At 46.0% G+C, this 143,152-nt stretch overlaps 5 protein-coding genes across 6 annotated transcripts; 3 read left to right on the forward strand and 2 right to left on the reverse strand.

Annotated features, from left to right (window-relative positions):
- Positions 1-31,863: 31,863 nt before the first annotated feature.
- Positions 31,864-56,069, forward strand: RLF (RLF zinc finger). Its single transcript, XM_080357614.1, has 9 exons — positions 31,864-32,021; positions 35,416-35,570; positions 37,463-37,544; positions 41,623-41,755; positions 44,788-44,990; positions 47,120-47,256; positions 49,414-49,555; positions 50,482-55,147; positions 55,736-56,069. The coding sequence occupies exons 1-9, from the start codon at positions 31,866-31,868 to the stop codon at positions 55,816-55,818; spliced, it is 5,757 nt and encodes a 1,918-aa protein (XP_080213740.1). The 5' UTR covers positions 31,864-31,865; the 3' UTR covers positions 55,819-56,069.
- Positions 56,070-64,296: 8,227 nt separating this feature from the next.
- Positions 64,297-72,902, forward strand: ZMPSTE24 (zinc metallopeptidase STE24; the record flags this gene model as incomplete). The annotated part of the gene is made up of 10 exons (XM_080357682.1): positions 64,297-64,413; positions 65,356-65,502; positions 66,512-66,598; positions 66,963-67,079; positions 69,237-69,389; positions 69,928-70,069; positions 70,642-70,802; positions 71,118-71,222; positions 71,301-71,444; positions 71,578-72,902. 10 exons carry the CDS (start codon positions 64,297-64,299, stop codon positions 71,800-71,802), a joined length of 1,398 nt encoding a protein of 465 aa, XP_080213808.1. The 3' UTR covers positions 71,803-72,902.
- A 2,317-nt stretch (positions 72,903-75,219) lies between these two features.
- KDM1A (lysine demethylase 1A) lies at positions 75,220-97,397 on the forward strand. Of its 2 annotated transcripts, XM_080357735.1 has the most exons (20): positions 75,220-75,542; positions 77,878-78,043; positions 81,316-81,375; positions 83,913-84,046; positions 85,035-85,113; positions 85,301-85,393; positions 85,780-85,886; positions 86,351-86,432; positions 86,594-86,688; positions 87,881-88,023; positions 88,505-88,595; positions 90,814-90,948; positions 91,274-91,347; positions 91,590-91,701; positions 91,896-92,028; positions 93,241-93,428; positions 93,635-93,749; positions 94,605-94,732; positions 96,187-96,333; positions 96,802-97,397. In XM_080357735.1, exons 1-20 carry the CDS (start codon positions 75,252-75,254, stop codon positions 96,985-96,987), a joined length of 2,559 nt encoding a protein of 852 aa, XP_080213861.1. In that variant the 5' UTR covers positions 75,220-75,251; the 3' UTR covers positions 96,988-97,397. The 2 variants fall into 2 exon arrangements, with proteins under 2 accessions (XP_080213861.1, XP_080213862.1); XM_080357736.1 differs by lacking the exon at positions 81,316-81,375.
- An 8,973-nt stretch (positions 97,398-106,370) lies between these two features.
- On the reverse strand, positions 106,371-112,096 carry LUZP1 (leucine zipper protein 1; the record flags this gene model as incomplete). Its single annotated transcript, XM_080357548.1, has 3 exons — positions 106,371-106,406; positions 106,886-107,050; positions 109,025-112,096. 3 exons carry the CDS (start codon positions 112,094-112,096, stop codon positions 106,371-106,373), a joined length of 3,273 nt encoding a protein of 1,090 aa, XP_080213674.1.
- Positions 112,097-132,007: 19,911 nt separating this feature from the next.
- Positions 132,008-133,135, reverse strand: HTR1D (5-hydroxytryptamine receptor 1D; the record flags this gene model as incomplete). The annotated part of the gene is made up of 1 exon (XM_080357577.1): positions 132,008-133,135. The coding sequence occupies one exon, from the start codon at positions 133,133-133,135 to the stop codon at positions 132,008-132,010; it is 1,128 nt and encodes a 375-aa protein (XP_080213703.1).
- Between the last annotated feature and the right edge of the window lie 10,017 nt (positions 133,136-143,152).

Consider the following 143,152-nt stretch of genomic DNA (forward strand, 5'->3'; position numbering starts at 1 on the left):
CACTGACACAACTCCCTGGCCCCTAAACCTAACCCTAACTGTAAATCTAAAACTAACCACTAACCCTAACTCTAACCTGAACACTAACCCAACCCAAAATGTCAATCCAAACCCTAACCCTAAATCTAACCCTAGCACCTAAACCTACTCCCAACCACTTTCACTACTCCGTATCCCCAACCCGTAACACTAACCCAACACTATTCCCTAACCCCTAACCTTAATCCTTACCTCTAACACTAACCCTAATACTAACCTTTACCACTAACCACAGCCCTACCCTTAAACCCTAAACCTAATCCTAATCAAACCCTAATAATAACCCTAACACTACCTCTAACACCTATCCCTAAATCTAAACCTCTAATGTTAGTCCAATCACTTACTGTAATCCTAAAGCAAAGGCTAAATCTAAGACCAACCTCTCATCCTAACTCTAAAACTAATTCAATGCCCTAACCCTGATTCTAAATGTAAACCTTAATCTAACCCTACCCCTAAATCTAACCCCAAAACTTAACTCTACCCCTAAGACAACTCCGGAACCCCTAACGCTAACCCTAATCCAACCATTACCCTAAACCAAATCCTAAAACTTAAGCCTAAATGTAAACCTAAATACTAATCCTAAATCTAATGCTAAAATTTAAGACAAACCCCTAACTCTAACCCTAAGACTAACATCACATAAACAGAAATCCAAACCCTAACCTAACAATATCCCCAACCCAAAATCTAACGCTAACATCAAACCCTAACTCTAACCTTTCTCCCTGACTGGTAATGCTACCCAATAACTGACTCTAATCTAACCCTAAAAGGAACTATAACCCTAAACCTAAGTCCTAACCACTTATCCTAGCCATAATCTTATCCTTCCTTATCCTAACTCTTCTCCCTAATACCTAATCCTAACACCAACCTCCTAAAGCTGACTCTAAAGCTCAGCCCTAAACCTTAACCCTAACCCTAGCCAGTAACCATCATTCTAAATCTCACCCTTACTTGAGCAATAACCCCTAAACCCTGAAACTAACCCTACCTAACCCTAACCAGTTCCACTAAGTGGAACACTGCTCCCTAACACAAACCCAACACTTATGATAACTCTAATGCTGACCCCTAACACTAACTATAACCTTCATGGTAAGCCTAAACCCTAATACTAACTCTAACCCTAACTTGAAACCTAGTCCTAACACTAAAACTAAACCCTAACCTTACCTTACCATAACCCTATCACTAACCTAATTTTAACCACAACCCTTAAACCAACCTAACCCAACACTAACCCTAACATGAAATCTAACCCTAACCTGACCTCTAAACAGAATCCTAAGCCTAACTCTAACCCTAACTCTAGCCTCACCCCTAAACCTAATCTCCTATGCTAATCTTAACCATTTACAATAACATTACTCCCTAACCATGAACCCGAACCCACATCTCCAACAGAATTCTAAAACCTAACCCTAACCACCTTTTCTAACACTACTGCCTAACCCCTAAACTTTAATCTAACCCTTACCCTAATCCTAATTATATTTCCTATCCCTAACTCTAGCCCCAACCCCTAAATCTTACCCCAAGCCCCAACTCCTACACCTAAGCTACTCCTAACTATGTCACTAATGCTACTCCCTCAACCCTAAGCCTAACCCTAAAGTCTACCCAATTCTCTTCACCCTAAGGGAACGCTAATGCAAACCCCTACCTCTAACTCCAACTCTAAACCTAATGCTTAGCCTTCTTACTGTAATCACAAATCTAAGCCTCAACCTAAAACCAAACTCCACCCCTCACCCAAACCCAAAAGCCCTAACCTTAATTCTAACCCTAATGCTAATCAAACCCTGACCCTACCCCTAACTCTAACCCTAAACCTGACTCTAAACAGAACCCTAACCCTAGCCCTACCTCCTAAAACTAACCCCTAACCCTAACCACTTCCACTGACACTACTCTCAAACTCCAACACTCATCAAATCCTACCCCTAATACTTGAACACCTAACCCAAGCCCCAATGCAAACACATACCCGAACCTCAAACCCTACCTCTCAGACTAATCCCTAGCTCCTAACTCTAGCACCAACCATAACGCTTAACCCTAAAGCCTAACTCTAACACATACCCCTGATCCTAAACCTCATCTAACTCAAACACAGTAATTCTAATCCTAACTCTGACCCCTTGCCCTACATTTAACCCTATTTCTAACCCTAAATGTAACCCTTCCCTCTAACTCTACCTCAAACCCCTAACCGCAAAATCTAACCCCACTCCCTAATTCCTAAGAGTAACCCTAACTGTAACTCCTAACACTTACCTTTACCCTAAATCTAACCCTAGACCTTAACCCTACCACGTAACCCTAACCTAAACCTCATATACCCAAACATAAACTCCTAACCCTCAACACTATACTCTAACATCTTGCCCAAAATTTAATCCCAACTCTAAGACTAACTCTAACCCAAAACCTGACCCATAACCCTCACTCAAAACCTTAACCCCAAACACTAACCCTAACCATGCTCCCTAAGCCTATCCCAAACTCTAACCCTAACTCTGTCCCCTAACCCAAAACCTTATCTAACACTAACCCTCAATCTTACCTAAAACCTAACCCTTATCTAAATGCTAAACCTAATTCTAATCCTAACTCTCAATCTAACCCTAACTTAAACCTTAAATTAAGCTCTAATTTTTAGCCTAATTCTAACCTTTACTGTAAATCCTAACCCTAAGACTAAACCTGAAACCTAATGCTAACTCTAGCCCTGACCAAAGCCCTAACACCAAACCCTAACAATAACCCTAATCTAACCCTAAGCCTAACTATAACCATAACCCTAAGCCCTAACTGCTTACTATAACCCTGTCCTTAACTCTACTTCTAACTCTAACTCTAATCATAAAAAAAACCCCTAACACTTATTCTAAACCTAACTCCTAAACCTTAACCCCAACCCTAGCTTGCAAGCCTCATTCTAAACCTCATACCTACTTTAACAATAACCTCTACACCTTAACACTAACCCAAATCCTATCCCTACAACTAAAATTAATTCTTTTCCCTAAGGCTAAGTCTAACCCTACCTCTAATTAGAACCCGAAAACTAACCACTAACCCTAATCGCAAACCCTAATCCTAACCATAACCCTAACCCCTAAACCTACCTGTAATCTAAACCTAACCTGAAACCTTACCTAATGCTAACTCTAACTCTACACCCAAACCCCTAACCCGTATCTCAGCCTCACCATACACTTTATCTCAACCTAACACTAATCCTAATCCCTAACTGGTAACTCTCATCCTGACCCTGTGCTTTACCCAAAGCCCTATCTATCCCTAAATCTGACGAAACACTAGCCCCCTCTGACGCTAATACAAACCTACTCCTAACCTGTAGCACTAATTCTCAACCTAACATATCCTCTAACCCTAGCCCCTAACCCTAACACTGAAACCTAACTCTAAACACTAATCCTAACTCTAAACCTAACTAATACACGCTAGCCAAGAAACAATCACCAACAAATGATAACCCTAAGCAAAACTCTGACCCTGGTCCTAACCGCTAACCCCAGCTCTGCCCCAAATTCCAACCCTTACTCTAACAGTCCTAACCCTAACCACTATTCCAAACACTACCAGACCCCTGTTCCTAACCTCAAACCCCAAATCTAACCATTTCCCTTATCCCCAAACCCTATCACTAACTACAATGCCAATTCCTCATCCCTAACCCTACCCTAATCCTAACCACTGACATTAACTCTAAACCTAAACCATAAACCTACCTCTAACCAAAACCCAACCTTAACTTTGTCCCTACCCCTAACCCTAACTACTTACCATAATACTCTTCACTAACCCCTAACTCTCATCTAACCCTAACTCTAACCCTAGCACCTAACAGCAAACTGTAACTCTAATCCTAATCCTAACCCATCAACCTAACTTTAACCCTATCACTACCTCAAACCCTAAACACTAAAGCTAAACCCAAGCCCTCATTCTAACCCTTACCCACAGTCTGTAACCCTAATGCTAAACCTCATTCTAACCCTGAGCAGCACTCTTCTGTCTCCTCCATCTCCTCCTTCTCTTCCTCTTGAGGGGGCAGATGGGCTCTGTGTCCACACAGGTCCTGGGGCCTGACACTTGCACCACGGGCCTGATCTTCGGTGCTGACAGCTGGGTGTCTCCCTGCCACCGCTGGGACCCTTGCCTGCCACCTCCTTCCCCCAGGGGACACTGAGCCCTCCTGCGAGATTCTTCTTCTTCTTCTTCCCTGGGGGCTGGAGACTTGATCCTTGTCCTTCAGAGCCAGAGCACAGGGGCTGCTGTCTGCTCCACGGGGCTGCTTACACTGCCTCTTTTTGGAGGAACCAGCGGTGACCTGGCTGGGCTCCTTCTCGCTGCTGCAGGGAGGAAGGTGGTGCGAAGGGTGGGCAGTGGAACAGGTGGTCACGGGGAGGCTGGCAGCCAAAGGGCTGAGCTGAGGATGAAGCTGAAGGTCGGCTTTTCAGGATTTGGCCAATGGAGAGCAGACGAGGACAGCCTGCAGAACAGGAAAAGAGGCTGACATGATCTGAAGGCCAGGTCAGGAGCAGGAGCCCCCCTCTTCCTCCACACTCCACAGTGCACAAGCACAGCACCCAACTGCTCCCATCTTAGCCAATCCAAGAGAACAGGACAGGTGGCTGCTGAAATCACTCCCGCGGGCCACCTGCCATGTCAGACAGTTGCCTCCTGGACTACTGGCCTTGCTGCCGTGCAGGAGCCTGGGAGCGACTGGCACCACTTACCTCGACTTGCCAAAAGGCCAAGGAGTTGGGGTGGGTGGTGTCCATGGGGTAGGTGTGGTTGGCAAATTGTGAATGAGGTGGTGTGCAATGGTCACTTCTGCTCGCCTTCCACAGGATGCTGCGCTGCAGTTATTGACATGAAAAAAAAAAACCAACAAACTTGGTGATCTAAAGAAAAGAGGTTTCCATGAGCCAAGAGAAGAAAATAAGAAGGTGAGCCCAGGGAAAAAGGAAGGGTAAAGACACAGGAGGGGAGAGGAAAGTGGGAGTGGTCAACAAATCAGAAGTGTTTTCTGTTAGAAGCAGAAACGAAAAAAGGAAGGAGGGAAATTTAAACACCAGAAACCCCAGCGCACTGTCCTGAGCCCGGGTTGCACAGCGGCGCCCAGAGGGCCGGTCCCAGCCCCTGTGTGGGGAGGAGGAGATTCTGCAGCCTCCAGCTGGGGACTCACCTGCTCCCATCGCCCCAGGGGACAAGACACTCAGAGAAGATTGGTGAGGCCACCCCGCTCCAGGGACTGGCACAGCCGCCCCTCTGTCCTGAGCAAGAAGACAGGAGGCGTTTCTCCAGCCTTAATCAGGGATGGGAACAACAGCGGGGACCTGGCCCTGTAACCCAAACCAGAGCAACTGCTGCAGCCCTGGGGCTGAGGGGCTCTCCCTGTCTGCCTCCAGCTTAGCAAGACACCCAGCATCCAGTCTACACTCTCCCCAACACAATCTCCAGCTCAGAAGACACAAGGCACCTATTGAAGACTCCAGGCAGAAGATCAGACTCACTTTTTGGCAGAAAGTACCAGCTTCATGGCTGGTGGTGGAGACATGGTGATGTTCAGCTCCAGAGCACCACTGGCCAACAGGGAGGATTTCAATGTTGCCGGTTTGGAGTCTCTGGGGGCAGGTAGCTTGGTGCTGGAGCCAGTAGGGCGGGCTATGCTACAGTCCATTTCCTGAGAGGTGCAGAAGCTGCTGGTTCCACCCTGGGCCTTCTGGGACGCTTTGGGCAGATCCCCGCTGTGCCGTGCACTGGGCTGGCAGCACTGCTGCTGCAGGAGTCCCTCTCCAGGGTCTCAGCATTCTCCCCACTGCCCCTGGGCTCCTGGCTGGGGATGGGCTCCAGCAGCAGCTTGGCTGAGGTAGGTGGCTGCTTGCTCTCCCAGGAGCTCTGCCAGGACAGCTCTGCTTTGGCCCCACTTGTGCTGCTGCTGTTGCAGGAGCTCTCAACTGTTCTGGGCACAGGAGGCAGCTGCAGGAGGGCGAGCAGCTTTTTGGGCCTCCAGGCTGAATCACTGTGCCAAGGACACAGGGTGATACTGCAATCCCATCCCCTCCAAGCTCACACAGCAACCCTTAACTGAGCAGGATCCTTCCTGCAAGTCATCCTCCCTCACCCCTGTCCATTGGGTGCAGTGCCTGCCTCCCTGCCAAGCTGCAGCCCACCTGCCCTCGCAGAGCAGGCAGAGGGGCAGCAGCTCCTGCAGCTCTGGCCCAGAACAGCCTTCAGGACTCACCTGGCCTGTTGCTGGTGAAGACCTGGGGCTGTTGGTCTCAGCTTTTTTCACCTGATCAGAGACACTGGCCCCAAGAGATAAAACAGAGCATGAGCACAGAGCCACAGATTGCACCAAACCCCTGAGCCTGCCCCCAGCCAGGCACTGGCCAGCATGCCATGAGGGACGACTGTACTGTCCCCAGTCCCATGGAGCCTCAATGGAGGAGTCGTGGCTCATGCTCAGGCAACAGGCTCTGCTCTGCCAGACAGAGGCAGCACAACAACAGAAGCTGCTTCCCTCTTGCCTGCACCCTGCCTGACACTGGCAGTTAAGCAGCCTCCAGAGCAGTAACGGTGCAGCTACAGGAACATCCCTGTGAGAGCAGAGCTCCCCCACCCACACCCTGCCCCACTACCTGATCTCCAGCACCAGCTCCAGGAAAGGGTCAGAGCTCTCCCAGATGCTCTTGCACGCTGAGAACTTCACTGCAAAAGCAAGAGCAGGAAGCACACCCTGGCACAACACCTGCACCCAACACCAGCCCAGCACAGCACAGGCAGCTGCCGTGTTCCCCCTCTCCAGCTTTGGGCTCCGAGATGTCGGCACCAGGATTCACAGCGTGCAATTCCACTGTGCGCTGGGACAGCAAGTGCTGCTACATAACTGCCAACATGGGTTCCTCAGCTGGTGGCAAAGAGCTGGGGGCCCCCAGCCAACAGCTTTTTTCATCACTACAACACACGCCACAACCCACAGGAACCACAAGACTGACCAGCTGCACCTCTGGATAAGTTACACACACTCAGCAGTTTTCCCAAAAGATTTGTACTGCAAGGCTCTCAGGGAAACCGCTGCCCTGAGAGTCACAGGCCCAGGACCTGGCAGCCAGCGCTCACCACGGAACCACAGGGATCCGCCAAAGATCTGGTGAACCAGCATGGTGGCCTGGGTCTGGTGAGCCAACCTGGAGACAGCAGCACCAGAGCTCACACTGCCCCTCCGCAATGGCCACCCCTGTCACCCACCGCTGCGTCCTCAGCATCCAAACCCATCCCAGTGGCAGCTCCTCTCTCCCTTCCCGGCAGGAGCATCTTGCCAACATTTATCCAGCACTTGCAGTGGCCACTGACCAGGCCTGGAGCTGTCAGGAGAAAGGACTCCCTGGAGCTCACCCAGCTCTAAACTCAGCCCAACCTGCCGCTGGCTCGGCAGCCGGCACTGCGAGCAGCGCAGAGATGGAGCGGGTGGCAAAGAGCTTTGCAAGACAGAGCCCTCTGGGGCACAGCGCTGAGGCGGACCCACTTCCCCTCTGCGTGACCGAGCGTCAGCCAAGAAAGTAGCAAGCTAAATTTCACAGGAACAGAAAATTAATAATAAATTAATATTAACAAATGCAGAAGGCCAGTGACCAATGAAGACTGAACACTTACCCTGGGATTGCCCCACGCTCAGGAACAGGATTACACCAAGAGGCTTGATCACCATGGACTGCAGGAACCAAACAGGGAGTCAACCACGGGTGAGGAGCTTCCATGGCATGTTGTGATCTCCTTCTTCCTCAGTCACCTGCAGTGATGGGAGAGGGTGAGGTAATGACACAGGACACATACAAAGGTGGACATTCCCACAGCTAGAAATGGAACATGGGTGACCTTTTTGCTGAGACCTAGCAGGTTTTCAGGCAAATGAATATTCATTACTTGTCTGTGTAACACCACCAAGGCACAAAAAGCTTTTGGAAAGCCTCTGAGATGATCCTGGGTACAATCACACATTAATAACCTATTAAAACGTGAGTGTTTATTCCCTCAAGCAGATAGACAGTGACAACTTACCCCTGGGACAGCCCAAGGCTCATAACCAGGATCCAGCTGAGAAGCTCCATCAGCTCTGCCAATGCCATGGCCTGGAGTCATCACAGAGCAGAGAGGTTTCCAGGCTCACAGAGCAATACTCCTGCATTTCGGGTAAAAGAGGACATAAAGAAGAGAGAAAAAACAAAACAGAACCCAGCACAACATATTTAGGACAACAATGCCCATATATTGCAGAGAAATAGCTCTATTTAGGGAGAAAACTGGAAAAATGACTAAATATTCCAAATATTTGGGGGCTAAATTGGCCAATACAGGCAAAAGATTCTGAGTATATGGGCAAAAAGTGGCCAAAAGAGCCAAAAATGTCCACATTTGGGAGCAAAACTGCTGGCAAAGGTGAAAATATCCCATATTTGGGAACACAGCGCCTCCATTAGGGGAAAAAATGGACAAAAGCACCTGAGTATATCGCGTAAAAAGAGCCAGAAAAACCAAAGCACCACTAGATTTGGATCAAACCTGGCCAGAAAGGGGTATAACATCCCCAGATTTGGGGTGAAATTGGACCAAAAAGTTAAAGTATGCCCAGAATTGGGTAAAAAATGGCCAAAAGTGGCCCAAACACTCCAAGATTTGGGCAGAAACTGGACTGCAAAGCCAAAGAACTCCCAGATCTAGGCAGAAACGACCCCAAAGGGCAGAAATGTGCCCAGATTGAGCTCAAAACTGGCCCAAAGGGCCAAAGCAACCCCAGCTTTGATTTGAAACGGGCCCAAAGGCTCAAAGCGTGCCCTGGGATGGGGCCGTGTGGCACGGGGCTGGGGGGCAGGGAGGGCCCCGCAGGGACTCAGTGCTGGTTTCTGCCCCTGTGCCACCACTCCCAGCCCCTGCTTGCCCACAACTTGCCCCTGAAGCAGCCGCAGCCCCTCTCCCCTCCCTGCGGGGCGTCTGCCCCCTGCCCACACCCTGGTGCTGCCTGGCTCGCCCTGCCCGGCCCAGCCCGGCTGCTCTCCCGGCCCCGGCCCCAGCCCCAGCCCTGGCCCCACTGCTGCCCTGCTGAGCTGCTCGGGGCTGGGTGCTGCCCCTGCAGGAGGAGGAGGGTGAGGACCATGGCCCCCACGCTCGCACCGTGATGCTGCTGCTGCTGCTGCTGCTGCTGCTGCTGCCGAGACACAGCACAGCACGTCACCGTGGGGCTGTGACCTCATAGTCACATTGGAATCACCACATCTGCTCACGACTGCATGGCCTTGTTCTACACGAGCATGGGAGGAACAGGAGTGGAGAAGGGGGCACCTATTTGGGAGGCAGCGCTGCCTATGGGAGTGCACAGGCTCTCACTTCTTGCTTCCCAGAAATCAATCAATCAATCAATCAATCAATACCAAAAGCTCCATATTAAGACTAAATTAGAAAAAAAAAGCCAACTTCAAGGGTCTTTCCTTGTAACTGTTTTTGTCAGGCAGCTCTTTAGGAAGAAACGAGCTTTACCTGCTAGTTTTACCACAGCTTCAATGCCTTTAAAGCCACCACTTCTTACCTCTGCTGCTCCCACACAGCCTCACAGCCCAGCAAAATCATAGTGCAGGCAGAAACCTTCACCATACAAAGAGGGACAGTCAGGAATACGTTACTCTCAAAAAACAGACACTGTCAACCACGCTTGCTCTTGCTTACCAAATTCAGACAGTGTTAGAAAACAACAACAAGGAAGCGAGATTCTTATTTCATGGACCCCATTATATGGACCATTCAACATCAAGTCCAACCAGAGTCTGAACGTCCGAATAAGAAATATCATCTTAAAATTTCTAGGAAAATGAAGGGCTTTGAAGTGGCAACACCATAAAATGTTCATAAAAGCACCGCCATGCAAGTCCATGTCCTGGTTTTGCTAAGAACAAGTTTCTTTTTTAGTGTGTATAACATTCCATTCACGTGAATACTTCATATAAAATGGGAGATCACGAGGATCTCGTCCCTTTTTTCCTTTTGCTTATGGCTGACACGAGGAGAGGACCTTGTGAGTCTCCCCTGCGAACTGAGGCCAGTGACAGACTGAATCCAGCTCCGATTGGCTGCGGAGTCCAGTCCAGGACTTTGGCTGCCGGCTCTGCAGTTGCTGAGACTTTCAAGATTGGTTTTGTATATTTTGTATTATTTTCTCTACTCTTATTAGTAGCATTAGTAAAACATCTTTAATTTTTTCCAACTCTCTTCTCTCTGTTCTTCTTTTCCTCCCAATCGCCTGTGCTGAGTGGAAAGGGGGGAGAGGGAGGGGCAAAAAGGGGGAAGTGAGGGGGAAGAGGGGGTTAACAATACATCTGCCAGGGTTTTATTGTCACCCCGCAATCTTAACCCTCGACAAATTTGAAGGAAAATGATTTGGGGGTGTAGGGTTTTGGGGTTGCTGGTTTTGGAGATTCGGGCCGTGGGGGTGCAAGGTTTGGGTGCAGGATTTGGGGGTGCAGGGTTTTGAAGTGCAGGGCTAAAGGGGGCAGAATTTGGAGGAGCAAGATTTGGTAGTCGGGGGTACTGGGGTGCAGGGTTTTGGGATGAGGGATTTGGGGGTCAGGCTGTGGGGGTGGAGGATTTGAGGGTGCGTGCTTTTGGGATGCAGAGTTGGGGGGGACAGATTTGGGGGGTGCAGGGTTTGAAGATGCAGGGTTTGTAGGGCAAGGATCTCGGGGTGCAGGGTTTGGGGGTGTAGGGTTTAGGGGTGCAGGGTTGGTGAGTTCAGGATGTGCAGGAGGAGATTTGGGGGGCAGGGATTGGGTGTGCAGGGTTTAGGGGTGCAGGCTTTTGGGGAGATAGAGTTTAGGGGTACAGGGTCTTGGGGTGAAGGGGTTTGGGGTGAAGGGTTGGGTAGGGCAGGATTTGGGGTGCAGTTTTGGGGAAGAATGGATCTGGGGGTGCAAGGTTTGGGAGAGCAGGATTTTGGAGTTCAGAACCTGTGGGTCCAGAGTTTGGGGGTGTAGAACCTGGGGGAACAGTGTTTAGAGAGGCAGAATTGGGGACGCAGTGTTTGGGGGCTGCAAGATCTGGGGGTGTACGGTTTTGGGGTGAAGTGTTTGGGTGAAGGCTTTTCCAGAGCAGGATCTGGGGGTGCAGGGTTAGGGGGTTCAAGTTTGTGGGGGACAGAATTTCATGATGCAGGATTTTGAGATGCAGGGTTTGGGGGTGCAAAATTTGGGGGTGCAGGGTTTGGGCTGAAAGGTTTGGGGGAGTAGGACTTTGGGGTTCAGGGTTTTGGGGTGCAGGATCTAAGAGGGCAGGATCTGGGGGTGCATCATCTTGGGGTGAAGGGGTTTGGGCTGAAGGGTTGGGTAGGGCAGGATTTGGGGTGCTGGGTTTGGAACTGCAGGTTTTGGGAGTGCAGGATTTGCATTGCAGGGTTTGGCGGTTCAAGCTTTGGTGGGGCAGGAATTGGGGGTCCAGGTTTTGGGGGGACAGATTTGTTAGTACAGGTTTTTGGGTCAAGGGTTTTGGGGTGCACCATTTTGGGGTGGAGGGTTTGGCAGTGTAGGATGTTGGGGGAAGGAAATGTTGGTTCAAGATCTGGGGGTACAGGATTTGGGGGTGCAGGGTTTTGGGATGCAAATTTTAGGGGGCAGGATATGGGGTAAGAGGAGTTGGGGGTATAGAATTTGGGGTCAGGGGTGTGGGATGCAGCATTTGGGGGTGCAGATTTCAGAGTGCAGGGTTTTAGGGTGCAAGAATTGAGGGGCTGGATTTCGGATGTGGGGTTTGGGGGACAGTATTTCGAGGTGAAGGGTTTTTGGGAACAGAATTGTGGCGGGAGGATTTGGGAGTGTGGAATTTGGGGGTGCAGGGTTGGAGGGTGCAGGGTTAGCGGGTGGAGGATTAGGAGGTGCAGGGTTTAGGGGTGCAGGATCTGGGGTACAGATTTGAAGGTTCAAGAAAGATTTTTGATGCAGGGTTTTTGGGGGGCGAGATTTGGGGGTACAGGGTTTAGGGTAGCAGGATCTGGGGTGCAGGATTTGGGGGTGCAGGCTTTGGGGTGAGGGTATGGGGGTGCAGAGTTCTGGGATGCCAGGTCTAGGATTTCAGGATTTGGGGTGCAGGATTTGGGGCTGCAGGGTTGGGGGGTTCACGGTATGATGGTGCAGGAGTTTGAGGTGTAGGGTTATGTGTTGCAAGGTTTTGGGGTGCGGGATTTGGGGATGAAGTCTTTTGAGGTGAAGGGTTTGGGGTTCAGGACCTGGCAGTGCAGAATTTGGGGCTGCAGGGTTGAGGGTAGAAGGATTTTTGGGTGCAGGGGTTTGTGGTGAAGGGTTTTGGGGGTGCACTGTTTGTGGGTGCAGGGTTTGGGGATTCAGGACGTGGGGGTGGAGGATTTGGGGTTCAGAGTTTGGGGGTGCAGGGTGTTGGGGGAGGGATTTCGGGTTGCAAGATTTGGTGGTCCAGGGTTTTTGGGTGAAGGATTTGGGTGTGCAGGGTTTGGGGGTGCAGGTTTCAGGTGTTTAAGAACCTGGGGGTGCAGGATTTTGGGTGCAGGGTTTGGGGGTGCACTGTTTGGGGGAGCAGGATTTGGGCTTGCAGGGTTTGGAGGTTCAGGAAATGTGTTGAAGGATTTGGGGGTGCAGGGGTTTGAAGTGCAGGATATGGGGTGCAGGATTTGGGGCTACACTGTTATTGGGGTGCAGGTTATTAGGAGTGCAGGACTTGGGTGTGCAGCGTTTGGGGCTGCAGAGTTTTGGGGGTGCAACATGTGGGGGTGTTTACGGTTCTGGGGTGTAGGGTTTGGAGGTGCAGGCTTAGGGGGCAGAATTTGGGGGTGCGGGGTTAGGGGTTCAGGGTCTTGGGGTGCAGGATCTAGGAGGACAAGATTTGGGGGTGCAGGGTTGGGGGGTCAGGGTTTGGGGGTGCAGGGTCTTGGGGTGAAGGGGTTTGTGGTCCAGGGTTGGGTAGGACAGGATTTGGGGTGCAGGTCTTTGTGGTGCAGGGTGTGGGACTGCAGGTTTAGGGGAGAGGGACTGGGGTTCAGGATTTGGGGGTTCAGGGTTTTGGGAGGACAGGATTTGGGGGTGCAAGATCTTGGGGTGTAGGAGCTTTGGGTGTGGGATTTGAAGGAAAATGATTTGGGGGTGCAGGGACTGGGGGTGCAGGTTTTGGATATTAAGAACCTGGGGGTGCAGGATTTTGGGTGCAGGGCTTGGGGGTGCACTGTTTGGGGGAGCAGGATTTGGGCTTGTAGGGTTTGGAGGTTCAGGAAAGGGGTTGAAGGATTTGGGGGTGAAGGGGTTTGAAGTACAAGATTTGGGGGTGCAGGGTCTTGGGGTGCAGGGTTTTTGGGAACTGAGAGTACAGGATTTGGGGGTGCAGGCTTTTATGGAGGGGTTTTGAGGGGCAGGATTTGGGGGTTCAGTGCTTTGGGGTGAAGGATTTGGGGTTGCAAGGTTTAGGGTTTGGGGTAGAGGGCTTGGTTGGTAGGGCTTGGGGGTCAGGATTTGGGGGTGCAGTGTTTGGAGGGGCAGAGTTTGTGGGTGCAGGGTTTTGAGTGCAAGTTTATGGGGACTTGAGTTTGGGGCACAGGGTTTGGAGGGGGCAGAATTTTGGGGAGTGGGATTTTGGGCTCAGAACCTGGGGGTGCAGGGTTTTGGGGTGCAGGATCCGGTAGTGCAGGATTTGTGGGTGCCGGGCTTTGGGGGTGCATTGTTTGGGGTGGCAGCCTTTGTGGGTGCAGGGTTTAGAGGTGCAGGGTTTGGGGTGCAGGGTTTCATGATGGAGGATCTAGGGGTGCGGGATTAGGGGGGGAATGGTTTGGGGTGCACGGTTTGAGGTTTCAGGGTTTAGGGTTGCAGGATCTGGGGGTTCAGGATGTGGGGGTGGAGGAATTGGGGGTTCAGGGTTTAGTGTAGAAGGATCTTGGGGTGGAGGGTTTGGTAGGGTAGGTTTTGGGTAGGTTTTATTCTCCCTTTTTCGTTCCCATCACACTCTTGACACAGATCTGACCCACTGAGAATGTTCCAGAACATGCTGACACAAACCCTGGGGTGACCCTTGGGTTCTATGACAATGTGAAAAATGAGTGTGCGACAGAATATGACAATCACTTTGCTTGGAAAACACCTTGAAGCTCAGCGAGTCCCAACCATAAGCCCCTTGGCACTGCCCCATGTCCCTCAGGAGCTCAAGTAGAAACCCCTCCAGGGATGGCGACCAGCACTGCCCTGGGCAGCCTGTTCCAGCACCCAACAGCCCCTGCTGTGAGGAAAAGTTCCCAGTCTCCAGTCAGAACCTCACCTGGTACCACTGGGGCCGTTTCCTCTCATCCTGCCCCTTGTTCCTAGGGAAGAGTCGCAGAACCCTGTTCTCTTGGCACTTTGTGGTGCGGCCCCAGGCCCCGTGTGCCCCACAGGCCTCGCTCCCGCCCATCCCGCAGGGCCCGCAGCTGACCCCGCACCCGGCGCTGTCGCCGCCGCTCCCCGCGCTCCCGCTCTGCCCCTCCCCGAAGGCTCAGGCGGGAACGGCCGCTGCGTCACCACGGCGACCGGACGCATTCCCGCGCTGCGGCACGCGGTGCCCGGCCAACCAATCGCAGCTGGCTGCCTCAGCCCCGCGCACCGCCCACCGTTGGCCCCGCCCCCTCAGCCCCTCATCCCCTCAGGGGAGGAACTTCACACTCTTATCAGTTAGTTCCAAGTTTATCACACAAATGTATTCACAGTACACTATAAAATTCTGTGTGTGCGCACAAAGCACCTAAAAACATCCAACTTCTGTGAAATAAATAACTTAGGCTTTTTCTATGGATAAACAACATTTAATCCAATTCCTTGCATTCCTTAAACACGTGTTCATTAGAGCATAAGCAAAACAGCGCTGGGTGTGCAGGGGATTCGCTCCACCCAACACGCACACCTTTAAACAACAAGAGGTGTGCTTAAATACAGTGAGGTGTTACATATTCATAATGACCCCAGGAACGCCTGTACATATCCATAACCTTTCCCACTTCTGATTAAGATGCGTCTCAGAGAACCATTTCCATAGACCCTCCCCTGTTGGCCTGCGCAGTGCCACTTGGTGAGTTTGAGGAGGGGTCTTTGGGGGTCTTTGGATGAAGCTCCTTCAGCTTCGTCACAGTGAACTTTGTACCTTAGGCTCATTATGTTGAACTGACTGGGACCCAAGCTGCCAAGTCGATTGAGACCAGACTGGCGCCCCCTTTTGCTGTAAATCTTCGTTATCTTGTCTCCTCAAGTTTACAGCTGGTGCAGTAAAACTTCTTATCTTGGCATTCGATGGAGTTCTGTTCTTAACATAAAGCTCTAAACTAAGCATTTATTGTGTGGCTAAGTCTCAAAGTGTTAGTTCATTAGTAGGCACCCATTATATGTTTAGTTAACCCTTAAAATGTTAGTTCCCTCTGTTAATATAACTTCATAAGCAAGTTTCATAACTTTTTACATAGAACTTAACCACCCTCTCCTTTTTCCAGGTTCAGAGTCTGTGCTCATTTGGTTGTATCTGTAAACATTAAACATCTTAGCATGAATCACAACTGCATTTCTCACATTCTGCAACTTCTGGATTTTTTTTTCTCAAGAGAATGTAGGGTTTGGGGGGGGGGGGGGCGGGCGGTGCTTTGTTTTGTTTATATTTTTGTTTTGCTTATATTTTTGTTTGGGTTTTTTTGTGAAAGTTTGCTGGGGTGGGGGGAATTACTAAAGGTTTTATGCAGGTTGGAGGCTGGAGAGTGTTTTTGCACAGTATCTCCAGCCAGACTTCAATTGGCCACACTGTTCCTGACACAAGTCAGGATGCTCTTGGCCACCTGGGCACACGCTGGCTCATGTTCAGCCGCTGGCACCAGCACCCCTGTAAAAAGCAGTTCCGAAGAATGTTTGTTCATTAAAGCTCCTGGAAGTGTTTAAGTTTCGAGAAGCGCTTGTATGCTTCCTTGCTCACTGGAAATGTTTACTTAAATTCTGAGAAATCGGTATATGATGCTTAATAAGAAATATTCTGTATGCTTCCTTGTTCTGTCTTTTGCCTAATAAGGCGAACAAAACTGGCTATATAAGAATCAATCTCTCATGATGCAAAACACGCCGTGGATGGAAAATTACGCCCGGAAGCCGTGGACCAGAGACACTCTATAAAAACCCAAGAAGACCGAATTAGTGTGTGTGGGCCGCGAGGGAGACCAAGGTCTCCAGGCCGCACCCAGCGCTGTCCTTGCTTATTGCTCGATTAAAAATAAAACTTTGATTGTTATCTGCAAACCGAGTTCGAATTTATGACAATTTGGTGCCGTGACTCGGATGAAGGGTATTCGGCGGCGATCCTTTTTCGAGGGAGGCGCCCCGCTTCTTTTTCTAGCGGCCCTTGGAGGATTTTGTCGCCACCCTTCACCGACGAACCTTCTAAATTGCAATAAGCAAAGTAAATGCCAGCAGGCCCTTAAACTTTGTGCACAAAGATCCGAGTGAAGACGCAGGACGCGTGAGTATAGGCCGGATTTCCACTCGGTTGGGGCTGGGATTCCTGGGGTACGACGACTGAGACGTCCAATTGCGGACGAAGCAGTGTGCGTGAGTGTACCCTGGAAGATGGGACAGAGGTGGTCCCATGGGTGGGGAATCGCAAGCGATTCCTCAGGATAGTCTACTAGGATTAATGATCAAATATTGGAATGATTTACCCCTCTAGGCGGGGTAAGAGTAAAATAACAATGATACACTACTGTATGGTAGTTTGAGGTGGTAAGGAAATTCGTAAGGACCATCTGTTTTGGCCAGTGTTCGGATCCTTTGAGGATTAGATTTGCCAAGCCTTGAACCTTTACATTAACTCAAAGGAACCGTTTAGCCAAGAGGAGAGTGATTATGCACGTTTATAGATAGGGTCAGAAACTAGGATCAATCTGTATCCCTTAAAAGAAAAGGGGGATGAGAAGTACAATAAACGAAGAAACAAGCGGCATGGGGAAGAAATTCCCGTAACACCCCCACCTTATGTGCCGCTGTCACCACCCCTGGTGCCGGCCCCTAGTCCGAATGCTCCACCACTAGCACCGAACCTGGAGGAAATGAATCTTAGTCAACCCACAGGGCCTGTCACACGTAGTAAAACTGAACAGCAGCAGTACCAGGCGATGGGACAATTATATCCGTTGCGAGAAATTGCGATGGGAGGTCCACAAGTGGGAATCGGGTATGTGGCGGTGCCCCTCAATTCCAGAGACGTTAGAAATTTTAAAAAGGAAATGGGGAGTCTTTTAGAGGACCCGCTAGGAATACCTGAGCGGGTTGATCAGTTCTTAGGACCTAATACATATATGTGAGATGAACTGCAAGCGATCTTGACTGTATGAATGTAGTAATGAAGTTTTGTGTGTGATAGCCAGTGCTTTTCTTTCTGGCATGCTGGCTTTGTTCTGGCATCTGGACTTGCACAGATCTGTGATAAGCTGTGTCACATCTCAGTGTGCTGGATTTGGCTCTTTTGTATGCACACCGGATGGGTGGTCCTGGTTTGGGGATGGTATAATTACAAAATGAGAACCTGTTCCATTATTAAAGTACCACCTTGCTCCCTGTTAAGATGCATTTATACACATGAGAATAAATTAGTGGGGGAAGTGATTTGAATGTGAAATTCTAAGTTAGTTGTATTGAAGTTAGTGTTGTTCTGTGGATAGACTGATTTGGATCTAAAATTAATATAAGGAATTGATGTTTGATATGTTGTTTTTCTGACGTCTGCAAAGGTAAATGAGACTGAGGAACGTAACTATCGCTGAAGTAATTAGAACTACATATGAAGTATATTATAACTGGAATTAAATCGAAAAATGAGAAAGTGAAATATCCCAGGCCTGTGTTGTAACATAAACCACAAGCCTGTGCTAAGTTGTAAGATAAACTGAACCTCCCCGCAGGGGTTGGGGGGAGGGACAAGCCGTATGCCTCTCGGGGTAGTCTAACACCTGAAATGGTGCGAGCTCCCCTAGAGAAGTAATAGAAACTGAGGGCAACAGAAAGTAGAAATTTAGAAATGTTTTTACATGACCTATTGAAGGAAGCTCAGAAAGTGTATGTCAGGAGAGAGGATGAAAAAGAGCGGAGGACTGTACGAATGATGGTTGCAGTAGTCAGAGAAGATACAGCTCAGAAATCCAAAGATCGAAGGGCAGAGTATAAGTGAGCTAGTCCTAAGACAAGACCCCTTAATAGCGAGACTACAATGGAACGGGGTGAGTCGATAGAATGTTTTTACTGTGGAAAGAAAGGGCACATTAAGCGGAACTGTAGGAAGAGGATGACAGATGAAAAAAATGTTTAAAGCAGAATAGGGATGTCAGGGGCTCTTTTTGCTGGGGACCCAAAAAGGAACAGAGCCCTTGATAAACTTGAAGGTGGGCCTCCAGCAGCAAGAAATTGAATTTCTTGTCGATTCTGGGGCAGAGCGATCTACCATACAAGCTTTGCCCAAAGGATGTTAAATATCCTCCGACACCATGCAAATAATTGAGGCAAAAGGGGAGCCATTTCGTGTCCCCGTTATAAAGGAGGTAGTTATTGAAACCAACTCCAAGATAGGAGTGGGAAATTTGCTCTTAGTTCCAGAAGCTGAATATAATCTCTTGGAGCGGGACTTAATAATCGAATTAAGCATCAATTTAGAAGTAATAGGGAAAGAAATTCAAATAAGATTATATCCTCTAAAAGTGGAAGACGAGAATAAAATTAATCCTGAAGTGTGGTATACGGAGGATTCAGTAGGGAAACTGAATATAAAACCCTTTAAAGTTAAAATCTCTAGTCCGGAAACACCCATTCGGGTGAGACAATATCCAGTGTCTGAAGAAGGTCGAAGAGGGCTGAAACCAGAAATAGAGAGATTGTTAGAAAGAGGCTTGCTTGAACCTTGCATGTCTCCTTTTAACACCCCCATTTTACCAGTAAGAAAAAAAGATGGGAAATGGAGGCTGGTACATGACCTGAGGGAGATAAACAAAAGGACTGTGAGTCGATTTCCTGTAGTAGCGAATCCATATACCCTCCTGAGTCATCTAAGCCCAGATGATAAGTAGTATAGTGTAATAGACTTAAAGGACGCCTTCTAGGCCTGCCCATTAGAAGAAGAAAGTCGAAATTATTTTGCCTTTGAATGGGAGGACCCAGATACGCATAGAAAACAGCAGTCGCGTTGGACTGTACTCCCCCAGGGGTTTACGGAGTCGCCCAACTTGTTTGGGCAAGCCTTAGAACAAATTTTACAAAAATATGAACGCAGTCCTGAAGTAGTGCTAATACAATATGTAGATGATTTACTGTTAGCAGGGCAGGATGAGGAGATGGTTAGACAAGAGAGTATAAAGTTATTAAATTTCCTTAGTTTGCAGGGACTCAAGGTATCCAAAAGTAAACTTCAGTTTGTCGAACAAGAAATAAAGTATCTGGGGCACTATTTAAGCATGGGGACTAAACATATAGATCCAGAAAGAATAAAAGGGATCCTGTCATTACCGGCCCCAAAGTCTAAGAGGCAGATAAGACAAATATTAAGACTGACTGAGAGATAAAGAAACAACTCACAAAAATAATGATAGAAACTAAGATGTCATGGGTAAAGTGTTTGCCCTTAGCACTATTAAGTATAAGAACGTAGCCGAGAATAGACCTCGAGATCTCACCTTTCGAGATGTTATATGGTATGCCCTATGATTTAGAAATACCACAAGACCACTCAGAAATAAAAGATTTCCAAATAAAGAATTATCTAATACAGTTATTAAAGTGAAGGAAATATCTTTGGGAAAAAGGGTTGGTGGTACAACGCCCGCCCTTAGACATAAAAATACATACTCTAGAACCCGGAGATAGAGTGCTTATAAAAACCTAGAAGGAGGCATCACTAACCCCTCGATGGGAGGGACCTTATGTTGTTTTACTCAGAAACAGCTATTCGAACTGCCGAAAAAGGTTGGACACACGCCAGTCGAGTGAAAGGCCCGATCAAGACCGACGCGTGGACTGCAGAACCCACAGAGGAACCTTTAAGAATTAAACTGAAGAAGCAATAAATGGACTTGGATTTACCAACCTGCATTGTGCAAGTACAAAAAAGCGATAAAGCTGATTATAAATACCCTCTTTGTAAGGATTATAGAGTTGTATGTGAAAACATAAATTGCAACTGTTATCCTTTTGTATGTTTTAGTTGTACAGTGTGCCAGGGAGATTGGTGGTTGCATTGCCTAGACGGTATTCCCCCTCGAGGGACTTGTTATTCAATTGAACGAGAAATTACTGAATTAGTATTAAAACTTAAAGTCTTACAAGGAGAAATCGAGACCGAAGATCCTAGTTGGTGGAACATATATGTCTATGGAATACGACCTAAACGGTTTTGTTTCCACCCTAATGAGCCAACTCCTCTGAAATTACACATAATACAAGTGTGCTGCCGAACCACCGTAAAAGAAATAACATGCCATTCCCCCTTGGTAAAAAGCTGCAACTGGGAAGTTTACAAGCGACGGTGCAGTCGCCGGAAACATTCGGGGCCTCCTGAAGACTATTCTTGCTGCCGAGAAGATAGTTTACCCCGTGGCTCGAAGCAACCGAGTCAACGGGCGAGGCAGAGGAATAACACAAAGTGGGGGCAAAAACCCGAATGAAATTGTGCAGCAATGTTGGGGGAACTACCCCAGTGCTAGGCAGCACAACAAATTGCAAAATCAAAGCAAGCTGAATCTAGGCAAATGCAAACCCACCTGGTATGCTGTATTAATATTATTGCTAATAGCAGGTAATGGGGAAACAGCACATAGACCATACAAATGGACCTTAATTCAGGTAGAAGAGAGTCGGGTGATTAAAGAGAACACTACAGTAGGATTCCCTAGTTTTTCTGTTCCCCTTTGTCAGTTAGCACCTATACAACCATGTTTAAATCGAAAAGCCTATTATTTTTGCCCCTCATCTAATCCAGGGAAGGGTTATTGCAACTATCCTAATCAGTATTATTGTGCTTATTGGGGTTGTGAAACTATTGCCTCTGCTTGGGCACCTTCTATGCAAGATAAGTTTTTAACCACAACTTAGAGACCTTTGGGATATAAACCTCCCCAACATGATTCGACAGGAGGAATAATAGAAAGCAGTGCATACAGGTAGTAGTTATTCCTAAAATTACTTATCATGAATCTCAGCAGAGCTGGTATGAAAATTGGTTCAGACAATCACCATAGCTTACAACTTTATTATCCACAATAGCAGGACCCCTGATCCTTTTAATTCTAGTATTGACCTTTGGGCCATGTATCTTGAATAAAGTAATAGCAATCGTGAAGGGTAGACTAGAGGCTGCTCACCTGATGTTAATCAAAGTGAAATATGAGAAATTACATGATTCAAATGACACCGAATTATTAGTATTAAGTGATAAAGAGTTGTATCGCTTTAATGAACAAAATAAATGAACAAATAGAAAATGGGGGAAATTGTAAAAAGCAGTTCCGAAGAATGTTTGTTCATTAAAGCTCCTGGAAGTGTTTAAGTTTCGAGAAGCGCTTGTATGCTTCCTTGCTCACTGGAAATGTTTACTTAAATTCTGAGAAATCGGTATATGATGCTTAATAAGAAATATTCTGTATGCTTCCTTGTTCTGTCTTTTGCCTAATAAGGCGAACAAAACTGGCTATACAAGAATCAATCTCTCATGATGCAAAACACGCCGTGGATGGAAAATTACACCCGGAAGCCGTGGACCAGAGACACTCTATAAAAACCCAAGAAGACCGAATTAGTGTGTGTGGGCCGCGAGGGAGACCGAGGTCTCCAGGCCGCACCCAGCGCTGTCTTTGCTTATTGCTCGATTAAAAATAAAACTTTGATTGTTATCTGCAAACCGAGTTCGAATTTATGACAACCCCCAGGTCCTTTTCCTTTTCCAGCCGCTCTTCCCCAGCCTGGAGCGTCCATGGGGTTGTTGTGACCCAGTGCAGGACCCGGCACTTGGCCTTGGCGAACCTCAAAGAAGCGAAAAACATATGACTCACAAATAACCTTAAAAAGTCTAAAAAAGGCATGCAAAAACAACCAGTTGTAAACAACGAAGCTCAGATAACAACCAGCCTCAAGCAACATAAACCAAATAACCTAAACCAACCTCAAACAGAATCGCAGAATCGACTGGGCTGGAAAAGACCTCAGAGATCATCGAGTCCAACCCTTGGTCCAACTCTAGTCTGTTTATTAGATCATGGCACTAAGTGCCATGTCCAATCTGAGTTTAAAAACCTCCAGGGATGGCGAGTCCACCACCTCCCTGGGTAGCCATTCCAATGCCTGACCACTCTCTCTGTAAAGAATTTCTTTCTAATATCCAGCCTAAATTTCCCCTGGCAGAGTTTAAGCCCATGCCCCCTTGTCCTATTGCTGATGCCTGGGAGAAGAGACCAATCCCCACCTGGCTAGAACTGCCCTTCAGGTAGTTATAGAGAGTGATAAGGTCACCTCTAAGCCTCCTCTTCTCCAGACTGAACAACCCCAGGTCCCTCAGCTTCTTCCCATAGGTCTTATGTTCAAGTCCCTTCACCAGTCGTGTTGCTCTTCTCTGGACCCGCTCCATTGGAATCAGCCCACTTTTCCAGTCTATCCAGATCCCTCTGCAGAGCCCTCCTGCCTTCCAGCAGGTCGACACTCCCTCCCAACTTGGTGTCATCAGCAAATTTGCTGATGACGGTCTCAATCCCCTCATCTAAATCGTCAATAAAGATGTTAAACAGGACTGGACCCAACACTGACCCCTGGGGACACCACTAGCGACTGGCCGCCAGCTGGATGCGGCCCCATTCACCAGCACTCTCTGGGCCCGGCCCTCCAGCCAGTTCTTAACCCAGCGTAGAGTGCACTTGTCCAAGCCACGGGCTACCAGCTTTTGCAGGAGTATATTATGGGAGACAGTGTCGAAGGCCTTGCTGAAGTCCAGATAGACCACATCCACGGCTTTCCCCTCATCCACCATGTGAGTCACCTGATTATCAAAGGAGATCAGGTTGGTCAGACAGGACCTGCCCCTCCTAAGCCCATGCTGGCTGGGTCTGATCCCTTGTCCATCCTGAAGGTGCTGTGTGATTCCATTCAGGATGATCTGCTCCTTAACCCTGCCAGGCACCGAGGTCAGGCTGACAGGCCTGTAGTTGCCAGGGTCAGCTTTGCAGCCCTTTTTGTGGACTGGGGTAACATTGGCCAATTTCCAATCATATGGGACCTCCCCAGTGAGCCCGGACTGTTGGGAGATGATGGAGAGCGGCTTGGCAAGTTCTTCTGCCAGCTCCCTCATCACCCCAGGATGGATCCCATCTGGTCCCATAGACTTGTGAGGATCCAGATGGCTCAGTAAATCACCAACTATTTCCTTCTGCAATACAAGGGGCCTGTTTGGCTTCCTATCTCTGTCAACCACCTCCAGAGATGAGATGTCCTGAGGGCCACCTGTCTTACTGGTAAAAACTGAGGCAAAGTAGGTATTAAGTACCTCAGCTTTCTCCTCATCTTTGTTAACTAAATTTCCCTCAAAGTCCAGCAGAGAATGGAGGTTTTCCTTGCCCCTCCTTTTGTTATTAACATATTTGAAGAAGGACTTTTTATTATCCCTGACAGAATTGGCCAAATTAACCTCAAATTGGACTTTTGTTTCCCTGATTCTTTTTCTGCATGATCTAGCTATTTCCATAAATTCTTCATAAGTAGCCAGCCCTTTTTTCCACAGTTGGTAAAGTCTCTTTTTATTTCTGATTTCATTCAGAATCTCCCTGTTTAGCCAAGCCGGTTGTCTTCCCCGCCGGCCAGCCTTTCGGCACACTGGTATAGCCTGTACCTGTGCTCTCAAAACCTCCTGCTTGAAGCATGTCCACCCCTCCTGGGCCCCCTTGTTTTTAAGCATTGTTTCCCAGGGTATGTTCTGAACTAGACTTCTGAATAGGCAAAAATCTGCCCTCCAGAAGTCCAGCGTAGAGGTTTTGTTAATGGTTCTCCCAACAAACCAAACGACCTAAACTAAAACAGCCTGAACCAACCAAACTCAACGAACCAACCTCAACCAACAATCCAGAAGCAATAACATGGAAACAACAAACCTGAAACCACCTACAAACAATCCAAATGGCAAAGGAGGCATCTTTGGACATCTCCAGGGACACTGGTGATAAAAAGAAGAGCGGGGGAAATGTGAGTCCTCTGCAGTAGGAAATGGAGACCTGGTTGCCCGCGACATGGAGCAGGCTGGGGACTCAATGGCTACATGGCTCAAGTGCCTGGGACCTGGGATCCTTCTTTTGAGTAGATTCCCAATCACAATGCAATTTTATTCTGGTAGCCGAACCATTTTGTTTCTCTCCTGTCCACAACAAGGCTGCTTCACAAATATCTCTTGCAGAGGTGTGAAGAGTCATCAAGGTTTGTTCTTTCCCTGTGATGAGCGCTCTCCAGCTTACTTGTGAAAAATCTCATTGCTTACTTGTGAAAAATTAACAGGCTTAGTTGAATTTGAAATCAAATGCCCTCTGGCTCCCAAATCCCAATAATGTACATTTCTATCGTTCTGACATGCTGGTGCCTCTAATTTACAGGGGGCCAGTACAAATTTCAAACATCTCCTGTGGTTCCTCTAGATACCTGCATGTTGGAATGTCAGCAGGGAGTTTCAGAGCAGAATTGTGACTCACATTTTGCTGTTCAAGGCCCAGAATGGAAATAAAAGTTAAATTGCCTTCAACTTGATTGTCCAGCTGGAATCATCAGCCTCAAGTTTTGGGGATCCCCCGAGTCTGAGCCAGGATCCCCTTGTGATCTCCAATCTGGGCTTTACTCAGCATTTCTCAGAGCATCGAGTGATTTGGATTAAGAGCACGTTTCATCCTTGATTTATGTCTGGTTCAAGGATTTGGCTTTTGGATTAATTGTGTTTTGATTATTAGAACTAATTTTAACTTCTGTTTGGTAAGGTTTGATTATTTTATTTATTAATTGTTTGTGATGCCCTGCACTGATATTATCCCATTCATCCATCGCCCCACCTTGTTGATTATTTTCATTTATCATACCGTTGTTTACTACTCTAATTCTTTGTTCTCAAGTGAGAGCGAATTCTTAATTATTGTCCGATTGGACGGTTCCGTTCCCCACCCAGAGCTCATTCTCAGGAAAGTAATTCTTTATTAACGTGACCTTCTGTGGAATAATTACTGAGAGGGCAAATTATTGAAACTAAATACCAAGGATGCACTTATTGAGAATAAAGCTATATCCACATCTTCAGCATGTGAAGCAGAGGAGAAGAAATCTGTCCAGCTTCACAGGACTTGTGGGACCAGTCGACAGGCTGAGCCTGGGATCAAATAGGTCGAGCTTATCTTCCCCACCCTCAGGAGGACGCTCTTGGGTAAGATTTGTGCACATAGTTATACCAAGTTTAGATTTCAAGCTTGTATTTTGGAATTATTAACAGTGCTATGTAGTCAGTTTAGAATTTATGTATATATAAACCAACCCTAAAGAACCTTCCCAAAGCAGCATAGAATGAATAGCCCAAGGAAAAAAAGGCAAAAACAAACTGCCTACAGAAAACAACACAAATCAACCTTCACAGAATGATGTAAACCGGCCTAAACCAAGCAACCTAAACTAAAGAACCTAAACGAAGCTCACCCAACAAACCTCAACCAAGTGACCTAAGACAACCAAGCTAAAACAAACCACCAACAGAATCCAACCAGCCTTAAGTGACCTGCAAATAACCTACAAGTCACCTATAAACAAACTAATTCAGCACAAAACAACCAACCAGTCACCCCTCAACCAACCAGCCTAAAAAAAACCCACCCAAAAACAACTAATATAAACGGAGCATAAATACCATGTAAAACAACCAAACTCAACCAACTTAAATCAATCAACATAAACAAAACCACTCTGAACCAACCAACCTAAACCAGTCTCAACTACCTAAACCAAATGACCTAAACAAACCACAACCAAATGAACGAAACCAACCTACACCGTACTACCTAAACCAGCTTAAAGCAAACGACCTAAACCGACATCAACCAACCAACCTAAACCACCCTAAACCAAACAACCTAAACCAACCAAACTAAAAAAATCTAAACAGCCTAAACTGACCAACTTCAACCAACCAAACTAAACTAACATAAAACAAGCAGTCTAACAACCTAAACCGACCAGCATTAAACAGCCAAAATGAAATAACAGGAATGAAACAACCTAAACCAAGCTAAACCAACCTAAGCCAACTTAAAGCAACCTAAACCAACCTAAGCCAACCTAGGCCAACCTAAACCAACCTAAGCCAACCTAGGCCAACTTAAACCAACCTAAGCCAACCTAAACCAACCTAAGCCAACCTAGGCCAACCTAAACCAACCTAAGCCAACCTAAACCAACCTGAGCCGACCAGCATAAAAAACCTAAACCAACCAACTTTAAATGTCAACTAACCTAAGCCAGTCGAAATGAAACAAAACCTAAATCCATGTTTTGGGGTGTTCTTAGGGTGCTCTTGGGGTTCTGGGGTGCCCTTGGTTTTTTTTGAGGGTGCCCTTGGCTGCTATTAGGGTGTGCAGAGGGGTTTTGGGGTACAAATGGGTGTCCCTGGGATTCTGGGGTGCCCATGGGGTGTTCTTAGGGTGCTCAGGGGTGCTCATGGGGGGTTGGGGTGCCCAGAGAAGGCTTGGGGCACACATGGGATGCACATGGGTGCCTCTAGGATTTTGGGGTGCCCATGGGGAGTTCTTAGGGTGCTCAGGGGTTTTGGGGTGCCCAGAGGGGTTTTGGGATGCCCATGGGTGCCCCTGGGTGCTCATGGGACCCTTGAGGTGCCCAGAGGGGGTTTAGTGTGCTCATGGGGTTCCCCTGAGAGTCTGGGGTGCCTGTGGGCTGTTCTTAGGGTGCTCATGGGGGTTTGCATGCCTCTGGAGTTTTGGGGTCCCCTGGGTGCTTTGGGGTGCCCATGGGGGGCCCTGGGGTTTTTGGGGTGTTGTGGGTGCTCCTGGGCACCCAGGAGAAATGTTGGGGTGCCCCTGGTTTCCCCACAGGTGCATTTGTGTGCCCCATCTCCCCCCAAAAATTGCTTCCTCCCCCCAAAGAATGGGCCCCAAATTGGGTGCTACCCCCTGCAAAATGAGCCAGAAAATTGCTTTTTCCCCCACAAAACTGGGTGTCACGCCCAAACAATGGGTGCACAAACTAAAAAATGGCCCCCAACATGGGTGTTTCCCCCAAAAAAATAGGCCTCAATTTTTTTTTTCCCAAAAACCATGTGTTTCCTCCAAAAAATGGGTGAATTGAGTGTTTTGCCTTAAAAAATGGGCAACAACAATGGTTTTTTTCCTCCCCAAAATTAGGTTTCCCGCCAAAATTGAGTGGTTTCCCGCCAAAAATGGACCTCAAATAACTGGGTTTTTCCCCAAAAAAAAGTGTGTTCCCTCCAAAAAATGGGTCTTTTTCTCCCCAAACTGGGTGCTACCCCCCAAAAAATAGGACTAAAAATGGGTGTTTCATTCCAAAAATGGGTCCAAAAAAAGGGGTTTTCCCCCCAAAATGGAGTGTTTTCCTCAAAAAAATGTGCGCACTTTGCAAAAATGGGTCAAAAAATTGGTCTTTCTCCCTAAATATGGCCCCAAAATTGAGGCTTTCTCACCAAAACTGATTTTTTCCTAAAAAAATGTATTTCTCCCCAAAAACTCGTCCTACCCTGCAAAATAGGTCAAAAAATTAGTGTTTCCCCCACAAAAGCTTATACATTTTTTGCAAGATTTGCCAAGTTTGGGCAAAACTACCCATTTTCCTGTCAAGATTTGCAGATTTTTGCACAAAATTGCAAAGGTTTGGGGCGAGATTTGCAATTTTTTGGGGGGGGAATTAGTATTTTGAGGCAAGATTTGCACATTTTATGGTTAAAATACAAATTTACTTGCAAGATTTTGGAAGGTTTGTGATTTCTTTTTGGCAAAAGGTCCTGGTTTTGTTGAAAACAAGTTTCTCTTTCGGTGAATTTGCCTGTAAGCTCAAGCTTCGTATCAGCTGCATTTTCCTGGAGAACCAGAGCCATGTTTTGGTAACACAGCAATGGAATGTGAGGTTATGGATGAGCACAGATGGACATCTGGAGAGAGGGACAACGAGAAACCGGTGACCAGAAACGGACCAACGGAGTGTGACATCCCATTCACGGGATACTGCATAGAAAAGGGGGAGAGCACGAGGATCTCGGCCCTTTTCCCTATGGCGACATGAGGAGAGGACCTTGCGAGTCGTCCCTGCGAACTGAAGCCAGTGCCGGACTGAATCCAGCTCCGGTTGGCTGCAGAGTCCAGTCCAGGACTTCGGCTGCCGGCTCTGCAGTTGCCGGGACTTTCAAGATTGGTTTTGTATATTTTGTATTATTTTCTCTACTCTTATTAGTAGCATTAGTAAAACATTTTTAACTTTCCCAACTCTCTTCTCTCTGTCCTTCTTTCCCTCCCGATCGCCTGTGCTGAGTGGGAAGGGGGAGAGGGGGTTAACAATACATCTGCCACAGTTTATTGTCACCTCGCAATCAAACCTCGACACAAAATTACAAAGTTTTGGGGAATTACTGCGCAAGATCTGTAAATGCTTTTCAAAATTACCCATTTTTATGCAAGATTTTTTGAGATTTGCGCATTTTTGGCAAAATTACACTTTTGGGGCAAGATTTGACACGATTTGCCAATATTTTTGCAAGATTGGAACTAATGCCATTGCAAATCACCATTTTTTTGCAAGATCACACATTTTTTTTTTTGCAGGATTTTCAAATATTGGCAAGATTGCAATTTTCACAATGACAAATGTTTTTGCAAGATTTTTACAATATTTCCCCCTTTTTTTTCAAAATCATGCTTTTTTTACACATGATCTTGCAAGAGTTACAATTTTTTTTAGTGCAAGACTGCCAATTTTTGTGCGAGATCGCCAAGTTTTGTAACAAACCACCCATTTTGGGGAGTGAGATATTCCATTTTTTCCACACGCTTTTCCAATTTGTTGCAAAATCTCAAATTTTTGGGGCAGGAGTTTGCAAAATCTCCCATTTGGGAGGCCAAAATTTGCTGGTTTTTTGCAATGCTTCCAATTTTTTTGCAAAATCTCAAAATTTTTGCCCAAATTCCCCCGATGCTCCCTATTTTTCCAGCCACTGAGGTCCATGTCCAGACTGTGTCCCCCCTCCATGCCTGCAATGTCACCTCCTTTGGGTTTTGTGTGGTGGCATCTCCATGGGGTTCACCCAGCACTGGGTTTTGGTTGGTGACACCCCCTCAAGGTTGTCCCCGAGTTGGTTTTTGGGTGGTGGCATCTCCATAGTGCTCACCCCACACTGGTTTTTGAGGTCACCACCTGCTTGTCTTGACCCCACATCACTCCAGGGCTGGTTACACCTCCCCGAGGTTGTCCCCGCGTTGGCTTTGAGGTGGTGCCATCTCCAGGAGGTTCCCTCCCTGTTGGTTTTCGAGTGGTGGCATCTCCTTGGGTTGACCCAATGTTGAGTTTTGGGGTCACCACCCCCTTGTTTTGACCCCATGTCGCTCATGGGGTGGTGACACCTCCTCAAGCTTGCTGTCCCCATCACTTCCCCCCACACTCCACCAATTCCCCTATTTCCTCCCCATTCCCCCCATTTCTCCACATTCCCCCCATTTCCTTCCCATCTCTTCTCCCCGCAATCCATCTCCCCCTACTTCCCCCCATTTCTCCACATTTTCCCCCATTTCCCTCGCTTTGTCTCAGTGTGGCCACACCCCCATCCCCTGGTTGAAAGAGGAGGGGTGAATAAAGGAGACGATAGTTCCTGTGGTTGGTTGAGTGGTTGAGAAGACGCTGGTGTGGTTCATTGGGTGGTTGGTTGAGAAGACAGTTGTTGGTTGGTTGGTCAGTTGGTTGATTGCTCGGCTGGTGGTCGGTTGGTTGATTGCTCGGTTGGTGGTTGGTTGGTTGTTGGTTGGTTGGTCAGTTGGTTGGTTTATTGATTTGTGGCCCAAACAACCTAAACTACCCTAAACCATCCCAACCTACAGCAACGCAACCTAAACCAACCCATCATAAAACCCAACAGCCGAAACAGAAACATTTAAACCATCCTAAACAATGTAAATCCAACCACCCTAAATCAAGCCTAAAACCACGTACATACACCAACCTACCTAAACCACCTACTGAAATGAACCAGCCTAAAATAACCAACCTGAAAATACCCTAAACGACCTAAATCTAATAACCTAAAGCAAATGACCTAAACCAAAAAAATCAGAACAGCCTCAACAAAACCAACTTGAAATATCCCACCTAAAACAACCTAAGCCAAAAATGAACTAAAGCACCAACCTTAATGAACCAGCCCCTGATAACCACTCTCAAACCACCTGCTTCAAAAAACCTGTCTCAAAAAACCAACCTGAACTGAGCTATCTAAACCAAAAACCCAAACCAGACAACACAACCAACCCTAAAGAACCTTCACAAAACAGCATAGACCAAATAGCCTAAGAAAAACAAGAAAAAAAGAACAACCTAAAGCAAACAACTCAAATCTATCTTCAGAAAATGACACAAAACAACCTAAACCGGGTATCCTGAAACAAGCAGCATACACTCAGGAAAAGGAAAACTGCCAGCAAACCTTAGCTGTCTTTCTTCTCTAAAATAAGCATTTTGTGAAGCTAAATGGCCATGCCTGATGACAGAAGTACAGAAATGAAATTCTGGTTATGTTAGCAAAAAGGACACATAACCACGGACGTAGTTATATGTGGTGCTTTTATTCCAGCGCTGGGAAACCAGGGGTTCGCACCCAAAGCTTCGACCACCGATTCAAAGTTCACTACATTTATACAATTTAGTTACATACATATTCATCACAACTCTTGACAACCATTAGCATATTCCACACCTATTCTAACACAAACTGTCTATCTAAGCGATGCTAAGTAACATTCGCATGTTTATCAGTTATTTCTAAGCTACCTGTTTTAAGAGAATACGTCATAAATCTATGTCAATTTTAAGAATAGGGTATGGTTATATAAGACCATCCTTGAATGCACATCTCCCTGGACACAGTTCGAAAACTTCAAGATAAGGTAAAAGTCTTGGATACAGCATCTTAGATACAGTTTACAAAACTAAGAATCTTAGATACAGTTTGCACAACAGAATACATCTTGCAAAAACTAATTCAACTATAAGATGCAAAACTAATTCAACTATAAGATGTAAAAACTAATTCAACTATAACAGTTAGAATCACAGAATCATTTTGGCTGGTTTACGATTTTGTGAAGGCTGATGTACGTAGTTTGGTTTTGGGGGTTTGTTTTTTCTTGGTTTTATTCGGCCATTTGGTTCCCGTTGTTTTATGGAGGGCAAAAACCCCCAACCTGATCCTCATGAAGAAGTCAGGGACTCCCCCGACCCAAATTCTCAAATTAAAATTAAAAAAGACTAAAAGACGAAAGACTTTTAAAAGACCAAAACCACAATAATTTTTCGTTTCGCGTCTCCCGCCCGCGCCGGCGCCGCGGGGCCGGCCGAGCGCGCTTTCCGCCCGTGTCACGTGACGCCACTCGCCCCAACCCGCTCTGCCCCGGATGGCGCCGGCGTCACGTGCGCGCGGGTCACGTGAGCGCTGCCTACGCGCAGCGGGGCCGGGCGCAGATGGCGGACGCTGAGGCCGAGGCGGCGGCTCTGCGGCCCGAGATGCCGCGGCTGGTGGCTGCGCTCCGGGCCCGCCTCTGGCAGCTGCAGGCGGAGCTGCGCGACCAGGAGGTGTCGGAGGCTTCGTCCCGGGCTTACTGCCGGGGATTCTGCCAGGTAAAGGCCCGGGTGAAGCGGGTTGGGCCGCGGCGCGGGCCGCAGGCCCCAGTGCCGGGCAGGGCCGGGCCCGCCGGCCGCTCTCGCAGCGCTGCCGGTCCGGGGGCGCCGCTCGCTGCCGGGGCCGGGCCTGCTGCCCTGGGGGCTGCTCCTGGGCGGCTGGCTCGGCTGGGGACGAGGGTGGCCGTGGTGATGGTAATGGCTGAATCGCAGGGACAGTCACAACCATTTTGGGAATCCCTCCCCGGGAGAGGGGACGCGCTGCAGGGAGGTGACGGCACCGTGTGCTGAGGGCACAGGGGACGCGAGAGAAGTTCTGCCCCTCTGCTCTGCCCTGGGGAGACCACACCTGGAATCTTGTGTCCAGTTGTGGCCCCTCAGTTCCAGCAGGACAGGGAACTGCTGGAGAGAGTCCAGCGCAGCCACCAAGATGCTGCAGGGAGTGGAGCATCTCCCGTGTGAGGAAAGGCTGAGGGAGCTGGGGCTCTGGAGCTGGACAAGAGGACACTGAGGGGTGACCTCATTAATGTTTACAAATATATAAAGCTTTGGTGAGTGTCAGGAGGATGGAGCCAGGCTCTGCTGGTGACAGCCAGTGACAGGACAAGGGGCAATGGGTGCAAACTGGAACACAGGAGGTTCCACTTGAATTTGAGAAGAAACTTCTTCTCAGTAAGGGTGGCAGAGCCTGGAACAGGCTGCCCAGGGGGGTTGTGGAGTCTCCTGTGTAACCTCATCTGGGTGTTCCTGCTCCATGGGGGGATTGCACTGGGTGAGCTTTCCAGGGCCCTTCAACCCCTGACATTCTGTAATTCTGTCATCGACAGCATTGAGCATCCCCAAGCGTAGAGGTAAACTTCCCTTACTGAACAGCTCCAACCCCATCACTCCCAGAGCTCTGTGCTCCAGGTGTTTACTGTGACCACCCAACTCAGCATCTGTGGTGGAGGCACCATTTGATGGGATTGTGTAGGAAATCTGCAATTTAGTTATTAAAGAACAACGCATGGTAGCAATTGACTTGAGCAGCTCCAACTTAGTGCATCAAAACATTTTCCTGAACTTTGTAACTAACTTGCTGGTGACCCAGGACAAGGCACTTCACCCATTTATCTTCTGTAAAATGAGCACGTACTGATCTCCTTCATTGAGACATATCATCAATCCCCATTTGAGAGCTATTTTTTAGCTCTACGCACGAAAAAAAAAGAAAAAGCACATGTCATGTTAGAGACACCTGCCCCAAAAGATCAGTTCAACTCCAAACCTCTCTAGTGACTGCAGGGGCAGAAGGAAGAGAGACAAGACCAAGAGCATCTCTCCTGGGGAGCTGCTCCCCATGAGCTCTCACCTGGGGGTTCTGTGGAGCGGGCGGGTTTGCTCCGTGCAGCTTTTCTGTCCTTCACCTGGGATCCAAACTGTGTGTTTTGCCTTGGGTGGGATCTGCCGCACAATGCGTCACTGAATGAGCTTCTGTGCCCTGTTGGTCTCGTCTGAACACTTGCTTAATGACAGTAAGGATCAGCAGGGTCTGAATTGAGCCACTAACATTCAGAAGAACTCAAATCAAGTCAGAGTGATGGAAATAACTTGTCCTTAAATAAGTTATTTCAATTGCCAATTGTTTTTTTTTGCATCACCCACGACATCATTTATCTCGAGCTGTAAGTTTGAATAATTGTCAGGTTACTGGGTTGCAGAGCTGTCCCTGTTGAATTTCAAGAGACTGTGGTTTCTAAGATAAAAGTAAAAATAAGAAAATCTGTTTTACAAGCTGGTTTAGCCACACCTCAGCACATCCAGCTGCTGTCTCTGAATGGCAAAATCAGCTGCCAAATGACACAAAACCCCGTTGGTTCCTTTCAAGTGATACTGGCCTTCACGTTCTCCCATGTTCCAGCCACAGGTCGTGCACTTTGCCATATGATTCTGGGAGGATGTTTAGCTCTTCACCTACTGAAACAAGACAAGGAGTTCATTTGTTACGTTGCAAAACTCTGTTCAAACTGCAGGTGCTGCTCTAGGCTGTTGAGATCCGTGATCTCGCTGTCACATGTGTGACTCTCCGCGTTTCAGGTTTTACTAAAATTATTCCCAGTGGCGTTCGTTCATCAGGTCATTGAAATAAATATTTGACTGACACTTGGTAGAGGTTGTCAAGGTGATCAATATGTAGAGAGAGGTCCCGTCACCCAGGTTTGTTTGGTACAGATAAAGCTTCATAATGGAGTTTGATGGAAAACAGTTGCTACCTAAAAAAATCAAAACCAAACTGAAACCTCTCTCACAAAAAACATAGACCTGTTTAGGTCTTTGTGCTGTTATTGAATGGTGGTTTCATTTTAGAACACTGTGATGAAAAAAAAATGGTCTGTCTTGAGTTGCCATCTCTTTGGGACAATTCTGATTGTCATGGAAATATGAAACTGAAAACATGAAACTGATGGAGAACGTGAAACTGGAAAACATAAACCTGATGGTCTGTTACGCAGCAACTTCAATGGAGTGTGAATTTGTGATGTTATTGTGCAGTCAGGAACTAATTTTGCATCTTGGTTTCTCCTCCTGTCTGGAGATGTTTGTGTGTGTTGCACAGAGCTTGAGCAATAAAATTTAAGGTCTGCCCTTAAGTGAAATTTAAGGAATTCAACTTAATTTTCTATTAACAATTACCACTGATGTCTTGTCTTAAGCTTATTAAACTACAGCAAAACATGTGTAGAGAGAAGCTGAATTTTCCTTGGCCTAAATATGATCTTGGGAAGGAGCTGCAGCTGAAATATTTGGGGACAGTGATGGATTTGCTGTCCTGTGTGTACATCAGTGATGTTCACAGTGATCTATTTCTTATAAGTTTAAAATGTTCTGATTTTATCTTGTACAGAGACTGCCAGGAGAAGTCTGTACTAGACAACTAAAACTTGTACTTAATACCAGATTGTTTGTGATCTAAGTGTCCATCAAAATAGTGGAGTGCTGAATCTGGCTCTTTAACTAGATGGTTTTTAACGGGTGTATTTTTAGAAAATATTTGTGTGTTTGATCTTCCATTAATGTAGTGTCTGGGTTGACTAAACAGATGATTTGTGGTAGTCATTGAGTATCTCTAGGGATTGCATCTTGACATCTTAATGCTTCTAATGCCATATCTAATTTCAGTTATATTATCAAATCTTTCATTAATCTGTTAGAGAAGCACTTGAACTGTTCAGTTGTATGGTTGATAAATGAAAATATTTTGAATAAAGAGGAGAAAATCTACCATTTTTAAATAGCCGCCAGAGTCGAAACTTATCACTTCCAGAATCCTTCCACTGTGTATGTTTGATGCTGCATATTGATATTTGGTTTTTTAGACAAAAAGAAATATTAACAACATCTCCTTTTCCTCCAGACCCTGCTCCAGTACGCGGGCAGCCGGGGCGCCTCGGAACATATTTTACCTTTTTTGGAAGTCTACCGAATTGCCATCCAAAGTTTTGCAAACGCGCGACCTTACTTGACCACAGAATGTGAAGATGTTCTTCTGGTACTCGGCAGACTCGTGCTGTAAGTTTTCACTTGGTATATTAATATTTTTTACAGTTAGTTTTGCTTTGTGGTCTGGAGTCAGGTGTTCTTTTCCAGATGGATTTTGCTATAAGCTCCTTGCTCAAATGCTTTTTTTTTTGTGTGATGTACTAAATTGCAATATAGGTCAACAGCTTCTGCTAATACCATTTCTTCCACGTTTCGGTGTGAGGAGGTAATTTGGATATTCAGAAAACTTTGTGGCGGAGGACAAACCGTAAAAAGAGAAGCGAGATCTCCATGTCATCTGGTCTAAGCAGCAAAACTGGATTTGACCGATAAAACCGGTCGATCTCAAAAATGTAGGGCTGTGCCTCACCTGCTCATTGTACCTACTGTGTGTAATTAGTCGTTTCGTTAACTCTAAGAAGCTTAAAATAAGGAAAGTTTTGGAATGCAACCCAAAGATGAACAGAATTCTGAAAGCTTTTAAAGTTTAATTTTTGAAATTTCTGTCTTAACAGTGAATGAGGTATCAAGTGATTACAGAATAATATTGATTTTTGCCTCAAGCTTTTCCTTCCAAAATAAGAACCTCAAACCGAGGAGACCTTCTCCTAGAACATGTTTTGAAGTTGAGTGTTCAAGATGAAGTTTTTTTTTTAAATAATGGAAGCGTTCCAGCACCTGTTACAGTTTATTTGCAAAAATTGTGAAGTAGGTAGGATTGGTTGAGTTTAAATCTGGAAATGACGTGTGCATCGAAAGATCTTTCAAAAGCGCATTGGCTGTGAAGTTTGCAAATGTTTTATTTGATGGAGAGAGTCATGCATGAAAGTTGGACATACATCTAGTTGGTTGGGGTTGTTTGGTGGTTCTTTTGTTGTTGTTTTTCTGGTTTTGGTGGGGGTTTTGTTTTGTTTTCCTCATATTAAATAAGAGTTCAGCTGCTGTGAGACTTTGTAAAGTTGTTTTTTTACAACCATCTGGGTCTGGAGAGCTGATGAATTAACTTGTATTGCCGAGCTTGAGCACAAGGGAAAAGACAGTCCTGATTATTTTATGATGTTGAGACCTCTGACAGTTGGAGTATCTGGTGATCCTGCTGCCCATGTTTTCATGGGCATATTAACGATTGAGATTCTAGTGCCTGACAAGGCGATTAATTACTGCGTGACAGTGATGAAGGTATCTATCAAAAGTCGGGAGGAAGCAGGAAAGGGAATTGAAGAATTAAGGAACTGGGTACCATGTGGTTTTGAAACTCACATTTGCTTTATGGTCGTCTGTTTGTTTTCCCCAGGCTAATTTCTTCTTTCTATGGGAAGGCTGAATATGTTGTCCTGTCATTCTTCTATTTAATATTTGGGCGTGGAAGTTTAGAAGAAAAAATAGCACAATTTGAAGCTATCTAACAATGAAGATGTAGCTCATAGCATTTGTGTGGAGTCTTAGACCAGTTTTATTTCCTTATATTGTCAGAATTAACAAGAACAATTTTGCTGTGTGTAAATCTTGTGGCTCTCTAGACAGAGTGTCATAGTTAACACAGTTAGTCTGATGAGGTCACGTTGTTCTGTGCAGAAGAAATAAGGGGATGTTTCATACCTGTGTTGTGTAGATAACTGAGCTACACAAATACAGGAGCTCCTGGAATTAATGAAGTGGGAATTTTACACTCTGATGTGTTTAACTCTGACTTTAATTTGAACATCTTTGTGTTTAATAATGCAGGTGAGGTTTTTTTTGTTTGTTGAGCTCTTGAGTTTGCACCGTAGGTATTTGGATGTTCTCCTCCCACGTTATCAAGCATAGTTCAATGTTACCGTCATTTCTTCTCTGAATGCAAAGTAATACGTGCCACAGATGTTATTTAACCGAACAGCAGAATGTGTTCAGATAACTTGCTTACTTACCTCTTACTTTTCCAGGAGTTGTTTTGAGCTGCTGCTTTCAATTCCTGAAAGTGAATTGCCGCATGAGGTGTGGTTGGGATTCCATCAGTCCATACAGGTAAGTGTTCCGAATTTCTTTTCCAATTTTCTTTTTTTTTTAAAAAAAAAGAAAAGGATTGGAAGGACCTCAAGGATCACCTGGTCCAGCCTTGGCACAGGCCTGGTCTAGACAAGCTGGCCCAGCTGAACCTTCAAAGTGTCCAGCTGTCCTGGTTTTGTTAAAAAACAAGTTTCTCTTTCAGTGAATTTTTTCCTGTCGGCTAAAGCCTTCATATTAACTGCATTTTCCTGGAGAACTAGACACATGTTTTGGTAAAACCTAGCAATGGAATGCAAACTTATTGATAAGCATGGATGGACATCTCGCGAGAGGGGCGACGAGGAACAACTGACCAACTGTGTATAACATTCCATTCACGTGAATACTTCATATAAAATGGGAGATCACGAGGATCTCGGCCCTTCTTTTCCCTTTTCCCTATGGCCGACATTAGGAGAGGACCTTGCTAGTCGTCCCTGCGAACTGAGGCCTAGTGACAGACTGAATCCAGCTCTGGTTGGCTGTGGAGTCTAATCCAGGACTTTGGGTGCTGGCTCTGCAGTTGCTGAGACTTTCAAGATTGGTTTTGTATATTTTGTATTATTTTCTCTATTCTTATTAGTAGCATTAGTAAAACATCTTTAATTTTTTTAACTCTCTTCTTTCTGTCCTTCTTTTTCTCTCCCGATCACCTGTCCTGAGTGGAAGCGGGGAGAGGGAGGGGCGAAAGGGGGGAGTAGGAGGGGAAGAGGGGGTGAACAATACATCTGCCAGGGTTTTATTGTCACCCCGCAATCTTAACCCTCGACACCAGCGTTGGGGAATCCATCACTTCCCTGTGGAGATTTTTCCAATTTTTCTCATTGTGAAAAATTTCCCTCTTGTGTTTGGTTGGAATTGCCCCAGGAGCAACTTGTGCTGGTTGCCCCTCGCCTTTTCCATGGGACTCCCTGTCAAACAGGGACATCTTCACCCAGAGCCCCGTCCAGCCTGGCCTGGGGTGTCTCCAGGGATGGTTCATCCACCACCTCTCTGGCCAACCTGGGCCAGGCTCTCACCACCCTCAGGGCAACAATTTCATTATCTCCAGCCTGAATCTCCCTCCTTTAGTTTTAAACCATCACCCCTTGTCCTGTCAAGGACAAGAGGTGTCTTTATTCAGGCTGAATATGTTGGAAACTGTTAAATTCCAGGGGTAGAAGAGTGACACCAGCCCACATCTCTCAGAATTCCAGGTGTGGTTACAGCAGATGTGGGACAGGGGAATTTCTTTCAGATCTTCCTGCTCTATAACAATCTGCACAGGTAGTGAGAGGCAATGAAACTTCAAATAAACTTTCATCCCAGGACTGAACAAGTTAAGGGCTTGGATTTCAAAGCAGCAAGGTGTAGGGACTATTCTAAAGCTGCGTACGGAAAACTTTTGTGACACTGTAGTAGCTGCTGATTGCTTTAAATGGACTGAAAAATCCTGGTGTCTTCAGTAAACTGTTGCAATGAGTATTTTCTCCTTAACTTTGCCCATAGGCTCTGGCTATATTATCCTTTCCCTGACGTCATCTACAATGAAACGCTTTGTGTCTTCAGGACCTCTTTATGTTGTCCTATATACTTCAATTTTGCATTAGATTTCTTCAAAGTATTTGTAGTAGATTTTTGTCAATATTTCACAGAACGGCTGAGGTTGGCGGGGACCTCTGGAGATCATCCAGTCCAACCCCTCTTCTAAAGTGGGAACACTGAAATTGCATCCAGGCAGGTTTCGCAAATCTCCAGAGAAGGAAACTCCATTGTTATTATTATCATTATCATTATATTCTTCAGTAGGTCCAATAATGAAAGGATCGGCTAAGCATCTAGAATAGGGTGTATTGTTGCTAGGTAGCTACTAATACATAGTTTTTCCTATTTGGTATTCCAAATGTCCTGCAGCACATTTCAGTATATTAAAGGACTGTTAATTTGAGAGGTGATTGGTTTTCTTATGTTTGTTAAACTTTTTCTCAACAGTGAGAGTGGGGAATGTCTGAGTTATGGGCTTTTATTCAAACGATCCCCTCCAAACCCCGTAAAAAGAGTATAGTCATTTTAATGATCGCATCATGATTCTGTGATTAAAATTATTATCCTATTTTTCGTTGTTATTGTTTTATTAAACCTGGTTTAATTTGCCAACCCATAAGTCTTAGGCATTAGGTCTTTCATTCACCTGCCTTATTCTGCTGATGTGCCATTGAGCTGGGTGTGTCAACAACCCCCGACACACCCCTCCCCTGAGGCTCTTTGTACTGCATTTGGTTTCCTGGTCCAGCTTGGGATCAACAACTGTGTTGCTGTTTGGATGTTTGTTAATAACTTCAATAATTGAAAGAATGGAGGTTGCACAAACTTCAGATAGTCCTTTCAAAGTGAGGGTGTTTCAGACAGCTTCCCACAAACATGTTTTACGGAGTTTCTCTTCTATGGGAGTTGTCTGTTGACTCACTCACTGCACAGGAAGAAGAGTCCAGCTCCAACTGGACAAAGATGAAGGCAGTTCTGAAATTTCCCTCTTCACCCTCTCGTCCTAAGGTTTTACAGGTTCTCTGGTGGCATTTGCTGGACTTGCTCCACTGTGGCAAATCCACACGCTGAGCGTTGGGCTCCAGGGGAGCCTCCAAAGTACCACATAGAGGGGAATAAACACTTCACCAACCTCCCGGTGGTGCTCTGATTGAAGCTGTTCAGCACAGTTTGCAGTAAGGGCTCCCTGCTGACCTGCGCTTAAATTACAGACCAAACTGGAAGGTAGCGACACATTTCCGGCCTCTGCTGGTACTTGGGGTTGGGCCATGTGCAACACTTTGCGTTTGCACATGTTGAATTTCAGCGAGTTCAGTGACGTTTTGCAGCCTCTTGAACGTTTTTCTGACATTCCCTCCAAGTTGTGTATGAGCTGTGGAGTGGCGGAGAATGGGCTTTGTCCAGTAATTCAGACAATGAATGAAGTGTTGACCCCTGAGAAATGCTACTAGGAGACAGCTACCAGTTGGGTTTTGTCCAAAGGGTCACAAGACTTCTGAGCCTGGCAGCTGAGATGATTCTTTTTCACTTGCATTATTGTCCACTTTTCCATACTTTAACAATTTGGTTTTCAAGATACTATGGGAGACTGTGAAAGGGACTGTGAACCCTTGCGAAGTCTGACCGCTCTAATGTCATCTGCAGCCTGGCATCTCCTCACAGAAGGTAGTCAGGCTGATAAAATGTGACTTGTACTTGGCAAATCCTGACTGTTCCAAATCACATTTTTGTTCTTTGGGGTTTCCAGGAGCATTTGTCTTTCTGGGAACAAGTTACACTGATGGGCCTGTAGTTCCCCAGGGTCTTCTGTTCCGTGATGCCCCGTCCTGTTGAGCTGTTCTCACACGTTCCTTGGCTTGCCTTTTGCTTTCAGTCCTGCAAAGCGGTGGGGAAAGCCAGGCGGATACTGGTGTCCTTCAGTTCTGGCTCATCCTCTCCAGTTTCACAGCTCATTGTTTGCTAGAGGAGCAGGCAGGGAGGTGGTTGAAATAACCAGCTTTGTAGGAGTATATGCGTCTTTTTGTGGTCCTGTGATTCTCAGAGGGGTAAATTTACTGGCTCATCTCACTCATGTTAATGCCAAATGTAAAATTTTACGCTCTCGGCTTTTTGTTATTAGCTTTGAAAGCTATTCAGTCTTCGTTCTGATTTCTTCAATGGCACTAAATGCTTTGATATAAAATCATCCTTTGTGTTTTATACAGTAATCTCTGTGATTTTGCTTATATGTACATATGTACATGGAGAAACATAAAAATTGCGGAAGAGTTACAACTGCAGAAGAGGCTTTTTGAGTTACACCATTTCAGTGAACTGAGTACTTAAATATTGCGAAGTTTTGCTGTAGGATTAGAGAAGTGAAAGGATGTTGTATGTTAAATTCCCAATTCAAACCTGTCAAAACATTCAGAAGAGTGGTGTGAAATTGTTAGAACATGGTCAAAGATTAAGACATAATGTAAAGTGACATTGGTTTAATTTTTAGCAAAGACTTGTAATGACTGGTATGTGTTTGGTTTTCTGTGTTTTGTAGGATTCACATGATGCTTTACTGGAATTTGGCAACAACAACCTCCAAATACTGGTGGACATCACAAGGGAAGGCATATGGAAAAATCCAGTTCTTCTTAAAATTCTATCCCAGCAACCAGTAGAAACTGAGGAAGGTAAGAGGATGATTTTAGAGATTATATGTGGTTATTAAGAAATTACTCAGTGCAGTTTTGGTGAGGAAGTGGCAATTTGAAGTCAGAGGAGAGTTGTATTTTAAATTGCATTGCGCAGTAGTATTTGTATGTTGCTAAGTGACATTTCTGATGAAATTGTGTCACCGGCACTCTGAATAACATGTCCTTGCTGATGCATCTCTGCTTGGGCTACACTATCCATCAGTTTAAGTCTTTGAAACTCCTTTTTTAAAAAATTATTTCTTCTTTCTTCATCATAAAAAATACAGAAATTTTGCTCCCTGGGGCGGTTTGTTCTTTGTAACTCCGTCCTTTTAACTGTCTTCCTGAATCCTTCACAGAGCAGGAATTGTGTGTGTCCCCACCTTTCAGAGGCATCAAAGATGCATGTGGGGGGATTAAACAATCTTGAACCTGACTCCGGAACCCCTTATTGGACTAGTCTGTCAAAGGAAGGTTTCTCAAGTTCAATCGTAACGTAAGGAGTTAGACAGTTTAAATAAAGGGCAGCTCAAAGAAGCCAAATATCTGCCGGGAATGTTGCTTTTTACTGAGCATCTTGCTTTTGTGGCAGTCTTGGAAACCTTGGTTTGGGTTGGTTTTTTGCTTATGTTCAGGCTGTCAGATGAGGTAATGCTTCAGTAGTTAAATAATTCTGTGTCCTTACATTACAGAGGATGGAGGGGGTTTTTGGTTGGTTGGTTTTGTTGCTTTGAGCCTCTTGGGAGACCGAAAGCATGCTGAACAGCCATTGGAGGCTTGCAGGGAGTTGTAGGAGAGAACATAATGCTGGGAAGAACAACACTGGGCACAGGTGGCAAACACAAAACCCACGGCCTGAATCCTAAAATTACATTTGGCCTTTTGAAGGCAACCATGAGGCTGAAGGGCCCCTGGTGAAAATTAGTTGGACACCCCTGATGTAGGGCATAGGATTCAATCGCCTGTATTGTTGCCAGCTATTCAATAACCTTCCAAAGAAATCAAAATAATGCATATCGTGAGCCACTGAGTCATAAAACTCTAAAATGTTACAGAAAGAGAGAAGTAGATTGAGGGCGTATGTAAAGTTGTCTCTTTTCTCAGAAGGCAAGAGGAAAGCGCCAGGTTTGTATACCCTGCGTTCTGGTGCAAAGCAAAATGAAAACTTAAAGACATCCTGCTCTCTATACCACAAATGATGGCATGGAAAATCTTCAGGCTTCTAAATGGTGCTACTAATGTAACTGGTTTATCCTTTTGATGTCATCAGACAAGTGTAATTCGGTGACTACAGAAGTTATTTCTGAAGTACCAACTGATGTATGAAGCTGCACCGTACCATGCGTTGTGATCAGTCAAATCTCGTTGGTTGGGTTTCCCTTCAATTTCTTTGTTCAGTCCCTTCTTTTCTCTGTGCCAGGAAGTCAGATGCTTCTGTAATATCTCACTAGCTAGATGTCTACTGGATTAACTTAATTGTTTTTTACCTTCAGAATCAGATCAAGTAAATAATAGAATAATTTTGGTTGGAAGAGACACTTAAGATCATTGAGTCCAACCATAACCTAAATCTAGCACTAACCCCTGTCCCTCATGTCCGTCTGTCCAACCCTCCAGGGCTGGTGACTCCAGCACTGCCCTGGGCAGCCTGTTCCAATGCCCCACAGCCCTTTGGGGAAGAAATTATTCTGAAATCCAACCTCAGCCTCCCCTGGCGCAACTTGAGGCCGTTTCCTCTGCTCCTGGCGCTTGTTCCTGGGGAGCAGAGCCCGACCCCCCTGGCTCCAAGCTCCTTTCAGGCAGTTCAGAGATCAGAAGGTCTCCCCTCAGCTCCTGTTCTCCAGCTGAACCCCCCAGGTCCCTCAGTCTCCATCACACTTGTGCTCCAGCCCCTCACCAGCTCCGGTCCCTTCTCCCAACTCGCTCCAGCACCTCAAGGCCTTTCTTGAGCCCTCAGGCGATTTTGGCGCCACTGGCACCGTCATTTTGTGCGCTGAGGTGATCCCACCACCCCCTGGGGCCGCCATTTTGAGCCCTGAGCTGAGGGGCCCAAAACTGACCCCGGGATTTGAGGCTTTTCCTCCCCAGGCCCCCGCACAGGGACGGTCACTGCCCTGGGCCTGCTGGCCACACCAGTGCTGGTACCAGCCAGGATGCTGTGGCCTCTTGGCCACCTGGGCACACGCTGGCTCATGTTCAGCCGCTGGCACCAGCACCCCCAGGTCCTTTTCCTTTTCCAGCCGCTCTTCCCCAGCCTGGAGCGTCCATGGGGTTGTTGTGACCCAGTGCAGGACCCGACACTTGGCCTTGGCGAACCTCAGACAACTGGGCTCAGCCCATCGATCCAGCTGGTCCAGACCCCTCTGTGTGGCCATCCTGACCTCCAGCAGATCAACACTGCCACCCAGCCTGGTGTCACCTGCAAACTGACTGAGGGTGCACTCGATCCCCTCGTCCAGATCTTGGATGAAGAGACTAAACAGAACTGGCCCCAGCACTGAGCCCCGGGGACACCACTCGTGACGGGCCAACAACTGCACTGGGCTCCGTTCACCACAACTCCTTGGGCCCAGCCCTCCTGCTGGTTCTTTCCCCATCGCAGATACACCATCCAGGCCATGAGCCTGTCATGTCACAATCCTTCCGAAGTACCACAAAAATAACATTTTTACCCTCAACTTCATTTTGATTAGTTGGGCATTATGTGAGGGTTTAACAACTTCAGTTGAAAACTACATAATGCTTTGAAATGTGTTTGGTGCTTTGGAATATTATGCTACAATTGAAGTTGAATATTTCAAATCTCAACCGAACTACTGGTACCTTGTTCGAAATACTGTATGATCTGATCAGCGTCCATATTTCCTTATTCCATTTATCGCTGTTGCTTTTTATCACACCTCAAGTTTCATAAGAAGACCGACCACACTTAAGTTTGTAATAAAATAAAGTGTGAACGCAATGAGACAATTTCACTTAAGTGTCAGCTGTAAATTGGTGTATTCTCAAAGGCTTTTTTCTTTTCCTAGCCAATAAATTGATTACACGAGAAGGGCCTTCCTTTCTGCAGATGCGAATCAAACACCTGATGAAGTCAAACTGCATCCCACAAGCCACGTCCTTGTCCAAATTGTGCGCCGATTCGCCCGAAATCGCCAACGCTTCGTCTTTCCGTCAAGCCTACATCACCTGTGTGTGCTCGATGCTGCCGAATGAAGACTCCATTAAGGAGGTTAGAAATCCATAGTTGCTTTTTATTGTCTGTTTATTATATTTTAGAATTTCTTTCTGCAACATTAAGAGCTGAAGAATGCAACTGTTGCAGCAGAATTCCAAAAGAGGAATTATCTGTTGCAGACTGGAAAGAACATTTGTATTAACTCTGGTGTTGATAAGTATGCATAAGCTAGAACACAGATTGATGAATTGAACCAAATGATGGTAATCGCTTACTTAAACCTTTCAGGGGAAAACTAAGCCACTAAGCGTCAAAGCAGTATCTTAAAACAATATGTTTTTGTTACTTAACTGGACCTGTAGCCAACACTGTGAAAAGTTTAAAGGCTGTGTGGTGTTACAGTGCCAGAAAGTTGATGTAAATAATTGGCAATATGAGAATTTGCATGTCATGTACTGTATGTAATATGTAATTTGCATGCTTGGCCCACGGTTGTTGTGGAGGTGACACTCTTTACAGATTGCTGAAACCAGAGACTTCTGAAACATCTTTGTTTTCGGAAGTCGAGTATTGTGTTATATCCTCGTGTTTTGTGTTGTCTTAGGTAGAAAGTTAATCAGGTCTAATGACAAGTGAGGAAAAGAGATAAAAGATGAAGAGCTCCAAGAACAAGAGGTGGCAACAACCCAAAACCCAGTATGGGGGATGAGAGAATTCACTGTAATAAAACAGAGTTAAGTGACATTTTGAAGTGCAGAGTAGGAACGGGGCTCAGCTATAAAGGGTGAATGTGAGTGAAGATAGCAAAGGCACTTGTGTAACAAATATGATTATTTAGCTATTTGTTCATAGGAATCTCAAAGGAACAGAACTAAGAATTGCTGTCTGGGTTACCGATTCTAACGTTTGGCTTGAATTTGCCGTTTTTATTGAACCAATTAAACCACTAATTAAAGAGGTTCTCCTACAGAGTAGTCAAGAATACTCTTTACTATCGCAAAAGGCATGAAACCCCCAGATGTTTTGTAATTTAAGCTGGCTTTCTCTGCAAGACAAGTGTTCTCTTTCCCATGTAACTTCCAGTTAGGTTGGAAGATTACAAGAACTTAACCTAAGTCTTCCTTTCTTTGCAGGCTCTCAGTACTTTGCACAATGTTGTTGATATCAGAGATGTTATTTTATTACATTGTGAGGCAGCAACTCCCACATTCTTGCAGCTGTAGTGACATTATTTAATGTAAGAAAGATAATATGCTGCTGCATTTACAGACTTGAGAGCATGTTGTTCCAGCTCAGCTAGGGAGGAAATTACAGTCAAACTAAATGGCTTTTAGTGGGTTCATGGTGTATCTCCAGCTCCTGAAGGGAGCGCAAGTCTCCCTAAGTAAGAAATATTAATGGGATGTCCTACGAAAAAACTGGGAGGAGGTTTTTCTGATGACATAAGAAATGAGATATTTTTGCAATGTTAAAACTTTTCCTTCCAACTAAAATGACCCAGAAAACAGAGCCAAGTCTTACATGTTTGTTTGAGCCATGGAGTGACTTTGAGGAGTAAATTGACATCCTTCTTGTTAACGAACGTGGGTTTGTTATTCTCATTTGAAATATCTTAGCACTGTTCAACCTGTAGTCTCTGAAGTTCGGTTGTTGATGCACTGACAATTTTTGGTTTTCTAAAAAACAGGACCTGGAAGATCAGGCTTGTATCAACCCACTGCATTTTGCATTATTTAAGAAGATGGGCCGCAGTATTGAGGAGACGGCAGTGTACCGTTGTGGAAGTTATCAGAGACAAACCTCATAATTACTGTTTGGTCTAAAAATACTTGGCTTATAACCAAGCTGATGCCCTATTTTGATCCAGGGATTGGTACCACCTTTAAGTAGGCTTTCCAGAACTTCGATGGGAACCTCCTGTGAAGTTGTAGATAAACTGTTGCCTGTATGTATTTTGCTAAGCTGAGCAAAATGGAGGATAGTCCCAAAGAAAACTAACACTGAGAAGTGATCTGAACTAACATATGTGAGCTCCTCACGCTGTTCTGTAGCTGAAACGTGGGGTATGAACTCTCAGTGTTCAATAGAACAGTATTTTGTTCATGTGTTTGAGACCATTTCCTTTGATACACTAAACATGCTGATAATAAAAGTGTATTTTCTTTTAATTTTTTCTCTTTAAGATTGCAAAGGTAGACTGCAAAGAAGTGCTGGACATCATATGCAACCTGGAATCTGAGGGACAAGAAAACACTGCGTTTGTTCTTTGTACAACATACCTTACTCATCAGCTTCAAACAGGAAATGTGTATTGCTCTTGGTAAGTAATTAGTTTCACTGTTATTCCTAAATATTCCTCGCTGGCTTCAATGCAAGAAAATTGAGCTGATACAGCACAAACATATGTAGAAAAAGTTGAGAAGTACATCAGACAGAAGTACTTTCTGGATAACTTGTGATGAAAGAAATAAGGGCTCATCTTGCTGCAGTAGTGGAGCAGTTAGTCAAACAAGAGTCATGCTGATGTTTTTGTAATTTCTATAACTCTGAGAACTGTAGTTCTAGACCTCGGCCAAATCGTGACTATAAAATTTCTTGGGGGAAGAGTCCACCACACTTGGAAATCCTGGAGACTGACTGGTTTTCACTGCCAAAATGTGTCATTAGAGATGAGAATAGAGCCACGTCCAAAGAGATACGAGGCTGAAGTCTATCCCATGATCTCTTTTTAATGAGGAAAAAAAGAAGTAAACAAATAGACCAACAACAGCCAACATTCTTTCAGGGCGAACTCAGTGATATGCTGTTGTCCAGGAGACCTTCTTGATTGACCTCCACCTGCTTTCCCTGTGACAGACGCAGATCTAGCGATTATTTAGCCACAAGGTAGATTAATTCAGGTGGCTGGTATGACATAAAACTTTTAATTTGGAGGATTACTTTTGTCAGATCAGCCAGATTAACTGCCAGGGCGTGGGATGACATATTACAGAGGCAGTGGATATTATGTCTCGCAAAAATGAAGAGGCCTGTGCTTTCTACAAATTGTGGTGATCACCAAAATAATTTCCTGGTTTTGGCTGGGATAGAGTTAATTTTCTTCCTCGTGGCTGGTACGGTGCTGTGGTTTGGATTTAGGGTGAGAATAATGTTGGTAACACACTGATGTTTTAGTCACAGTGTCAAGGCCTTTTCCATGTCTCTTGCTGCCTCACCATTGAGTGGGCTGGGGGTGCACAAGACATTGGGAGGGGACACAGCAGGGACAGCCGGGTTTTTGGAAGATGCTTATTCCAAATTACAGTCTGATTGTGAGGCCTCAATGTCGAGTGACCTGAAAGAGGCCACATGCAGTGAGTTGCAATGAGCTTGAATAGGAAACCCCAGTTGTCCAGTAATCTTGGGAGAGATTGTGGGCTGGCCAGAAGGCCAAGATTTTGGAGTATTAGCAGAGGAGGAGGTGACACATACTGAAGAGGCCCCACTGGATAATGAGCTACCAGAAAATAAGAAGCAATGTGCCCTGTTCACCCATGGGTCCTGTTGTATTGTGGGTGTAAAAGTGCCATGGAGATGCTCATATTGCAAAGAGTTGGGCCACTGAAGAACAACAGAACAACCAGCAGGTGGATCAGGCTGCTCAGATTAAAGGTCGATCTAATTGGGGAACATATGGGTGAATTCTTCATAGCTCAGTGGGCCCGTGACACCTCAGGCCATCAAGGAAGAGATGTAACATACAGATGGGCTTGTGAACACCATTGCACAGGTTATCCATGAATGTGTCACCTGATTAGTTGACACTCTGGGATCTACTCAATGATCTGGTGCTGGTGGTCTCATGTCCTGTAGAAGGACGTATCAATGGTATTACAATAAGAACCACCCAGATTAATGAAGAATGAACTTTGAGCAAAGTGCAGTAGTGAAACCAGAGCTGGGCTCAGCATCCAGCACCACACACTGTGCTCTGACGAACTGTCATGACAGATGGAGCCCAAAGTAATGGACTCAACGGACACTTTCAAGGGATGGCCTGTAGACTGAGAGAATGACATCTGTATATATCAAAAGACAGGAGAGGTAGTTCTGGCTGGGGTAGAGTTAATTTTCACCTAGTAGCTGGTACGGTGCTGTGGTTTGGATTTAGGATGAAAATAGCGTTGATAACACATGGATGCTTTTGTTGTTGCTGAGCTGTGCTTGCACAGTCGAGGCGTTTTCTGCTCCTCACACCGCCACAATAGAAGTTGCTGATATTCTGGGTTTCTGCCTTTTTTCCCCACTCTAGTTCTACTTTAGGATTTAAAAGTAAAACACCTTGAATTATACTGTTTGTATCTTAGTTTCTTGTAGGTCTGTCTAGTTCTCAGGTGTCTCTTCCTGACTACAAACAGCTGGTAATTACATTTCCAAAAGTGTCTGGACTCTGGACAAATCTTGAATGTTTTCACATTCTTCTTTCAACTCTTTGCAGGGAACTGACACTTTTCTGGAGCAAACTGCAGAGAAGAATCGATCCTTCTCTCGATTCCTTTTTGGAGAGGTGTCGTCAGTTCGGCATCATTGCCAAGACACTACAGCATTTATTTTTCTTGATAAGAGTTATCCAGTCTGAAGTAAGTAAGCTGCATTTACAGCCATAATTTATTGGATTTTTTTAATAATTCTACTGACCTGACATGAAATAACAGCTTCTTCCGGTGTTCATACTTCGTGGTTAAGTGCCTAATAACTTACTAATAAAAATCTTCGATCAATGTGAAATAGTTTGTTACTCTGAAAATACAGCATTATGTGAACAAAGCAGAGCTGTGTTTGACCTGATCCCCGCTTAGAAATGTGAGGCACAGCAACAGTTTTCTGCAGAATCTCAAAGAGACGGAAAATTGGCGCAAATACCTTTTCCTCAAAATGTTTGACACAGTCACATCTGGACCTGTACCTTCTGTTCTTCAGAAACTTGCAGGAAGTTTCAAAAGATGCTTAACAGCAATTTTTATAAACTCATAATCTCAGTTTGAGGAGTAATGCAAAGACTTTACACTTAAATGGCAGAATTAACAGGATTTGAACTATCTTAGTATTACACAGATCGCGGACCTTAAATTAGATACGGGATTTTCCCTTTGGAATCTCACCATTTCCCAAAGGTTTCAGGTATTTCCTTCTGAAATAGCATCGTTTTGCACACATAGAGTAGAATTTGCCATATGAACTTCAGTTTTATGGATGTTTCAATCAATGGTACCCTCCCCAATGTGCTCATCTTTTTGCTTTCTTATATGGACATGATAAATAATTACTTCATGCACTCAGGCTCAAGGAAACTTAAATTTTGTCCAGGTAGAATTTGAAATATATTATATTTTTTTTAATCAGCATGTGAATAATATTTCTAGGTGTCTTCCTATGCTCAGTGGCTCAGGCACTTCACGCTCACAAGCGTGATGTGTTCTGGACGGGCTGTAGTCTGTTGGCCACTGTCTGAGAATCTACTTATCAAAGAAAAGTAACATTATTTTGTGGCTGTTTTTTTAAACAGGCAGAAGAAGCAGGACTTGCAGTGTCTGTTTTGTTGTGCGTGAGAGCCCTTCAGATCCGATCCAATGGAAGCGACGAAATGAAGACGTCGGTGTGTAAAACCATTGCCTGCCTTTTACCAGAAGACCTTGAAGTGCGAAGAGCTTGTCAGCTCACGGAATTTTTACTTGAGCCAACTTTGAGTGGATTTAATGTGTTGGAAGAGCTCTACATGCAACCAGATCAAAAATTTGATGAAGAAAATGCGCTGGTTCCAAATTCCCTCCGTTGTGAGCTGCTGTTGGCTTTAAAAGCATATTGGCCGTTCGATCCTGAATTTTGGGACTGGAAGACTCTGAAGCGACATTGCCTTAAACTGTTGGGGAAAGCAGCTTCTGATTCCGAGGACGATGCAAGTTGTAATATGTCCATCAATGAAACCGACATGTTAGAAACATTCTTTAGCGACTACGATGAGACAAAAGAACAAAAATATTACGATGGAAAAGACGCGATGAACCACCCGAAAGAAAAAGCAAGAGTGAAAAAACCAATTGGTTCTTCAGAAAGATACCAGAGGTGGCTTCAATACAAATTTTTTTGTGTGCTCTGCAAAAGGGAGTGTATAGAGGCTCGAATCCTGCATCACTCCAAGATGCACATGGAGGACGGTATTTATACGTGTCCGGTGTGCACAAAAAAGTTCAAGAGAAAGGAATTTTTTGTACCGCACGTCATGGAACACGTTAAAATGCCGCCTAGTAGAACGCACAGACACAAAAAGAAAATCATCCTGAAAAAAGAGAGATCACCACAAAAAACAAGCAGCAGCCCTCCCGCAGTGTTCCAGGAGAAGCCACAGCTGCCTGAAACATTTGAAAACGACGCACATGAATATGTCACCTTCAGCCAACTGGAAAACTGCCACCTGCAAGACAGAGACATCTACCCCTGTCCCGGGACGGATTGTTCAAGGGTCTTTAAACAGTTTAAATACTTAAGCGTCCACCTGAAAGCCGAACATCAAAACAACGATGAGAACGCCAAGCACTACCTGGACATGAAGAACCGCAGGGAGAAGTGCGCGTTCTGCCGCCGGCACTTCATGACGTCCTTCCACCTGCGGGAGCACGAGCGCGTGCACTGCGGGCCCCAGCCCTACATGTGCGTGTCCATGGATTGTTACGCCAGATTCGGCTCGGTTAACGAGCTCCTCAATCACAAACAGACGCATGATGACCTTCGTTATAAATGCGAGCTGAATGGCTGTAATATTGTTTTCAGCGACTTAGGGCAGCTCTACCACCACGAGGCTCAGCACTTCAGAGATGCGTCGTACACCTGCAACTTCTTCGGCTGCAAAAAGTTTTATTATTCAAAAATTGAGTTTCAGAATCACCTGGCAGCGCATAATATCACAGTGTCAAACGGGGAGGTCAAACCGACGGTGACGCTCGAAGAGTCGGTTTCGAAAGACAAATGCAGATGTCTTCCGGAGTCTCAATCTGAGAATTCCAGTCTGAATAACTTGGATCCCTCGGGCTCTCAGGAAATTCCGCAGATTAAGGAAGAAGTGCTCTCTGACAGTGAAGATCTGGACAGCGAAAGTAACTGCAGCCTCCATTGTGGGGACGCTGCGGTGAACCAAGGGCAGGCGTCGCCTCTGCGGATTGAAACGATGGCTCGAAATCAATCGGTTCCGGGTTTCCTCGTGTCGCAGGAAGGAGTCGTCCATCCAGCAGATGTGAAGCAACAAGGTTCTGATGGGGCGGTTTGCTTGGATGAAAAAACACTTCCCTGTGGTTTTGGAGGCTGCTGTTCCACACACAAAAACTCCAGGAGTGTGCAAAAACACCTTCGCAGGGCCCATCCATATAACTTCAAAGGTAAAAAAAATATGGAGGTGAAAACAAAAGACTTTCTCGATCTGCTGAGTGATGCTCAGGACAGTAAATCCCCTACGGATGGTAGTACAGACTTGGGTCATAATTCAGATACAAACGCTGACTCTCCAGAAAGCTTGTGCTGTACGATAGATACTAAAGGAAGCAACGGCCTGAAGGAAGAAACTTGTCCTTCTTCCCCAGAGACGTCTTTTTACGATAGTTCTAAAGAATCAAATATCGATGACAACATGTTGGAACTGATGTTAGGCTTGAAGCATCTAAGCTTAAAAAATTCCAGCGTGCAGAATTCTTCGAGACACAAGCCTTTTCTGCGCTCCTTACAGTCCTGTTCATCCAGGGACACCAAGTGCTCTGAGTCAGATGAAACTACCTCAAAATTTCAGCTTCAAGAGCAACAAGATAATTTACCCAGCCAGTATCTTACTCAGCTGGCAGCCAAACCGTTTTTCTGTGAGTGCCAAGGGTGCACGTGCGAGTTCGTGACCAGAGAAGCTCTCTTGATGCATTATGTTAGAAAGCATAACTACTCCAAGGAAATGGTTCTGCAGTTAAATATGTTCCAGCATCGATACTCGCCGTTCAAGTGTCACATTTGCCAAAGATCGTTTACAAGGAAAACACACCTTAGAATTCACTATCGAAACAAACATCAGATCGGCTGCGAGAGGGCAGTTCACAAGGTTTGTCCAAATGAAAAGTTTGATCACGTTGGCTTGTGTACAGACGACATGCACAAAAACAGTGCCATTCCGACACCCATCTGCGCAGCTAACGTCGAATTCATCGACCGTTCAAACCACTCTGAGCAGCTGTGTCACCCAAAAAAGAAAGACTGTAGTTCCGAGACGGATTTGGAGTCCAGCGAAGAGATGGACAATAACGTAATGAGAAAAACGTCCAACGTGGGTTCTCTGGACAGTCACAGGGAGGAACTGGAGGCGAGACAGGGAAGAGGAAGCAAAAGAACAGTTGCTAAAGGAAACTTATGTTATATATTGCATAAGTACCACAAACCATTTCATTGTATACACAAAAGCTGCAACTCGGCATTTACCAACCAGAAGGGTTTGATTCGCCACTATCGAACCGTTCACCAGTACAACAAGGAGCAGCTCTGCTTGGAAAAGGACAAAGCGAGAACAAAAAGGGAGCTCGTCAGATGTAAAAAAATATTTGCATGCAAATTCAAAGAGTGCGGTAAACGCTTTTTATGTTCTAAAGCTCTCGCAAAGCATTGTAGTGACTTTCACAACGAACACGTAGAGGATCAAAAGCTGCTTTCTGACGCTGAATCCGCAAGATTTGCTTGTAACCAAGCCCACTGCCCCGCTGTGTTTTATACCTTTAATAAGCTGAAACGGCACCTAATAGAAGAACATGCCAATGAAGAAAAACTAAACAAAGATTTTGAAATCCATTGTGACCTTAATGGCTGTAATCGGATTTTCACCAATTACAGCCACTACTCCCAACACGTGTATTTCCGACACAGTGAATATTATGATAGTCTCTTTAGAAATGAGAGAGAGGAGGAAGACGATCAAGAGAAAGATAAAAGCGAACAAAGTTACTTGAAAGACGGTCTTGACGTGAGCAAGCAGAACGGGAAGCAGTTAAAATCTAAAAGAACAAGCAGGAGTCGAGAAAAGCATTCGATTAACTTCAAAACAAAAGAGGAGGCGCTCCAGATGTGCAAAGAGAAGTCGAACCAGACCCAGTACCCCTGCATGGTCCAGGGCTGTTTGTCTGTCGTCAAGCTGGAGAGCAGCATCGTCAGGCACTACAAGCGCACGCACCAGATGACCAACATGTACATAGAGCAGCGGATGCAGAAACTCGTTGTTTGTGTTCAGTGTGGCATGATGAATGAGAAACAGTCCGGCTCCGAAACGGCATTAGACTCGGATAAAAAAGATCAAGAGGATAAATCAGCTAATCCTGAGTGCGTGCAGGAAGGTGAAAAACCTGCTGTTCCAAATACTGCCTGTGATCATCAAGATGGAAGCAACGAAGACCAAAAACCATGTCTGTCGAGTGGGGCGAGTCGTGACGTGAGCGACTTAACATATTCAGGCACTTTAAAATATAACCACAGTTCACAGAACGGCAGTTTTGAAGAGCATAAGGTCAGGGAGACGGTTACGTGTAAAACGGAAGATTTTTCTGAAAATAGCGAAAGAGAGAATAGCTCTTATTTCTCGAGTTTACAATTAGAGTTGCCGAGAGAGAAGGATCCAGAAGGATGTCAGCACAGTGCAGTTAATCAACATGCAAAGAGAAATGTACTTTGTGCTACAAAAGATAAATTTCAGAAGCCTCCGGTGTCCAAACCATTTGATTTAAAGACATATAAACCCATGGGATTTGAGTCTTCATTTTTAAAATTTATTCAGGAAAGTGAAGGGAAAGATGACGACGACGATGATGATTCTGATGAGGTGGTGGAATGGGAGGCTCCAGTAGATAAGACTTTGCAAAAAGAGGGAGACGGTCAAGGGGATACACCAGTAAACAGCTTTGTAGATGACAAAAATATAATTTTAACCCAAAATAATCACGGGCAGCTGACAGAAATCCAGCCCTTGTTGTCAGAATCATCATCTGCCCCTTCTCTAGAAAATCTGAGGGCGATCTTGGACAAGGCGCTGACGGACTGCGGGGACCTTGCCTTAAAACAGCTCCATTACTTACGACCGGTGGTTGTTCTTGAAAGATCCAAGTTTTCTACGCCCCTCATTGACTTATTTCCCACAAAAAAGGCCGATGAGCTTTGTGTAGGGAGTACGTAAGTAGTTTTGCGTAGAGCGGATCGGCTCCACTACTGCTACATGGGGAGAGCTCCAAATTAGAACCGTAATCGTTACAGTGCACACTGTTTAGGTTTAGCGTAGACTGTTTAATTCAATGAATGTATAATATCTGTCAAAATATTGGCCGAGTTAATTTAGCTCCCCATTTTTTTCTATGGATTTTGGTGCTGTTGAACACATCAGAACGCGGGGGGCTTCCTGTCGAAGGGTAAATGTGCATGATTGTATATGGAACAAGTACTGGGGTACCAGGGTTCGGGGGGCGATGGAGTTATTACTTGACTTGAATGTGCACCCCAGGGTGCTTTGTGTAACATATTGTACACTACAGCATCTTATATTTTTTTGAGTTATGAGTTTCAATAAATTACAGTTTTTCACCCATTTGTTTACTGTACAGTAAATCTTTAATGTGATTTACTTGTAATTTGGGACCATTGGATGATGTCACTTAAGTTTTATGCATTTGTAGATGATTTATCGGACTGATGAACCAGTATAGATACAGAAAAGTAAAGTATTACATCTTATTTTATCATATTCTCTGTGCTTTATTCAGACTTGAAAGAACGGTGGCATGTGGCGTGTCCCGATCTCCATGAGGATGCTAATGAACAAGCACTAATCGCAGCCGCTCATTGATTCTCATTGGGTTTCTTTGGGCTGGTTTGGGTTTTATACTGTGAGCTGGAAAGCAGCAGTGGGAAGGAAATGGAGAAAACCTTGGGAAATGATGTTTAGAGCAGGTGATGACTATTGGCTGGGTGCGGGAATGAAGAAGGTTAATGAAAAAATATCTGGAGAATTTTGTTACAACCAACTCTTTAAAGAGGTTATTTGGACATCCCGACAATCAAAATTAGATTAAAAGTTGTACACCGAGCAGGAGAAATGTAACGTATTGCAAATCCTTTCCTTGCTCGAAACTCTAAGCTGCTCGTAATGAAAGGAATACAGAGCGTGGATCTTCTCTCTAGCTTTTAAAAATGAAAGTTAGGGTGAACAGGTTAAACATCGCAGCCGAGTCAGACACCTGAAGTAGCTGAAGTGTGTTCCAAAGTGATTTTTGTCTCTTTAAAAAAGAGTTTAGATGCCAAGTTTGCGTCATGTTCAGACATCTTTGGATGTTCAGGATCTCAGAAGAGAAAAAGAGGGGAACTACAAACTTAATATATGTGATGACTGATGCAGGTGCCTGGAGAGATACGAGATGCTGCTTCAAAGGCAGGAGGCGGTTTTGTGACGACTCCTTAGGGGAGCCGGGTCTGCCAGGAGGGCAGCGCGCCCCTGCGCTCCCTGCGGCGCCGAGCGGTGCCGATGGCATGCGCTGGGGGACCTGGCTTTGTCCTGGCGACCTGGGGACAACCCGGTTTTCATATGGAATTTGAAAGGTAAATACTCCTTTGTGTTTACACAAGCCCGAAACCAGAAAAAAATATTAAAAATGGGAATTATTCCCATTGAAATTTGTTTACCTGGGCTGACAGCTCAGTGTGATCTTTTTACCTATATACACAAGACGGCTTTGCAGAGGAGTTTGCCTTTATTGGTTTAGATTTCATTCCAACATCATTCGCTGGACCTTCCTCTAATGAATACTTGAGATTCTTGGAGAACCGGTTAGTGGGTTTAAGAACGGCACATCAGAACCTGACGCTGGGTGAGATTTCACTTGAACTCCCTGATCACAGTTTCCTTCTTCTTTATACACTTGACTGATACTCAAGTTCAATTGTACTTTAAATTGTGTTCTCTTCTGTTGTTGCCTCTTCAAGTCAGCACTGGGAACTCTGCTCGTGATCACAGGTTCCTGGTCAACAACCTCACAGAGTTGGTGAATTAATTCTTTTTTGTCATTGAAAAGATTCTGGGACCACAGAAGTCCAGAAATACAGAACGGAAGAGTTTCTGCCTGGTGTGGTTGAAGCTTTTCTGTGTAAAAGAGAAAAACTTGTTGTATAGACAAATTTGCATGTTAATAATGAGTTTTGTGGAACCGTCGTCCTGTAATCCCCCAGAACAGTCATGCGTGAAACTTATTTTCTCAGAGTTATTCTGCTCCTGCCAAATAAGAGCGTCTTGTAGGCATTTTCCTCTGGTGATGTGGAGGCCCGTGCGCCGCTGGGATTTTAATACTGTGGCCTCAAGGTGTATTCGTATTTCTGTTGAAAGACACTGATGTCACGCTGCTGCTTCTGAGCTATAGAAATAATGTCTTAACCGTTTCAGTGTGTTCCAGTCTTTGAACTCCACTTCTTTATCATCCACAAAATACCTGGCGAGGTAATTGATCAAAACTATATGGTTGGAATCCATATCCTGATCCTTATTTCTCCTTGGGTGTGTTTATCTGGGTTTCTAATTACCTGGCACTTGCAGGTCTTGGGGAAGGAGGCCCCAAAAGGTTAAGTTTAGAGTTTACCTATTTCTATTTTCACATTATTATTATTTTCCTTCCACGTGCTACCAGAACGTGCCGTGAGGATGTGGCAGTGCCAGTGTCTTGCTTCCAAACATCGCTGCCAAAAAGCGTCTCTGCTGCTCCCCAGTCCCAGCTCTGATCTGATTCCTTTATCACAGCGCTGGCACTTCTGTGAATTTATTTAATACCTTGAAACATCAGAAAATGAACGTGGTAACATCCAATTAAACACCTTTCTAGCATTACAGTTCTCATGGGGCTGCAGCTCAAAGATACAAGTTATTAATGCTGATTCATGTGAAGGATTTGGATGTCTGCAACAGGGAGTCCCAGAGCCAGCAGCCAAACCGGTGACTTTATGGAACGTGTGTTGTGCAAGTGTATTTCATTTCAAAAAGGACTTAAAAGAGCTTACTCGAGTAGAATTGGAGCCAACGATACCGCACTGCAAGGAGAAAAAAAGCAGCTATTAGGAGGCAGTCAAGGGGCTGCTTGCAAAACACACCAAGGGAGAAAAAGCAGCCAAATACTTGTTTAGTCGGTATTAAAAACAAAAAGTTCCAAATTATTAGAGCAGCTCCAGAAGACCTTTTCTGTAGAAGCAGTGAGGAAAGAGACCTCTGGGAGCTTGTGAAAGGATGGAACGGAGATGACCGGCCTCAGCGGCAAAGTCTGCACCTATCCAATAATAAAGGAACGTGGATAGGAAAGCTGGGAAGGGAAAATCTCTGTAAGGCGTTTGTTTTGCTGGGACTTGAAGTGACAAGTATAACCAGGGGTCTGAGGAGAATCCGCTGCCTGGGATACGGACACAAAGGACTGAAGCGTGGGGGCAATGTGTGGATCCTACATAGTGCACTATATACGGCTGAAGAGAGGCTATAGAATGGGCAAAGAAATGGATTGATGCTCATTTTTAAACACACAAAGCAAAAAAAAAAACAAACCAAACCCCACCCCCGTGCAGGTGTGTGTGTCCTGCACCTCTTCTCCCAGGAAAAGGATGCTTTTCCTTTGTTAAAACACCCGCTTGAGCTTCATCCAGCAGGAACATCTAGAAAGTTGCTTTGGGAAGACTCCTCATCCTTTCCACCTGCCCTTGTGGAGCCTGGCGCAGCTTCCACTCCATGCCTTCCCCTCCGCGCTCCCCCGGCGCCGCGGGGTGGCTGTGCCGCTGTTCGCTTTCCCAACCCGCCTGAACTCGGCGGAACTTTCTAAAAGCCATTTTCAGCGCTGCTGCGGCCTTTGCAGCTCCCTCTCTGGGTAGGTGCTTGTACAGAGAGATCACGGGCAAAAGTTCTAAAGGTTTACTTTGATACTGACTTTTGGGTGGATTTGCGAAAATCTGTTGTTGTAAAAATCAGGTTTATTGTTCCAGTAAGTGGCAGCTGATTCAAAAAAATTAGCCAAGCAGGCCTTCTGCTCAAATTCTCAGCTTCACTGGGGGCGGGAGAGCAGGAGGGCATCGCTTGGGAAAGGGAATGAAGCTCTAGCCTGTAAGTTCACGTTGTCCCATAGTGGGAAGAACGGCCGATGTCAGTGGGTGCAGACGGGATTGCTGAGCAGCAGCAGCAACCAGCAGGAAGTATCCAAATAGCAAAGACTGGTGGAAGATTTCCTGATGTTATCAGATGGAGACGGGTGAAAAGTATTTTGGGGAGGGGGAGCTGGAGATAGGGCAGGAATTCAGATGCATGTGGGGTAACAATGCAGCATGAAAAAAGATGTTTTGATTCCATAGGATCTGAAATTAGAGACAATGGAATGGATAACGCATCGTATCAGTTTCTGTGTGAGATGTGCTTCTGTCAGAATAATACCCCTGCCCTGGCTTTCCCCAGCCTGTTTCCTTTTGGGTTGCCAAGGTTACACCAGGTCACCCACTGGATCTTCAGGACTGTTACAAGATCTGATTAATTAACCCAATTAATGCCTGTGCCCTGTTACCAGGCCCAGAAGAAGCAGAATTCCAACTGTGCCTTCCTCGATGGTCCGGTTAATGCTATGTTGATGGATTTGGACCTGATGCGGCAGTAAGGAAGGAGTAAGGCATCTTTGTGGAGTTCACCTGTGAGAACAGGCTGCCCAGGGTCACAGAATTGTTTAGAGAGGCCTCTCGAGATCATCTCCTTGGCCCCAACCTGCCACTCAAGAAGGATCAGCGAGAGCAGGTTCCCCAGGAGTGTGTCCAGATGGCTTTTGAATATCTCCAAAGGTGGAATATCTTCCACAACCTCTCTGGACAACCTGTCCCAGTGTTTAACAAACCTCATGGTAAAAAGTGTGTTTTGTGTTCAGATGGAATTTGATGGTTTTTTGCCTCCTGTCCTGCTGTGGGCTCCACTGAGAAGAGTCTCACTCCCTCATCTTCATTGTCTCACATTAGATGTTTACACACATTGATGTGTCTTCTGCAGGCTGAACAGTCTCAGCCTTTCCTTGTCAGATAACGCTCCAGTCCCTCCATCATCTTCACGGCCCTTCCCTGGATTCTCTCCAGCAGCTCCACGTCTTTCTTGCAGGTTTGGCCCCACCAGTGCTGATCAAAGGGAAATTTCACCTCCCTCGACATCCTGGCAGCAGATCCCCCACCTCCCTGTGGCCGTGGCTGAGCTCGGCGTCCCTCCCGTGCACAAGCCTCCGGACACCAGTGGGCTGACATCGAGTTTTACTGCACTTTCTAGAGCATCCTTGGTCCAAAACTCGCCACTTTCTGGGTCAAGTTTGCAGCCACCAATGTGCTGCTCCTCCTTTGGCCTCCACTCTGTGAGGATCCTGCGCACACCACGTGCTGCCAGAAAGCACTTGGTCAAGTTCAGAAGTTATTGACTGTGTGAGCCCACACGGGCAGGTCACAGGAACGACCACAAACCACAGACGCAACACAAAGAGCAAATTAATTTCTGTTGCCTCATTAAGTGAGGGATCTCTGAAACAGCACCTGAGGCAGAGGTCACACAACGGAGATGCAGAGCTGCAGAATATCTTGGTGAAGATCAACGAGCCTGCTCGTTTCACCTCTACATGGGGACTCATGTAGGTGCAGTTGACCACACTGCTTTGATCTTTGATCTCATGCTGTCCTGGTTTTGTTAAAAACAGGTTTCTCTTTTAGTGGATTTCCCTGTCAGCTAAAGTCTTCTTACCAACTGCTTTCCTGAAGGCCAGATACATGTTTTGGTAGGCACAGCAATGGAATGTGAGGTCACTGCACCTATAAGGTTGGATGTACATCCCATGAGAGGGGCAAGAGAAGTAGTGAACTGAAACTGACCAACCAAGTATTCTATCCCATTCATGTGATACTTCACAGAAAAGTGGCAGATCACGAGGATTTTCCCTATGGCAACATGAGGAGAGGACCTTGCGAGTTGTCCCTGCAAACCGAGGCCAGTGACAGACTGAATCCAGCTCCGGTTGGCTGCAGAGTCCAGTCCAGGACTTCGGCTGCCGGCTCTGCAGTTGCCGGGACTTTCAAGATTGGTTTTGTATATTTTGTATTATTTTCTCTATTTTTATCAGTAGCATTAGTAAAACATTTTTAATGTTTCCAACTCTCTTCTCTCTGTCCTTCTTTCCCTCCCGATCGCCTGTGCTGAGTGGGAAGGGGGAGAGGGGGTTAACAATACATCTGCCACAGTTTATTGTCACCCCACAATCTAAACCCTCGACACGCCTCTTTCACAGGCCTGTTATCTAAACACAGAGAGAGCTTCTCCTTGTGAAGCACACGAGGCTAAACTACAATTAGTGTGATTTATGTGTTTCTCTAGTCGCTTGAGCATATTTGCAACGCTCTTCCTCGCCGAGCATCCGTTATTCCCACATGAGCCAACCAGATTCACTTGGGAATTGTATCATTTTTTCCCTTGCCCAACCAATTCTACCCCCTTGCCGTCAAGCCATTCCTCTGCCTCTTCTGGAGACACAATCCCGAGCGGGTCTTTCCCCGTTGGAGAGATCACTGTCCAGCTCCTGCTCCTCAGCCCCCTCTGCACTGGGCAGCTTCCACAAGAAACGTTTCCATCTGTTGTGGTCACAGCTCCCGTTGGGTTCCTGAGTGGGCCCTGGGAAACCACAACTCGGGCTTAACGAACATTTGGAACTGGCCTGTGCCAGCCCAGGAGACACCAGGGAGCAAAGTATAGAAATACAAGGCTAAATATTAATCTGTGCCCGTGAGGTGACGCAGCCGAACTGGGGCGCCCTGGATGTGGTTTTATATGGGGTTCTTACACCCTTCAAGTGCTCATGTACAACACGGTTTGACTGATCACTAATGCTCACAGTACTGATTACTGAGCATAGCAAGACTTTGCAAAACTACTGTATTTGTGTGATTCTTTTCCAGATGATGCTGGGAATTCCAGGGCCTGACCCAGAATCTCCTTTATCCTCCGTGGGCAGCTCTGAGCCCCCAAGTCCTTATTTCCAGGGCTGGGCTGCCCTTTAGTTTGTTTTACTGGAGCATGAACGATACCAAAGTCTCCGGTAAAATTCCACCATCTCATCAAATTGCAGTGAACTAATGTATATGTTAACAATTTAACACACTTTCCTCTAGTGCTGGTGGATATAATACCTAGGGAAGGGAACGTCCATAACATCAGTCCCTGTATCTTCACACCAGAGCATCAGGAGAGGATTGATGGCGTTTCTAGTGCTGGATCACAGCACTCCTGAGTTTGGGCAGCGGGCAGCTCAGCTCTTTGGTGTCTGTTTGCGGCGAAGCCTTTTGACCCTCGATCTCAATTCGGCTCCTCCGTTAGTCAGCAGAGAGGGGCAGGACGTGCGCCCTTTCCCCGAAGCGATGCACAGAGAAGGCTCTTCCCGCCGTGTTGCAATCGCACGCCCCGGATTGGCTGCAGACGGGATTTTAGAAGCCGTTCCGTCAGGTTTGTGTCACCAGGTGGTATCACCTTGTGCACGTAGCGCTTAAATCACATCAGGTTATGGACTAGGGAAAGAGCAGGACACAGAAAACCAGAGGAATACCGAGGAAGCAGCGCCTCAGGATGCACTAACCCCATGTGTGACAGTTGTGACTAAGTTTTGTAAACTATATCCAAGATTCTTACCTTATCTTGAGGCTTTGCAGGTTGTATACAAAAAGAGAACTGAAAGTTAGTCCTCAGTTAGTCCTATCTTATCTTGAAAGGATAGGATGTGCTGAGAATGCACATCTAAGAAATCCAAGAATTTTACACGATTTCACAATGAAAATAGGAATAGCGCGCATGTGCAGTGACAAAAGGTGAAAAGTACAGGGGTGAAGAAGACTCCTTACTTCATCCTGAAGACCCCCTGAACGGCCACCAGAGGACACCGCACGCTTAGAGTAGTTCCGAGGTGTTGCAACTGATATTGTGAAATCGTTGTGTAATCTGATGAATATGCAATACGTACGTTGTAACCCTAATGAATATGTATGTAACCAAATTGTATAAATGTAGTGGAGTTCGAATCAGTGGTTGAAGCCAGATTTGGGTGCGAACCCCTGGTTTCCCAGCGCTGAAATAAAAGCACCGCATATAACTACGCCCGTGGTTATGTGTCTCGTTTGCTAACATTTTGGCGACCCAGATGGGACCTCGTGGGCACTGCTGAGGCGGATCGCGTCTGGATCCCGCTCCGGCTAGCACCGAGGTATTCTTGGGGAGCGCATCGGACGCGACCGACCCTCCGCTGCTCTCGACGGACCTCTGGTTGGTAAGACGGTGCTTTTATTATTATTTGGGTACCCACATCTGGTTCCTGAATCCTGGTAGCCTGCCGGTCAGACGCGGCGAACGCCACGCTCGGTGGGGCATGGAGCTCCCGATCGGTAAAGCCTATCGGTGCCGTCCGTCAGACGGAGGGAAACCTCTGCAGGTTCGGCATTTGGTCTGGTTCCTGAATCCTGGTTACTGAATTTATTCCAGTGTGGTTCCTGAATCCTGGTTTCTGAATTTGTTCTGGTCTGGTTCCTGTATTGGTTCCTGTGTTGGTTCCTGTATTTGTTCCTGTATTTGTTCTGGTTCTTGTATTTGTTTCTGTACTTGTTCTGGTCTGGTTTGGTTCCTGTATTTGTGTTTGTTTGTTGATATGTCCAATGCAAACATATCACCGTTAAATTGCTTACTGAAACATTAGAAGGAGGCTGGGTTTGGACAGTTTATGCATAAAAAGAAGTGTAATTGTGATCTGTTTGCATATTTGAACTCGGTTTTCAGTTTGCGTGTCTGCGCTCAGTATTTGAGTTTGTATGTTTATATTTGGTACCAAAATAATTTGTTTGGGGAAATAATTACAAAATAAGAACCGGTTCCGTTACTAAAGTGCCACCTTGCTCCCCCTTCAGATGCATCTGTACACATGAGAGTAAATTGAGTTATCTGTATTGCAGTTAGTGTTGTTCTGTGGGCAGACTGATCTGGATCTAAAATTAATGTCAGGGATTGATGCTTAATATGCTGTTTATTGACATCTGTAAGAAGTTACAAGAGGCAGGAGCTGAGGGATGTAGCTATTGCTCAGCTAACTGGAATTACATATAAGGGCACAGTCGGCCCGGTCCGGCGCCGTTTGACCGGCACACCCACCGCACCGCCCGCCAGCGCCGCCCCCGCTCCCGCCCTTCCGCAGCTCCCCCGGGCCGCCAGGGGGCGCCGCAGCGCTGCCGGCGGCGGGAAGGGCGGAAGGAAGCGCGGGGAGCGGCCATGGCGCTGCCCGGCGACCTGTGGGCAGAGCTGCCGGCCGAGAAGCGCATCTTCTGCTCCGTGCTGCTCTTCTCCTGGGCCGTCTACCTCTGGGAGGCGTTCCTGGCGCACCGGCAGGTCGGGCCGGCGCGGGCTGTGCGGGGCCGGGGGGCTCGGGGGCGGCCGGGCCCTGTCGCTGCGGCGGGGTTTGCGGTTCGAGGCCCGGCTGCGGGGGAAGGGCCCGCCCGGGGGGTCCTGGAGGGGCTGGACAGTGCAGAGAAGCCGCTAAGTTAATGTAGACTGTGGTTAAGTTACAAAAGAAGTACCCACCATGAACCAATTGGCGTGATAAATGCTCCCTGACCACCTGCAAAACGAGATCTTTTTCAAGTTTTAGATCTTTCTGGAAAAGAGGGAGACTGAAAATGAATTAAATACATTGTTTAGCAGCAGAGAGCTTAGTTTGTATTTAACTAATCATTAATAGACGTCAGTTAGAAACTAAGCAATTATAACTAACATCAATTACTTCTTAGTATAGATGCATGTCAAAATTTTCAAAGACGTTATTTCAGACACATTAAGAGGAAGTTAATGCACCCGAAACCAGAAGGTGCTCTATAGTGCAAAGACTCCGCGAGCGCCGTCTGAAAACCTAGAAAGAAAAGCAGAGCAACTTTTTGTTCTTTGGCAGATCATCAAAGTTAAAGTGGCTCCGGTTCACATCTAATTTTATGGAAAAAAGTCTGTTACTGTGGTTGACGTGTTTTTAAGGCCTTTTATTTTGATTGCTATTCAGCTTCCAATTTGTAAATCCCTCTGAATTTCTTCATTTCAGCTTGTTATCCTGAAAAATAAAAATGAGTGTCCAAATAGTTCACACATAGGTCATGGTTGGATTTGATGATCCTGAGGGTCTCTTCCAACTGCAGTATTTGTTATTTTGTGTTGCTTTTTTCTGTCTGTTTGTTTCAACTCTCCGTGGTGGCCCATGGGATCACCTTACGTGTCGCTTTTACATGTTATTTATCTCCTCAAAATGTCAGATATAGACTGGAAGTTTCTTTTCCAATTTTCCAGAGGCGGGTGTACAGAACGACAACACATGTGCCGCAGGAATTGGGGCAGATCATGGATTCGGAAACGTTTGAAAAGTCTCGTCTGTACCAGCTGGACAAAAGCACCTTCAGCTTTTGGTCAGGCCTGTATTCCGAGGTCGAGGGCACCGTAAGTACCGGAGCTGCTCTTGCCTTCATACAATACTTTTCACTAGAATTATTTTTAATTGTTGCAAATATGGACCTTTTTCTGTATTCGAAGGGATGCAGCCGCTTTCATTTTTAGATAAAATTGAAGTCGAAGGTAGAAAGAAAAACCTGTGGGAACGGGAAGAGCACTAAAAGGTCAGTTATGAAAACAGGAGTGCAAAATACTGTTGAAAAATGAAGCTATTCTGCAACTGCGGGTTCGTGGTCCTGCCTGCCGGAGGGGTTGGACCAGGTGATCTTTAAAGGTCCTTTCCAACCCAAACCACTCTGTGATTTTGCCCGTGTAGGAAAAGCACAGCCTTCGCTTGCTCTCTAATCTCATTTCTTCTTTGTGGCTCCATTAATATAAGATTTTCTTAGAGCTAAATTATCTACAGCTGTATTTTCTTCCTGATACCCTTGCAGCAGGGTTTCTTCGTTGGGGTAAAGTTTTACATCTTGGTGCTTGGTGCTTCATTCTTTGCAGGATTTTCCTGGACTTTCGTAGAGTTTCCATGATGGATTTGATGTTAAAGTTGCAAAATTTGTGGCCGAACGTTGAGGTCCCATTTGGAATTATGTAAGGGAGGTGTAGTGGTGGAGTCACCATTCCTGGAGGGGTTTAAAAGATGTGTAAATGTGGCATTTAAAGACCTGATTTAGGCCGGATTTGATAGTGTTGGGTTAATGATTGGACACAGTGACCTTAAAGGTCTCTTCTAACCTAAATGATTCCACAATTCTGTTCCACAATCCCCTGATGTTTAGGCCACGTGCAGCTCTTTCTTCATGTGTACGTGATGATGAGTTATTGCTCCGTTCTGTGGTGCTGAGCTGTGTCTGGCTCAGAATTCACCCTGGGATCATCAGATTCCAGCCGAGCGAAGAAAAAACTTTCCCTGTTCACCTCAGCAGGTCCTTATCACGCTGACATTTCAGCAGAATAAGACGAATCTGTTTCATGTTGCCTTTGTGGTTTTGTTTTCAAGATGATTCTCCTCTGCGGGGGAATTCCTTTTCTCTGGAATCTCTCTGGTCGGATCTCTGGTCGTGCTGGGTTTGGACCAGAATATGAGGTAAGGAGTCTTGACATTTTAGTGAAGATTTGGTCCATGAGCTATATAATGATAATACTTTTTAATTTTAAGCTTGCATTTACTTAAAGTGAGATTTAGCTACAGGTACAATAGAGTAAAAAGAATTTTCTGGTGAACAGAATGATTGCGTGAGTCTGAGAACTGATAACAGCATATGACTTTTAAATTAGCCAACTAATTAAAACAGCCTTGTTTGTTAAAAACATATGAGAGTCAAAACTACTTGAGTCAAAGGGTTTTAGGGGCTTTTACTTTGCGTGTTGTCTTTTTACTAAACCTACATGTGATCTTCCTGCACAGTAAAAGGGTAAGAAGTTTGAGATTTATTTTTGTGGTTGTTTAGATCGTTCAGTCGTTGGTATTTCTGCTGCTCGCGACGCTCTTCAGTGCGGTGACCGGTCTCCCATGGAGTTTGTATAACACGTTTATCATAGAAGAGAAGCACGGCTTCAATCAACAGGTATCGTAGATCGCGCTTACACTGACCTAACCTATCAGCCTTAATTAAAATAGAGAATTCAGCTCTTTTTTCGTACTCATGTACTCACTCAACATCAGCCCTGGCTCTCTGAATGTCTCTCACCACTTTAGTTTAATCTGTTCCAGTATCATCGAGATCAGATTTTCCTTTTGGGAGAGGAACCTCAATCTGGGACACATTGGCCATTTCATGCCAGATCATAAGACTTGTTTTCTGCTTTTGAACCCAGTCTACAGTTTCATCTTCCAGTTTTTATGGAGGCAGGAAGACTGAGCTTGACCCAAAGAAGCAGGATCAGTTTGTTTCGAAACTCGTTATATTCCTGGTATATTTTTAAACTGATATTTCTTATTCCTTTTTATAAAACAAGCAAGACAATAAATGAGGAGAAGCAGCGCTGATGCAGTTTGTACCCTCTCTCAATCATATTTAAAAGAGAAGCGCGTAGCTCCCAACCCAGCCCGTAGTATTTTGGTTCACGTCAGTTATTTAGTGGTGGACATTTTGATCCTGCTCCAGTCTTTGGGAAGCAAATCTGAAGATTGCACTAGTCATAAGCCTTGTAGCCAGCTCAGAACTCCTTCTTTTATACTCTGGTTAGCTCTCTAGTCTTATAAAAAAACCCCTGTGCTTCTAAAAACACAGGTGTCACTTTCAACAATCACTTTTTTCTCTCACCAGCAAGTAGATACTTGTCAGAATGATGGTGCACGTGGCCGTTCATATCCCAGGCGGCTCTGAGCCGTGGTCCTGGAGATCTCCTTCCCTTCTTGGTGCCAGATCTGCAAGCTCTATTTCCGAGACACAAAAGTCTGTTGACTGACGGTATCGAGATTGTAAAGCGCTAGAATTAGAGCAGATGGATGGAGAGCTTGATTTGATCAGGCCTTGATCAAGTCCTATCTCTATGCAGAGAGTCAAACACTTAACTTAGCAGCTTGAGCTTCTTTAAAAGTGTCTTTCAAGAGCTTACAGAATCCACGTGGTTTCTCTGTGCGCTTCAGAGGGGAAGGAGGATTCTGGGTGTAGCCTCTGAACATTTTCCCTGTGGGGCAGAGCTCTCTGGGTGCTTCAGTCATTGCGCCTCATCAGATGCAAAAAGGAAGACTTAGCGCTGACTCCTGTGAGCGTTTGGTGCTTTATTGAGCCACCTGTGTGGCATCTTTTATGAGGTTTATTTCGCTGCGCTCGTCCTCATGCCAAGAACTGGAGGCTGAGTCCAGCTCCCATCCAAACTTTGAGGTACCACGTGTCTTAGAACAGAGTCAAGTCTCCGTCTTTCATTTCAGACTAACGGGCTGGGTCCTTTTGTGAACGAGCCAAATTCACACCTGGTACTGGCCTAGAGTTTGGAATTTCTAGCGGTGGTTCTCAGTCTTCAGATGGACTCGTTCTTCCACCGGAGCAGCTTGTTGAAAACCAAGATTTGTCCTGAAGTCATATCTGCTGTAGAAAGCAGGAAGGAGTTGGTCAAAGATGAGACGCCGTTGGATTTTAGAGCTCTGCTCCTAGATTGTGAAAGAGCTATTAAAGTTATGCTAATTTTAAAACCTAAGACACTTACCTGAGTAGTAACTGCTTGTCAGTGGAAGCTTGGAGTAAAACGCCCAATATGTATCTGAAGGTCTTTAATATGACTTCTTTATATTTCCAGTTGAGACAATCAGCTTAGTGGTAACTAAAAGTTAAGATGAATGGAGGCAGCTGTTTAAAGACAAAAATACTTTACGGTAGCTACGCTTCCTCAAGAGTTTCCTATGCTCTAAAAATCCTGTAATGTCAAGGATACAGACTGGTAAAGGAATTAAGGGACAGATATGCTTAAATTTTTATTTCTTCCTTTAATGAAGTGTATATGTGAACATAAAATAAGGGTTTGGGTCAGATCTTACCAAGGAAAAGTGCATCCGATTTGGCGTGGGGTCCGTGTGGCTGTGGAGCCACAGCTCCCAGGAGAGCTGGTGAAAAAGCTTCTTCCACCTTTATTTAACAGGCCCCGATTTCAATCACGTCGGTCTTGCTGGTTTGGGATTCATCTTATTTTGTTTCTGCACATCCGCTGAAGGGCTCAGTTCACGAACCGCCGCGGCACATCGATATTTACGCTGAAAATACACCCATCTCCTTTCTTTGCAGACACTGGGGTTCTTTCTTAAGGACGCCATCAAGAAGTTTGTTGTCACTCAGTGTATCCTGTTGCCAGTGACATCCCTTCTGCTTTACATTATTAAAATAGGAGGAGACTATTTCTTTATCTACGCCTGGCTCTTCACATTAGTTGTTTCCTTGGTGAGTATGAGAAAATTGGGTTTTCTCCAAATTCAAGGCGCTTTAGAATAGATGCCGGAAATCCAGCCCTATGTGCTGATGGGTTTTGCTTTTTCTTAGATACAGAAAGGGCACAAGTTCAACTGCCAAGGCAGAATGTGCTTTGGTCAAGAACATTTCATGCAGATTCTGATCAGTGCTTCTCAAAGAATTGTTCTTTTTCTTTCTTAAATCATCATTCAGCATTTGAGCTACTGCTCCGTCCATCTAGTGCAGTCTTGTGACTTGCAAAATGGGGGAAATATTAGTGTCTCATGTGATATCTGGCTCATATTTTTAAGTCTTTAGTCTTAAAGGCTTTAAAGACTGAGTTTTCATAGAAGGATTAAGCTAAAATTTTAAAAGAACTGGTAGTTTCAGGATTGAAAGAAAAGACAGGATTTTCTGAAAGTGAAGAACGTTTTCCGTAGCTTCCTTTAGCCCAGTCATTGACGACTTTTATTCTTGCCATCTTTTCTTTAAAAGAATATCTGTATTTAATATCTGTATGTGTTTGCAGGTGCTCGTTACAATCTACGCAGACTATATTGCACCTTTATTTGATAAATTCATCCCACTTCCCGAGGGAGAGCTCAAGCAACAAATTGAAACCATGGCCAAGAGCATCGACTTCCCATTGACCAAGGTGTATGTTGTTGAAGGTGGGATGTTTTTTAATAAAAAGACTTTGTCGTTTTGAATTTGTGGCTTTTTAGCTTTGATTGTGAGTGCTGTACTAGGGCTGTTGTTTATATTCCTCAGCTATTATAATATTGTCGAAATATTGTAATAAATTGCTGAAGGTTCCCATTACCACGCTGCAGCTTGGCTTGTGAGGGAAAAACGGATATTTTTGGGTCCTAAGGAGTTCATGCAGCTCATACAAATACCTTCAACTTGAAGTATCTTTATCTTTTGCTGCAAAAACCAGAGCAATCCCATCCCACCGGCGGGGAGCAGTGGACGAGTGGCTGCGTGGTCCTTGGTTGCCAGCTGAGGTTAAACCACAACACAAACCAACATAATTTTGAGGAACTGCTTGATATCTGTAGTTCATCTTCTGCTTACCTGTTGCCAACTTCTCCATCCATATCTCTTTTGAATCATCTTTGCTGGCACATTGAAAGAATTGTTCATTTGGGGACCTTGAGAATTGCTTTGGAAGGATCTGTTCTATGTAATATTGCTTGTGATTATTCAGGTCATGGTCTTTAATGTCAATTTTCCCCATCAGGTTCCAAGCGTTCTTCTCATAGCAATGCTTATTTTTATGGATTCTTCAAGAATAAGCGGATAGTTCTCTTCGACACCCTTCTGGAAGATTATTCTGCATTGAACAAAGAGCCAGCAGAAGGGGAAGATGGTGAGAATGAAGAGACAAAGTCTAAAACCAAAGTGAGTTTTTCTTGCTTTTTCATCATGTTATTTACATTAACTCCTTGGTGAGATATTCTCTTGTGTTTGCTGAATGTATCGAAGATCCTGAGCGAGTTGCTAAAAGCCAAATCCTAACGATTTCAACACCAAAGTGTCCCTGAGCTCCTAATTGGAATTTCTGGAGCTCTGTGGGTGGTGCAGATGGCACCAAAGTGACGTAGAAACCCACTGGTTGGAGGGAACAACCCAGGAAAAAACAAACTAATTGGTAAGAAAAGTATTCAGTTGCGTTCATTCATGCCTGATGCTACTTCTGCTTCGTTATTCCCTCAGAATAAGAAACAGGGATGTAAAAATGAAGAAGTTCTGGCTGTGCTTGGTCACGAATTGGGTCATTGGAAACTGGGTCACACTGTCAAAAACATCATCATTAGCCAGGTGAGTTGTGATGAACTGCTGGTCTGTTTACTCCATAATGTTTTTATCTTCATCAATAACGTTGTTTCCCTTCTCTAGATGAATTCCTTCCTCTGCTTCTTCTTGTTTGCCGTGTTAATTGGTCGGAAGGAACTCTTTGCTGCATTTGGGTTCTATGATACTCAGCCCACCCTGATAGGCTTGATGATTATTTTCCAGTTCATTTTTTCACCTTACAACGAGGTAAATTATTTTCAAGACGTATCATACTATTTAAAAAAAGTGGGAAGGGAGATAGAGTCATATTTACTGATATTGTAAGGGACGTACAGGCAGCTGAATTGTAAAATAATTTTGAATACGTTTCTGTCCACAGGTTCTCTCGTTTTGTTTGACTGTATTAAGCCGACGATTCGAGTTCCAAGCAGATGCATTCGCCAAAGAGCTTGGGAAGGCTAAAGACCTGTATTCTGCTTTGATCAAGCTAAACAAAGATAATTTAGGATTCCCTGTCTCTGACTGGATCTTTTCCATGTGGCATTACTCCCATCCGCCCCTCCTGGAGAGACTTCAGGCCTTGAAAGACGCGAAACAGGAGTGACGGGAGTCGTTGATTCACCAATAGCGCTTCCATCTTCAGAGCAAAGTCCAGAGCTGCTTTTAAATTTCTTTTTTAAAATGGGTGATGCCAGTTAAGTGCGATGGTAACAGCACCGCAGAGCTGAGAACCCTGAATTAAATTATCAGTTACCTTTTTTTCTTTTTTAACAGAAACAAAACTGTGGAACTTAATTTAGAAAAAGTACCAGGTGAGGACCTTCCCCACACACACACACTGGGTTTTATCTCCATATCATAGTATAGACTTGAAAAGGGAGGAAAACAAAAGTACAGCCTTCAAAGCACCTATTTCTTCAGTTTGCTTTTGATCCTTTTCCCGTCCTCCGCGTTCTGTGACACTTCCCCGTCTCAACCTTCTTCACAACGAAGAGGGTTTGAGCGACGTGATTTCCTGTAGAACAACATTTGTACTCGCCAGTCCCTGGTTTTGTGTTTTCAAAAAGCTGAATGCAAGTACAGGCCTTTCTTCTGGATTCGTGTCTGTCGTCATTGAGAAAGCTACTTAATAAAACCTCCTTGGCTACATTTTTGGCGTATGTGGAAGTGTCTGGTTGCTCAGACAGTGAATCAGAGCCAAACTTTCATTCAGAGGGGGTTTGTCCTCCTTCCATTAATACGAATCCTGGATACTTAGAAAATATTCCTCATCATTGCTCTGATGTAACCAGCCCAAGACACAGTTTGTTCATATATATTAGTGAAGGGCAAACAAAATAGTTGTGGAAATGGCTTCTGCATTGATTATTTCAGATTTTTTTTATGAAAGGTGGAATTAAATTTACTTTTGCTGTCATACAAGTGTATATGTGCCATAGAAATGTTCTGAACTGAATGCACATCATGTCAAAATCAGATTTTTATATCTGCAGTAAATTAAAAAGTTGTGCTGGCTCTGTACAAAGAGACGTCGAAGTGAATTCTCATTGTTCCAGATGTCAGAGTAAGTTACTGTCAGATGAAATTTGCTTTTCTGGTGACAGGGAAAAATGCCTTATAAAGATGATGGGCATGATGTCTCAGGTGCAACAAGACACAAGATGTTGCTGGAAGTCCTTTGTATGCCTTATTCTAATTGTATTTATACCCTGGTGAATATGAAGTTAAGCTACAGATATGGAATTAGGTGGCAGTTTTACAAATATTTGTCATTCTAACCACATTTAATAAATGGCCCTTAAAAAAAAAAACCAACAAACTAGTGTTAACTCAAATCTGTCAATTCAGAAGAGTAAATGAATGTGTCACGTTTCGAGTTTGAGATGTTGGTTGATGTAAACCTATGGAAAATATGTTAAATGTGCTCTGAGAAACCTAATGGGCATGACAAACGGTTAAAACAGACTCAATAATTATTTTTGTGTCTACTACAACACAAACAAAAGGAGAGTATAATAATGAAGGAAGCACGAAATATTTGAAACTCCTTGTGTTGCAGGTGAAGACAGTATTGTTTTTGGAACTGCCTGTCACTTCCTTTTCTTCCCTGTCACTGTTGGGGGTTGGTGTCTGCAGTTCTCCCAGCTGGATTTCATCATCGAAGGGTTCAGCGCTGGTTCCAGTTTGCTCCAGTCGCTTCTCAGCACGTGCCTTGTTGACCTTCTGCTTGTGAAGACGCCTGGAACGCATCAGCTCCGCGTCGCAGCCCCGCGATCTCCTGTGCGTCGTGAGAACGGTTGAAATCAAACCTCAATCCTGTGCAGCTGCCGCCGCCCCAAGGATCTAAATCCTCCTCCAGTGTCTGCGCAGGCACAGGACCAGCCTGGTGACACCGTCTACTAGGATGAGCCACCTGTCCCTTCTTGTTAGTGACCAGTTTTGAGGAGAGAGGCAAGAAAAATAGCAAGAGTGGGTTTTTCTGGAACCTTTAGCTAATAATTCAACGCAAGGGAACCTGAGCAGAACATTTATGAGCACGTTTGCTGATGACACCAAGCTGGGAGGAGTGGTGACACTGGAAGCTGTGCTGCCATCAGAGACCTGGACAGGATGGAGAGCTGGGCAGGGAAAAATTGAATGAAATAGAACAAGGGCAAGTGTAGAGTCTTGAATCTGGGCAGGAACAACCCCAGGTTCCAGTGTAAGTTGGGGAATGACCTATTAGAGAGCAGCGTAGGGGAAAGGGACCTGGGGGTCCTGGGGACAGCAGGGTGACCATGAGCCAGCACTGGGCCCTTGTGGCCAGGAAGCCAATGGGACCTGGGGTGGGTTAGAAGGGGGTGGTCAGTAGGTCAGAGAGGTTCTCCTGCCCCTCTGCTCTGCCCTGGGGAGACCACACCTGGAATCTTGTGTCCAGCTGTGGCCCCTCAGTTCCAGCAGGACAGGGAACTGCTGCAGAGAGTCCAGCGCAGCCACCAAGATGCTGGAGGGAGTGGAGCATCTCCCGTGTGAGGAAAGGCTGAGGGAGCTGGGGCTCTGGAGCTGGACAAGAGGACACTGAGGGGGGACTCATTCCTGGGGATCAATATGGAAAGGGGCAGTGTCAGGAGGATGGAGCCAGGCTCTGCTGGTGACAACCAGGGACAGGACAAGGGGCAGTGGGTGCAAACTGGAACACAGGAGGTTCCACTTGAAGATGAGAAGAAACTTGTTGGGGTGAGGGTGGCAGAGCCTGGCCCAGGCTGCCCAGGGGGTTGTGGAGTCTCCTTCTGTGCAGACATTCCAACCCGCCTGGTTCCTGTGTAACCTCATCTGGGTGTTCCTGCTCCATGGGGGGATTGCACTGGATGAGCTTTCCAGGCCCTTCAACCCCTCACATTCTGGGACTCTGTGATCTGCCCCGATGCCAACAGCTCCAGTTCCCCATTCGCACGTTGCCACCTTTTTCTTGAGAGAGAACAGGATGAGAAAAAGCCCAGCCCAGTGCAGCCCTTGGAAGGTGCTGAGACGACTGAAAATTGGAACATTTTATGGAAACGGGCACCAATGTCTCCTCTTCAGCCTCCTTGGTGCACTTCAGGGCGCGTCGTGACCCGAGCTGTGGACCAAGCGCTGTCCACGCAGGGCTGCTGTGGCCACAGGGCCCCTCGCTTTCCTTGTCACCAACAGGTCCTGCTGCTTTTTAGGCTTTTTAGGCGAGGAAACTGTGGAAGAAACGCATCGGTTCATGGGGATGATGGCGCCGATTGCGCTGGCCGAAGGGGTGGGTGCGCCTGAGGGATGCAGAGCTGGCACTGAGCTCTGCGGGGCCGGCTGAGTAATTGGGGAGAAGAATAAGATTAAGAAAAATCAGTCCCTTGGGGACTCGGGGCGGCTCTGCGGCGGCAGGACCGCGACGGGACCGGCGGCAGCGCCCCCGCGGCCGGGAGGTCTCACAGCCGCCGCTCCGCGTCAGCCTCGCCGGGGGAAGTCCTCCCAGCGCCGGATGTGACGTCCAGAAGGAAGTGACGTTTCGGCGGTGGCCGTCGCGGCCTCCTTTGTGTGGCCGGAGCGATGCTGTCCGGGGGCAAGAAGGCGGCGGAGGCGGCGGGGGGCGGCGGGGAGGGCGGCCCGGAGGCGCCGCTGCCCCTGCCCGCCGCCGCGGGGGCGGCCCTGGGCTCGTCCGCCGAGGGCAGCGGGGCCGCGGAGCGCACTCCCCGCAAGAAGGAGCCGCCTCGAGCCTCCCCCCCGGGCGGCCTCACCGACCCGCCGGCCTCCGGCGGCGCCGCCGCGCCCGGCGCCGAGACCACCGGCATCGCAGAAACCCCCGAGGGCCGCAGGACCAGCCGCCGCAAGAGGGCCAAGGTGGGTGTGCGGGGCGGAACGCGCCCCGGGCCTTGGGCTCAGGGCGGCTGCCTCAGGGCGGCTCCGTCGGGGGCGGGGACGAGTCCCCTGGGCTGCCCAGGCTTCACTGGGGCGGGTCCGGGATAACGACGAGATGCACAGCGAGTCAGTGGGGCTGTCGGTGCTCACCCGCATAACTCGGGTCCCGGGAGGTTTGTGGGGCTGCCTGGTCGGATGAATAACACAAACCCACCTCCCGCTGCATATGAGTTCTTACCCGTTTTTAAGAGCACATTAATGTTGTAGAGGGTCAGTAGGATGGAGCCAGGCTCTTCTGGGTGACAACCAGGGACAGGACAAGGGGCAATGGGTGCAAACTGGAACACAAGAGGTTCCACTTAAATTTGAGAAGCAACTTGTTGGGGTGAGGGTGTCAGAGCCTGGCCCAGGCTGCCCAGGGGGTTGTGGAGTCTCCTTCTGTGCAGACATTCCAACCCGCCTGGACACCTTCCTGTGTAACCTCATCTGGGTGTTCCTGCTCCATGGGGGGATTGCACTGGATGAGCTTTCCAGGGCCCTTCAACCCCTGACATTCTGGGGTTCTGCGATAAAGATGAGATGCACAGGGAGTCAATGTGAGTTGTCAGAGCTCCCCCTCATAACTCGGATCCCCAGAGCTTTGTCGGGCTGCCTGGTGAGATAAACAATGTAAAAACACCCTCCCATTGCATCTGAGTTCTTAACAATTTTGCATTTTTAAGAGCACATTCGTGTTGTTACTGGGTGTGTGTGGATGAGGCTTTTGTGTGTAAAATGATGCTTGTTTTGCAGGGTTATAAAGGTGATTGTCACGCTCAGCTCCTCAGCTTCTCCCAGCTGGAGAGCTGAACTGATGGTGTGTGAAGTATGAGATTTAGCAATGAAATCTAAAGGCCACTAACAGCTTCCAGTAGTAAATAATTCTCATATGTTATTCCGAATATCTGAGAGCAGTGCCTTTAGTTTTGTGAAACTTTTTATTGGAAACCTTGTTGCAGAAGAGCTTGGAGATCCGGGCTGTAAACAAAGCTGGGTGTGTTTGATACGGAAGCTGAAATGACTTCTAGGAACTGTGGCATTGAATATCTTGATCTTCAGAGCTTTTACATGATGTGATAGCTGGACTGGTTCTTTGCATATAGAAACTGTTGGGTAGATCAGGCTGTTACGTTTTTTAAGCGGAAAGAGGGGAGGTGTGGGTTGTACGTAAGGAAGGATTTTGTTACACTGAGGGTGATGAGGTGCTGGAACCAGCTGCCTGGAGAAGCTATGGATGCCGTGCTGTTGGAAGCGTTCAAGGCCAGGTGTTTTACTGAACTTAGGCTTCCCCATGCTGCTTTGAATTGTGCCCGTTAATGCCTTTTCTTAGTGGCTGAATATCGACTGTGAAAGATTTGTTGTTCTTTTGGTGAGAAATGCAGAGTTGCTTTTGTCATCTCACGGTACAATCTGACCTGTAGGATGTTGGAAGTAAACTGGCTGGTATCTTTTTATTATTCCCGTGGCTGCATATTGTCAGAAGTAATTTTTTTCCCTTTCCAATAGGTAGAGAAATTCAATAGCCATATACAAAGCTTTCTTAGGATCACAGAATCATTTTGGGTGGAAGAGACCCTCGGGATCATCGAGTCCAACCATAACCTGACTCTGGCACTAAACTATGTCCCTGAGAACCTCATCTAAAAGCCTTTTAAACCCCTCCAGGGATAGAATTACTTTGGAGAAAAGCTTTGATTTTTTAAACAATATGAGCTGCGTCCCTTCTAGGTTATGTCTTGGGCTTTCCGTGTTCTGTTGGGTTTGAGCTGGTAACGTGATTTATTTTCAGTGGAGAACAGAACAAAACATCGATGGCAATAAAGGATTTTTTCTCTTGTCTTGAGTCACTAGTGTGACCATCAGAGTCAAATGTGATCCTGTACCAGGGCAAGACGAAATCCTGTGTACCGTTTTGGTCACCTCTGACAGATAAATTCAAGGTGGAATGTATGAATTAGACACAGAGGCGATTTGTTGTTCCTAAGTTTGACAGGGAGGTGATGGAACGGGAGAAAAGTTAAATGATGATGTAACAAATACACAGAAACTGGGCTCATGTTGAGTAGGAAGTTCCTGCTGTTGCATGGTTTTTTAGAGGAGATGAAAACATGTGGAACTTGTTCAGTTGTTCAATATTTTATAACACAGTAGCTGTAATAACACAGGACAAGGTAACTCAGGCCTTTTCTTTGAGCTGTGAGCAATTTTGTTGCTTGCAACGTTCATATTAGTAGTGAGACACCTTCAGTGAGTTTATCCTCCGTTCTGCTTTTCCCAGGTGGAGTACAGAGAGATGGATGAAAGTCTTGCCAACCTCTCTGAAGACGAGTATTACTCGGAAGAAGAGAGAAACGCTAAAGCCGAGAAGGAGAAAAAGCTGCCACCGCCACCTCCACCAGCCCCTGCAGAAGAAGAGAATGAGAGTGAGCCGGAGGAACCGTCTGGTGAGTAAAGAAACCTCCTCTGACACCACTTTCCTGGTTTGTTGTTAAAATTAAGCGGGCTCAGGTGCAGCATCATGCATCCTGCGCTTGGTTTTGAGCTGGTTTTGAGTGATCGTTCTGCAGTGTGTTCTTTGCTGAACAAGGAGGGGAAAAACTTAGAAGAACAGGTGGAAACATGCTTGACCTAGTTGCAAATTAAGCCAAACCTCTCCTACTATATTCTTTGCCTCATCTTTGGAAGCTTATTGACCAGAGCAGCCTCTTTGGTGTTTGTTGCTCATGTACCAACATTCACTTTTTCTTCCGAGAGAAAAAGGATTGGATTTACTGCTATGGAGGAGAATAGATTTAATCTACAGTGGCTCCTGTGGCTTTAAACTATGATTCTGATCTTAAGTTCTGGTTGGATGCAGTTAATTGAAACTTTTGCCATTTCATTGCTGGTGTGAATAACTATTAGTTCTGCTGCTCTTAGTTGGCTCCTTTTTGGCTGGCAGGTTTGTGAATGTAGACAACGGGACTGGGTCAGTTTACGGACACTTGCCTTCGTTTTCCTGAAATATATTAAAAGCCACAACTCTTTGGCTTTGCCCCTGTAATCTCTCCTCAGTTGCAGCTTTTGGCTCCTGGCTTGATACAGGAATGACTAAAATATTTGCGGTGATAAAAATCTTCATCTAAATACACCCAATTTTTAACCAGGCTATATTGAGCTGCTTAGAAATAAGTAGATTTCAGGTTATCACATCCCTTCTCCATTCCTAGAAATGAAACAGTGATGTAGGAAGATGCCAGATTTTTGGTTATTTCATCGTTAGTCTTGCTGTATTTTTAAAGGCTTCTGAAAATATATTCATTGGTGGATCACTCCATCTTTATCTTCATTAATGTCAAGTGCATCAGGTTGTCAAGTGTATTGAAACTTCTAATTTAAATAACTGTTAGCAGGAACAGGCGTGGAGTGCTGTATATAGGACCAATGGTTATAACTGAGGTTTTCTCTCTGTTTCCTATCTTTGGAGCAAAGTACAAGCGTTCAATACGAAATATTAAATAGGGCAGTAATCCTAGAGCAGGATCGCATATTGCGAATTAACAATATACAAAAAGTTCGCTTGTGTGTTGCTGTTAATTTATTCTCATTGCAGACCTTAATAATTTCCTTCGTATGTTTAAAGCCTGCAAAACCATAAGTAATTCAGTACAGATGTAAAGCTGTCCTGTTATAGGTGATGACCTTTTGTGATGAAAAGCCCAATTGTGCAAACAAAGCAACAGTGACAGTAGCTGGTATTTCATGAGGCTGTTCTCACAGTGTACAGTAGAAGGGGGTTATTACGTAGGTGATAGAAAAACAGTGAGTTTATTTGGGGCCAGTTCTATTAATGTGGGGAATTCCAGCAGTTTGGGCTGTGCAGATTGGTGTAATCTGGATTGTCAAAATTACCGTGTGTTTGTGTTACTGCAGAGCAGTTTTAAAAGTCATAACAGCATTTCACGATTATTTCTTTCAAGTATCTCTCCTTTTACTTGACAAATAGCAACAAGCTTCTAAACTCACTTTGTGCTGAATGACACTTGTGGTTTTGTTTGAAATTAGGGAGCTCGCTTCTTTCAGTTTTTCTCCTCTCATCATCTTTTTTGTTTGCCCTCACCAGATTGGATTTTCATTTGTATAACTCCCTGCAGATTTATTTTCCCAGCCCTAGTTTGGTCGGTGTTCTCACTTTGTGGTGATCTTGCGTTTCTAGCTGCTGTTTTCCAAGGAAGTCAGAGATGCTTATGATGCAGATTAATGTCAAGTGAATAATCAAACTTAATCTTGTCTTTCATCTGTCTGTTTTCCTAAATAAGTTCAGTATTTGGTGGTAATTTGTGCCACTGTTCCTTAAGCCAGTGGATGGTTGTATGAAGTGGGCTCCTTTGTAGACCTGTACTCATTATCTGCTAATTTGGGAATAACGAACGCCACAGGCTGATGGCAGCATTTTTCTAATTTCTTAATTTACTTTACTTTTCCTGTAAATTAGTGGCCTGTGTTGGAGTGTAAATATAAATGTTTGAGTCCTGCTGGTCTCTCCCAGAATGGAAGCAGCTCTTGCAATATTCCCAGCAAAATCAATTACTTGGGGCATAGGTAAAGTGAGGGGTTTTCTCTTGCTGACGCAGGTATGTGATCTCATAGAATCCCAACTTTGGGACTTGTGAGGCCTGACAAAATACAATTATTTGTCACAGTCTGGTTTGGGAGTTTCTATATGACCTGCTGGTAGGGAGATGGTGTCAAAGTCCTGAGTGAAAATTTATTTCTTGTGTCAGTTCCTGTCTTACGTTATAGATCTGTAATGTTCCAGCGTTCCAGATGTTAATCCAGGTTATCAAAGGGTGAAAACGTTTGGTTGACTTTCTGTGTCTTGCTTTAGGGGTTCAATTTGTAGTTCAGATAAAATTCTTTTGTTAGGGTGTCTGTGTTCCTAAAGACATCGCTCTGTTGTAGAAACACTCAGTTCCTGCTTGTGTTTTAGTGCTGTCGGTGCCGCTATTTAGGATTTACATGCAGGATAAAGTAATTTTGAGGCTTCTCCGATCTCTTAGGTGGGTGCTTTGCCTTTCCCCATGTTTCCAGCCCTGGATACATTGAAAGGCTGATGTTTTTCAGTGCTGGGTATTGATCACATTAAGGTATTGACATGTCTTTGGCTTCAGAGGTGGTTTTAGTGTGTTAGAACGTTGTTGGTGGATTGAGGTCGCTGGAGCCAAAATTAGGTGGCCTGAGCTTTAAAAAAGAAAAAAAAAGATCAAGCTTCAAGGAAGGACTTATGGGGAAAACAAAAAAGAGAGAATAGGTTCTCTTGAAGGTACGAGAGTGGTTCGAATTATCCCTTTGCGTATGGGGAGACTCAGGAGTAGCAAGGGTGAGCTTATAAAATCCTTATGGTTTGAGATCCATCGAATCTGATGGTTTGCACCCCCCAGATCTTGGCAGCGAGAAATGTGATCTTATTATTCAAATCCCAGCTATTAATGAAGTCGATCATAAGTATTAAGCTGCCAGAAATGCTACATATTGTTTACCTGTTTATTTCCCATTCCACTAACACGGGTAACACTTTAGTTTGGTGCCGTAGGTTCCAGAAAATGGGATTCTCAGCCAAATGCATTGAGTTAGTTGGTGAAATTTAACCCCTACAACGCCAACTGCCGGGCCTTAATGTCCAGTACGGTTTAACTTCTGGAGTAAGGTCCCTGAGTTCTCCTCTTTCCTTCCACAGGGCAAGCAGGAGGACTTCAAGACGACAGTTCTGGAGGGTATGGAGACGGCCAAGCATCAGGTGAGGGTGGCGTTTGATGCTTGCAACTTTAGCAAGAGCCGCCAAGCCAGGGGTCGATGCTTGCAGTGCGCACGGGTGCGGTTGGCCGGAGTTTTTAGCCAGAGGTAGAGGAGTTTACCCACCTGTTAAACGAATTTCAGTCTGTGGAAAAGGCTGCAAGCCTTTGTTGAAATGCCTCAGGCCGATCTCTCATCCCTCCGCTCCTCTCCATGTTTAGAGGAGACCAAATGTGCCAGAAAATACTTCTTATTTAGCCAGTTTCCACCACCTAGAATGACACAAAAAACCCCTGGGCTTCAGCACAGTCCAACCTTTTTCTAATTTGCTGCACAAAAGCCTTTTTGCTCCTTGTTTTTGTTCTTTCTTCAGAAGGGGTTTGTGTTTGTGCTGCGTGCCAGGAGGTTTGGCAGTTGAGGAGGTTCATAGTCTGCTTCTCAGCGGACTGGATTGTGAATTGCATTTGCCATCTGCCCTAAGTACTGATGCTAGAAGTATCGCTGAACCCACAGAATCGGTGTCTTTAGTGCCTAAAATGCTATTGAAAATCTCCTTCAACTCCGCCACTTTGAGTCTCGCTCGGGGATTGAGGAGGAGGGTTTTGAGCAAAAGACTCGAAGGCTCCAGAACCTCTTCTGTCCCTCCACATCGCCCTTATTGAAGCAAATATCAAGATACTCATCTGAGTATCCTTGTTGTTGTAAGGAAAGGATCCTGGTTGTGCTTGGGATCTCAACATTGCACAGAATTTTCGGTGTATTATAGATGAAGGCTGCGTTGCCTATTTCATTTTTAGGCAGGCATTGGCTGTTTGGAAATCCTGTATATTTTGCATTTTCTAGGTATGCAGGAAGGGCATGGGGTAGGGAGGGGATTTCTTCACCTTTGAGCTGTGTAGTTGCAGAAGTAAACTTGCAGACATAGATATCTTTGCTAATAATAGCAAGGCTTTTCCTAAATTCTGGTGTCAAACCTTGTTGGTTGGTTGTTGTGTGGTGATTTTGGTTTGTTTTTTAAATCCCGGTACTCACCTAGAGCTTTGCTGACATTTTAAAGTTCAGATGTTGCCGCAAACAACATGTGGCCTTAAAAAAAGAACAACCGAAAAAGCAACCCACCTTGGAGTTGTAAGGAGCGCCACTTTTTCTGCTTTCTCACTTTGAAGAAATAAATGGCAAAGGTTTTCAAGGAACTGGTGATTCACTTTAAATCCCTGTCTGAGAATTTGCTGGTAGTCGATGGCTGTGTGACAATTAGCACTTCTTAGCAAATAACTGGGGAAGGCACGTTTATTGTAGCGTGAGCCTGTGAGGGGGTGTCAGGTTCAGCATTTTGAATCTTTAACTCTGAAAATTGCACTGCTGAGCTTTTTTGCTGGTGATCTACAGCCTTGCTTAAGATTTGTTAATATACTATCAAAGAATTGGTAACTTGGATTTACCCGCAGGGTTTTACGGAGTTCCCAGTTCATCATATGAACCCAGTGGCTCGGTGAAGGGCAACAGAAGGGGTGTTGGTTACTGGAGAAGCTGAAGTTCTAAAGCTCCAGGTTTCTATTCCATAGCTGAACATTAGTGCCAAGAAGCCTCGCGAATGTGTCAGCTTTTTCTGCGGTTAATTTAATTTTCCTTTACTGCAGCGCTCTGTAGCTTCTGTCCCCAATTCATCCTTGTCGTAAAATTCCTGTAAATGATCATAATCGGTTTTCTTTACCTTGAGTCATCACAGATGTAGATCTTCCCATCTTTGCTTGCCAATTAATTTTGTGAGCTTTGCAACCATTTCCTTGCTTAAAGTTTTATCTTCACCTTTGGGGTGTAAAAACACTTGAAAGTTCAAGGTGTGTATGAAAAGAAGATAATTTCTCTACCCAATACAGTGACATAAACTTCCCAACAGTTGTCTTGGTTTGTGTAACACACCACGAGCTTATATTTTCTTTGGTATTTATTACAGTTTTTTTAGCTATTCCACTTTCAGCAGGTGATCTTCATCTTACTGCATTACTTGTAGTTCTTTTTCCCCTTGGCTTCTATCTTTCCAGATTGAACATCTCCTGCTCTGTCCTGATCTTAAGTCACTTCTTAGGATGTACAAGGTTTATATTGTTCTTGCTATATTTCACATCTCAGCATTTCATTTTGCTCAAGATCCACTTTCTGCACTCATATTATTGCTTCCTTGCCAGCGTTTGCATCGATAGAGGTGCCTTTACGAATGAAATCTTTCCGTAGAGCAAATGTCTCCTGCGTGTGTCCAACATGAATCTTTTACATGTAGAGCGCTTCAAAGTCTGAAATGCGGGGTCGTTCATAGGCAGCACCTGGGGAGGGGACACAGGAAAGCATAAGTATTGTGTTTAACATGAATATATATAAAATATACAAAAGGAGAGGTTAAGGTGGGTTCCTCCAGCTGGAGGAGCTCAGTGCAAATAAATTCTTGAGAACCAGGTGAGAAGGGTCCGTTGTGCTTGGACCTTAGAGACACTTTGGCTTTATTTTAGCAGTTCCTGGAGGCAACTTGTCCTTTCATTGCAGGTGTGGAGGGCGCAGCGTTCCAGAGCAGACTCCCGCACGACCGCATGACGTCTCAAGAAGCCGCCTGCTTCCCCGACATCATCAGCGGGCCGCAGCAGACGCAGAAGGTGTTTCTGTACATCAGGAACCGCACTGTAAGTTTCTGATAAATGTATCGGTGAAAAAAGGGGAGGACTTCAGGTACCTTGCAAAGGTTTTTTGCGAGTTCCCATGTCTAACACTTGATACTTTTTTAGTTTTTGAGATGCTGGGGGTTTGTTTCTGGCATCGTGTTGTGCTTGAAGTTGCCAAGGAAGGTGTGGAGCAGCATAAATAATCTGTAGTATATTTACAGTATCCATAACAACCATCAAAACTGCATCATTCAGCTAATTTGCCTTTAAACAAACCAAAAGCTGATGCAAACGTTCTATTATTTCATCTCAGTTTAAGGAAGTCTCTATAGAATACACACAATACAAGTATATTGCTTAGAACAGGGCCAACCTCTCAGCTCTTATTTTTTAATCTTGCTTTGCATTTGGTTGCTGTAATACTGAGACATAGAGCTGCTCGTGTGGCTCATTCTCCAAATGCAATGGTTATTTTGCCAGCTTGGATTTCGTAAAAGAAATTGTACCGGTGAAGAAATGAAACTCTGCTTCTGAATATTCATAGCATTTCTGCCCCACTTAAAATATTGAAAGAAAGGGCAACATTCAAATAATTAATTGGGAAGTTCATTTACTTCAGGCCTGAAATTGAAACCTTAGTAAAACACCAGTATCGTGTTTTTTCAGGTGATGGTTTTAAATTGTGACAGCGCTTTTAGTTCCAGGATTCAGGGCTTAGGAGCCTTTAAAATCTTTTAAGTCTTGCACTGTTCTGTGTATTTGTAGAGGGTCTAAAAATCAGAATTTGAAGAAGCGGTAATTTGCTGAACATACTAAGTCATTTAAGGCAGTAAAACGAAGAGTACAAAAACTACAGAAGATGAAGACTTACAAGTAAATTTGCCTCAAATGGCCTCTGGAATGATATGCAAATCCTTTCTTAATCTTTCCTATTTATTATACTTGCGTGATTTCCACTTTAATTTGTATCTGCTTAATATAATGTATCTTATTGTTTGTTTAAATCCAGCTACAGCTCTGGTTGGATAACCCGAAGATTCAGTTGACATTTGAGGCAACTATCCAACAATTGGAAGCACCTTATAATAGTAAGTCAAGTCTTTTACTGGAAAAAACAATACTGTACGTGTCATTGCTATTCTTTTTCAGTTTTGGTTGGGAAAAAGCTGCTCAGAATCAAGAGAGGTTATCAAATGGTGGGTCCTTTTGTTGGTGTGTTCATGTGCGGAATGAGATATTGCAATATACAATAATTTTTAAACGTTGCTTTTTTAGGTGACACGGTGCTGGTTCACAGAGTGCACAGCTATCTGGAGCGGCACGGCCTCATCAACTTCGGGATCTATAAAAGAGTGAAGCCCCTGCCAAGTAAGAAGCATGAAGTTCTATTCTTCTGTGACTTGTTAGGACAAATTTTGAAGTGAAATTTTTTTTTAAGGTTTGTTGTGCTGAGAACAAAGACTCGAAAGCTCTCTGGCTGTAGGTGATCATGGTTTTTATTTTGGCCGTTATTTAAATAAATCACTATGAGTAGGAAAATGTTTGCAAATCCGTAGATAATTTGGTGACTGTCCCTAAAGATTTGTCCTTGTTCCTCATTTGAGTAATATAAGACAAACACAACGCTGTCCTGACACCTGTTATGTGCTTATATGATGCTTGAAGTGTTGAACTTGTCCGTCCTTTCTGTGTTATGTACATGTTATGTACATAAATACTTGAGTTTTCCTTTTGTGATTTTTCTCTTTCCCCAGCCAAGAAGACGGGCAAGGTGATCATCATCGGGTCGGGAGTCTCGGGGTTGGCAGCCGCTCGCCAGCTGCAGAGTTTTGGGATGGACGTCACGGTTCTGGAAGCCAGGGTATGAATTTCTGTGCTATTTTATTTCTGTATTAGTTTCCGTGCTTCTGATTTAATTAATAAAAATAAAACTTTACATTTTGATCTTAATTGGTAGCTTTTGGGGATCTTTGCCCAGTTGTACTTCATTTCTTTCTGTTGTCATCCTGCTGGCTGGACTGAGAACAGGAAAGGCAGCTTTTTTGTGCCTTATTAAGTTTAAAGGGGTAGGAAAATGTTGTCATCTTCTTTCCTCCCTGCTTCCCTGTTCTTCCCGCTTTCCATGTCCCCCCCGCTTCTCCTTAACTTAAGCAGATGAGTTGAAATCTACATGTTCGTTTGCAGAAGTTCTTGGAAAAGCATACGTTCTATTTCTTGAGCCTTTGGACGAGATGCTTATACCATGTTCTGTACGAGTTTCAGTGATTATAATTGATATGTATTGCCAAATGTTACCTGATGCTTAATATCTTGGGCTTTTCAAAGGACCGAGTGGGAGGAAGAGTCGCCACCTTTCGCAAAGGGAACTACGTTGCTGATCTGGGAGCAATGGTGGTAACAGGACTCGGTGAGTTGGTTTCCGAGTGAAAGACTGTAACATTTTTTACGTTTATTTTATCACGGATGTTGCCTTTCCAAAAGAATCTCCCCTTTGCCTTGAATGAGGTAATGGAGAGTTTATTTAATTGCAGACGACCTTTGCAAGAGCACTCTGTCAATGTTTTTCAGGAGGAAATCCCATGGCTGTGGTCAGCAAACAAGTGAATATGGAATTGGCCAAGATCAAACAGAAGTGCCCACTGTATGAAGCAAATGGACAAGCTGTAAGTCTGCTATTGTTTTGGTGAACCCTTTAAAAAGAAATAGCTTCTGCGAGGAAATGGGTGAGGATACTGAGCTGCTTGCTAGAGGCCTAAAAAAGCAAACCTTGGCACCAGCCTGTTGTAACCTGGCGGCTCAGTATCTTGCCGGGGGCAAACACATCCCTGTGTGATTTGAAGAGGCTCTCACTGGTAACGCCACCCAGTAAGACACACAGAGTTCAGCTGCCCTCTCCGTTCTGTTCACCAGCCCCTAGAGCACTCACCATAGGATCAGAGAATGCCCCGAGTTGGAAGGGACCCACACGGATCATGGAGTCCAACTGCTGTCGCTGCACAGGACACCCCACAGCTCACACCATGTGTCTAAGAATGTTGTCCAGTCTCTTCTTGAACACCGTCAGGTTTTGTGGATATATATTCCACCTTTGGAGATATTCAAAAGCCATCCAGACACGCTCCTGGGGAACCTGCTCTCGCTGATACTTCTTGAGTGGCAGGTTGGGGCCAAGGAGATGATTTTGAGAGGCCTCTCTAAACAATTCTCTGACCCTGGGCAGCCTGTTCTCTCACAGCTCTGGAAAGGGAACTTAATCCCTCCTGCATCAGCTCCAAATCCATCAACATAGCATTAACTGGACCATCGAGGAAGGCACAGTTGGAATTCTGCATCTTCTGGGCCTGGTATCAGGGCACGGGCATTAATCAGGTTAATTAATCAGGTCTGTTAACAGTCTCGTGTTCAACTGGCCATCGAGCAGAACCCCCAGGTCCCTCTCTGCAGAGCTGCTCTCCAGCATCTCGTCCCCCAGTCTGTATTATAACACTGGACCTATTTTAAAAAAGCATGTCACAAAATCTGTCAGCTTACTTGTTGCAAACAAAGCTAGATATTGGTCATCGTTACTCACATATAACATATTTCAATCTTCTACCACCCAGATGCCACAAATAGAAGCTTCATTATGCGACATTCAGTATCTGTGCATCTATCTGATCATGTATCACTGCATTGCCTGTAACATCTAAACTTTTCAAGGTTGTTATGTAATACGATAAACATTAAGTAAATGAAAATGGAAGCTCTAGAAAGCAAATTTGCATTTTCTTGCTCACTTGCGATGCAGTTATATTTTTTTTCTTTTTGATTTATGAATAGGTTATTAAGAAGAAACTTTGTTCTTTTGACTCCTAGGTTCCAAAAGAGAAAGATGAAATGGTGGAACAAGAATTTAATCGTCTGCTGGAAGCCACCTCCTACCTCAGCCATCAGCTGGATTTTAACGTTCTCAATAACAAGCCCGTCTCCCTGGGGCAGGCTCTGGAGGTTGTCATACAGTAAGTAACGTCTCTCTTCGCAGTGAACTTCCCATTTTACGGTGGATTTTCCAAAAGATACCTGAAACAATTGTCGGTAAGGATCACCCACTTAATAGTGTTTGGTCTCTGCTGAGTTCTAGTTTGCATATGTGTTTCTTGTTTATTGAATCCAAGGGTGCCAAAGATGGTTAAAGAAGCCGACATCTTTTCTGAAAAGCTTTCTGAAAATCACTACTACAGTAACTGATGGTGAATAGTTGACTTGGTGTACATACAGCCCACGCTAATGGTGTTTGTAATACGCCTTTTAATAATAGTAGGTAACTTCACATTTATGTTTTAGCTAATCAGGTATCCCTTGTTTACAGAAACTTGTATTACTAACATATCCCATGAGATGTGCTTGCATTGCATTACACTGATTAGATTGTGATAATGAGTCTTCTCGATAACACAAGGATATTATGCTGAACTAACTCTCACTTCTCCCCTTTTCCAGGCTGCAGGAGAAGCACGTGAAGGATGAACAGATTGAACATTGGAAAAAAATAGTGAAAACACAGGAGGAACTGAAAGATCTTCTGAACAAGGTCAGACGATGACACAAGAGTGTTCTTCAGAAAGTAGCAAAATATGCAAAAAAACTTCTGTGGAAAACTGTCAGAACAAACAGACATGATAAACAGTGTGGCATAGGTTTCTTTAGAGGTCTTGATAGTGACTGAGGTTTTGAGGGGTTATTTTAAAATGTTTATGTTCTTGTTTCTAGGCCTAGTTAGAATGTTTGTGGTTGTGGTAAATTATGTCTTTACTTCTCCGTGGAAGTTTCTCAAAAATATCTGAGGACAGCTTTCATATCCTAAGTTATTTGCAACATATTTTGTCAGAAATAGCCTGGTCTGTCCTCTTGACACCCACCCTGAGTTACTGATCCCATTGATCACATCCCTCTCAGCTTCTCTTCTCCAGCTCAACAGCCCCAGCTCTCTCAGTGTCTCCTCATCACAAAGATGCTCCAGACCCCTCAGCACCTTTGTGTCCCTCCCTGGACTCTCTCCAGTGATTCCTTGTCCTTCTCAAGGACAGGGCCCAGAACTGGACCCACAACTGCAGATGTGGCCTCTCCAGGGCAGAGCAGAGGGGGAGGATTCCCCTCCCTGACCTGCTGCTCACACTCTTCCTCACACACCCCAGGTCCCATTGGCCTCTTGGCCACAAGGCGCATTGGTGACTCACAGTCACCCTGTTGTCCCCCAGAACTCCCAGGTCCTTCTCTGCAGAGCTGCTTTCCAGCAGCTCAACCCCAACCTGTGCTGGTGCCTATGAGGATGTTGTGAGAGATGGTGTCAAAATCCTTGTCAAAGTGACAATGTGCACTGGTCTTCCCTCGTCTACCCAGCCATTCGTACCATCATAGAAGGCTATCAGGCTGGTCAAGCATGATTTCCCTTTGGCGAATCCACGCTGACAACTCCTGATAACCTTCTTTTCCTCCGCGTGCTTGGAGATGACATCCAGAACGAGTTGTTCCATCACCTTTCCGCGGATGGAGGTGAGGCTGACTGTCCTGTAGTTTCCTGGGTCATCCTTCTCGCCCCTTTTGAAGACTGGCGTGACGCTGGCTTCCTCCAGTCCTCACACATCTCTCCTGTTCTCCACGGCCTTTCAAAGATGATGGAGAGTGGCTTAGCAAGACATTGAGTAACTCTGCCTTCTCTGTATCATCCATCACCAGGACACCCACCTCACTGAGCAGCAGACGTACATTTTCCATAACCTTCCTTTTGCTGCTGATGTACTTGAAGAAGCCCTTCTTGTTGTCTTTGACATCCTGGCCAGATTTAGTTCCAAGTGGAGCTTGGCCTTCCTCACCGCACTCCTGCACACTCTAACAGCCTCTGTATTCCTCCCAGGTGGTCTGTCTCTCTTTCCACACTGCATAAAACATCCTTCTTCCACCTCAGTTTTGACTGGAGTTTCTTACTCATCCATGCTGGACTCTTACTCCCTTCATTTGATTTCTTGCTCATAGGGTCTTGAGCGTGGAGGAAGCAATGTTTGAACATCAACCAGCTATCTTGGACCCCCCTACCTTCTAGAGCTCTAACCCATGAGATTCTTCCAAGCAGGACCTTGAAGAGGCCAAAGTTCGTCCTGCTGAAGTCCATGGTTTTAGTCCTACTTATTGTCCTACTTCCTCCACGCAGGATCCTGAGTTCCACCACCTCATGGTTGTTGCAGCTGCCCCCAACTATGACATCTCCAAACAGTTCTTCTTGTTCTGTTAGGACAGGGTCCAGCAGCACACCTCTTCTCATTGGCTCCTCCACCACTTGTTTCAAGAAGTTGTAACCAACAGTCTGTAGGAACCTCTTGGACTGTGCATGCTCACTGTGTTGCCCACCCAGCAAACGTCAGGGTGATTGAAATCTCCCATGAGAACCAGGGCATGTGATTGTGAGGGTTTCCATGACAGTGTCCCAGTCGTGTGAGCTGTCCCACCACATCTCCGTAATAGCAATGAGATCATGGCCCTGTGAACGGATGTCGATCTCTAATTCTTGTTGTTTATTCCCCGTGCTACGTGCATTGGTGTCCAGACGCTTCAGAGAACTAATCGAGCACGCGGGTTTTCCTTGAGTGGTGCAGAGAGATCCACCGTATCCATACGAACCCTTGAGGATATGCCAGTAATGGCATAGTATGAGATGAATATCCATTTTACACCATAAATTGCATGAAAACTACCTTCCCTCACGTATTTTTTTTCCCCTTTGTTTCTCCCTTTTCCTACCGCGCCTGGAAAAGATGGTGAATTTAAAAGAGAAGATTAAAGAGCTTCATCAGCAGTATAAGGAAGCATCAGAAGTGAAGCCGCCTCGCGATATCACAGCCGAGTTCCTCGTGAAAAGCAAACACCGGGACCTGACTGCGCTTTGCAAGGTGAGGGGTGACACGGTTCAACACTGAATCAGTAGTTTCTGAGGACTTCAGTCCTTAAAACACCAGGACTGTAAAGGACCTTCATGTTCTTCAAATCTGAATGTGTAAAATTCTGAAATATTAGAATAGGTTTGTGTATATTCGAACAGCAGAAAGGCAAAATGTGCTGGAATCAGCGTTGCAAAAATAACTTGATTTAGATTTCACTAAAACCATTAATCTTCCACTGATTTCTCTTGAGATCAGCTCTAGTCTGATGCTACACGATGTCTTGAAGTCCTTTTAAATGTGAACAGATTTTAATGTTGGCTTTTAATCTTATCAGGAGTACGATGAATTGGCAGAAACACAAGGAAAGCTAGAAGAGAAGTTACAAGAACTTGAGGCCAATCCACCAAGGTAAAGATACAAATTACGAAAATAAATACTCAGGAAAGCAGTTTTCTTACTACTTTTCAGCTTTCATGAAGGGGAGTCTGAATGTTTGAAACAGAATCTCCTTGTGTTCTTTTTCTATTTTATTTCTTCACCAAGGAGGGACTCGGGCAAAAAGGATTGGAAATGAATTTCCAAAAGCAATGTGTTTGCAATATCCTACTCTAGCAAACTAAATGCATTGTGTTTGGGTTTTTTTTTCCTAGTGATGTTTATCTGTCCTCAAGAGACAGGCAAATACTCGACTGGCATTTTGCAAACCTGGAGTTTGCTAACGCTACACCCCTGTCTACGCTTTCGCTGAAGCACTGGGACCAGGTAGCTGATTAATTTATTCGTTCGACAATATACTAAAACCCTGAGCTTTGTTTATTTCGTTCTCTTGGCTAATAAACAGAAAGGATTTTGAATTGATTTGACTCTTTGGAAAAGAGCTTTGAAACTAATTTTGCTGTTGTGTAGATTTCTCTTGAATTCCATGATTTTGTGGTTTTTATGTGTCTTTGTTTTAGGACGATGACTTTGAATTCACGGGCAGTCACTTGACTGTGAGGAATGGATATTCCTGCGTGCCCGTGGCCTTGGCAGAAGGGTTGGATATTAAATTAAACACAGCAGTTCGACAGGTTCGCTATACAGCATCAGGTACGTGAAAACAGCTCCTCTGGAAAACTGCTGATCATAGAAATTCGATTTCAGTGCTTCCGGAAGCTGATGTGAGGATTGGTCTTGTAAAAAACCTCCCACTATATGTTGGTTGGAAAAGACCTTGAAGATCGTTGAGTCCAACTGTTAACCCAGTGCTGCCAAGTCCACCTGTAAACTGTGTCCCGGAGAACCTCATGTCCGTCTGTCCAACCCTCCAGGGCTGGTGACTCCAGCACTGCCCTGGGCAGCCTGTTCCAATGCCCCACAGCCCTTTGGGGAAGAAATTGTTCCTAAATCCAACCTCAGCCTCCCCTGGCGCAACTTGAGGCCGTTTCCTCTGCTCCTGGCGCTTGTTCCTGGGGAGCAGAGCCCGACCCCCCTGGCTCCAAGCTCCTTTCAGGCAGTTCAGAGATCAGAAGGTCTCCCCTCAGCTCCTGTTCTCCAGCTGAACCCCCAGGTCCCTCAGTCTCCATCACATTGTGCTCCAGCCCCTCACCAGCTCCGGTCCCTTCTCCCAACTCGCTCCAGCACCTCAAGGCCTTTCTTGAGCCCTCAGGTGATTTTTGGCACCACTGACACCGTCATTTTGTGCACTGAGGTGATCCCACCACCCCTGGGGCCGCCATTTTGAGCCTTGAGCTGAGGGGCCCAAAACTGACCCCGAGATTTGAGGTTTTTCCTCCCCAGGCCCCCGCACAGGGACGGTCACTGCCCTGGGCCTGCTGGCCACACCAGTGCTGGTACCAGCCAGGATGCTGTGACCTCTTGGCCACCTGGGCACACGCTGGCTCATGTTCAGCCGCTGGCACCAGCACCCCCAGGTCCTTTTCCTTTTCCAGCCGCTCTTCCCCAGCCTGGAGCGTCCATGGGGTTGTTGTGACCCAGTGCAGGACCCGACAATTCCTCTTGTTGAACCTCAGACAACTGGGCTCAGCCCATCGATCCAGCTGGTCCAGATCCCTGATTTTAAGATAATCTATTGGCCTAGATGAACCTTTAGGCCTATCCCAGTATGGCCATTTTCAAATGACACTTTCTGGAGTTGAGCTGTGTGGCCGCTAACATTAACTTGCTTACAACTTAAGGAATTGCTAAGGTAAAGCTGCTCCATAAACCAAAGATTTTCTAACGTGGATGTGATTTAGGTACTTTCTTCAGGCGCTTGCCTCCTGGCCTATTAAACGATTGATTCTTTTCTGCCCTGTCCAGGCTGTGAAGTGATAGCTGTCAACACCCGCTCCACCAGCCAGACCTTCATTTACAAATGCGACGCGGTGCTGTGCACCCTTCCCTTGGGCGTTCTGAAGCAGCAGCCGCCCGCCGTGCAGTTTGTGCCGCCTCTTCCGGAGTGGAAAACGTCTGCAGTGCAGCGGATGGGATTCGGAAACCTCAACAAGGTGATGTGGGCACTGATGAGATGAAGAATTTCTTTTCCACTGCTGTTTTGCTAGATTTTGATGCTGAAAATTACCCGAAGAACTCTAAGGACCTCTTCTCTATTTCCCACACATTTTTTAACATGTTTTTACTCAATGAGTGTAATTGTCTTTATTTTGATTATTTTTCTGTGCGCTCTCCCTAACTCGTGATTCTTCCTGCGTAGGTCGTGTTGTGCTTTGATCGCGTCTTCTGGGATCCAAGCGTCAATTTGTTCGGTCACGTTGGCAGCACCACTGCAAGCAGAGGAGAACTCTTCCTATTTTGGAACCTGTACAAAGGTACCTGTGTCTGGTTTTGGGGTCTCTGTGTAGTTTCAGATCTAGAAAAGAGCACTTTTTAGGATGCTTTTAGTGGGTACGATAAGAAGATATTTGTCGGAAGACAAACGGCAGCAGGGAGCAGCACTGACTTGCAAACAATTCTGTCGTAAATTAGGGCAGAACACGGACGAGTGTGTGTTTGCTAATTCTGAATTCCAGGCTATGTCTGATTTATTGAATTTCCCAAGAAAAGGGTGATTTGTCTCTGCAGCATTTTGGAATAAAAAGCCATTTCTTACTCCATAAGTCCCTTTGGAGCTGAGTTTCTGGCTCCGTGGAACATTGAACTCTTCCCCTCTTTCACGAAGCTTCTTATGCAAGTGGGACTGGCATCCAGTTTAGTTTTAGCACATTGAAATAAAATTCATTGGGAGCTGCATTTTGAATGTGCATTTGTTTGAACAAGAAAAAATCCATTGACCGAATTATTGCTGGAAAGTTCAGGGATCTTGTTGTGTCAAAGATGTTAAAAGAGGGAAAAACTTTGCTGCTGAAATGACAAAAAATATTCCCAATGCCTATGGATGATAGGAAATCACGTTTTTCTAATTCCTTTCAATTGTTTGAAAGACCGAGCTCAGTCTTTCAGAAAGCGGAGTTTAACTACGAGAGGAATCCAGTATCTTTTTTCTTTAATAAACTTTCCTTTGTTAAGTTTAGGAGCTCAGGAGAAAGAGTTTTCATTAAGTAACCATGCTCAGGCCTGAGTCACTTCTTGTCAATGGGAGTTTCTTGCCATTGGGTTTATTTTTGGTAATTTCATTCCAATAATTCAATGGTTTTTTTCTCTGTCTCCTTCCCTGCCCCTTCCAGCACCGATCTTGTTGGCGTTGGTCGCAGGAGAAGCAGCGGGGATCATGGAGAACATCAGCGACGACGTGATCGTGGGCCGGTGCCTCGCCATCCTCAAAGGCATCTTTGGCAGCAGCGCCGTGCCGCAGGTTCGTGCCGATTTTTAACTAACGAGTGGAACTACTCGTTCAGAAACGCTCGGTCAGTTGATTTTTCCATCCCGGAGACCACAGGCTGATGAACGCACAGGTCGGCTCCTTCTCTGAACTCTCACAAGAACATTTCACTTCCCAATGAGATCGATCTCTCTCTGCAGGTGCTGTACATTAATGTAGGGTGTAAAAATCACTCCGGAGTGAAACAGAAGGAAAGTGTTTTACTGCGGCTCTTCCCCAGTGGGGTTGTCGAGGTTTGATTGCGAGGTGACAATAAACCGTGGCAGATGTATTGTTAACCCCCTCTCCCCCTTCTCACTCAGCACAGGCGATCGGGAGGAAAAGAAGGACAGAGAGAAGAGAGTTGGAAAAATTAACAATGTTTTACTAATGCTACTGATAAAAATAGAGAAAATCATACAAAATATACAAAACCAATCTTGAAAGTCCCGGCAACTGCAGAGCCGGCAGCCAAAGTCCTGGACTGGACTCTGCAGCCAACCGGAGCTGGATTCAGTCCGGCACTGGCCTCAGTTCGCAGGGACGACTCGCAAGGTCCTCTCCTCATGTCGCCATAGGGAAAAGGGCCGAGATCCTCGTGATCTCCCCCTTTTCTATGCAGTATCCCGTGAATGGGATGTCACACTCCGTTGGTCAGTTTCTGGTCACCGGTTTCTCGTTGTCCCTCTCTCCAGATGTCCATCCGTGCTCATCCATAACCTCACATTCCATTGCTGTGTTACCAAAACATGGCTCTGGTTCTCCAGGAAAATGCAGCTGATACGAAGCTTGAGCTGACAGGCAAATTCACCAAAAGAGAAACTTGTTTTCAACAAAACCAGGAAAGAGCCGCAGTAAAACACTTTCCTCCTGGTTCACTCCAGAGTGATTTTTACACCCTCCATTAATCTACAGCAAGTGAAAAAAATCACCCATTAGTGAATTGCTGACTCTTGAGAAATGTGGATTCTACTGTAGATAAACATCAAATTTAGAGAACTTATTTGAGCTTGTAAAATATTTTAGTGCGTTAACTGATAATCCCCAGTTTAGGAATGACGCGATATCTGGTCAGTCATTCAGACAAGAAAGCAAGGTCTCCAAGTGAGTCACTGTCTTTGCGCCCAAGGAGAGGAGATGAGGTTCCTGTCCCAGTGTTTGTATTTTTACAGGGTATTGTTCCTGTTAAAACTCGGTTACACGTTGGAATTCTGGGCTGATTTACGATTCACACCCATCACTTTTCAATGTTTTGTCCATGTGGGTTCACAGATGTCCCATTTTCTCTTACGCCTTAGACGTGAGGGCGGTTTGAGTCCTGGTGATGCTCTCGCTGTCGCATCTTTCAGGATTTTGTCTTTTGTTCGTGCAGTTTGCATTTTTTTGTATTTTGCCTGAACTGGACGACTCGCACTGTGTCAACAACTGAATTTTCCGTCTTGTCTCAGCCCAAGGAGACCGTGGTGTCCCGCTGGCGCGCGGACCCGTGGGCCCGGGGGTCGTACTCCTACGTGGCAGCTGGATCTTCTGGAAACGACTACGATTTGATGGCCCAGCCCATCACGCCGGGGCCGGCCATCCCGGGTGCTCCTCAGGTGAGACGTCCGGTTCTTTCTAGAAAAACCTCCAAACAGTCTGATTTTCCGAAGTGATCTGCACATGTATCTTATCACAAGTTATGTTAAGTTGCGTATTATTAGAACCTGGAAGAATAGATCAGTCCATCCATGAATTCTGCCTTTGGCGTCATTTGTATGCTAGAAAAACTGATACAAGCCAGTGAACATAACTATGGGCAAAATTATTCTATGCAGAGTATACAATATGAAAGTCTGCTTTTCCTCCTACTTTTTATGACACTGTCAATAGCTGGTTTAGGTCTCAGTTTAAAGAGAAGATGCTTATTGGAATGAATTGCTGGAGTCCCACGATCAGAATCCTTCATTCTTCTTAAACACATCAGCAGTTTAGCTGCAGAGTTGTAGATAAAACAGTCAGATGTTGCCACGGAATCCGGAAGAACGTGAACAGGCCTTAACCGTGTTCTTTCTCTGTTCCCCCAGCCCATCCCCCGCCTGTTTTTCGCGGGGGAACACACGATTCGCAACTACCCCGCGACCGTTCACGGCGCTTTGCTGAGCGGGCTGCGAGAAGCCGGTCGCATCGCGGACCAGTTTCTCGGGGCCATGTACACGCTGCCTCGCCAGCCCACACCCGGCGTCCCCCAGCAGCAACCCGCCAGCATGTGAGACCCGTCGGGTGTCAGAAGTGGAGTGACGAGAGCTCGGAGCTGCCGCCGGGGACCCTGTGGGGTGAAGAGACTCTGAGTCTGTCCCAGTGTGTGCTGGAAGGACTCAGCCATGAATTTCTGTATGATACTGCTGGTAGAATGGCCTTACAAACGCTCACCTGCCCTTTGACCAGGCAGGTCAGGGACGACTTAGACTCTGCAGATATTTGGAAAGTCAGGCCTATAGCTGGAGGGTTTTTAGTTTGGTTTTTTTCCTACCTATACATGTATTTACAGTTTGGTACTTGTGCAAGCAGCTGGTCGCTACAAATAGTGTAGAATTTCTCTAAACTTTTTTTTTTTGTTTTGTTGTGAAGAAGAATATTTTTGGACCAATTCTATTCTTATCTGAGAATTTGGTGCAACTTTCGCTACCAGTAACAGCAAATCACAGCTCTCCCTGGTGGTCCCTTGGCTGCTACACCAGGCTACCACTAAGAGCGTGTGTTATTAAGTACTTGAAACAAATTAAATCATCAGAATCTGATGTCTGTGAGTTAACTAGAAGAATTATTTGTAGTGGTTTATATAGAAGCAGCTGCTCAGACGGTACATCAGCTGAAGGGCCTGAGCTCCCGGCAGCTGCTCGCAGTGCAGACGGACCCTCTGTGTCCCTGCTGCTTGCAAGGGTGACGAGATGCTGTTGCAGCTGCCGTTGTTATGCTTCTGAAAATCGCTTTGATTTGGCTGCTCGTCAAGGCCCAGCGCCTTCCTTACACTGCCCAGCGCCTTCCTTTCACTGCCCAGCGCCTTCCTTTCACTGCCCAGAGCAGTCTGATGTAAACATTTAGGTCCTTTTTCCCTCCCCTCCGTTCCTGTTAGAGTTCTTATTTCTTGCAGCTTCTCTCATCCTCCTCTTTCTGCAGTTTCTCTCATCTAACCATGGTGTCTGTTCACACTTTTTTCTACTTTTCCGTTTTTCTGGTTTTGCACCTTCTGCTTTGCTGGCAAGACCAGTACCCGCTCTTGTTCCGTGCTCCTTTAGATCCCTGTCAAGGGTTAAGATTGCGGGGTGACAATAAAACCCTGGCAGATGTATTGTTAACCCCCTCTTGCCCCCCACTTCCCCCTCTTGCCCCTCCCTCTCCCCCCTTCCCACTCAGCACAGGCGATTGGGAGGAAAAGAAGGACAGAGAGAAGAGAGTTGGAAAAAATTAAAGATGTTTTACTAATGCTACTAATAAGAATAGAGAAAATAATACAAAATATACAAAACCAATCTTGAAAGTCCCGGCAACTGCAGAGCCGGCAGCCAAAGTCCTGGACTGGACTCTGCAGCCAACCGGAGCTGGATTCAGTCTGTCACTGGCCTTGGTTCGCAGGGACGACTCGCCAGGTCCTCTCCTCATGTCGCCATAGGGAAAAGGGACGAGATCCTCGTGATCTCCCATTTTATATGAAGTATTCACGTGAATGGGATGTTATACACAGTTGGTCAGTTTCTTGGTCAGTTGTTTCTCGTCGCCCCTCTTGCAAGATGTCCATCCATGCTTATCAATAAGTTTGAATTCCATTGCTGTGTTACCAAAACATGTGTCTGGTTCTCCAGGAAAATGCAGTTAATATGAAGCTTTAGCTGACAGGCAAATTCACTGAAACAGAAACTTGTTTTTAACAAAACCAGGACAATCCCCCACACTTCATACGACTAACGCCCCTTCTTGTTTATAGCTGTGTTGTCTTTGGCTGCAGACACTCCATCTTCCACCATCGCTACTTCTTCTGTTTTCTTGTGTCTCCTCTGTCCTTCTGCCCCTTGCCAAGGGTTTTACTGATCTGGGCTAATCTGCCGCCCGACAACCAGACTGTCCTGTTTTCCCTTTTCAAAAAGACATCCGAAAACTGGTGACCGCTGAAAGAAGGCGGAGAGGAAGCCCCGACAGTCCCCAGCTTTGTTGAAGGTTTGTGACAGAGCCCAGGGAACGGCAGATGTGCCAGGGAGGGTCAGTGGGACATGAAGAAAAGGTTCTTCCCCAGAGGTGCTGGACACTGAACAGGCTCCCAGGGAGGGGTCACAGCCCCAACCTGACAGTGCTCGAGAAGAGACTGGACACCGTCCTCAGCCACACGGGGTGAGCTGAGGGGTGTCCTGTGCAGGGACAGCAGTTGGACTCTGATCCTGTGGGTCCCTCCAGCTCGGGACACTCTGTGGTCAGATTGTGGTTTTTGGGTGGGGTGAGCCTGCATTTCTCAGCTCTGCGCATCCCCCCGTGGTTTTGTCAGGTGCTGATGTCCACTTTGCAATAAACTGCTCAGGGTCTGTGTGGTCACTCTGTGTGTGGAATGGACAATATTTGCTGTGCTTTTGCTTGTAGTAGAAATTAATTGTGAAGTTCTCCCTGTTTGGTTATCTTAGTAATTATAAAAGTAGAGGAACAACTTCACAGGGGTGCTTCAGTTTCTTTTTTTTAATTATGAGTCTTTTTCTAGGTCTCTTGCTGTATTTCTAAAAATGTTCAGCTGAGGGTACTGTGGTCAACAAGGTGCTCAGAGTTTGTTTGGCAGCCATGAAGTGGCTCCATAAAGCGAGGTGACTGAACTTAACTCCTACACTCCAGATTCTTTTTGAAGCTGATGATAATTCCATGAGTTATTTTTCCCTCAAAAATATTTTAACAAAATGCCATGGGATGGTTTATTTTCATGTTTGCTGCTTTTGATGATTATTTTTTCTAGTTCCTCAGGCAAACGTTGCCTGGTTTAGTACACACGTCATAAAATAACAAGCAAAAAAAATGAAGAGCAGTGGGGTGACTTGTTCACAAGCTGAAATCACTTGTCATGGTCACGCTGAGCTGGACTCATGACGTCCCTGTGTCCCAGTAGTTGCAGGACCTTTGAGTCTTAATTAGGGCTTTGAGATCCGGTGATGCAGGACCCACATCCAAATGGTTCATACTAGTACATGGCCAAATGTGCCACACTGACAGGTCTCAGGTATTGTTTTTTATATATATATATTTACACACACATATATGTGTGTGCGTATACGTGTATACATATATATGTACATGTGTGTGCGTATACGTGTATACATATATATGTACATGTGCGTATACGTGTATACATATATGTACATGTGTGTGCGTATACGTGTATACATATATATGTACGTGTGCGTATACGTGTATACATATATGTACATGTGTGTGCGTATACGTGTATACATATATATGTACGTGTGCGTATACGTGTATACATATATATGTACGTGTGCGTATACATGTATACATATATGTACATGTGTGTGCGTATACGTGTATACATATATATGTACGTGTGCGTATACGTGTATACATATATGTACATGTGTGTGCGTATACGTGTATACATATATGTGTACGTGTGCGTATACGTGTATACATATATGTACATGTGTGTGCGTATACGTGTATACATATATGTGTACGTGTGCGTATACGTGTATACATATATGTGTACGTGTGCGTATACGTGTATACATATATGTACATGTGTGTGCGTATACGTGTATACATATATGTGTACGTGTGCGTATACGTGTATACATATATGTACATGTGTGTGCGTATACGTGTATACATATATATGTACGTGTGCGTATACGTGTATACATATATGTACATGTGTGTGCGTATACGTGTATACATATATGTGTACGTGTGCGTATACGTGTATACATATATGTACATGTGTGTGCGTATACGTGTATACATATATGTACATGTGTGTGCGTATACGTGTATACATATATATGTACGTGTGCGTATACGTGTATACATATATGTACATGTGTGTGCGTATACGTGTATACATATATATGTACGTGTGCGTATACGTGTATACATATATATGTACGTGTGCGTATACGTGTATACATATATGTACATGTGTGTGCGTATACGTGTATACATATATATGTACGTGTGCGTATACGTGTATACATATATATGTACGTGTGCGTATACGTGTATACATATATGTACATGTGTGTGCGTATACGTGTATACATATATATGTACGTGTGCGTATACGTGTATACATATATATGTACGTGTGCGTATACGTGTATACATATATGTACATGTGTGTGCGTATACGTGTATACATATATGTGTACGTGTGCGTATACGTGTATACATATATGTACATGTGTGTGCGTATACGTGTATACATATATGTGTACGTGTGCGTATACGTGTATACATATATGTGTACGTGTGCGTATACGTGTATACATATATGTACATGTGTGTGCGTATACGTGTATACATATATGTGTACGTGTGCGTATACGTGTATACATATATGTACATGTGTGTGCGTATACGTGTATACATATATGTGTACGTGTGCGTATACGTGTATACATATATGTACATGTGTGTGCGTATACGTGTATACATATATGTGTACGTGTGCGTATACGTGTATACATATATGTACGTGTGTGCGTATACGTGTATACATATATGTACATGTGTGTGCGTATACGTGTATACATATATGTACATGTGTGTGCGTATACGTGTATACATATATGTGTACGTGTGCGTATACGTGTATACATATATGTGTACGTGTGCGTATACGTGTATACATATATGTACATGTGTGTGCGTATACGTGTATACATATATGTGTACGTGTGCGTATACGTGTATACATATATGTGTACGTGTGCGTATACGTGTATACATATATGTACATGTGTGTGCGTATACGTGTATACATATATGTGTACGTGTGCGTATACGTGTATACATATATGTGTACGTGTGCGTATACGTGTATACATATATGTACATGTGTGTGCGTATACGTGTATACATATATGTGTACGTGTGCGTATACGTGTATACATATATGTACATGTGTGTGCGTATACGTGTATACATATATGTGTACGTGTGCGTATACGTGTATACATATATGTACATGTGTGTGCGTATACGTGTATACATATATGTGTACGTGTGCGTATACGTGTATACATATATGTGTACGTGTGCGTATACGTGTATACATATATGTACATGTGTGTGCGTATACGTGTATACATATATGTGTACGTGTGCGTATACGTGTATACATATATGTACATGTGTGTGCGTATACGTGTATACATATATGTGTACGTGTGCGTATACGTGTATACATATATGTGTACGTGTGCGTATACGTGTATACATATATGTACATGTGTGTGCGTATACGTGTATACATATATATGTACATGTGTGTGCGTATACGTGTATACATATATATGTACATGTGTGTGCGTATACGTGTATACATATATATGTACATGTGTGTGCGTATACGTGTATACATATATATGTACGTGTGCGTATACGTGTATACATATATATGTACATGTGTGTGCGTATACGTGTATACATATATATGTATATATAAATGTATATACATATGTATATATAAACTTATATACAGGCAGCTCAAGGACCTTCTCTTCTGGAGATATTTTCAACCACTGTCCAGTTACGGGACAGAAACATCTCCAATCTCATCAGTGTCAGAAGTGATGTCTGGACAACACCCTCCTGTCCTTAGGAATTCTTCCTCACTCGCAGAATTGCCTCTTCCCTTCCGAATGACACGTAGGGAAGGGATGATGTTTAATCCTTCACCTCCCTCTGGTGGTCACGTTTCATTTCATTGTTCACTCTGTGCAATCCCAGCTGTGCTGGATGCACCACAGGAGCATCCTGGATGGGAACTTGGCTTCAACTTGATGTCTAAGCCAGGCCTAGTTCTGTTATTGCTGGGAGGATGTTGGTTTATTCTTCGTGTTTGTGGTGCAGGGAGGTGACGGGTCCTGGTCTGTGAAGAGGAGCCACATGATGGATGGAGCTGAGCGGGTGCAGGTGGGTCCAGGGAGGCCTTGGACCAAGTTGGGTGAGCCCTGCAATAGCAAAGAGAGACGATGCCTTTAGGGACCGAAAGGCCTGTGTGTCCTTAAACCTGGTTCCTGTAACCTGATGACAGCTGAACAGAATCCCAGTTCAAGTTGGATGCAGAGAACTTGAAAACAATTTCGTACGCCCATCTGTGCAATGTGAGGGCTACTCGAGTTCGCCAAAGCGAGTAGATGGGACTGATCCTCCAAAAGAACAGGTGAAAAAAGGCTTCAGAGAAAAGAGAAGTTTTGTGGGTAAGGAGGATGAGGCGTTGAGCCGGGCCTTGAATCAGACACGGGAAAGATCCACCCTGTGGGTCGCGCTTAAGGTGTCAGTGGGGGAGAAACTTGGAGCCAGTGTGGAAATTATGGACAATAACTTCACTTACACGTCTGCAGATCTTTGCTGCCTGTGGCAAACCAGACACGGCGAATACAAGAAGGGTCAAGAGGTGCAGAACCACCTCCTGAGCGGTGTTCAGAAGCTGCCTTAGTGACCTGGGACAGAAGGGGGTCTCAGCTAAGCCAAAAGTCAGTTTTCTTAGACAAATATTTAACCAGAGGAACGTTTGTAGGACTTCAATGAGCTCTACCCTGGGAGCAGCCACTGAAGCTAGTGGCTCCTAAAATGTATTTGAAATGTATTGAATGGAGCTTCTGGAAATGCATCCAGCTGTTCAGTCGAATAGAATAAACTAGACAGTAGGAAAGGAGCTTTAAAGTGTGGTGCCCAGGGCCCCTTACAACGCGATGTACGTGGTTATAGACACGGGGGCTCGGGTGTTAATTGCACCTGTGTATTGCAAAAATACCACATCACCAACATGTAAAAAGAGAAGAGTTTTTATTGGTTATATACTGCAGAGCTGACAGCATTCAAGTCAGGAGAGACATGCAGATAAGTGTGTGTGTTTCATTTGGCATGCAGAATAAGGAGGTTGAGCACCATCTGTATCCTGGGGAGGAATGAGCTGGTTTCCCTCTGTGCGCGTGTCGAGAGGGCGAACAGTGCTGAGCTCTAAGAGTTTTAGGGAAATAGGCAATACTGGAAAATTGGCTTAACTTGGATGAGTCTGTGATTACGAAAAGATTTCTTGCATTATTTGTCTTCTATTTCTTGCATTACTTGTCTTCTAACTAAGCTGCCCCAGCCCAAATATATGTCTGCATAATACAAAAAAAAATAGATTTTTGTCTTAAAAATACATTCCGTGCAGCCTGGAGCGTTCCCTCCCCAAGGCAGGAGATCCTTTGGGTCCTTCGGTTACCGACCATCTGCAAACAATGGCTTCGTGTTTCATCGCGTACGGAGCTTTGCCCGCCCCGTGATGTGCAAGAGATGATGTCGACTGTGCTGGAGGTGACACCGCCGTGACTATTGCTTCAGTCCGGAGCCAGGACGTTGCTCAAGTGTCTCTTGAAGCACCAAGGACCAGCAGCTCCGTTTCCTCTGTACACTAAATACATTTACAGCTTTGGAATTACTCACCGCTCGGCCTCGCAGCGTCATCAAGCCCGCTGGAAAGCCCGTTATATTTATATGCTAAAATTACAACCACTTCAATGATGGCAATATTTACACATAGATTCTATTTTACAGCCGTTCAAAAATGTGCAATTTGAGTCAAACACATCGTGTTTCCTGAAGTCATTGCTATAAGTTCAATAATACAATCAGCTCCTATTGCACTCGTGGGTACAGGCCCCTTTCGGTTTTTAAGGAGGGTTTTCTTTCTCAGTTGTGGTGAAAACAACCCGGTGTAGCCACCGAGTGACATCATGGTCACTTTTGAACAAGTAGTGAGAGTTCAAGGTAAAATATTGAACAAAGGACCGAGGCAGCTGGAAAAAGGAGAAACGATGCTGATTCCAGCACCTGAGGAGACGTGGGGTTGTGGTGTTGGTCAAAAAGCTGATGGGGAAGCCGAGCTTTAGGTTGGATTTTGAGTTTAAAAACTCCTCCCATTACACTTCATGGTCATTCATCCCCTTGCCGTGTCGTGAACTGGTAACAGCAGGTGATATAATTTATTTTAATATAATTTAAGATTATTTGAGCTGCCACTTAGTACTAACTTAAAAGCATTATCTTTTGATCTCGTTAAGCAAATTGATGCTTACACATAGCATGAAATATAAAAGAATAAAATGAAGAGTTAAAAATATAAATTTGGGAAACCATCTAAAAACTGCAGAAGAAAATGCTTTTTTTCTCAAAAATAATTTTTTCCCTTCCTCCAAACGACAACAAAAAAAACCATGTAATTAAAACACTTTTATATAAATGTTTTCATAGATATTTTCCAACCAGCTGTTTTGGTTTTTTTGATTCATTTGCCTCTCAGAATCGAGGCGGATAATTCCCAGATGTGCGGGTGTGGACAGACAGACAGACAGACAGACGGCGGCTGCTGTGAGATGGGTGAGATGTGGCGCTGAGCCGGGACCTTCTCCCCCCTGCAGCGCCGTCCCTGCGCCCACGGGCGCCGACAGGACAACGTGCCTGTGGGTGCCCTGGGTCCCACACGTGGGGATGCGCTGCTCCAAAACGGGCGACAGACCGAGATCATGTCCACCCTGTTTTTGGAAGGAACAAGGACAACCCGCTTGTCTGCAGAGGGACACGAAGCTTCAGGTGAAGTCAGGAGGTTTCGCTGCCGCTGGTTCAGCTCAGACGGTGACTTCTCAGTGCAGGATCTCAGCTGGTGATGAGCAGGTCATGCAAAGCTTGCCGCGGAGACCGACAGCGATAAGGAAAAAGCTGCTGCTTACAACATTTTCTGCTCTGCTTAATGTGTAAATCAACCAGGGGGGTGGTTTCATCCTGCCTAGACAAAGAGGGTGTGAGGAACATGGGCACTGAGATAACCACAACCAAAGCCAACAAGAAGAATGCAAACGCTCCCTAGGAACTGGCAGAGCCCGACAGAGCTTGACAGAGCCCAACAAAGCCTGACAGAGCTCGACAGAGTCCAGCAGGGCCCGACTAAGACTGACATGGCCTGAGAAAGCCTGACAAAGCCCAACAGAGCCCAACAGACCCAGACAAGGCCCAACAGGGGCTGTCCTGGGCTGGTGGGCTGTAGTCACAGGGATCTTGTCTAAATGCAAGTGATGAGCAAGCAGTTCTCTCTTGTCCAGGGAGTACCATCGTCCAGAGTGGCTACAGTTTCCATATGGAGACAGACCTGTTGTCCTACGGAGATTGCAGGTACAGAGATGAGAAGTGGGAGTCCCCTGAGCAAAGTCTCTGCAGCTGCCTCTTCAGCAATGAATGAAGAAAAAGAATTAACTGGGAAAGCTCCTGTACCTTGCAAATCGCATTAGGAAACTGGCTGCAGCCTCTGGAGAGGGTACAAACAGGTGTGACACCCGTGAGCGTGGTACCATCCCACCTCGTGCTCCACTGTGCGGCGTGTTGGTTGAGGGGAAGGGAACGCAGTTCATCTCCGAGATGTCCGGCAGGCACGGGAAGGACCCTGCAAGACACAAATCCACAGCCTCGCAGACTGGCCAGGAAGAGCATCACAATTGCCTTAGGGAGCTGGGTACAGGACTCTGCTTCTGGCCAGTTGAATATAACCGTGTGACACCTCTTGGTGACCACCCAGAGCATCGCTGTGATGTCCCCTTCCTCAGCTACCAACAGGGACAACACCAGCTCGCCGCCCTCTGCTGCAAACACCGCCTGTCTCTACATGCCCATCAGCCACAACTGTCCCCCTCTGGGCTCTTAGTTCTGTGCAGCTCCACCAAGAGGAGCGACTCCCTGCAAGCTTAGAACATAAAAATAGGGTAGAATAATTTACCAAGACGATACAGTGGACACTGCAAAACCTCTTAAAAGGTTCACCTGCATTTGGACAAGTTCTCTGAACGATGTTACTGGGAGGTCAGTTCGGATACTGGATTCTTGCACTGTAACTCTCTTTTCCGGATGGCCCTGGAACTCACGTACCTGCTCGTCCGCCTGCAGCCCCAGCGGGGTGTGGGGGTTGGATTCGGGGTCCGGCAGCTCCGTTTTCGCCGCTGCTCTTCTCCCTGGCGTGTCCACCTGCGAGAGGTGCTCAGAAGAGCCGGACTGTTTTCTTCTGGAACTGGGCACAGCATCTTTGCCTTCATCCTGCGCAAAGGAAAACAGAGGGCTGTAAGTCGTGACTACGAAAGGGCCTGACATAGTACTGGGTTTTTAGTCCTGGCTTTGCAGTGGGAGGTGCTGACTTGAGGCTCTTTCACAAAGGCCACCAGGCCAGCTCTGGCATGTCCTCACTCATGTGCTATTTCATGAAGAGTTTAGTGACTGAAGTAGTTTCTTAACAATATTAACTCTGAGTTTTAACCACCGCAGCAACCTGAATCTCCCATCTTCTTGGCAATGAGGATGCGATGTGGCCGTTTTCTGCACTGTTCTCCTGTTTTGGTATCTAAATGTCACTTTTAAACTCGGTAATCTTGTCTGGAATGTTTGCAGCGACATTTATGGATCCTACCCTGGGACTCAGATGCCTTAGGGCTGGCTGGGGCACCCGTGTCTTCTCCTGAGCAGCACCTGGGTGAACAGGGGTCCCACTGGGACCTCCACCCAACTGCAGAGATAACCAGGCTGCTCATTAAAGTGAGGCGGTAATTTTAATTTAATGAATGGCAGTCATCTTAACGGACCCAGATAACACAGCAAGGGATGGGCAGCTCTGTATTTCTCATCTAGTCGTCATCTTTGGAGACGAGGCCACTGGATGGGCACATGGGTGCTCCATCCCCTTGGGCCTCTGACAGTGTCAGTCCTGTCTCTGCTGCCAAGCAGCATGAATATATGACTCAGCCCAGACACGTGGTCTCCGAGAGGTGATGGCACCCCAAAGGACAACCAGCTGGTCATCAACAAGCTGCTCTGACCCCCAGCATTCACACAAAACTGAACGGAACCTTTGGAGAAGTCACTGAGGTCCAAGGGAAGATGACAACAGCGATGTGCTGTTGCTGGCTGCTTAAGTAGAACCTTACGTGGAGTCAGCAAGGGTGAAACGGTGATGGATGAACTTTCTCCTAAGCAGAGAAGGAAGGAGAGGCGGCAGAGCCCTGGATGCTGCCAGGGAGACTCTTTTCCACGAGATCCCTCCACTGTAAGGTACGCACACCCCACCCAGAGTGTTTTGTGGAGAGAGGAAGATGTACTTCAGCAAAACCAGCACAAGCACAAGCCAAGCACATTTCCCATACAGGATGCTTAGGGCAGGCTCAGGCTTTGGACAGCGGAGCTGGGAAGAGGTGACAGCGAAGCCGTCACAGAAAAGCTGAATGAGCAGTTACCATAGGTTGCTGTCAAGCTTTTTGCCGGAGAAACGGCTGCATCTTTAACCGAAACACAAATCCCAGCAGAAACAGACGGGCTGTGATGTGATACACAGTATAAGATGATACACTTCAGAGGCAGCTTCCTTTTATTTTTTACTGAGAGCCTATGCAATAATTTGAGCTGTCCAAATACATGAAATTTGGTGTATCACCTGTGCACCTGCAGCCTTTCAGACCTGCAGACACGGGGGAGGTTGGACACGAGGAACAGGTTCCTCACCCAGAGGGTGCCGGACACCGAACCGGCTCCCGGGGGTGCTGTGATCTGTTCAGGAGGTGCCTGGGAAGTGTTTCCAGAGCAGAATCCAGCTCTGGGCTCCGGTTTCACGTGGAGCTCTGACCAAAAGGAGCTTTATCTCCACAGCTGCTGTTAAGAGCTACAGTTCTACCCGAGGCACAACCCTATTAAAATCAGCTTGTTTCCTCGTTTTTTCATTACTACGCCAAGCTGACGGTGACATGCAACGCTGCTCTAAAAAGCAAACCACGTCCTACGTAACCTGTGAGTTCTTCTCCCATCTCGGCAAGAACAAACGCTACTATATAGTTATTCATATGGTGTTCCGAGACCTAAGCAGATGGATCTCACTTCAACAAGTCTAAATTGGGTACCACACATACGAGATGCTCCACTGAAGACGGTGCGATCCGGGGGAGGGCAGCGCTTCAGAAATAAACTGCAAGGATTTCAAATCAGGCAACTCTCAACTGAAAACTAAGGATTTTAACATGGGATACTTACGGGCAGCGCGTTGCGGTGCCAAGCGGAACCTGCCGTGGGATCACTGGCGCAGCTCCGGCGTGTGAGCAGCTCGGATGCACTTAAGTTACTTTTGGTCCTTCGGGCCCCCAGTCCGGGGGTGCTGCAGAAATCGGCCGCGCTCCTCGCTGGGCTCTGCTCCACCGAGTTCGTTCTTGCGCTGCTCCTTTCCATTTCGGAGAGGTCCACTGAGGACCTACACGTGTTTGTAGCACTGGAAACTGCGCTTTTGGTTGGAGAGTCCTCCAGGGAATGTAAGCCTTGTCTCGTCCTCCAGGAACTCCTCACAGTGACGTGTTTCGTGTCGGATGAAGCTGCATCCGAAGCTCCATGGCTCTTCCAGCTGATTGTCTCCGCGGGCAGCTCGCTGCTCCTCTCCGCCAGCTCAGAAGTCTTTATCACGATGCTGCTCCTGGAGATCACTGTCTCCGCTTTACTCCTTGGTGCCGCCTCTCCAGTTCTGTCTGTCTCGGATAATTTCAGAGCACTTCTATTAATCGAGATCTCAAAAGGTGTGGGGTGATTGTTTGTTATCGGCGAAGGCTCATTTGGAGCGACTCTGATGTTGCTGGTGCTAACGTGCCGTTCCTTCGCTGATGTATCGGCACTGCTCCTTGGAGCTGTTGGCTCAGAAGGGAAGATTGTGATGCTGCTTGTCATTTTATTTGTTACCGTTTTAAAAACAGACTTCTGCTTTTCTGCATCAGCCTCAGGAACAGTCCCTCCCATCACTGCCTTCATATCCTTTTCAACAATGGCAGGTTTAATAACAGCTTTTGATCTCAGAGCTTCTCTTGGGCTGAACGACCTTCTGGATTTAAATCCTCCAGTGCTGGCATCAGATGGTTTTATACACTTGGTGGAGTCTTCATCATTTGCAGTGTTTCTGTCATTTTCAAAAAGCGATGCTCTAAAAACTCCCCTGGAATTCGAGAACTGCTTGGAACTGACTTTCTTCCTTGTCTCAAAATCTGACTGAGCAGTTATTCTTTTGCTGCTTTCCGATTCTTCATCTGAATTGGGTTTTTCCTCATTACTCTGGATGGTTTTGGAGTCTGTCTTTAAGCCAGAATTTACATGATTCACTGCTGAACACTCCTCCATGCCTTCTTTATCGAGACCTGTGAGGATCTGCAGAATGTCCTCCTGACTTCTGGAGCGATGCGAACGCTTCGTTAACGTCGAAGGCTTCGCGCTTTTGAGTGACACGTCTGCGGATTCCTTTTCCTGGGAGATTATTGCTCTTTTCGCCCTCCCCTCCGAGGGCTGTCTGTGCGACGCCACTAACGCGTTCACAGTTTCTGCTTTGGAGAGGTGGAACTGGCCGGCCGCGGCGGCGCCGTTGGGACAGCCGTGGCTCCCGTGGGCCAGCAGCGCGTCCCCCGAGCACTCACCCACTTCTCCCTGACCTGTTTTCAGCTTCAAAGAAGCCGCCGATTCTCCTTTACCTGACTTTTCATCCTGTGTCTCGGCGCCGCTCGGGCAGTTGCTGCGGAAGCCCTGGGACAGCTTTTCAGCCTTGGATCTCAGGCCCAGGTCACCGATGGATTTGGAAGGCGCTTTCCAGGATTTCTGCTCCTGTGCGGCGGGAGGATACCGGCTGAGGACGGACGGCTGCTCTTTGGGCCTCTTCCCCTCGCTCTGTGCGACGCCACCGGAAGAAAAAGTGGAAACTAAAGATTTCTCTTCCAGTCTTTTTGTATCTGTGTCCAAAAGGGCAGATGCACCAGACGCTCTTCCTGCTTTTCTGCTCGTTAAGCTCGGACTGGGCACCTGCTTAACCCCATGGCTGTAGCTGTCGTTACTGACACACAAATCTCTGTTCCTCGCCCTGTCCCGGCGCTGCTGCGGTGAGGGCTCCCGCGGCTTGTGCTTGGCCAACTCGGCCGTGACACCCCTGTATTTGGGCCTGTCGTGCTTTCCCCTGCTGGAAAAGCTCGTATCTTCATTTTCGACCTCTTCGTTCTCCAGATCTTTCTGTTTCTTTATTTGCATTTTTATTTCTTCTAGCTGACCCGCTAAGAGTTTGTTTTTATTCTGTTCGCTCAAGTAACTGTCTTGCAGGTCGTTGTTCTTGGCTCTCATTTTTTTAAGTTCTTCTTCTAAAGATTCAAAACGTTTGATCTGAGTTTTAAGCTTCTCGATTTCTTGGGTGAGATCTTTCACTTTGTTGTCTTCCTGATTTTTATTCTTTTGATTTTCTGATTTATTCCTGGTCTCATTTTCTACATGCTTCAGGTAATCCACGCTTCCCTTCCTCCTGGTCTCCTTAGAGGGCAACGCAGAAGTCAAGTCGTCTTCAATTCTCAAATCATTTCTGTCCAGGAGATTATTTGATGACCTTTCTAGTAAGTTGGATGCATTTCTAGTTTGATCTGCCCTGTTTAGTTTATTGTTCTGTTCTAGTTTCTGCGTTAGCTCCTGGATTATTTTTTCATTCTGCTTTTCTCTTTCATTAAAATGTTTTCTTTCTGTGATAAAGCTCAGCGCCAAGGACTTTAGTTTTTCTAACTCGCCTGTTAAGCTCTGCTCGGTTTTATCCAGCCTGTCCTCAGATGCTTCCAGTTCTTTCACTTTCACCCTAAGTACTTCTAATTCTGTAGATATCTTTTTGGTCAGGTTCTTCTCTTCGTTGAGGCTCAGACACAGCTGCGTGCAGTCGTTCTTGCTCCTCCCAAACGCCTCCTCCAGCTTCTCCAGCTCCGCCATCCTTCTCTGGAGATGTTCGATTTGTGACTTCAGCTCTCGGGTGAGACCCTCTTCCTCCTCAAGCTTCTCTTTCATCAACCGGCAAAGCTCTTCAGCCTTCCTTATCTCCTCATCCTTGCCCTCAATCTTCAGCACCCTTTTCCTTAGGGCCTCGACGTCGGCCAGCATGCTGGAGTTGCTGCCCTCAGCCTGAATTACCTTGTCCTGGAGGTCGAGCAGTTCGTCCTCCGCTTTCTGCAGGTTTTTGGTGGCTTCCTCCAGCTCGTCGAGGCGGCGGCTGAGGCTCTGCAGTTTGAATCGCAGGTGCCGGTTTGAGGTCTCCTTGTAGCTTGTCAATTCTGCCATGTTTCGTTTTTTATTCCTTTTGGGTGAAAGGTGCGGTCTTTAACACCTTGTGTGTTCCCGGTACGTCCCCGTTGCTTTGAACGGAGACGATCTCACCCTGAAAGAAAAAAAAAATGCTTAAAATCAATATAAGAGCTCAGAATAGAAATATTCTCGCTGTATAAATTAGAATATAAACATAAATATATAGTAAATATATTTATTTATATAAATCCCACGATCCCAGAGTGTCAGGGGTTGGAAGGGCCCTGGAAAGCTCATCCAGTGCAATCCCCCCATGGAGCAGGAACACCCAGATGAGGTTACACAGGAAGGTGTCCAGGCGGGTTGGAATGTCTGCACAGAAGGAGACTCCACAACCCCCCTGGGCAGCCTGGGCCAGGCTCTGCCACCCTCACCCCAACAAGTTGCTTCTCATATTCAAGTGGAACCTCCTGTGTTCCAGTTTACACCCATTGCCCCTTGTCTTGTCACTGGTTGTCACCCAGAAGAGCCTGGCTCCATCCTCCTGACACTGACCCTTTATATATCTGTAAACATTAATGAGTCCCCCCTCAGTCTCCTCTCCTCCAAGCTAAACAACGACACAGTAGACACCTCTCTTGTCAGTCAGAAGATGCCTGTCCTGGTTTTGTTGAAAACAAGTTTCTCTTTTGGTGAATTTGCCTGTCAGCTCAAGCTTCATATCAGCTGCATTTTCCTGGAGAACCAGACCCATGTTTTGGTAACACAGCAATGGAATGTGAGGTTATGGATGAGCACGGATGGACATCTGGAGAGAGGGACAACGAGAAACCGGTGACCAGAAACTGACCAACGGAGTGTGACATCCCATTCACGGGATACTGCATAGAAAAGGGGGAGAGCACGAGGATCTCAGCCCTTTTCCCTATGGCGACATGAGGAGAGGACCTTGCGAGTCGTCCCTGCGAACCGAGGCCAGTGACGGACTGAATCCAGCTCCGGTTGGCTGCAGAGTCCAGTCCAGGACTTCGGCTGCCGGCTCTGCAGTTGCCGGGACTTTCAAGATTGGTTTTGTATATTTTGTGTTATTTTCTCTATTTTTATCAGTAGTATTAGTAAAACATTTTTAATGTTTCCAACTCTCTTCTCTCTGTCCTTCTTTCCCTCCCGATCGCCTGTGCTGAGTGGGAAGGGGGAGAGGGAGGGACTGAAGGGGGAAGGTGGGTGAGAGGTGGTTAACAATACATCTGCCACGGTTTATTGTCACCCCGTAATCTAAGCCCTCAACAATGCCTTAGAGGTGAAGAACCATAAACGAGACCTGGAAAATTGAAAATGCAACCGCCAGCCATTGATGGGCATTGAGGAAGGGTGAACCCCATCACCGTCCCTGGGGGGGTGTAAAAGGAGTTTAGACAAGGTTCTTAGGGACATGGGTTAGTGCCAGAGTCAGCCCAGGTTATGGTTGGACTCGATGATCCTGAGCTGACCGGTCATGAAGAGCAGAAGAGGGACCTTGGGACTGAGTCACTGATCTCTGTGGATGTCAGAGGAGAACATGATTTAGAAGAAAACACTCGAACATTTGAACGAAGCAGAAAATTGAACTCGGCCATTAATTGCATGAATGAATGACTAGTGGTGTTCCCCAGGGACTGATGATGGTTTAATGTCTTTATTAACAACAGAGATGATGGGATGAAGCCAGTTCATGGATGATACTGGACTGGGAGGTAGGGCAGGGTCCAGTTGAGGCCAGTATCTAGTGCAGTGCCCCAGGGGTCAGTGCTGGAGCTGGTATTATTCAATATATTCATCAATTACTTGCAGGAGGGAATAGAGTGACTGTCAGCAAGTTTGCTGGTGACACCAAGCTGGGAGGAGTGGTGACACTGGAAGCTGTGCTGCCATCAGAGACCTGGACAGGCTGGAGAGCTGGGCAGGGAAAAATGTAATGAAATAGAACAAGGGCAAGTGTAGAGTCTTGAATCTGGGCAGGAACAACCCCAGGTTCCAGTGTAAGTTGGGGAATGACCTATTAGAGAGCAGCGTAGAGGAAAGGGACCTGGGGGTCCTGGGGACAGCAGGATGACCATGAGCCAGCACTGGGCCCTTGTGGCCAGGAAGCCAATGGGACCTGGGGTGGGTTAGAAGGAGGTGGTCAGTAGGTCAGAGAGGTTCTCCTGCCCCTCTGCTCTGCCCTGGGGAGACCACACCTGGAATCTTGTGTCCAGTTGTGGCCCCTCAGTTCCAGCAGGACAGGGAACTGCTGCAGAGAGTCCAGCGCAGCCACCAAGATGCTGCAGGGAGTGGAGCATCTCCCGTGTGAGGAAAGGCTGAGGGAGCTGGGGCTCTGGAGCTGGACAAGAGGACACTGAGGGGGGACTCATTCCTGGGGATCAGTATGGAAAGGGGCAGTGTCAGGAGGATGGAGCCAGGCTCTTCTGGTGACAACCAGGGACAGGACAAGGGGCAATGGGTGCAAACTGGAACACAGGAGGTTCCACTTGAAGATGAGAAGAAACTTGTTGGGGTGAGGGTGGCAGAGCCTGGCCCAGGCTGCCCAGGGGGGTTGTGGAGTCTCCTTCTGTGCAGACATTCCAACCCGCCTGGACACCTTCCTGTGTAACCTCATCTGGGTGTTCCTGCTCCATGGGGGGATTGCACTGGATGAGCTTTCCAGGGCCCTTCAACCCCTCACATTCTGGGATTCTGTGGGAAGCGTGGCTGATAAAAAAGAGGCTCAGTCTAATTAGCTGAAGAAGAAGGAGACGTAAAGCAACATCTACAAACAAGTATGTTCAAAGTATCCATGAGGAGTCTTCTAGCAGGAGGCATAGCTTTAGCTTTCGCCATAGTCAGAACTAACCCCAGTTAGTGGATCTAAACTGATCAGTGTTACAAGTAAAGTGCACATTTGTAATATTGAGGGGAATCGGCCAGTATAAAATATTATCTTAGACACAGTGGCTGATTAAGCTCAGACCAGAGACCTCCAGGGGTAGTTCTAACATCAGTTACTCCGGCTAGTCATGACTATTCTTCTCCAGTCACCGGGATCAGATCAGACGGAATGGTGCAGGATTCTAACACCTGGATCACTGATAAAGTGAGATCAAAGATGCTGAAGGGCCGTATCCTGAAAACACTTGAAAAAAATGCCCTTCTGATGAGACACGTAGGAAGCCCGGGGAATCTCAAACTGTTATTCAAGGTAAATATTGAGGCAAAATGTGTGGCCAGTAAACACCCAAAGGGAGAAAAGATTTTTGTCTGTTCTAAGAGGTTCTTAATTAGAGCACATTAAGCCAAAACCCGGTTTTACAAGAGAAAAACATGGCACAGAATTCAAAGTAGTAACTTACTAACAAACACTTCAGAATTTACCAGCATTCACTATTTAAATGACTCATTCTGATTCTCCTTTTCTGCATGGATGTCATTGAGTTTTCCGGTCTTCCTCAACAAGTGCATGTACATCCTAACTTTATCCATATTTATCATCATCAGTTGCATCCTCCCTGTTTAATACAGGTTGCGTTTCAGGGCTATTGTTACTTTGCGTGGTTTTGGCCGTGGCATCCTGTGAGTTCAGTACCTGGCAGATTCATAACTCTCCATCACTCTCCATGTTCTTAAATGTATTATTTTTCCTGCACACACAGTTTTATTCACCAATATCCACAGTTTTACAGAAACAGCAACTTTTTATTAATTTCTTCTTCTGCTCTAGAAGTTGAGGCGACTGTTCATGCGTACACCTGGGACCGCTCCCTGCACCTCCCCAAACGTTAGGCTGAGCTTAGATCCTCCCTGTTCTATTTTCTGCTAAATCACCGCTCAGAATACCTGTGGGAACCATATTTTCGCACCGAGCACAGCGTTTGCGCACACCTGGGGAAACGGAGCCTCAGGCAACACGGTCTTAATTAAAGGGCTTCTGGCGTCGCACACGTGTGCGAGGGAGCGTGAACGCGTCGTGCTCGAACGCAGTGACGCTGCTGACAGTTCGCGCTGGTATCGGAGCTCAGCACAGCGACAGCATCAGCGGGATCCTGCTCCCCTGCCCCACGGTGGAGCCCAGCGTGCCGTTCTTCATTTGGAAAGCAAAGTTTTTCTGCCATTTGTATAGAGGAAGGACGTGGGTGTCACAAATTGCAGCAGATGAGGACACTGGGGCCAGACTCTCGGCTAAAGGGAGAAGGAAAGTTTTTCTTAATTTGATTTTACCTTATACGAGCTCCTTCCAGCATCTGGGTCTCAATCCCACGCGATGCTGCGTAGTCGTGGGAACAGGAGAAAAACACTCCAGGGAAAAAAAAAAGGGTAGAAAGCAAGATATCCAGACTAAATAAGAGCCACTATGTGTCATCAACCCAACATGCCACCTGCAGGCTCGTAACCATGTCCTGGGGCAGCTGAAGAAACACAGATGATGTGTTTAGCGGGGAAAGGGACACCCTGGCCCCACTGAACACAGGGGCAAAATGCCAAGTGACTTTTAGGGATGTCTGTATTTTGGGGGGACGAACGGTCTCAGCAATGTCTGCATCTCACGGGAGAGGAAATTCTCAAAGTTAGAACAAGCTCAACAATCTGGAAGCGGTTTGAGTATTGACTAACACAACGCTAGACTAGAGACACGTGAAATGATGAGACAGCGGCCAAAAATAACCACAGTGGCCACGATGTTCAAGGAGACTAAAACAAAGACACCAAAGGGCATCTGCAGCAAGGTGGGACACTGCAGCAAGCTCTGCAGATGGTCACTGAGTCACCCCGACCCTAAACCGACACTCCCATCACCCACCAGACTCCTCAGCGTTGCTCCTGGCATTACAAAAGGAACTGAAGCTCTTGATCAGAAACGGATCGATGCCTTTAAATCCCCTCAGCATGCTACTCCTATCTGCCAGGTATCAAAAAATGTTTTGTACATACAGCGGGACAAGTTACCTATTTGACAAGCTCCACGTTTCAAGAAAAATGCCCCATCCTGCACTGCAATCAAAGCTGAGGACGACAACGTTCTCCTCGGCCTCAGTGTCCCATGCTGCGACTTGCACGATCCTCAGGACCAGATTTCACTGTCACGTTTGATTTCACAAACACTATAGCGAGTCGCAAACTTGGCAGCGTCCTGCGGATGGCATGGGAAAAGCAGCCCCTGCTCAGTGCTGCCTTTGTAATGTTGAATATTCACCCCTCCATCTCTCCCTCTGTCCCAACTGCTGCTCAGTCCTCAGTGCTGTGGGTTTCTGGCTTGTCCATCTCAGATGTGGGTTAATAAAGCGGCAACAAGACAAATATAAAGAAGAAAGATGTCTCAAGGTTGTACATCCAGGCACAGGGACCCGCTCTGAGCTCAGCAAGTCTCCAAGCCAGAACTCTGAGGTTGTCAGAATCCCCCCCGTCCATATTCTCCTTCCTGGGACTCCATTTCCAGCCGTTGCTGGAGATGGGATACAGGGTAGATAAACCTTTGCTCTCATCCAGCAGAGCTCTCATCATTTTCTTGGGTTCTTGTCTTGTTCCATCTCAAACACCAATGGATTTCAAGTACTCATAACCAGCTCTGAATCCTTTTGCTCATTGGGCATAGGCAACTTTAACCTTCACATTCTTCCTCTTACTGGGGCACCGATACGTCCCTGTTGGCATTAAAATTACAGAGCATTGAACATTCCTCCTTCAAAAGCCCTCCCAAAAAAATGAGCTCACGGACCCAGCCGTACTTAAAACTGGTTATTCTTGCAACTTTCTTCCTGGGGGAACTCAAGCAATGGTATTTGTAAGTTTGAAAACTTACATGCTCTGACAAAAACACAAGTTCCCTCGCTTGTGTTGCAGTTTGGATTCCTACACTTGGCCCTCGTCAGGGAAACAACAGATGACATTCAGTGTAGATCAACATTAAGTTACAGACACGAGGAAAAAACCACCCTAACTTTATATGTAAAACAACAAGCTTTCAGCTTACTGCAACCGTTGAGGAAAATACAAGCTCATTGTTCTACAGTGGGCAAAAACCAAGTCTGAGTTACTAGGAAATAATCTGCTGCCAGCTAGAAAAGATACGCAATAAAGATGGTCAAGAGTACGATTCCTGCAGAGGAAACCACTGACAAACGAGAACTGTTTAAGCTGGAAATAATAAATTATTCAGGAGGAATGTGACAGATCTATAAAATTACGAGTAGTCTGGAGAAGAGGGATATGATAAAATGTTGGCTGTCCCTGCGGTCGCAGTGAACAAGGAGAGATGCTGCTCCTCATGACATGCGGATAAGCGGCTGGACTCTGTGGTGCTAAAAGTTTCCATGGGCAAATAGATAAAGTAACACCAGAGATGTCTTCTGAGGGTTAGTAAATCCACAGAAGCCACTTCCAGCTCTGTGCCACAACGGGCCAGAGGCTGGGAGAGCACCCAGGAACTACTTACCACAGGTTCTCCCTGTTGTTACCCTACAGCTCTGTTCTTAGCCACTGCAAAAATACTGGGCTAGATACACTTGTGGTCTGACCCAGGAAAAATGGGCTTGGGTAGGAAAGACAAGCCCAGCCTATAATCACAAAAGGAGGAAAAGATCTGTCCTTCTAGATCCTGAAACCAGGATTATGACTGAGATGGAAACCACGGATGGTGGCTCTTGACGGTCAGGTCTCTGCCCTCTCTGGCAGGCCAGCCACAGCAGCAGCTGCGCTTCACTTTACGACTTGGACCAGGTGCAAAAACCTCAGATCCCACCTTGCACAAGAGCGCGGCTTAACAGTAAAGGCTGAAGAACAGGCTCGTCTCATCTGCACGTCGGCCTCCAGCGCCGAGCAAAGAAGCCAAAGCAAACCCAGCACCCAGGTCTGCTGGTGAATCTTCTGCTCCTCAAGCTGACACACAAGGTGACACCAGCGACCTGGGCCCGTTCTTGGTGGTTTAAATACCACGAGGACTGTGCATGGCCAGACAACTCGAGCTCCGCGCTTGCTTCTGTGGAGTTTAGCATTTAAGAAGAGCTCTGACTCCACACTTGGAGGCCCTGCAAGGAGGCAGCAACACATCATTTCACCAAGGGTCTTGTGTCACAACCCAAGACAAGACTGTCAACAGATTATTTAACAACCTCATTTGCCTTTTTTTATTTCCTAGTAGGTAGTTTTGTGCCGGTCTCAATGAACAAGACCCTGTTCTTCCTCAAGAGCAACATCTAATCCTGCTCACTAGCCTAAACTTTGATTAAAGGAGACTGATCCCAGGTTAGGGAGGTTCTCATTTCTACAACCAAGCCGAAGGCAGAGTCTGAAATATGAAAAATGTAAGTTTGTGAAAAATGTAGAAAGAATTTGGACATTCAATTTATAGCCGCACCAGTAATTACTTTAACCCTTGTTAAAATGAGTAACGTTGAATAGCTGAAGAAGCAGAAGACATAAGGTATTTTGACCTGAATTAAAAATGATAATTCAGGTTTTAAACAAATCTCTGAAATTTAATTTTTCATGAATCTTTACTAATAGCCCTTCAACACAATAATCCTCAGCAGAGGTCTAGGACTAATTACTCTGATAAAATTCAATATTCAAGCACAAGCCTAGTTTTAACCACTCTCTTGTACATCCACTTTATAAACCGTCAGCATTGCTATCCATCCACTGAACACAACAGCCCTTCAACTACAAAGAAACATTATCCTCAAAATCCCCCAAACCGGCAGAAGTTTTACCTCGAGTCCCTGGAAAGTTGCTTTTGATGGGGGGAACCCTCCTCAGGGGACGCTGCCGTTTCCTTTGGCTCAGCTGTGAGCAGCCTGACACCCGATGCAGCCTCCCCGATGCAAATTCAACACTTGCCCTGCTTAGTGCTGATGCAGAAGGTGAAACTGCATTTCCTCTCGCACCCCCTGCAGCTTCAGAATATATCTTTTTTGTTCACTAGCAAATGCAGAGCCAAATAAAAGGAGGGATTCAGGAGCTTGTGTGACTCTCTCAAATATGATTTCTTCGATGAAGACTCCAACAGAAGTCTTTGTGCTCAGTTTATCACTGAAAATACCCTCAGGTAACAAAAAAGTAAATAAAACAACTTTTATGAGCAGATCACAGCCTGGATCTTTGCAGGAATAAGAGAGCACGCTTCTAGCTGTGGGGACTTACACACATCAACCTCTACATGAACGCTCCATGGACAAGAGGAGGCTCTGAAACAAGCTGCCAGGATGGCATTATGACACTACGCAGACCTAAGCCTAAACCTAAGCCTGCTCTGAGGGGAGACTCAGTGCTCTTCACAGGTTAGGGCTCCACGGTCTGGTCACCACCAGCTTCAAAGTTCATCCAGCTCCTACCAGCATCTTGTCTGCAGAGCGTGAAAGGATCAGAGAAGCCAACCCAACTCGTTGCTATAACGGGAAAACTGTTCTAAATTCGCAGTTTCATGCTGCTAGAAAACCATCAATATTGAAATACCCTATAGACAAAGTTCTATGGGCTGCCTGCATTTAAATCCACTGGTATCTAACGGACAACAAACAACAGGTAACTCTGGGCAGAAGACAGACAAATTCAAGACACTAATAAGGAAATCTGCAGGCGTAACACCAAGCATTAATTTATCCACATCCCATCCTAGAGGATGATCAGAGCCAAGATGGCACAGGCTTTTCTCACAGTGCATTTAAGAAGCAGGGAGTGAAAAATAAGGCACAAGTGGCAGCAGAGGGTCTCGCTCCAACACTTTTCCAGGGCACAGCTGGCTCCCCTCGCTCCCCCACGTTGTTATTTACATCCTTTCTCCCCTTGTGCTCCCCGGACTGCGGAAGGAAGGATGTTTCACAGGAAGGAAGGACTTGGCTGTACTGAGATGGGACCGTGCTGCGTCTCCCACTGGGATGTTTCTTTCTACAGAGGAGGGGAGGAGTGGGAAACCTACATTTTCTGTCTCATCTCAGTTGCCAGTGAGGGCGTGAAGTTAACACCAGGTGTCACAGGAATGATCCGAGGCTGGAACAGCTCTGCTGTGGGACAGGCCGAGAGAGTTGGGGTGTTCAGCTGGAGAAGAGAAGCTCCGGGGAGACCTTAGTGCGGCCTTTCTGTGCTTAAAAGAAATATGGGGACAGACTTTTTAGCAGGGCCTGTTGTGATGGGACAAGGGGTGATGGTTTAAACTAATGGAGGGAGATTCAGGCTGGACATGAGGAAGGAATTGTTGCTCTGAGGGTGGTGAGAGCCTGGCCCAGGTTGGCCAGAGAGGTGGTGGATGAACCATCCCTGAGACATCCCAGGCCAGGCTGGACGGGCTCTGAGCAATGTGATCTAGCTAAAGAAAGATCCACCCAACTCTCATGACACTCCAGATCCCACCTCCCCAGTACTGAGCGCAAGAGAAATGCCCTGTTCCAAACTGTGCTTCTCATTGCTACACTCTGCCCAGTGAAAAAAAACACCTAAGGACAACATGCCAAGAATTTAAGAGCAGTTTATAATACACTACAGCCAAATCTCACAGAGAAGCACCAACACCCACATGTCAGACAGGATACCTTTATGCTAAGACATTAATCACACTCAACAACACTAAAAACAACCCTAAATGGTAGCTATAGGAACAGCAGAGGGAGACGCTTCATCAGGATTTCTTGACTGCCCCAAGTTCACATTCTCACCACTAACAGTTATTTATCATCACACAGGAATTATCCTTCTCCAGTAAAAACAGATATATCCCCAAATGATTCACAGTACCTGAGGAATTAGTGTTTTTTCAGCTCTGTTCCAGATCCTAGGTCAGGAATCTCCTATTCCAGTGGATTCCACTAAGATATCGCATGTAACGACAAGTTCTTGAAGCGGTTTCATCAGATTTTTCCCTCTAAGGTAACCCGCTGCGCTCCCACGTGAGCACGGGCACCTTAAAGGCACAAGCAGCTCCGAGTGCTGCAGTGAAATCAGATGATCAGCGCCAGCCCGGAGCTGCTGCAGCCGCTCAGCTTCGCAAACACAACCTGCAGTTTCCAAACCAACCCAACAGGGAAGCCGCAACCCGGCGCCGCAGCTTAAAACCCAGATAATGCGTATAAAAGCAATTAATAGAAAAGGAATTTTTGAGGATGAGCGCGAAAACAAAGCCTGACGGATTCTGCTGCAGCACTGCAGCAAAATCTGCATGCACGCTCGTTACGTGTCGCAGCAGAACCTGCACAACCCTGCACGACCTTCAGCTGTTTTACCTTCCTGTGAAAACAAAGGAAAACACGACAAGCAAACGTACAAGGTAAAGAGAAACGCGCTTGAGGTGCAGCCTGACACATGAGCCCCAAGCTTCGGGGTTTTGTAATATTAACCACCAAAGCCAGGGCTGAGAAAGCCTCAGTTCTCACCTCCTCCCGCTGCTCCGCTTTCTCAGAGGGCACATCCAGGGATGTGCATCTGGTCTTGGGCACAACGCTGTTTGCAGGGTGTCCAAATGAAATCTGTCCTGCTGCTTCTGAGCCAAACAATCACAAATCCAACCAGGGAACACGGGTTTTCACGGCAAAACAATCTTATTTATATTCACAGACACCCCACCAACCATCAAGTTTTGCCAAAAATGGCTTAAGTTAATGAGTTAATCTGATACTAAATGAGGTTTGATACTACGGCCCGGGCTGTGCAGCAGGTCAAACTATGACTTAATCTATGACTTAAAAACCATTTAGCCAAGTAAATTCAGAACTATCAATGTTTCTACGCAGGGGCTAGTCCAGATTTTAACCAATTTAAATCACTAAAGCCTACACTCTTCCCTTTGTGCCCTGAAGGTGCAAAAGCACCCCAGGTTCCTCCCAAACCAGAGCATTCTGCTGGCCCAAGTTCAGTACAGCTGATCAGACCCCAGACGATACAGCTCAGAAGTTACTTTGAGGAGAAGATATTTGAGGTTTGCCCAATCCAGCCAAATGGGCCCAAAATCATTGGGACTAAATAAATACAGGCACTTTTCCACTGAAGTCCCTGAAATGTGTGGTCTGTGCTCCTGCTGCCCAAACCTGTTTTTGGGCAGCTTCGTTCCCAAGCGAATAAATGACCCGTTTTGTTCTTGAGCCTCTTGGTGTGGATCCTCACAGGTCCCATCAGCAGCAGAGCTCGTCCAGCTCTCACAGCAAAAAGCAGCAAAGCAGGCTGGTTATTAAGCATAACATTAAAACCCGTATTTTTCTAAACACCCTCTTTCCTCCCAGACATTCACCTTTCTGGATTGCGCTTCTATGAGAATGCAAACGTTAAATTTGCTGTAGAACCCCTGCAAGAAAGCACCGAAACGGTCTCAGCTCTGTTTTACGGGGAAGGAAACAGAAACCGCCTGTACGCAGCATTTATTTAGCACTCAGGTGAGGCTGCTCGTTGCACCTGCGTATCTCACCCCACCCTGGCGGGGGTTAAAGAGCACAAGGCGCCTTACAACCCCTTATCTGCCGAGATTAGGACCAAAACCCACCAAAACCCACCAAGACAAAGGCAGAGGCGCAAAAAGATCAAGGCCTAAACAGCCACGTTTTGGCAGCTGACACCCAATGCCCCCCAAGTACACGAAAACACTCGTGTTTTCTACTCCACATGTGCAGATTTAAACACTACCCAAGACAAAAAGCCTGCATGACAGGCCTTAGACTTGTGAAAATAATGTGGTCTAACACTGTAAGGCACACTGGGACTTTAAACATCACCGTTTCTGGTAACAGCCACATTTGAGAGTATTCAGCACGGGCTATTGTTGATCACACTGCCTCACATTAAGCAAATAAACTCAGTAATTTATTCTCAGTTGGGCCAAGAGGCTTTTCAGAGCACAGAGGAGGCCGGAGGGCTGGTGAACAGCCCATGTTGCCATCGCTTATTATGACTTCCTAGAAAGTAGAAATCAGTCAGATCGCTCTGTGCTGGAGAGAAGAAACTTTACCATTTATAGGATGATGGGGAAGCTGAGGCCGAAGGGCTTCCCAGAGCAGAACAGAGGCACAGGGGTTAGTTCACAGGGCTCTCGCATCCCACCGCACGCAGATCAGAAGTCCTGATTAGTCGGGACAGTCACTTTAACTCATGTTTAATTGGTTTCGAGGCTTCAGATGTAGCATCAGAAGAAAACAGAAATGCAGACTGGCGATGGAAGCGCGGTCGCCAAGGACAACAACCAAATGCCCGGTGCTGGCTCGCGGTGCGCGCCGGCACGTGGGACACCTGGCAAAGCCGAACTCAAGACATTAAGAAATTTGATTAAAAGAAAAAGAAAGGTTTTGCAACGCTCCAGCAATTAATTCCCTCACAACGGGGGAGCAAAGATGCGTAAAGTCATTCAGAAAGGCATCGGAAGAGCTTTTTCGCGGTCCCTTCCAATCCCTAACACTCTGTGATAATTAGATGATAAATGTGGGTGGGCTGGGGAAAGAAAGGGCGATTCAGAAAAAAAAATACGCGACAGGAAAGGGAGTATGTGGCTGTAGCAAGGGGGAAAAAAAGGTTCTTCACAGGAACCCCATGCTTTTAGTGCCTGGAAACCTCCAAAATCCCGTCGCCAGGGCCGGTTCCAGCCCCTCCCGAGGGCAGCGCGGGCCGGATCGTGCCCTTCCCGGGCGGGCCCTCGGCCGCTCTCCCGTCAGGAAAGCGGCTGTTCCGGTCCCGTCGGAAGGAACCCGACGGCGGCTCCACTTCCGAGCGGGAGCCGAGGCCCCAAGCGGGCGCCGCAGGGGCCGGGGGGTGGGAGAGCCCCGTCCGCCGCCTCCGCACCGCGGGCGACCCGCGGAGACAAAGCGGATGCCTCAAATTCCTTCCCCGCCTCGCCGGTCTTGGCGGGGCTGCCGCACCCCCGCCCGCAGCCCCGGCGCCCACCTCTGCCTTACCTGGGCGGCGGAGCGGCCGCGCTGCCCTCCCTGCGTTCCCGCGCTGCGCTCCAGCCCGGGCTTGGGCACCGCAGCCCGCGGGGGCTCCGCGCTCGGGCGGCGGGTGCGGGCGCTGACAATGAGGGGAGGGGAACGCGGTACCGGGCGGTGCTTGACGTCAACGGCAGCGGGCGGGGGCTGCAGGGCTCCGCGGGCCCTCCCCCGGCCCTGCGAGAGGGCGGGGCGGGAGCGGCCGCCATTTTTGGGGGGAGCGGGTCGGGCACCTCGTGCGGGCGCCTTCCGATCAGGCTCGGGGGGGCCGCGGGGGGGCGGCCTGGCACCCCTTCCGTGGAGAAGTTCTTCCCAATACTCAGCTGAACCTCCCCTGGCGCAACTTGAGGCCGTTTCCTCTGCTCCTGGCGCTTGTTCCTGGGGAGCAGAGCCCGACCCCCCTGGCTCCAAGCTCCTTTCAGGCAGTTCAGAGATCAGAAGGTCTCCCCTCAGCTCCTGTTCTCCAGCTGAACCCCCAGGTCCCTCAGTCTCCATCACACTTGTGCTCCAGCCCCTCACCAACTCCGTTCCCTCCTCTGCACTCTCTCTAGTCCCTCAATGTCCTTCCTATGATGAGGGGCCCAAAACTGACCCCAGGATTCCAGATCCGGCCTCACCAGTGCTGAGTGCAGTGGCACAATCGCTTCTCTGGTCCTGCTGGCCACACTGTTCCTGACACAAGCCAGGATGCTCTTGGCCACCTGGGCACACGCTGGCTCATGTTCAGCCGCTGGCACCAGCACCCCCAGGTCCTTTTCCTTTTCCAGCCGCTCTTCTCCAGCCTGGAGCGTCCATGGGGTTGTTGTGACCCAGTGCAGGACCCGGCACTTGGCCTTGGCGAACCTCAGACAACTGGGCTCAGCCCATCGATCCAGCTGGTCCAGACCCCTCTGTGTGGCCATCCTGACCTCCAGCAGATCAACACTGCCACCCAGCCTGGTGTCATCTGCAAACTGACTGAGGGTGCACTCGATCCCCTCGTCCAGATCTTGGATGAAGAGACTAAACAGAACTGGCCCCAGCACTGAGCCCCGGGCACACCACTCGTGATGGGCCAACAACTGCACTGGGCTCCGTTCACCACAACTCCTTGGGCCCGGCCCTCCTGCCGGTTCTTTCCCCATCGCAGACACCCCGTCCAGGCCGTGAGCTGCAGCTTCTCCAGGAGATGCTGTGGGATTCAGTGACAAAGGCTTTGCTGAAGTCTAAGTACACGACATCCACAGCCTTCCCCTCATGTACTAGGTGGGTCACCTTGTCGTAGAAGATCAGGTTGTCCAAACAGGACCTGCCTTTCATAAACCCATGTTGACTGGGCCTGATAATGTGGTTCTCATGTAAGTGTCATGTGGTGTCACTCAAGATCATCTGCTCCATGACCTTGCAGGAGTCTCCCTCAGAACAGAGGGCCATGTGCCAGCTGGCACAGAGGTTTGTCCTCCAGGGCCTTTGTTGCAACTCCCCTTCTGTGTCACCCCTTGAGAAGTTTGGGATTTGGCACTGAATCAAGTGGGGACCCAGCTGCGTTTGTTTCCATGTGGAGCTCAAAGGTGTTTAGATGGAATCGGAGACGAGACCTTCCAGTCTCAGAATGCATCGTCCCCTTCTGCCAGTAGGTATGTTGGCTAAAATTATATTTTCCAACACTGCGTTTTATTTCAGGCAATGCCAAAGGAAGATGAAATGGAAAAAAAAGGTATTTTTTTAAATTTTGGCATGTGCTGAGTGCGTGTGCTCCATGCCTGCCAGGAGCTGTGCACATTAGATCCTGGGGTGCTTCTGTGCGCTTCTTGGATTTGCTGTGTTGGGAGACAACACGGGCTGTACTCGGGTTCTTTTTTGTAGGGGGTTTATGGTGAAAATCATTGCTGCAGCATGATGTTGGCACCCAAGGTTCTTAAGTGTTTCCAACTGAAACAAATGAGAGGAAGAAAATTCTGTTTGGGACTGGCAGGACATCACTGTGATATCTCATCTGAGTGAAGAAGAACCTGAAGATATGTTGGGAAAGTGGTGTTATATGTTGGCCATATTTTTATACCCTTCCTCAGCCATAATGTTCTTGCCATTGTCCTGATCAGTTTCCACAGTGAAAACAGCTGAAAGTGCCCTCCTGGTTATGGATGGGTGCAGCCAAATAGAGACGATCCAACTTGGACGTCACTCAGAAGCTGAGCTCAGCTCTCTGAGCCCCCAGAAATACCTGAGGACAAGCTGGAACGCAAGGGTGTTTAATTTCTGCCAAATTGACCCTTTTAATGCAACAGATGGGTTAAAGCTGGGAGGGAAGCAGCCATCCCTTTCTCACCTGGGAAACCATCACTGTGGAGCAGCAGAGTCCTTTTCTTATGGTGCTTGACAGAAAAAGTTATTTAGTTCCAAGATGCAGGGTGTAAGTAATATGGGCAGATGTGAGCAGAGATGATGGGGTGAGGGGGAATGACAAACACCCATAAAGTCGTGAATAATACGGGGAAGCAATAGGAGCTGTCAGCATGTCCGGCAGCAGAGGACCCATATGGGTGTAGTAGCTTTAAACAAACAAAAGTAGCTCGTGCGGTTTACGCACAGCTTGATAACGTGAGAAGCGGGTGGCTGCAGGATGCCGTGAACACCGGAGGCATGAGATTGAAAAGGGATTAGACAAGCTCACAGAGAACAGATTCCTAAGTGGCTATTAAAAATGTCTACCTGAGTCATCTTCCAGTTTATGAAGTCCCTGAACTGACTCTTCAGATATTCTTGCTATTCTGTACTTGCTCTGTTTCTATGGTGAATTTAAATGAGGTGTCTAAGTTGATCTAACAGCTTGCAGCTGATGATACATGCAGTTCTGCTTCCCTCCCTGCTTGTGAGTCTGTGCTGCTCCTGTTGCACCAGTTTTGGCATTTCTTCAGTTCATTAAACTGGCAGAAAATTAACACAGAGTGGACGCTTTTCTGCCAGATTAGTGAGTTGAATCAGCCCACTGTTTTCTGAGCCGGTGGTATCCATGAAATCAAATTTTCTTGCTTTTCTTCGCAAAGGAAGACTGGATTTTTATTTTTTTTTTAATGGAAGTGGAGATTCTCCTGTTATTATCTGATTCCAGATAATCAGGCTTTAGGTATTTATATATATCTATATATAAATTATAGTCATGATAAGATCCTGATATTTACTGAATTAGTTTCTAAAAGCTCCCAGAGCACATGAAGGGCAAGAAAGTGACTGGGAGCAGACAGCAAGGATTTACTGAGGGCCAGTTGCACCTGACCAACCTGATGACTTCCTACAATGAGAAAACAGCCTGCGTTGACAACAGGAAGGCACTGGGTGTTGTATTGATTCATCAAGGCCTCTGACGTGGTCTCTCCCACAGTCTACACTTGTAGGCAAGTTGGTGAGATTTGGACTGGATAACTGGAGTGTGAGGTGAATGAAGAACTGGCCGGGCTGTTGGGCTGAAGGTGTCATATCAACAAAATGAACTCCACAGTCAACAGGTTACATCCTTCAGGGATTTTGTATTGGTGAGCATGGCAGTGTCGCATCAATCCACACACTTTCCATGACCATCCTCCCTTCGCGTTGCAAGACTCCAGCTTGTCCTGGGAGAACTGACCAGCTTCCACTTTCATTATCTTGCTCACCTTGAGTCATGGTGACTCCTCATTGCTGACACTCATCCGCTTCCCCAGTTGTAGGAATAACCCGCACTGAAATTTAATTGCATGAAATGAGTTTGTGTACTCCTGACTGCGATCAACACAGCACTAATGACATGGTAAATATGGACATTGATCTCTCTGACATGATAGCCGCCTTCTTTCAACTCAGAGCCTATTTATCTTTCATTTATAATCCTTAGCTAGTGTTTTCCAGTTCCATATCACTTTTTTTTCCTATATGCGTTCCTGAAGCACTAGATCAAATGTTTACCAGCATTAAGAATGGTGTAATTAGACCACGTGCCTTTTTTTAAATTACCCTATAATCTAATCAAAGAAAGGGCCTAGTTTGTTTGGTTTTTGAATTAAACAGTCTTATAAAAGCCCAAAGAAAAGTAGTGGATCATCCTCCTGTGCTGTGATATTTTGCCATTCTGTTCATCACTGGAAATCAAGAGTAGACAAGACAGGAAAAGGACAAACGCATAGTTGAACCAAACAGAGCAATGGGGATGGGCTAGTTGGCCTCTCAAAGGCCCTTGCAGGACCTTTAGCTGTGTTTGATGATGCACATCAGGCAGGTGAACCATCAGGAGGAATTCTGTGGAGATATTTGGCCATCAGGTCCCTGAGCACAGGTAGGGGCTGTCCCAGGTTTCTCAGCTGGGAACTTTGCTTGGCTTTGGGTACTGACGCCAACCCAGATCTTTCCTGGAAATGCCAACCCCCTAAGTCAATGACCAAAATACTCTGCTGGGAAGCCTGTTTTTAAACAGTCACTCCCCAGATACTGAAGGATGAAGTTCACAGTTGCATCTGCTCAAGTAATTCTGTTGTGTATAAACCATCTATTACTTATTAGAGAACAGACTTCCCCCTGTGACTTCTGCTCTCTAGGTGTGTTCTAACTAGTGGGTGGTAATGTCAAAGTCTTGCTCTTCTTTCCATCTTTCCAGCTTTGTTTGTATATGTACAAAGAGGGCAAAATTTTCTAGCTAGGAACCGGGGAAAGTCAAGCAACTCATCATCCCAGGTAGAGAGAGTTCCAGATACCCATCTAAATAGAGGGAAGAAACAGAGGACACTGTGTCCTTTGCAAAGAGTAGGGCCAGAACATCGGCATGGAAGCAGAGATAATATCCCTCAATCTAAGGGGATGATGTGAAGAGGAAGCCTTTTTCTCTAAGGGCTTCCCTAAGAGTGTGGTTTCCTCATCCCACGCCTCCGTTTGCCCACTGGTCTTTAATCCATTTGAGCCGTCTTCTCCTGGACTGTTGGCAATAGTGAAAGAACCTCAATCCACTGACCATTTAGAACCAGCTGTAAAGATACAGCAGGGAAACATCCAATCTGGGATGTTGTGGTCTGGATGGGTGGACAGTCCCAGGATCTATGAGGAGGTGATTGGTGGGAGACTGAGAGACAAGAGACATAAATTGAAAAAAAAAAGAGCGCTTCAAACTGCAAGGAAAATCTTTTTCGCCATGAGGACAGTCGAGCACTGGAACAGGTTACCCGGGGTGGTTGTGCATCTTCATCCATGGAAGGCCGAAAAAAACCTTGAGTAACATGGTCTGATGTCACAACTGGCCCTGGACTAATTTTGGACTAGCGACCTCCCAGTTGGCCCAGTTTTGGACTAGTGACCTCCAGAGGTCCCTTACCACCTGAATTACTCTGATTCTATGTACTGTATGTCCCCAGACTTGAGCAAGATCTGACACACTTGCTGCCATTACTTCTATCAGTACGTCCAGTGAGATGTTGGCATGAGCTGCTCCAAGGCTGCTGGAGGAGAGATGAAGAAACCATCTTTGATTCTCTCATTCAAGTCCCGGAGAAACCTAGACCTTCGTTGTGGGTTCTGCCTGTGACCTTGGCTATCATTTACTTGGTTTGTCCTTTATCCACTTGCAGAAAGTCTCCTCTGAATCCTTGTATAGGTGGTAGAGGATGCAAAGAACTCCAGTCACGTGGACTCAGGAGCATAAAGTCTTTTTAAGTGTTGGCTCTTCCAACCATGGCTGAGTGAACTGCTGATGTGAGTCACGACTGTCCAGGAGGACCTGTATCACCAAGACCCATGATGGAAAAGATTATTCTAAAATAACACAGGCTGTGTTCTCTGGGGAGGAATTGGCTGAATATCCATCTCCTTAAGGAGGAATGTCCATGTTCTGGAATACGCAATGTCCTAGGTTACCTAGGAGATCTTGCTCGACCTGGGCTGTGGTGGAGTATGTTAGAATGGCCACGGTGAATGGGAGAGATGAATTTTGGCAGGTTGAGAAGTAGAAGTGTGGTCAGAAGGACAATGGGATAACCCTTTCCAAGCAATACACACTGCTCATCTGCAGCACGGACATGATGTTTCTGTTGTAAGATGCCTGGAGGCTCTAAAATTTGAATTAAATTTGGGCTGCACCATTTGATGTGCTGTCCTGTCCGAGATTTCAAGCAAGACCTCCATGTGTCAGCTTCCCACCTGCTAAATCATAGAATCACAGAATCATTTCAGTTGGAAGAGACACTCTGGATCATCGAGTGCAACCAAATGAAGGAAATAACCCCAGAGATGGAGGAGTGCAGGTTAGAAGGGACCTGTACCGCTCTCCACAGCCCCAGAAGAGGGTCCTGACATTGCGATCGCTGACAAATGTGTGTTTGACCCCTTCTTAAAGACTTCTAGACAGTGATGTCACCTCCACCCCAATAACCTTAATTACTAAGAAAGTTTCCCTTCATTCTCTCACACTCCTCATTTATTTCCACCAAGGAATGAACCTTCTGGCTCGATTTTGAGGCCCCAGCCATTCCACACTGGCACTAAACACATTTTACTCCTTCAGTTGTGCACGAAAAAAAGAGTAAATAACAGAAATATAAGAGCTAGGTGCTTTTAAATAATTTTCATGCTATTTATTTTGTAGTGTTTCTGCACCAGCTATGATAAAATGTGTAAAAATTATTTCAAATAAGTCGTATTCTTTCTACGGTTCACCAAAAGCATAACTTCAAATGCAGCATTTGTGAAATATCCACAAAATTTACAGACGTGCTATGTTTTCCATGCCCTGCTTATAGTCACACAACTTCTGAAAGACTTACAGGTTTTATCAATGTCAAATGAACAGGATACATGCCATAGAAGATGCAGATCCTGTTCTCCAGAAACTTGCTCAGCCTTACGTAAGTTATTAATATAAAGCAGAAATACCGATGTCCTGCAAATATGCGGAAATACAGAATTCCAGACAGAAAGTAACATATCGGCAAGAGGTTCCTGGTTACATGCACAGCACGGGGTAGCGGCAGAGATGGCAATTTCCCCTTCGCACCTCAGGAATAGAAGCACAGAAAGTTTCCTTGCACAAGGTTGGTAACGCAATAGGAGAAGCTCAAGGCAAACCCTTCTTGAAATGTATTAGTTTTTGGAAAGCCTGTTTAAATTCTTCATTAAAAGCTGTATAAATGACAGGATTAATCAATGAGTTTAAGTAACCTAACCACGTAAAGAAGTCCAGCAGGATGGGATGAAACCAACAAGCGTCTTGGCAGATGGGTAGGACCAGGGACATGACAAAAAAAGGCAGCCAGCAGAAAATGAAAGCACCCAGAATAATACCTAAAGTTTTGGTGGCTTTCCTTTCTCTTGCAGCAGAAATTCTCTTCCTTTCCAGGACACTATCCGCAAGTTTTATCTGAACATGATTGATAAATATTGGGGATCCACCTGGATGGGAATGCCCTTCGTGCAGGCTGGCGTTAATTGAGCAGAGAGAAGAGCCGGCAGAGCCGGTAATCAGGTGAGCGGTAGTAAATCGTTTCCCATATAGCGAGGGTGGCTTCAGAATCCTGGATCGCGCTGCTACATAAATTCTACCATATAATATTAAGAGGAGCACGCTGGGGATGTAGAAAGCTCCACAAGTGGAATAAATCGTGTAGGAAATTTGATCCGTGTTCACGGCGCACTTTGCGATTTCTTCATGAGCCTTCACCTGCCTCCAGAAAAATGGTGGCACGGAAATGCTAACCGAGATCATCCAGACCACAGCGATCATGAGCGCCACGCGGCCGGCTGTTCGGCGCTTGGCGTATTCCAGAGCATCCGTGATGGCCCAGTATCGGTCCAGCGCGATGACACAGAGGTGCAGGATCGAGGCCGTGCAGCACGTGATGTCTGACGACAACCAGATGTCACACAACACCTGGCCGAAGGCCCATGTGTGGGTGACAGTGTAAGCGATGCTGATGGGCATCACAAGGACAGACACTAGAAGATCGGTCACCGCCAAGGAGCCGATGAGGTAATTTGCAGGTGTGTGGAGCTTTCTAGTGAGAAAAATGGTAATAACGACGAAAATGTTTGCAAGGATTGTTGCCAAAGTTATAACAGACAGGAGGACTGACAGCGAAATCTTCAGCCCTAATAGCGTCCTTTCATCCAAAGCTTCGGTGAAATTTAATGACTTATTTGCTGAGCTCTGGAGAGCGAGCTCTGCTGAGCGGTTATACTGAGTCATCCTCTGCTCTGCTCTCACTTTTCACTTCCCAGGGATGATGAAGAAAGACGCTTACTTTTTTGCTAAAATAGAACTTTTCATACCAGAGTCTGACACTGAAGAAATATTAACTTGTTGAAAACTCCAGCTGACACAGTAGATGAGGTGCTCTCCTAAGCTAGATTTTCCATCACATCAATGACATCACTGTTAAAGCAAAATGTCAACATGATTGACCAGACGTGATTCTGCTGGGTGGCACCATGAGCGGTACTGTAAGTGACGGGAATTTAGGTGGTTTTCATTTTCATCTTGCAGACAACTAAATCATTCTTTATTATCTTTTATTCACACCTCCTTTCTGAACTAACCTTCTGCAAAGCTACATAAATCAATGCTGCAGAGCGAGAGGCCGAAAAAGAAACCTCCGCCATGTAATTGATGCTGCTATGCTTGGCACAAAGCTATTTTCCCTTCTTCTTTAATAGCTGAATGTCACATTTTTTATATTTATAAGGGACACTTTATTAGCACCCAAGATATAAACCAATACTGTCTGGATTCCTCCTGTAAACACAGTTTCTCCCAGATTTGTAAATCAAGGCCTCTTTCTGAAAAGCACAGAGCTCTGTTTTCATTTGTTCCTCTGGACCATTCAAGTTTTCTCTTCAACATTCAGTCTTTGAATGCTGAAGTCAGTGGTTGGTACCAGAATTCAAAGCATTGGCACTGAAGCATGAGATGTTCTTGATCATGCTCATGGTGAACGATTATAGTAACTTGTGGGGTGGTGGTTCCCTCAAAAGAGGAAGGATAGATGGGTTAAGGGGATCTGGAAAAAGAAAGCAAATGTTTTAGTTAGAGTGGTGATAACGAGTTGTAGAAGTTGATGTATACACTGCATACAATCTACAGGCTTCCCATACTTTTCTTTAGATTCACTTAGTGTAACCTGAAACCTTCATAAACCTGAAGAGAACATCCTAAGATGACCATGTTTGTGACACTGAATAGCGGTTCAACTCTTCAGAATTTTTGAACGTGGCCATAGTGACCAAAGTCACCCGTCTCCAACAACAGCCCGTGTGCTCAGCTCAACCCCGTTGCCTTTTTCCGACGCTTCCCCAGCTCTGATACATTCTTTGTGAGACAGAAAGACCAGAAAAACACACACAGTGTTGAAGATGCGGATACACCACAGATTTATACTGCAGCATAAAGGGGTCTTCTGTTCTCAATTTCTTTCCTAATAATTCCTGAGGTTTACTTTGCTTTTTTAATCATTACGTGGCACTGATCTGACATTTCCACAGAACAGTCCCAATTAATATCATTCCAAAGCCACGGGTGGTAACACCAGCATTTTTTCCTGCTTGCTCACTTTTTATATCTATCTGTATTGTATTCCTTCTCCCACTTTTAAACTAAGGTTCTTTGCAACTCTGCACAGTTAGTCCTTGTCTTTATTACCTTGAAGACCTTTCTTTCATCAGCAGATGTCATCACTCCACTATTCCTGTACTTTCCAGATCATTTAATATGTTGGGTAGCCTGAGCTTCTTTATTTACATTCTTTAAGAATCTCTGGCAAAAATGTCTCTTGAGAGTCCAAGTAGTTATATCACTTGGACTCCACCCAATCCGTATACTCACCAGCTTTGCTTAATTTCTTCAACAGATTTGTGAGGCACAACTTACCTGAACATGGGCCGGTCACACATCCCACGCAGGAGAAAAATCTAAAAGAAAAACACCAGACTGATTAGCAATATTAAAGACTGTGTGACTGAAAAACTAAAGCCAACCCCAATCTTGGTTTTGGTTACTGAGAAAAGTAATGTTGAGCCTTCCACATGTATTGCAAGTATTGTTCAGCGTCAGAACAAATCCAGCGATGTGAAATAAAATGAAGTGCACATCACCACTCACACGGTACTTTCAGCCAAACGAATTAGCCTAGAGTTCAAATGAATTATTAATTTTCAGCATACCAGTAAAGGGGACGGCCTGTAGATTGTATACAGTGATACATCAACTTCTACAACTCCCACCACCGGGAGAAAGTCCTACGGAAACCAAACAGCGCTTCAGCAGATACTGAGTTACTGAATTGAGTTTTATAAATAAATGATGTTTTCTCGTGATGAGATTACCAAGGGAAAAGACCCATTTTTTTATACAAATGCTCCAAGTCAGGCATGGATCATATACACAGACAGAGTGCATTAGATGTTTCTGCCCCACAAATATGGCTATCATGACTGAAAGTTATTTTCAAGAGTAACTCCAGGTCAAGTTTCCAAAACCTGCAACAGACACATCTTGTAGGATTTATACCGGGGTCCTCAAAACTTCAAGTAGCATAGATTCTTAAATTAAATAAAACATGGAACTCGTGGATACAGAAGAAGTCTTTTGATTGTGAGTCTTCCACCAAGAAATACGTACAGAAATACAACTGGCACGGCAGCATCTACCAGAGATGTATCAATAATGGTGCAAGGCAGCCAGTCAATATTACTCATTGGTTTCAGATTAAAACAGATTGTGAGAGCAAATGGGCTTGACAGAATTTTTGTTCCCTACTTAGGGCTTTATCATGGGTATTCACTTGTGCTGACATTAAAATATATTCCACACGTGCTAAATTACCATGAGGGTCTATAGACATATGCAGTATAATTAGTCAAAATAATCCTTCCCTTATAAGCAGCATATAATAAATAAGTAGTATCAGGACTCCAGTTAGAATGAGTATATTAGGATGTAATTAATTTTAATTACCATCTAGCTAAAATGAATATCTTCCCAATAATTTAATATTTCAGCTAAGTTACTTTTTACTCAAGAAAAAGTCCCAAATCGAGGTAAATTATTTTCCTGCTGGGAGGAAAAAAAACATCATTTGCTTAACTTATACACACTGACTAAAAATAACAATAATAAAAATCTCAAGCAGTCATTAAGTTAAATCAAGTACAAGGTCGTACATATAGTTAGAGCTATAATTTCTGTTTACTGAAACTCCATTTGCTTTCCCATCTTCTTTGCAATAGATTCTAATTCTTCATTTAAATGTGGAATCCGCTATCCTACCTAAATAAAACAGACATATTCTGTCATGCTGAAACCTTGACCAGTAATGAAGCTGCTGACAAACAGCAGATGGCACTCTGAACCGGAGGTTTTTAATAAGTTCTTGCATATTTCAGACACTTGCAGCGTAAGAGTATCTGTGGAGTCCAACTTGGAGACGAGACACCCGTCCAAACATCATGAAATACATTTAGAAGAAGCTATAGGAACCTGCCGGTCCAGAGATCAAAATCAAGTCAGGATGCAGTTTCTGGGAGAAAAACAGTGTATTGCACCGAAAACAGATCCGCAGAAATGACAGTGTCTGTGGAAAAGTGAAAATGGTAAAATTGGTAAAAATCTGTAAAATGTAACGTGAGTAGGTTTGCAAACATCAGTATAAAAGACTGGATATGTGGCAAAAGTAACCATAGTTGCCTAGCTTTCGATTAAGCTGCCTGAAATAACAACATTTTGCAAAAGTTATAACTAAGACAGAATAAACCTGACAGAAAATAAAATATATATACAGAAGTGTCCCTGTTGCCCTGAGACGAGCTGCCACGTCCCTGGGAGAGAGGGGTGAGCACAACTGCAATTGCTCATTTGTTTTCCACCTAAGAGCTGCAAGGACGTCACGGTTTTTGGGAGAAGCCAAGAGCACCTGGAAGAAGTGGCGACTCTGAAGGCCAGAGAAAGGCCACACAGCAAGACCTTCCTTCGCTGCTTTATTCTGTGCATGGCAGAGCGACTGCCGTGGTTTAACCCAAGCTGCAACTAAGCCCCACGCAGCCGCCCACTCACTCGCTCCCAGTGGGCTGGAGAAGGGAATTGGAAGGTTAAAAGTGAGAAAACTCACGGGTTGAGATAAAGGCAGTTTAACAGGTAAAGCAGAAACTGTGCAAGCAAAGCAAAGCAAGGAGTTCATTTCACTGCTTCCCATCCCAGCATCTTGGACACTTGGAACAGTGTGAGAAGCTGAAAAGTCCGTGATTACTCAGCAACAATTGAAGCATCAGTGTGTTATCAACACTATCGTCACCTTAAATCCAAACCACAGCACTATACCAGATCCTGGTTCCTGATTTTTGCAGGCAAATGAGTCAAAATTCTTCAGACTCTGAGCTGAATCAACAAGAATATGTGTTTGCACTTGAATTTCTCCTGTGTATAGGGTGTAACAAAGCTGCTGTGTTACTGGCTATGCTGGTTATTCTGATTATTTAAGATGTTTTTTGAGATCTCGGGTGTATTTCACATCAACACCAAACAGCTTTTTAATCCTGGAGTGGATTTCAAGACAGGGAGCTCTGATACTCCAGTCATAGCTGCTTTGCACCCTCCTGACCTTTCTTTGCTCTGGGATGTCTTCATCAGCATTGCTGAATTCAGTTGTGCTGGTGTCCAGCCAACAAAGGGAAATTACAAACCTCAAATACTTTAAGTATAGATTAACCGTTGATCAATAACACTGCACTGTGTTGGACATAACACAGCGGGAGCTGGAACAGAAGAGTTCATGTTTCTAGAGAAGCAGACGTGACACTGCATATGTTCATGCAGCACAACTAAATCCTTAATGCTGGGTTTATTGTGACTATTTCAGATTCAATCAGCGATGCCTATTTTGTTTCTCCAATATAGAAAACAGTACTCTATATGATAAATTGCATACAGAACATTTTCTATTTTAAATAAGCAACTATATAGCTGGCAAGCAAATATTGGCAATGTTTAACACCTTCTCTGCCCTTTGCCAACCTTCTATTTCTCTGTATTATTGCAGGTCTCATTCCTTTTGTCCAGTCCAGAAGTCAAGAAGAATTAATCTTTTTCCCCAAAGTTGCCTACAGCTTTGCCTGGACAGGGATTGGTAGAGCATTAGCTGATGTGCTAATACTTGCATTAAATAAACAGTCAAAGTTTAAAAATGCACACAGGGATTTAAACTACACACCTGCAGAATGAAACGCAGCAATTCTACCGTGATGGGAACAAGAAGGCCCCGTGGTTGCTACATTTGGGTGATGAAGCGGATGTGGCGCTTCATGCGGTAAAGTGACACTGGAGGGGTTCCAGCATACTAGGGAACAGGATTAAGACAATTAAACTCGATCCTAAGAACAAATTCAAGGTATTTAAATAATATAGAAACCAGTGACTGCCTGATTGTGTGATGGGGAGTAACTAGCTCAGTAAAAGCCCCGCGTAGTGTAGCACAGAAAAGTGAATATATGGGAGTAAAGTCAATGAACAGAGATGTCTGAGCTAGAAAGGACACAGCTGACAGAGGCGTCCGACAGTCCTTATCTGCTGCAGAACAGGAAGGAATTGTCTGTTCCCCATGACTAATATCACTGAAAGGAGAAGGATTTAACTGCAGCAAGACTGAGCCCTTAGGAAAACCTTGCAGACGGAAAGGGTTGAGAAAGTCTAGGGGACATTGACATCTCCATCACAGAAAGTGGTTAACAACAGGTCAAACAATCTCTCTGGAATGTGATTTCCGATAACCAGTTCAGCACTAGAGAAGCAAAACGGATTAGACTGTATAAAATCATGCAAAACTTCGGATTTTTTTTTTTTTTTCAACACAATACAGTGTAAACTCAGACAATTCAAAACTAACAAAAACCTAAGACAGCTCAAGCTTTGCAGAACATCCCGGTTCAGATCTGGAACTGGCTCAGGACTCAGCGTTGTGGTGCTCCAGGTGGGCAGAACAATGAAGGTAATTTTGATTGCCTTTAAGCACAGAGCGGTGAGCAATGACACAGAATAACTGTCACTGGGTGTCCCTGGGGCGCCAGAGCCCCCAGACTCCACCTTTTCAGAGCCACAATTCTCCTCTGCACAACATCTCTGTGCTCATACAGGGTCAGTAATGGGAGCTGGCAGGACAGACAGAAGGAACATCTCAGTCTTACTTCAAGAAATATACTTCCCAGATTTCGAAGAAAGCTGGGAACCAGCATTGTGCACATCACAGAGAAAGTTTGATTGTTTTTATTGTCTTATTCTCTGCCATTTACTCACACTTGCTCAATTTCTCTCTGTGATACAGGGAGTGACCATCAGCTGCAAGCAAGACAGAACAATCTGTGATTTCAGGAAACACAGCTGAGTGATGGCTGATGAGGACACTGCCCTGAGACCATCAGGATCTGGGGTCAAATGGCAAAACCAGAAAATGTTACAGGCAACATGAAAAACAACAGATTGACAATGTGTTTGATATTTGTTCGTTTTCATATCTGAGAAGCGTGCGTGATGTGCAGCCTAAACCCTTTGTTATGTCGCCATCTTAACTTTGGGGAGAACACGAAAAACAATAGCAAATTTGTCTTGAGGAACCTCACAGATCCCAACCATCACTTCCTGAAATGATCCATTTAGCACTCCATCGACAACAGTTCCTGCAATGAGGAGGTTACAGTTACTGGCGAAGTCATTCCCACCACTCCGAGGGCAGTTGTGCACGTAGTTTTGCAAAGGAAGCTCCTCGCTCAGGGTTTACACCAGGCGCACAACTGGGAAGGGACTGTCTTGCTGGGGAAACGCTGTTCTCCTTGAAGTCCTTCTTCAGGTCTCACGCAGTGCTGCCCACAGCATCCTGGAAAAATCAGGACCATCTCACGACTGCAGGGCAATGCTGCCCATCACTGGCCTTGGCTGGCTCTTGCTCTTTGCTGTGGTACCAAAGTTCATCCCAAAAGTGGTTCACATTCATCATTTCCTGTGACATGCAACACGGCGGCTACAAGTGAGGAAACAGCGGGCTTGAAGCTCCTGGCTCGAATACGAGCAGGTACATCAGCATGGAAAGGTGAGGACTCCAGGAGGACAAGATCACAGAGGTGAACTCCTTGCTTTGCACTAGCACCTAAATGGAGGTGACATTTGGTTACCTGAAGCAGGACTGGGGAAGAAGCCAGGCAGCTGGGCCACTCGTGGGGTACAAATGGTGTGGGATAACGCAGGGACAAACGTAACTGGACAAATCTCAGAGCCTCACTCACCCAAAGAGAATTCCACATCAATTTACACTTTTAAAGCAGTCCGTTCACCCAACATCACCCTGCATCTGGGGGAAGAGACCTGCAATATCCATCTAAACCTCGAAATCGCCTGTGAGACCAAAGCTTCACCTCCCTTCCAGTCAAACTTGCACGACAAACGCTGGAACCGCCGCCCCCCGGTGCTCGGGAGGGCAACACCGACCACAGAGCTTCACTCTCCCCATCCGCCGCCACCCACCGAGCCGGGGCGACGCCGCCGCAGCCCCGGCCTCCATCCCCTGCGCCCCCGCTCCCTCCCCGGCTTCCCGCGGCGGGTCCCGGGGGCGGCGGCCGCCTCGTCCCTGGAGCCGCCGAGCACGGCCCGGCCGCGGGGGTCGCAGCGCCGGCGGGGAAGCCCCGGGCGCCCCTTCCCTTTTTCTTCCCCTTTCCCCTCCGCCGGAACCAACTTGGACTGGGGCCCCGCGGGCACCCCCCGGCCGGGCCGAGCGGGGACTGGATCCCGCCCCGTCGCCATCTCCCCGGCATCGCCCCCGCCGCCCCGCGCTCACCTGCCGTCCCCGCCGTCCCGCCCGCTCTCCCCGCTCCGCCAGCGCCCGCCCTAAATACCGGCGGCCCCCGGGCCGGGCTCTGCTGCGCCGCCGCCGCGCGTCCCGCTCCGCTCCCGCCCAGCCCGGGGCCGGGGCTGCTCGGCGGGATGGGACACCCGCCCCGGCCCCCGGGACGCGCCCACGCCCCGTGAGGGCAGACCCGCTGCGGCGTGGGCGCGGGGTGCGCTGCTCGGGAATGGGGCTTGGACCACATGGGACCTCACTGCTCCAGCCTGGCTCTTGTCCCCTTATCCCCCCTGGCATATCGTACACCCTCGCGTTGTTGCTGGTGACTGGAAGATAAATCACAGCATCCCAGAATGTGAGGGGTTGAAGGGCCCTGGAAAGCTCATCCAGTGTAATCCCCCCATGGAGCAGGAACACTCAGATGAGGTTACACAGGAAGGTGTCCAGGCGGGTTGGAATGTCTGCACAGAAGGAGACTCCACAACCCCCCTGGGCAGCCTGGGCCAGGCTCTGACACCCTCACCCCAACAAGTTGCTTCTCATATTCAAGCGGAACCTCCTGTGTTCCAGTTTGCACCCATTGCCCCTTGTCCTGTCCCTGGTTGTCACCAGAAGAGCCTGGCTCCATCCTCCTGACACTGACCCTTTCCATATTGATCCCCAGCAATGAGTCCCCCCTCAGTGTCCTCTTGTCCAGCTCCAGAGCCCCAGCTCCCTCAGCCTTTCCTCACACGGGAGATGCTCCACTCCCTTCAGCATCTTGGTGGCTGCGCTGGACTCTCTCCAGCAGTTCCCTGTCCTGCTGGAGCTGAGGGGCCACAACTGGACACAAGATTCCAGGTGTGGTCTCCCCAGGGCAGAGCAGAGGGGCAGGAGAACCTCTCTGATCTACAGTGATGCCCTGGAAGGCAACAGAGGCACCAGTGATGGCCATGGAGCAGTTGTGGGTTGAGAACTTTGCTAGGTGGGCTCAGCCAGGCTGCTGCAGGGACACCTGTGTGGGCTGAGCTCCTGCATCCAAACCTCAGAGACGCAGCATGTTAATTCCAGCTCCTTTGAGAGATCATGTTATTGCTTTATAATTGCTTTTAGTCGCTAACGAGAAATAAACTCTGTTTTTATGAAGATGCAGTAACTTTGTTCATGCTACATTTATACAAAAGCAATTCAAATAGAGCCAGGGTCTTTAAAGAGCAATGCTCAAGTCACAGCCCTTTGCAGCATCATTGGCCTTAAATAGATTTAAATTAGACATTGCCAACCAGCTGTCTCCATTTCCTTCTGGCAGCTAATTTGCATATTGGATTATTTTCAAAAAGCAGCTAATCTCATGATTTTTGAGCACTGCCCATAGCCAGGCTGTGCCGCCTTGCTCACGTTGTCTCAGTGTGCTGAGCTGAAACTCGTTAGTGCTCAAAGGCTGGGGACTCTGAGCTCCGCTCCGCCGCAGCTGCCCTGGGGTCAGGCTCAGAAGAAGTGCCACACTCTCCTCTAAATTTTCAGAGGGTTTTGTCCCAGCTGCTCCCTGGAACAGCAGCATTTCATCTGCTCTCCATCGCAGTTTAGGACGTAGTGCATGTTTTTAAACCCAAAGATGTTTGGTACTGTGGAAGTCATGAAGCTGCAGCCTCACTTCAGAATGAGAGGAAAACGGGGGCTTTTCAAACTGCACCGCTGTGGTGCGAACCTCATAATAAATCAAAAAACTGCCTGCAGCGTCAGTTCAGTGCCAGCCTGGGAGAGGACACGTGGTGGATCTTTTGAGCCTCCAGAGTTTCCTAGAGACAAGTGTAGCTACAATAGCTTTTCTTCGAAAGTCTAGAGAAGGTGCCTTGGCTTATTTTCCTTCCAAACAACGTGGGTGCTGTTTCGTGGGTGGAAATGTGTTTGGTGCGATACAACGTGCAAGGAAAAGAGGTTGGCTCTTTTATATTTCCATCTGAGGAATAAATTCCACCCTCAGGGCAAGAGATACTTGAGGGAATCTTGCAGGGCTTTGCAGCAAAGAGAAATGAAGTGTCTGGTGGCTTTCCTTGGGCTGCCTGGGAAACCAGAGAGAATTTCAAGGTGCAAACTGGTCTTCAGATATTAAAAAAAAAATAGAAAAAAAGAAAACCCACATTTTTCATCTCCCTCTGACTGTGATCATCCAGACACTCGCTTGCCTAATAACAGCTTTAGCTCATTTCATTCATGCTTATAAGGTCAAAATCAGTGTTGTATTTAATATCCTGTGTTGAATGTCCTGCTTAGAAAAATAATGTGACTATTATTTTTTGAGATACGTTATCTTTTTTTTTTGGGCAGGTTGGCTGCACAGAGTGAGTTTGTGCACATCCAGGGATGGTGCGAATGGCAGCGGTGAGACATTGCAGATCTACAGATAAAGG

Source organism: Nesoenas mayeri (genome assembly GCF_963082525.1).
Source record: "Nesoenas mayeri genome assembly, chromosome: 21".
NCBI classification, from domain to species: domain Eukaryota; kingdom Metazoa; phylum Chordata; class Aves; order Columbiformes; family Columbidae; genus Nesoenas; species Nesoenas mayeri.

Bases quoted from the DNA above. Each gene is read 5' to 3' on its own strand.
- RLF (XM_080357614.1), top strand. From the start codon at position 31,866: ATGGCGGACGCTGAGGCCGAGGCGGCGGCTCTGCGGCCCGAGATGCCG. The intron at 41,756-44,787 runs GTAAGAGGATGA...TTCTTTTCCTAG, and splicing joins ACCAGTAGAAACTGAGGAAG to CCAATAAATTGATTACACGA. The intron at 55,148-55,735 runs GTACGTAAGTAG...TGCTTTATTCAG, and splicing joins CGATGAGCTTTGTGTAGGGA to ACTTGAAAGAACGGTGGCAT.
- KDM1A (XM_080357735.1), top strand. From the start codon at position 75,252: ATGCTGTCCGGGGGCAAGAAGGCGGCGGAGGCGGCGGGGGGCGGCGGG. The intron at 86,689-87,880 runs GTAAGTCTGCTA...TTTGACTCCTAG, and splicing joins ATGAAGCAAATGGACAAGCT to GTTCCAAAAGAGAAAGATGA. The intron at 91,702-91,895 runs GTAGCTGATTAA...TCTTTGTTTTAG, and splicing joins CGCTGAAGCACTGGGACCAG to GACGATGACTTTGAATTCAC.